Here is a 130080-nt window from a genome sequence, read left to right as displayed (position 1 = left end):
TGCCCACATCTGATTCACCCATTTACCTGGGCCCCCCGTTGGCCTGGGCCCCGTATAGGAGGACTGGTGGTACCCCCTTATCCACAGCCCTGCCTGGAAGTAACAATTTGTCTGAGGTTGAAACCAGACTGGATGGCTTCTAACTAACTAGCAACCTCAATAGTCAAGCCAAATATCTTAAAGCGGAGTTCCACTCACCTGTCAAAAAAGAAAAGTCTGCAGCTCCAGAAACTGTAGCTGCTGACTTAAAAAACAGCCACTTACCTGTCCCCCGGTCCCGTGGTGTGTGTCCCCCGCAGCCCGTTTCACCAGCCATCCTGTATTCCAGGAGGCCAGCATCTACGGTGTGGGCACCCGGCTGTGATAGCATGCGGATGCACAGCTGAGTGCCCACTGCGCATGCGCGAGTAGCGCTGCACTTCATGAATGGTCCTGTAGACTTCTGGGACCTGTCACATGTCCCAAAAGACTACAGGGAGGGAGGGGGGAGGACAACTTCCGTTTCAAATCGCATAGGCGAGCGGACCGGAAATGGGAGTGGGTACCTGTCAAATTCAGGTACCCGCCCCCCCCAAAGGTGCCAATCCTTAGTGGGGAGCAGTCCTTAAAGCGGAACTTCCCCTTTTGGGTGGAGCTCCGCTTTAAAGGACGAGTTCACCTTTCATAGCATGTTATACCCATATTCAGAGTGTAACCTATAATGTTACCATAGACTGTCCCCCCCCCACCCCTTCTCATCCTGCTAGCTGTCAAAATTAACAAAAAAAAAAAAAGTGCACAGCCGTGTCACTCATTCACAGTCCTGTGAATGAGAAACTACAAGTCCCAACAGCCTTTGCAGCTGTCGGCTTTTAGTTCTCAATGAAGGTGGTGGTGGTAGTTCATAGATTCTTCCCATCAGTATGTCTGCTTCCCCATACATCCCCTACAGGTAAGTAGATATACTGGCAGGTGACCTGCACGGCACTAGCGATCTGCAAATTTTTTTACCTGCAAAAAATAAAAACGTACATTTATTACTTATTAGCAAAAAGTTAACTGATCCTTTAAGATATGGAACCCATGGCTCTCAAATCACCATCCTGCTCTTTCTAGGTGATATCCACTTGGCTATTAAAAATCATTATGACAGATGGGAGCCTCTCTGCCCCCCACACCCTTCCTCTACATCTCTTTCCTACCTCTCTCTGTGCAACTCTGACTCCCTTGGTCATTATTTATTTATTTCAGGTACTTATATATCGCCATCAAAGTACGCAGCGCTTTACATATATATTGTACATTCACATCAGTCCCTAACCCTCAAGGGGCGTACAGTCTAAGGTCCCTAACTCACATTCATACATACACATACTAGGGACAATTTACACAGGAGCCAATTAACCTACCAGCATGTCTTTGGAGTGTGGGAGGAAACTGGAGTACCAGGTGGAAACCCACACAGGCACAGGGAGAACATGCAAACTCCAGGCAGGTGGTGCCGTGGTTGGGATTCGAACTAACGGCCCTAGTACTGCCAGGCGGAAGTGCGAACCATTTAGCCACTGTGCTGCCAATCAACTCTTCTTTTCTCCTTGCTCACTCCCTACTTTTCTCTGATACCGGTTATTATTATTATACAGTATTTATAAAGCGCCAATAGTTCACTCAGCGCTGTACATTACAGAGGGGGACAGAACATGTGACAGAACAATACCAATACAATGCAAAACATGAGGGGATCGAGGGCCCTGCTCTTTGGAGCTTACAATCTAGGAGGGAGGGGATGGTGGCACAGGAGGAGATAGCTGTGGGGGATGGAGTGGTAGGAAGAGTGGAGGAGGTCGGCAAGTTAGCAGGGGGTGGGGTAGGCTTCCCTGCAGAGATGGGTTTTCAGGGTGTGCCTAAAGGAGAGGAGAGTAGGTGATAATCTGATGGGTTGGGGCAGGGAGTTCCAGAGGATGGGTGACACCCTGGAGAAGTCCTGGAGGCGGGCATGGGAGGAGGAGACCAGGGAACTAGAGAGAAGGAGGTCTTGTGAGGAGCGGAGTGTGCGTGTTGGGTGGTACTTGGATATTAGGTCAGTGATGTAGTTCGGGGCAGTATGGTGGACAGCTTTGTACGTCAGTGTTAGGATTTTGAATTTGATCCGTTGCGCAATCGGAAGCCAGTGGAGGGATTGGCAGAGGGGGGTGGAGGCCAGTGGAGGGATTGGCAGAGGGGGGTGGAAGCCAGTGGAGGGATTGGCAGAGGGGGGTGGAGGCCAGTGGAGGGATTGGCAGAGGGGGGTGGCAGAAACGGAGCGGTTGGAAAGGTGAATGAGTCTGGCAGCCGTATTCAGGATGGACTGAAGCGGGGATAGCCAGCGGCGAGGCAGGCCAGTGAGGAGGGAGTTGCAGTAGTCGAGTCGTGATATGATGAGGGAGTGGATGAGCTGTTTAGTGGTTTCTGGGGTTAGGAATGTGCGTATTTTGGCGATGTTGCGGAGGTGGAGTCTGCATGAGTTTGTTAAAGATTGGACTTGGGGCTGGAAGGATAGGTTGGAGTCCAGAATGACACCAAGTACTCTGGCCTGCAGGGCGGGTTTGATGGTGGCGTTGTTGGACATGATGGAGAAGTCAATGGGGGGTGGTGTCCGGGCTGGGGGGAAGACAAGAAACTCGGTTTTGGAGAGGTTCAGTTTAAGGAAGTGGAGCGACATCCAGTCAGATATGTCGCTCAGTAGGTGTGTGATTCGGGCGGAGACCGAGGGGGTGAGGTGGGGGGTTGAGAGATAGATTTGTGTGTCGTCGGCATAGAGGTGGTAGTTGAAGCCGTGGGAGTGTATGAGTTGGCCAAGGGAGGAGGTGTAGATGGAGAAGAGAAGGGGCCCGAGGACAGAGCCTTGAGGGACCCCAACAGACAGGGGGAGTAAGAGGGAGGTGGTAGCATTATAGGTAACACTGAAAGAGCGTTGTGACAGGTAGGATGAGAGCCAGGAGAGAGCAGAATCTCTGAGGCCGAGGGAGTGTAGTTTTTTTGAGGAGGAGGGGGTGGTCGACTGTGTCGAAGGCCGCAGAGAGGTCAAGGAGTAGGAGCACTGAATAGTGGCCATTAGTTTTGGCGGTTAGAAGGTTGTTGGAGAGTTTGAGTAAGGCAGTTTCGGTGGAGTGTAGGGGACGGAAGCTGGACTGTAGGGGATCGAGGAGGTTGTTGTCGTTGAGGTGAGAGCATAGGCGGGCGTAGACTAGGCGCTCGAGGAGTTTAGATGTAAATGGGAGCAGGGAGATGGGTCTGAGGTTGTTCGGGTCATTGGGGTCCAGGGAGGGCTTTTTAAGTATGGGGGTGATGTGTGCATGTTTCAGAGGGGAGGGGAAAGTGCCGGAGGAGAGGGAGAGATTGAAGATGTGGGTGAGGGAGTATAGGATGGAGGGAGGTCGTAGGAGTTGTGAGGGGATAGGGTCGAGGGGGCAGGTGGTGAGGCGGGCATCAGAGAGGATCTTGGAGACTTCCTCGATGGTAGTAAGGTCAAAGGTGCGGAGTGTTGGGGGAGCTTCAGTATGAGGAATGTAGGGTGGGGTGGGAGAGGAGGTCAGAGCAGTGGTGAGGCCGTGGGAGAGGGGTGATGAGGGGGTAGCTGAGTGAGGGGGAAGGGGGTTGGAGGGAGTTTGAGCAGCGACGAAGTCCCTGCGGGTTATGTCGAGGGGGAGGGGGGATGAGGGGGTAGCTGTGTCAGAGGGGACGGGTTGAGAGGGCGTGTGAGTTGCAGCGATGTCCTTGCGAATTGTGTCAATCTTGTTTTTGAAGTGATTGGCAATCTGAAGGGCAGTGAGTGAGGTGCTGGGTGGAGGTGGGGGTGGCGAGAGTAGAGAGTTGAAGGTGGAGAAGAGTCGGCGAGGATTGGAGGAGAGGGCTTTGATGAGGGTCAGGAAGTAGGCTTGTTTGGCAGCTTGGAGGGAGGAAGTGTAGGTGTGGAAGGCAGATTTGTAGCGGGTGAAGGCTTGTTGGGATTTGGTTTTGCGCCATAGTCGCTCCAGGGCACGACTGTGTCGTTTGAGGGTTTTGGTGTGATCAGTCTGCCAGGGCTGGAGCGGTCGGGGTCTGATGTTGCGTGTGGTTAAAGGCGCTAGTGAGTCAAGGGCTGTTGACAGCACGTTGTTGTAGGCGGTCATAGCCAAGTCGGGGCAGGACAGGGGGAGGATGCGGTCATAGAGATGATCAGCTGCAGAGTGGAGGGGGGCAGGGTTAAGGTTGCGGAGGTTACGGCTGGTAGTAGTGTGACATTTGGAGGGGTAGGCTGCTGGCTTTGAGTTGCCGCCATATGCTTAGCCACCCTAAGCCTTGCGGTTTAAATCAGTGTTTCTCAAGCAGTATTCGGGAGAACCAAGGGGTCCCCAGGAGTTCCGTGGCAATCTTGTCAGTCGCAGGCAGCAGACAGGTAGATCACATTCCTCTGCCGACACACACAAAGATAAGGGAAGCAGCTGGGATAGTGTAGGCTGTGGTGTACTGTTCCCCGCCGACCCCTCTCCCTGTCCATCCCAGGTGCTTGTATGTGACATCATCTGGGATGGAGAGGAGGGCCGTCAGGGTACAGCGTGCCAGGAGAACCACCTCTGCATAAGAAGGAAGCCAGTACAGTAGTGTGCCCAACTTCCGCCTCCACAATACGCGCTGTGGTCTGTCCCGTGTAGTGTGCCCCATGTAATGTGCCCCACTCCCATGTAGTGTGCCCTGTCCAGAGTAGTGTGCCCCATGTAATGTGCCCCACTCCCATGTAGTGTGCCCTGTGGTCTGCACCACTCCCATGTAGTGTGCGCTTTCTATAGTAGTGTGCCCCATGTAAGGTGCCCAACTCCCATGTAGCGTGCCCTGTGGTCTGCCCCACTCCCATGTAGTGTGCCCTGTCCAGAGTAGTGTGCCTCACTCCCATGTGGTCTGTCTCGAGTAGTGTGCCTCATGTAATGTGCCCCACTCCCATGTAGTGTGCCCTGTGGCCTGCCCCACTCCCATGTAGTGTGCCCTGTCCAGAGTAGTGTGCCCCATGTAATGTGCCCCACTCCCATGTAGTGTGCCCCGTGGTCTGTCCCGAGTAGTGTGCCCCATGTAATGTGCCCAGCTGTGTGCCCCACTCCCATGTAATGTGCCCTGCTCCCATGCAGCGTACACTTTCTCCCCCGTATGCCGATAACTTAACCCCTTGACGCCAACGTAACACAAATATGCGGCCTCACAGAACTGGGCCTTTTTCCGTGGGGCCGCATATTTGTGTACCTGTCTTTCTGCTGGGAGAGCGCTGCACGGCGTTCTACCAGCACAAAGACCGGGGTGTCACTGATAGCACCGGGTCCAGTTCTAACGATCAGGACCCGGGACTCTCGATTCTGGGTCACATGATTGCTGTGATAGCCTCCGATTGGCTATCTCAGTGATCAGTCACTGTATAGTCAGGACCCCTTCTTTTTTTCTCTCTCTATGAATGGAGAGAGATACATTATTTCTCTAACTCCAGGCATAGAGGGGAAAGAAAAAAAAAAGATAAATAAATATAAAAAAATAAAATAAAAAATAAAGAAAAAAATACCTAGATCAAGGTTTGATCTAGTTCAGTGCCAGGGTACGTGTTTGGGTCAAAGGTCAGGATAAAAAATAAATAAATAAAAATTTGTGTGTCAGTGTGTTTTAGGTTAAAAAAAAAGTGCACTATTGATTATGGGCTGTACTACGAGTACAAACAACAAACAACATACACATATATGGTATCGCTGCGATCGTCAAGAGCTGGAAAACTTATTTTGGGTTGTTCATTGGTGGTAGGTTATGGTAGTAACAAGAAACACACAGCTAAATTAAAAAAATGATTTTTTTTTTTTTTTACTATTTTGGGTCAGTTTGCCTTTGATAATAAAAAAAGAATCAGGAGATATCCATTACCATTTACCACCAAATAAAAGCCCAATTTGTCCTGAGAAAAACGTGGTATAATTCACCCGAATGTACAAAGTAGTTGTGATGATATGTACAGTTTTACTAACACATGTCAACGTTGCAAAATTGTGCTTAGGCATTTAGATTTGTTTTACCCTCAGGCGTGAAGGGGTTAAGTTGGACCCAGAATTGAATATTAAGTTTCATATTAACCACTTGCCGACCGCGCATAGCCGAATGACGGCTTCACCGCGGCCGGCCAGTTCTGAGTGGACGTCATATGACGTCCTCCCAGAACGCGCTCTCCTGCGCGCCCCAGGGGGCGCGCACCCGGCGATCTCCGTGATCGCTGTGTCCTACGGACACAGCTGATCACGAGATGTGGTGAAAGGCCGATCCCACCGGCCTTTTACCACGTGATCAGCGGTGTCCAATGACACGCTGATCACAGGAAAATGCAAGTGCCGGTTCTCGGCTGCACTTTCCTCACGCTGTCAGATCGTGAGGAAAGTACTGCCGAGAACCGGCAGTTGTCAGAGCGGGGATCGGCACCGATCATCAGGGCACTGATGATCAGTGCCCTGATGATCGGTGCCCAGCAGTGACCCCCGCAAGTTCCGATCAGCTGTGCGCCCACTAGCCCCGCCCACCCATTCCCAGCAGTGCCCCCACCTGTGCCACTCTGCAGTGCCACCTACCTGTGCCCAGCAGTGCCACCTACATGTGCCCAGCAGTGCCACCCACCTGTGCCCACCCACCTGTGCCCACCAGCGCCACCCACCTGTGCCCACCAGTGCCACCCACCTGTGCCCACCCACCAGTGCTGTCCACCAGTGCCACCCACCAGTGCTGCCAGTCAGTGCCACCAGTCAGTGCCCAGGGGTTGTGCCAGTCAGTGCCGCCAGTCAGTGCCCAGAAGTGATGCCAGTCAGTGCCGTCTATCAGTACCCATCATCAGTGTCACCTATCAGTGCCGCCTATCAGTGCTGCATATCAGTGCCGCCTATCCGTGACCCCTAATTAGTGCTGTCTATCAGTGCCGCCTATCCGTGCCACCTCATTAGTACTGCCTATCAGTGCCCTTTAGTGCTGCCTATCAGTGCCGCCTATCAGTGCCCATCAGTGCCGCCTCATCAACGCAAATCAGTGAAGGAGAAAAAATACCTGTTTGAAAAATTTTATAAAAGAAACAAATAAACTTTTTTATTTTTTTCAAATTTTTTGCACTTTTTTTAATTTATAGCGCAAAAAGTAAAGCGCCCAGTGGCGATTAAATACCACCAAAAGAAAGCTCTATTTGTGAGAAAAAAATGATCAAAATTTCATATGGGTACAATGTTGCATGACCGCGCAATTGTCAATCAAAGTGCGGCAGCGCTGAAAGCTGAAAATTGGCCTGGTAAGGAAGGGGGTATAAGTGCCTGGTAGGCAAGTGGTTAATAGATAAGTTTTAATATGGATTCTACTTGATGCGATCTCTAAAAATATAGAGATCACACACACATCATTTATATATATATATGATATGATACAACAGCGAGCTGATCATACCAATGTTCTGTGAGCTGTACATCTGAACATTATTTCAGGGGCTCACCAAGATCTCAAAAATGTGTACCAAAAGGTACAAAGGCTGCAAATCCCTGATTTAAACTGTTACGACGACTGTTTTTGTACCATTTTACTACATAACCATTTATGTTGTTGTCTTTGAGTAGATTTTACAACTTGGGGCTGCGACACGGTTTTTTTTTCCGCATGATATCTTTTTGTCATTCTGACAAAGTTAAAATGAATAAAATGCATTGAAATGAAAGGTTTAATGATGTGAAATTAGCACCGCCGTGTGGTTCTTCCTGTTCGGCCGCATCATTTAGGCAGCGTGGCGGGGATCCATCCTCCCTCCTCCTGTAGTTCAGCCGCACTTTCTCCAGCCCCATAACAGCACATTCATACCTCCTACAGACCTGAGGCTGGGGAATACATTGGGGGGGGAGGGGGGGGGGGTTTGCACATTGCACCCACAATGTACTGGTGTCTCAGGTGCCATGTTCTATGCTCTGCTGGCTTCTGTGACAAAAACTAATACATGCAAAATAATAGTAAATGCATAAAGATGACACTTGGACCTACATGGACCTTTAAAAAGAAAAAAGTTGGTGGACTAAGCTGACGTATGTCTGTCCTGACTGATTTTCATCAAAGAGGAGACAATGGCACGGCCTGGTAAGGTTCACAAGTCACCTTTTATTCTGTTTAACATCATTGTAGTAACAAAACATAAGAGCTACCAGACTACAGAGAGAGGAAACTGGTTTGACATTACGATACTGGAAACTTGGGGAGCTCATTACCGAGAATAACCTGTCGCTCCACCCCTGACTCCGTGATGGCGGCAAGACGAATCACTCCACCGCTGGACCCGTCCCGCTCCATCGCCAATGCCAAAGCTAACAGAAGAGAGAAAGACAACTTTTTACAGAAGAAAGTATAACCACACAAAACACCCTGCAGGAGGATAGACTCATAGCCCCCTTCTGTCTGTATCACCCTGCAGGAGGAGGACAGACTCATAGCCCCCTTCTGTCTGTATCACCCTGCAGGAGGAGGACAGACTCGTAGCCCCCTTCTGTCTGTATCACCCTGCAGGAGGAGGACAGACTCGAGCCCCCTTCTGTCTGTATCACCCTGCAGGAGGAGGACAGACTCGAGCCCCCTTCTGTCTGTATCACCCTGAAGGAGGAGGACAGACTCGTAGCCCCCTTCTGTCTGTATCACCCTGCAGGAGGACAGACTCGTAGCCCCCTTCTGTCTGTATCACCCTGCAGGAGGAGGACAGACTCATAGCTCCCTTCTGTCTGTATCACCTGCAGGAGGACAGACTGATACCCCCCTTCTGTCTGTATCACCCTGCAGGAGGAGGACAGACTCATACCCCCCTTCTGTCTGTATCACCCTGCAGGAGGAGGACAGACTCATAGTCCCCTTCTGTCTGTATCACCCTGCAGGAGGAGGACAGACTCGTAGCCCCCTTCTGTCTGTATCACCCTGCAGGAGGAGGACAGACTCATAGCACCCTTCTGTCTGTATCACCCGGCAGGAGGAGGACAGACTCATAGCCCCTTCTTTCTATCACCCCGCAGGAGGAGGAGGAAAGACTTGTGCCTCAGTGCCACATTGATCTCACCATTGGCTGTAAATTTCACACACTCCTCCTTGGTCATTCCCGTCCTGTATGTAGAATCCACAAAGCCATAGATATATGAACTCCCGGATCCTCCTATGGAGAAGGGCTGGTGGACCATCATCCCTCCCATGGGTACAGTATAAACCTGTGTGAGGGAAACATAATAGATAGTAAGAGGGTAGCTGGAGACTACAGAAGGATGGGTAGGGAGTGTCTATTCTCACCTGTCCACCCTTTCTAGAATCCCATCCGGCTACGATGATCCCGGCCATCAAATCTTCACGGTACCTGTAGCACATGTCCTTGAAGAGGCTGGCAGCGGTGTGTACGAGAGGGGGAGCCCCCAGCTCAATGCTATCAGAAACAGGAAAAGGCACCATTATTAATGCCATTTTGCCCGATCTCCACCCAGGATCTATGGCGCTCAGTCAGTGACCATTGGGTTCACCTCTCTTACTAAGGCCCTTCTACCTCAACCGGGCGACCAGCTCTTTGAAGAGTCCTGGTTGTACCAAACTTCTTCCATTTGAGAATTATGGAGGTCACTGTGCTCTTAGGAACCTTCAGTGCAGCAGAAATGTTTTGGTAGCCTTCCCCAGATCTGTGTCTTGGAATAATCCTGTCTCTGAGCTCTGCAGAGAGTTCCTTTGAACTCTGATACAGAATGCATTATGAGGCCTTTCACAGTTAGGTGTGCCCCTTTCCAAATCATGTCCAATTTATTTTTTCCCCCCAAGGTGTAGAGACATCACAGCAACAATCAGGAGAAATAGGAGGCACCTGAGCTAAATTTTAAGTGTTGTTGCAAAGGGTCTGAATACTTATGCCAATGTCATATTTCAGGTATTCCTTTTTCATACATTTGCAAACATTTCTAGAATTCTGTTTTCACTTTGTCATTATGAGGTACGGAGTGTAGATTAATGAGAAAAAATAAATACATTTAAACAACTGTAATATCAGGCTGCTACACAACAAAATTGGAAATAAAATGAATGGGGTCTGAATACTTTCTGAATGCACAGAATATCCCACATTGTTTGTAGATTCTATAACTTCACTACAGACTTAATAACTTAACCCCTTCCTGCTGGCGCCTCCTAGCCCTTTAAGAGTTTCAGATGCTGGGAGGCGGGTGGGGCGTGGTTTAGGGATCATGTGACGCGTCATCACTGTGGTCACATGATCGGGAAAGGTCCAGATCGAAAGAGCGGATCGGGACCGTTCCGTGAGTACCGCAGGTGTGCTGGGAGCGTGCAGGGCACGCGCTCTCAGCACATATGTTTTTTGTTACATGAACGCAAACGTGCGGCCGCTCGGCGTCTAGGCCCAGACCCCGGGAGTCCGCACATTTGTGTGCGGCTGGCGTAAAGGGGTTAAAGCAGAGCTCCACCCAAAAGGGGAAGTTCTGCTTTAAGCCTTTGTGCCCGCTCTCCATTAAGGATTTTCACCTTTGGGGAATTTCGACAGGTGCCCACTCCCACTGCAATCGCCTAGGTGATTGCCCTCCCCCCTAGTTTTCTGGAACACATGAGAGGTCCCAGAAGACTACAGGACTATTCACAAAGCGAAGAGCTACTCGCACATGTGCAGTGGGCAGCCGGCTGTGAATCCGCAAGCTGTCACAGCCGGGTGCCCACAGTCAAGATGCCGGCACAGAGACAGGATGGTCGGTCAACCCGGCCGGTGTCAGGACACCGAAGGATAGAGGGACAGGTGAGTGTCAGCAGCTACAGTTTTTTTTAAAAACCACCAATTTATTCTCTAGGGCAGAGGTGTCAAACTGATAACCCTCCAGCTGTTGCGACACTACAAGTCCCATCATGCCCCTGCCTTTAGGAGTCATGCTTGTAACTTTCAGTCTTGCAATGCCTCATGGGACTTTGTAGTTTGGCAACAGCTGGAGGGCCGCCAGTTGACACCCGTGCTCTAGGGCCTCTGCTTTTAAAAAATATTATAATATTAGAGTATTATAATATTTGGGGGTTCTAAGACATCCTCTAGCAAAAAATACTGATTTTAAAATGTAAAAAAAGCGCCAAAACTGGCCCGGAGCTAAAGTGAAGTGGTTAAAGGCTTTATTGGCCATACATCTCTTGTAGGTCACAGGAGTTCACTTACTTTTGTCGTTCTGTGACTCAGAGTTGGGCTTTTGTCTACTATCCACTATCAGCTGATGTGGCAGAGCTGCTCCAGGCTATGGAAGGCTCCCGACAATAAGGTTAAGATCCACCCAGCTGCCTGATTAATAGCTGGCTCTGCCTCTCAGCATGAGGCTGAGAGCAGGAGCCAGCTGTGACTGTGCCTGTCCCCTCGGTAGCTGAGTGCTGGAAGAGCAAAGCAGTGACTAACAGTTACCGCTCTCCACAGACTGAGAACTGAGCGATCGCCGGTCATGTGATCACTCAGTTCTCAGGCTTAGAGCTGATGTGGAACAGCCGTGGCATCATACCAATGATAGAGCACAGAGACGAGTATGGATGTATGTTTTTTAACCTCTTGGTGCCGGCTGCACGCAAACGTGCGGCCTCCCGGCGATTGGGCCTTGACGCCGAACAGCCGCACATTTGCGTTTACAATTAAGAAAAACAGCGTGCCCAGCGCGCTTCCAGCGCGCATATCCCATACTCACGGAAAGGTCCCGATCTCCTCTTGTGATCGGGACCTTTCCAATCATGTAACCGCTGTGACAGTGAATCACGGCGGTCACATGACCCTAAAAACCCTGCCCGCCCGCCTCCCGTCTTCTGAAACCCTTAAAGAGACGTAAGGCGCCGGCGCAAAGGGGTTAACAAACACCATACTTCTCCTTTAATACAATGAAGTCAGCGTTGGATTCTCACCTGTGGAAACTGAGCTGGTAGGCGACGGCGTCTGCGATGGCTTGTGTGTCAGCAGCACTGCCGGAGCGACAACAGAAGATGTGATCGTGTACCGGAGTCAGCTTGTCTGTCACTCTGTTAGCGATGTATGAACTGCAGAAGAATGACAACAAGTTCAGTAAGTGACCCCCCCATGAGATAAGCGCTCACTTTGCTACACCAGCGACTACCTGCTAGATGACCAGAGTGTAATAAGAGAAGGATAAAATGTAAGTTGGCGGTCAGATATAAACATGGACAAAGGCCAAAGGCTCATATGTATACTTATAGATGGACAGAGAATGAAGACATAAGCAGGCGGCTCCCAAGGAAGAGGTGGACTATGGCAAATCACATGAAGCCATTGGTCAGCTGACAGAAACAGACCAAATCAGGCAACTTACTTCAAATGCATGACCTTACTGCAGTCACGTGACCAGTCCCAGAGTCATAATAAACAGCTGTGAACCTTTCTAAAACTCAATTACAGAGACGCTATTGCCAAAAAAAGTAGCAAAGTCACCATGTGAAGAAATAAAACAGTAATGACAAGGTGACTGGTGGAGGGGAGATCAAAACATGACAAACAAGATACGCAACATACCCAGAAGTGTGCAACAGTGCAGGCTGCACTGAGCACTCTCTGGGATGGCAACATCGTTCACAGGGTGACTTTTTTTCAATCATTATGGTGACAGGGTCTCTTTAAAAGAGAACCTGTGGCTAGATTAAAGTGGAATTTCAGGTTTCCTGTGACTTTAGTTTGTTTGAGCCCCGCTGACCCCAATGAACTATTTCCTTTACATAACTGTGGCTGCTGTGTGTGCCGTACTATATTGTAGTATCATTATAGCTACATACTGGCAGCAGTGCTGTGTTCCAGCAGTAGTACCGGCGACTTCCTATCTGCTGCCGAAACTAAACTGAGTCAGCCTGAAGACTTCTCCGCCAATCAGGAAAACATTTGTTTTTTTAATAATGAATACAAGGCTCTTTCTGAATGCCCGAGGTGGAGAGGCAGGTGAATGACAAAATTTCTACCTCTGTCAATCAGAGAAAGCCTTGTGTTCATTGATATAAATAGAAAACTTCTGAATGGCGGAGAAGTGCTCAGGCCAACTCAATATAGCTCTGGCCGCAGATGGGAAGTCACCCGTACAACTGCCAGAACCCAGCTCCTGCTTACTGTATGTAGCTAATGCTGCCACTATATCCACCACACTTGCAATGTGGAGGACCCATGCAGAAAGTCTACAAACAAGGCCCCGCAGGGGAAGGCCCGCGCGAGAGGCCCCGCAGGGGAAGGCCCGCGCGAGAGGCCCCGCAGGGGAAGGCCCGCGCGAGAGGCCCCGCAGGGGAAGGCCCGCGCGAGAGGCCCCGCAGGGGAAGGCCCGCGCGAGAGGCCCCGCAGGGGAAGGCCCGCGCGAGAGGCCCCGCAGGGGAAGGCCCGCGCGAGAGGCCCCGCAGGGGAAGGCCCGCGCGAGAGGCCCCGCAGGGGAAGGCCCGCACGAGAGGCCCCGCAGGGGAAGGCCCGCACGAGAGGCCCTACAGAGGAAGGCCCGCACGAGAGGCCCTACAGAGGAAGGATGACACTACTGCCAGAGCACCTTCTGTACCCTCCACATCAGAGCTAATGCCCATTAGCCGAAATACGAGGTGTGACAATTTAATTCCCGAAATAGACTGTAAAAAAACAAAAAAAAAACAAAAGTGACCTAAAAAGATGGGATAAAATTTGAAGACGATGTTCCTTCTAATCTTCTGCCAAGATTTGAAGCACCATCTTTGCAGAAATCTCTCATTCCTAAATCCTCTGTTAGAATCTGCCTTTCATGTCCAATTCTTCTGCCATCTCAATCTACTATCTGAGCATACGAGGGTTCGAACTTTGTCCACATTTCCATCCATCCTTTGCATTTTGGGCAGCCCACTTCTTGTGTCATCATGGACATCTTCTGGCCCCAACTTAAACCATCAATGCCCTTCAAAAACACTTGATTCCTTCATGGAATGTTCACCATAAGCCTATTGTAACAGAGCTAAAGTTTCACTCCCACTTTTGCCAATTTTCACCGAAACTTTTATGTCAATTCATTACTCTAGATTCCTGTCACTTATTTTCCACCATCAGCACAATGGAAACGCGTTATTTCTTCTTCTACTCCATAAAGACTGAGTCAGCTGGTCTGCGACACAGGAGAGTGCAAGTAAGAACATGAAAGAACACGCTGGAGTGCGAACGGCTATTTGACCCATCAACATATTAGTACGCCGCAGGCATTCCGGGAATTTAACTGTCACACCTCGAGTATCCACCACTCGCCCTTTCACCATGCTGCCAATGCCAAAACCTACCCAGTTGTAGTCCGTGAATCGGCACCGATCACCACTCCTCCATCGAATTCTACCGCCATAATTGTGGTCTGTGGATAGAAAGACAACAAAAGTGACCTTGAGACACACAAAAATCATGAGCTGGAAAATGATGTCAGCAATTGTGTGAGAGGAGGGGGGGGTAGGAACAGATTGATGGGCAATGAAGTGGGGAGGGTGAAGGTCCATTTTAACTTTTAGAAGTTGGTGTAAAAAAATATTTTAACTTTACTGGATTGAGTAACAGATCTCCGTCTGTCTAGTATTCCACACTTCATTCAAGACCTGCATAGAGCGGACATCTGTCAGATTCCATTCTAAAAGGACAACCCCCCCCCCCCCACCAACTATCTGCATGTACTGGCTCTTAGGGTCAAAGCCATTCTATGTAAACCTCACCAATGACAGGTTCTCTTTATCATAAAATAATGCACCAACTGTCACAGAAGTTACAGGCTCCAGAGGAAAATACAGGACACTTCAGGGGGTAAAAAAAAAAAAAACAACCCTGTGAATCATACATAAAATATATAATAACTATAATATATATATATAGGAATGATTATAATAAATACATATATATATTTCTCACACTCACTGCTCAAAAATGAAAGGAACACTTTGAAAACCCATCAGATCTCAATGGGGACAAATCTCCTGCTGGATCTCTATACTGACATGGACGGGGTGATGTGTGAGGAACGTAAGGACGCCCCATCGTTTGATGGAAATGAAAATGATCGACCTACAGAGGACTGAATTCAAAGACACCCCAAAAATCAAAGTGAAAAAATGATGCAGCAGGCGAGTCCATTTTGCTGAAGTTTCATTGCAGCAACTCAGAATGGTCCTCAGTAGTCTGTGTGGCCCCCACGTGCTTGTATGCATGCCTGACAACATCGGGGGAGGCTCCTAATGAGATGATGGATGGTGTCCTGGGTGATTTCCTCCCAGATCTGGACCCGGGCATCACTGAGCTCCTGGACAGTCTGAGGTGCAACCTGGCGGCATCGGATGGACCGAAACATGACATCCCAGAGGTGTTCTATTGGATTTAGGTCAGGTGAGTGTGGGGGCCATTCAATGGTATCAATTCCTTCATCCTCCAGGAACTGCCTGCATACTCTCCCCACATGAGGCCGGGCATTGCTGTGCAGCAGGAGGAACCCAGGACCCACCGCACCAGGAGGAACCCAGGACCCACCGCACCAGGAGGAACCCAGGGCCCACCGCACCAGGAGGAACCCAGGGCCCACCGCACCAGGAGGAACCCAGGGCCCACCGCACCAGGAGGAACCCAGGTCCCACCGCACCAGGAGGAACCCAGGTCCCACCGCACCAGGAGGAACCCAGGGCCCACCGCACCAGGAGGAACCCAGGTCCCACCGCACCAGGAGGAACCCAGGTCCCACCGCACCAGGAGGAACCCAGGTCCCACCGCACCAGGAGGAACCCAGGTCCCACCGCACCAGGAGGAACCCAGGTCCCACCGCACCAGGAGGAACCCAGGTCCCACCGCACCAGGAGGAACCCAGGACCCACGAGGAACCCAGGACCCACCGCACCAGGAGGAACCCAGGACCCACGAGGAACCCAGGGCCCACCGCACCAGGAGGAACCCAGGGCCCACCGCACCAGGAGGAACCCAGGGCCCACCGCACCAGGAGGAACCCAGGGCCCACCGCACCAGGAGGAACCCAGGGCCCACGAGGAACCCAGGACCCACGAGGAACCCAGGGCCCACGGCACCAGGAGGAACCCAGGGCCCACGGCACCAGGAGGAACCCAGGGCCCACGGCACCAGGAGGAACCCAGGGCCCACGGCACCAGGAGGAACCCAGGGCCCACGGCACCAGGAGGAACCCAGGGCCCACGGCACCAGGAGGAAGTCGGGCCCTCATGAAGTCTGTTTCTGATTGTTTGGTCAGAGACATTCACACCAGTGGCCTCCACCTGTAAAACCATTCCTGTTTTGGGGGTTGTCTCATTGTTGCCCATCTACTGCACCTGTTGTTAGTTTCATGAACACCAAAGCAGCTGAAACTGATTACCATCCCCCTCTGTTACTTACCTGACCAGATCCATATCCCAGGACTGTCACTGACTTCATGCTATACTCTGATTACAAAGTGTTTCTATCATTTTTTCAGCAGTGTACATTTAATACAATGGCTGGTTTACGTTCTCCCTCCTCTGGAGGTGTTCTGGCCCCCTCCACAATCCATGCAGACAGGTTCCACCACCAGCGGCCTTTCTGCCAGGCTTTTCCCGGTATCGCGTAGCCCCCAGGAAGCTCCCATAGCAGTATTTCCGGCCTGACTCACCCCGGTGGTGACCTCCCGGTTCATCCAGTCCATTTCAGCCGGTCGCCCTCCGGTTAAAACCGGAGCCATAGGATTCAGCATCTTCATCGCCGCCATGATTCTAGTGTCTGCCTGCAGGAGGAGGGGCCGGAAAGACGAATAATTGGAGGGCACGGGAGGAGCAAGATGGCGGGCGCCGGGGTGAGCTGAATCACCGCGAGGGTGTACCAAGATGGCGGAGTTATTGTAACATGATTATGGCGAGAGGGTGTACTAAGATGAAGGAGATGGGCTATGAGCGGGGGCCACTGCGGAGGAGTACCAAGATGACGGACATCGCTGCATGAGACAGCATTATCACGTTCTATTTGGGTATAGCAAGATGGCTGCCTCAGTAATAGGTGTAGTAAGATGGCAGACATGCCTCTCAACAAATATGTACTTATAAAATGGATCTACTGTTCAAAACTACACTTAACATCACTTGCAGATGGTTATATAGAGTAACATGGATATCATTCTTGTCATGAGGTGTATTACAAAGTCCTGTTCACGAGTGACCCCCTGTGATCCGCTGCCTTGGCGTTACATGAACATTGTTAAAATGGTGACAGGGTCACTCCACCCCCACATATTTCGTTTTCTTATTCCATCTTGAGTTGTACTCAAAACCCTTACTCACGCCTTGCGAGTCCAGCGCTGTCTGGTGTAAGCCGCTGCTCCGTCGCCACACGCCAGGCCCTGGCCGCCATCTTCCCTTCTTACATCATCAGGAGACTTCCTGTTTCTTCTTGGTCCACTGATGCATCATCATGGCTCATTCACCTGAAAAGCGTGTCGTAAGTATCCCAGAATCAGGCGCCCTCATCTCTATCTGAACTTTAAAGTCGTGCTACTTTTCTTAGTCCAATCAGCTGCGGGCCGGGTCATTTACATGTAAACAAAGAGGTGGGATGCTGGGGACGCCAGTGCCCTGTCCGTGTTTAGCCAACGGCACTGAATAACCCGGCCTGCAGCTGATTGGACTAAAAAAAAGAGCGCCACTTTGGATGTTGGGGTAGAGGTGAGGTCAGAGGACGTCCAAGCTCATCTCTACCATGGAGACTTTGCACAGAGGATGGGAGCGTCCATCAGGCCTGAGCTGGAAGTGTGGGGACGGGTCCCACAAAAACTATAGAAGACATTTGTTTTGAAGTTTGCATCCAGCTGGGGAGATTTCCCTTCACTTCCTGTCTTGGAAATGAAACAGGAAGTTGCCACGGGATTGGTAAAACATCTGTCCCTCACCAAATGGAGGAGCCAGGCCTCGCTTATCCTGTCAGCAAGTGAAGGACACATACAGTACAAGTACATGAGCAATCGTGCCGAAAGGATACCTGGGAATTTGATAGATCTGACCTGGCAATGCCAGCATTTATCATCTGTCACCATCTCATTACAGGCCTGGCTCGGTTTTCTGGCAATGTAGACATAAACAAAGTCATTCCTTGTCAATGACCGAAGACTGAGGTCGTCCGGTGCCTGCACCCCTTCCTGGTGAGTGACTCCTTCTCTGGCTCCACCACTTTTAGAAGTTCCCAGGCCACCTCCGGGCTGATTTCCACCTGCAACAGCCCATACCGAACTTTAGAAAATCTGTGGCGAATAGCTTTTCAGAGGATGTTTGACAGGCAGTAAAGAGGCTACTTCTCACCCGCAAAAGTTCGACCCACCACCAGTGTGTGGCCCCTTTAATGGGTTGCTTTTGATGGCTGTCCTGTGACACACGGTTTAATTTTTGCCAAAGCGTGTTGCTAATGGCTGCATGCCCCTCTTTAGGTGGGCGGTTGGGGGGGGGTGGTAAAACCACTCAACCATCTGGCTTTACCATTCCCCGAGCTGTCTGTGAATGAGCCCTTAGGGCTCGTATGGGATACCTACGTTCAATGAGGGTTTCCCGCTCCGTGTTCAAAACACACTGGCTGTGCGGTCTGCTGTGGGTGTCAATGTATTCCTAACGACACTCCAAATGCAGACAGGGTTTCCAACCGTCCGTAAATGGGTTGAAATTTACAGACTGTCCATAAGTGTCCATTACGGACAACTGCCGCCCATAAAAAAATATGGCTGCGGGCTGACTTTGAAACTGCTCATGCGCAGTTCCAAAGCCGACAGGGCCCGGGTAGGCTCAGACATACTCGGACATTTTCGGCTTGGCGGGTACATGTGCAGTGAGTGAGTAATGCCATGGCACTGCCTGGCACCATTTTTGAATGAATGGCAGCACAGCAGTGGGCATGCCTCCCGAGTCCTGACCCAGAGAACCACATCCAGGCCCTCACCTTCCCATCTATGGCTAGAGCCTAAACACTCCCACCACCATGCCACTGTGAACAGCTCGGCCATAGAGTCCCAGAGACTGGACCACTGCACCATGCCACCACACCGCTGTGAGCACCGAGTCATGGAGAACGGAACCCTGCACCACCCATCCATGGTTTCTGGAGACTCTCAGCACACCACTGTGAGCTCTGAGATGTGGAGATTGGACCCCTGCACCAGCCATCCATGGCTTTTGGAGACTTTCACCACACCACTGTGAGCATCAAGACCCTGAGACTTGACCCCTGCAACATCCATCCATGGCTTCTGGAGGCTCTCACCACACCACTGTGAGCATCGAGTCCCCAAGACTTGACCCCTGCAACATCCATCATGTCCGCAGCCTCTGGCTATTTCTTGTATCATGTCCACAGTCTCTGGCTATTTCTTGTATCATGTCTACTATCTCTGGCTATCTTGTTTGTATCATGTCTGCAGTCTCTGACCATCCCTTGTATCATGTCTACAGTCTCTGACCATCTGTTGTATCATGTCCGCAGTCTCTGGCTATTTCTTGTATCATGTCCGCAGTCTCTGGCTATTTCTTGTATCATGTCTGCAGTCTCTGACTATCTCTTGTATCATGTCTACTATCTCTGGCTATCTCGTTTGTATCATGTCTGCAGTCTCTGACCATCTGTTGTATCATGTCTGCGGTGTCTGACCATCTGTTGTATCATGTCTGCGGTCTCTGACCATCTGTTGTATCATGTCTGCGGTCTCTGACCATCTGTTGTATCATGTCTGCGGTCTCTGACCATCTGTTGTATCATGTCTGCGGTCTCTGACCATCTCCTGTATCATGTCTGTGGTCTCTGACCATCTCCTGTATCATGTCTGAGGTCTCTAACCATCTGTTGTATCATGTCTGCAGTCTCTGACCATCTCTTGTATCATGTCTGAGGTCTCTAACCATCTGTTGTATCATGTCTGCGGTCTCTGACCATCTGTTGTATCATGTCTGCGGTCTCTGACCATCTGTTTTATCATGTCTGAGATCTCTGACCATCTGTTATATCATATCTGCAGTCTCTGACCATCTCTTGTATCATGTCTGCAGTCTCTGACCATCTCTTGTATCATGTCTGCAGTCTCTGACCATCTCTTGTATCATGTCTGCAGTCTCTGACCATCTCTTGTATCATGTCTGCAGTCTCAGGCTATCTCTTGTATCATGTCTGCAGTCTCAGGCTATCTCTTGTATCATGTCTACTATCTCTGACTATCTCTTTTGTATCATGTCTGCAGCCTTTAACCATCTCTTGAATCCTGTCTGCAGTTTCTAAACATCTCTTTTATTTTGTCCGCAATGTCAGCCTGACCATCTCCTTTTTCATATCGGCAGTCTCTGACCATCTATTGTATTGTATCAGCAATCTCTGGCTATCTCTCCTATCATGTCTGCAGCCTCTGAGGGGAAGCCTGGAGAGGAGTCAAGAGTATGAGCACTGCCTGGACGGGGTCATGGGAAGTCATATTTGTGTGGACTGCGGAGAGGAGAATATAAGATGAAACCAGAGACACCAAGCTGGAGCCCAGAGGACCGTGTGACTGAGCCGTGCGCAAGGCACTGTGACAGTGATGCAAAGTCAGTCGGTGAGGGGGGGCTCGTTTCACTGATGTAAGGGGGAAGTGAATACAGTAAAGCTGGGGGGAGGCAGGTAAAAAGGTTCCCCCTTATATCAGTAACGTCCCCATACCTTAGTGTATTCACTCTGCGGAAGGTAGTCTGTGATCACCAGAGTCCCCCTTTAATCAGTATCCCCAAAGTTCCCTTTACATCAGAGTCTGCAGGATTTCCCATTATAGTGCAAAAGGGAACTCTGCAGACCTTGATGTAAAGGGGAACTCTGATGTAAAGGGAAATGCTGCAGACCTTGATGTAAATGGGAACTCTGATGTATAGGAGAAAGCTGTGGACTCTGAAATAGTCTGGTCACCAGAGCCTTCCCTTACATCAGAATTCCCCTCTACACATGCAGCATTCCTGCATACATCATAATCTGCAGAGTTCCCTCTTACATCAGAGTTCCCCTTTACAGCTGTAGCATTCCTGCTTACATCATAATCCGCAGAGTTCCCTCTTACATCAGAGTTCCCCTTTACACCTGTAGCATTCCTGCTTGCATCATAATCCGCAGAGTTCCCTCTTACATCAGAGTTCCCCTTTACACCTGTAGCATTCCTGCTTGCATCATAATCCGCAGAGTTCCCTCTTACATCAGAGTTCCCCTTTACACCTGTAGCATTCCTGCTTGCATCATAATCCGCAGAGTTCCCTCTTACATCAGAGTTCCTCTTTACACCTGCAGCATTCCTGCTTGCATCATAATCCGCAGAGTTCCCTCTTACATCAGAGTTCCCCTTTACACCTGTAGCATTCCTGCTTGCATCATAATCCGCAGAGTTCCCTCTTACATCAGAGTTCCCCTTTACACCTGTAGCATTCCTGCTTGCATCATAATCCGCAGAGTTCCCTCTTACATCAGAGTTCCTCTTTACACCTGCAGCATTCCTGCTTGCATCATAATCAGCAGAGTTCCCTCTTACATCAGAGTTCCCCTTTACACCTGCAGCATTCCTGCTTACATCATAATCAGCAGAGTTCCCTCTTACATCAGAGTTTCCCTTTACACCTGTAGCATTCCTGCTTACATCATAATCCGCAGAGTTCCCTCTTACATCAGAGTTCCCCTTTACACCTGTAGCATTCCTGCTTGCATCATAATCCGCAGAGTTCCCTCTTACATCAGAGTTCCCCTTTACACCTGTAGCATTCCTGCTTGCATCATAATCTGCAGAGTTCCCTCTTACATCAGAGTTCCTCTTTACACCTGCAGCATTCCTGCTTGCATCATAATCCGCAGAGTTCCCTCTTACATCAGAGTTCCCCTTTACACCTGTAGCATTCCTGCTTGCATCATAATCCGCAGAGTTCCCTCTTACATCAGAGTTCCCCTTTACACCTGTAGCATTCCTGCTTGCATCATAATCCGCAGAGTTCCCTCTTACATCAGAGTTCCTCTTTACACCTGCAGCATTCCTGCTTGCATCATAATCAGCAGAGTTCCCTCTTACATCAGAGTTCCCCTTTACACCTGTAGCATACCTGCTTATATCATAATCCGCAGAGTTCCCTCTTACATCAGAGTTCCCCTTTACACCTGTAGCATTCCTGCTTACATCATAATCAGCAGAGTTCCCTCTTACATCAGAGTTTCCCTTGCACTGTAAGGGGGAATCCTGCAGACTCTGATGTAAGAGGGAACTACAGGTGTGTAGCTTAAATATTGATATTTGATCATTTTTGCACTTAAAATGTCAATTTTATGTACTTTTTTGAAGTGTCAGCAAAAAACAGCTCTGTCAGTAAATTTAAATGATTCTTGTCAGTAGAAAAAATTGATGCGGTTTGTAAATTTTGGGCGTCCTGTTAGTAAATTTCACTTGAGGGCGGTCAGGAATAACTGAACACAGATCACAAACACAATGCATTTGCCTGCGCTGGATTACATGGTACCACAGTCCTGGTGCAGCGCATCCTTGAAAAGTAGTGCATGCATCACTTTTGGAGCAATTTCAACCCATTCGAATGAATCGCACAGAAATGTAAAACAAGAGGAGTTTCACCCGGACAACATTCCTCTCCAGCCGTTCCTCTTTTGTGCCGCTATCTTCAAAAATCTCACGCATGCACAGGTACCTCGGACCAGCGACATGTCTACACATGCGTAGGGGATTCCTGAGCATGTGCACACAGGCTGGTGGTTTTGGGTATCTGGGACCTTGTAGAGATTTTCAGCATTTGGATGCATGTGCGGGAATCCCATGTTCATGTGCAGACATTATTATTATTATACATGATTTATATATTATTATTATACAGGATTTATATATTATTATTATTATACAGGATTTATATATTATTATTATACAGGATTTATATATTATTATTATTATTATTATTATACAGGATTTATATATTATTATTATACAGGATTTATATATTATTATTATTATTAATAAACAGGATTTATATATTATTATTATACAGGATTTATATATTATTATTATTATACAGGATTTATATATTATTATTATTATTATACAGGATTTATATATTACTATTATACAGGATTTATATATTATCATTATACAGGATTTATATATTATTATTATTATACAGGATTTATATATTACTATTCTACAGGATTTATATATTATTATTATTATTATACAGGATTTATATATTATTATTATTATACAGCATTTATAGATTATTATTATTATTATTCAGGATTTATAGATTATTATTATTATTATTATACAGGATTTATAGATTATTATTATACAGGATTTATAGATTATTATTATTATTATTATACAGGATTTATATATTATTATTATTATACAGGATTTATATATTATTTTTATACAGGAGTTATATATTATTATTATTACTATTATACAGGATTTATATATTGCTATTATACAGGATTTATATATTATTATTATACAGTATTTATAGATTATTATTATTATTATTATTATTATTATTATACAGGATTTATATATTATTATTATACAGTATTTATAGATTATTATTATTATACAGGATTTATATATTATTATTATACAGGATTTATATATTATTATTATTATTATACAGGATTTATATATTATTATTATTATTATACAGGATTTATATATTATTATTATACAGGATTTATATATTATTATTATTATACAGGATTTATATAGCGCCAACAGTTTGCTCAGCGCTACAATATAAGGGAGACAGTACAATTACAATACTTTCAGTACAGAAGGAATAGGAGGGCCCGGCTCATGGAGCTTACAATCTAAAGGAAGGGGGAGGTGATACATAAGGTGATAGCTGCGGGGGATGATCTGGTGGAGGTGATTCAACAAATACAGTTCTTAGGTGGAGGTGGGGTAGGCTTCCCTGAAGAAGTGAGTTTTCAAAGATCGCCTAAAGGCAGACAGGGTGGGGGCTGACCGGACATGCTGTGGTAGAGAGTTCCAGAGGATGGGAGAGGCTCTGGAGAAGTCCTGGAGGCGAGCGTGGGAGGAGGTGATGAGGGAGCTAGAGAGGAGGATATCATGGGAGGAGCAGAGTGGGTGATTTGGGCGGTATCTGTGGATGAGGTCGGTGATGTAGCTAGGGGCAGTGTTGTGGATGGCTTTGTATGCTGCGGCTCTCTGCCAGTTCCCAAATACCTGTGTCTGCGCATGTGCCGATCTCACAACGCACATGCGCCCCTCAGTAAAGCACTTCATCCTGCGATGTGTGACATGGGCATCCCTGGGGGCAGCCGGGATCACGGAGGAGAGGAGGAAGAAGCCCATCTAAGGTCCATCTCAGTACCCAGTGAGGGGGATCTCCTGTCTACCCAGGATACTGCATCCACCATACCCTGTAGGGGACCTCTGGCTGTCTTGGATCAACTCTAAGCCCTGGAATCGCCCGCTGTGACATCTACCCTTCAGAGGGAGGATTACCTTTCATCTGTTCTACCCTGATCCCATTGAGAGGACATCTATACCTATATACACTGTGTTCCAAATTATTATGCAAATTCTATTTAAGTGTCACAAAGATTAAATATTTTGTTTTTCAGTGTAACTCATGGATGGCATTGTGTGTCAGGGCTCTTTTGATCACTGAAAACAATCTCAGACACCTGTGATAATTAGATTGGCCGGTGAGCCCAATTTAAGGAAAAACTACTAAAGGAGGGCGTTCCACATTATTAAGCAGAGCTCCATTTTCAAGCAATATGGGGAAGAAAGAGGATCTCTCTGCTGCGGAAAAGAGTGAAATAGTTCGATGCCTTGGACGAGGGATGAAAACATTCGATATTTCACGAAAAAGTAAGCGTGATCATCGCACTATGAAGAGATTTGTGGCTGATTCAGAGCACAGACAGGTTGGTGCAGATAAAGGCACATTGAGGAAGATTTCTGCCAGATCCATGCATTGGATCAAGAGAGCAGCTGCTAAAATACCATTACATAGCAGCAAACAGATATTTGAAGCTGCTGGTGCCTCTGGAGTCCCACGGACATCAAGGTGTAGAGTCCTCCAGAGTCCTGCAACTGTGCATAAACCTTCTAATCGGCCACCACTACCCAATGCTCACAAGCAGAAACGGCTGCATTGGGCAGAAAAATACATGAAGACTAATTTTCAAACAGTCCGGTTCACTGATGAGTGCCGTGCAACCCTGGATGGTCCAGATGGATGGAGTAGTGGATGGTTGGTGGACGGCCACCCTGTTCTAACAAGGCTGCGACATCAGCAAGGCGGTGGTGGAGTCATGTTTTGGGCCGGAATCATGGGAACAGAGCTGGTCGGCCCCTTTAGGGTCCCCAAAGGCGTAAAGATGACCTCTGCAAAGTATGTGGAGTTTATGACTGACCACTTTCTTCCCTGGTACAGAAGGAAGAACTATGCTTTCCGTAATAAAATCATCTTCATGCATGACAATGCACCATCTCATGCTGCAAAGAATACCTCTGCATCAATGGCTGTTATGGGGATAAAAGGAGAGAAAGTCATGGTGTGGCCTCCATCCTCCCCTGACCTCAATCCTATTGAGAACCTTTGGAGCATCCTCAAGCAAAAGATCTATGAGGGTGGGAGGCAGTTTACATCCAAACAGCAGCTCTGGGAGGCTATTCTGACATCTTGCAAACAAATTCAAGCAGAAACTGTCCAAAAACTTCCAAGTTCAATGGATGCAAGACTTGTGATCTGCTATCAGATAAGGGCTCCTATGTTACAATGTAACGTGACCGCTTCAAATGTTTACAAAGTTACAATGTTGTTAAAAGTTTGATTGAAATAGCTTTTGATTTCAGTAAATATGCTGCAAACACAACAAATGACAATTTTCAGTTCTTTACAACCTAGAAAGTGTTTTGAAACTTACTGTGCGTAATAATTTGGAACAAAAATCCTGTTATCATTAGGAGGTTTGTTCAGTAAAATGTGAATTGTACTCTTATAGTTGTAACCTGAGAATTATGCCGACTGTTATTTACATCAATTATTTAGGTGATTGAGAAAAATATAATTTGCATAATAATTTGGAACACTGTGTGTATATATATACTGTATGTATGTACAGTGGGGCAAAAAAGTATTTCGTCAGCCACCAATTGTGCAAGTTCTCCCACTTAAAAAGATGGGAGAGGCCTGTAATTGGAATCATAGGTAGACCTCAACTATGAGAGACAAAATGAGAAAAAAAAATCCAGACAATCACATTGGCTGATTTGGAAAGAATTTATTTGCAAATTATGGTGGAAAATAAGTATTTGGTCACCTACAAACAAGCAAGATTTCTGGCTCTCACAGACCTGTACCTTCTTCTTTAAGAGGCTCCTCTGTCCTGCACTCATTACCTGTATCAATGGCACCTGTTTGAGGTTGAGGACAGGTGTCTTTTATACTGATAACAAGTTCAAACAGTCACACTCCAAACTCCACTATGGTGAAGACCAAAGAGCTGTCGAAGGACACCAGAAACAAAATTGTAGACGTGCACCAGGCTGGGAAGACTGAATCTGCAATAGGCAAGCAGCTTGGTGTGAACAAATCAACTGTGGGAGCAATAATTAGAAAATGGAAGACATACAAGACCACTGATAATCTCTCTCGGTTTGGGGCTCCACGCAAGATCTCACCCCGTGGGGTCAAAATGATCACAAGAACGGTGAGCAAAAATCCCAGGACCACATGGGGGACCTAGTGAATGACCTGCAGAGAGCTGGGACCAACGTAACAAAGGCTACCATCAGTAACACACTACGCCGCCAGGGACTCAGATCCTGCAGTGCCAGACGTGTCCCCCTGCTTAAGCCAGTACATGTCCGGGCCCGTCTGAAGTTTGCTAGAGAGCATTTGGATGATCCAGAAGAGGATTGGGAGAATGTCATATGGTCAGATGAAACCAAAATAGAACTGTTTGGTAGAAAAACAACTCATTGTGTTTGGAGGAGAGAGAATGCTGAGTTGCATCCAAAGAACACCATACCTACTGTGAAGCATGGGGGTGGCAACATCATGCTTTGGGGCTGTTTCCCTGCAAAGGGACCAGGACGACTGATCCATGTACAGGACAGGATGAATGGGGCCATGTATCGTGAGATTTTTAGTGCAACCTCCTTCCATCAGCAAGGACATTGAAGATGAAACATGGCTGGGTCTTCCAGCATGACAATGATCCCAAACATACCGCCCGGGAAATGAAGGGGTGGCTTCGTAAGAAGCATTTCAAGGTCCTGGAGTGGCCTAGCCAGTCTCCAGATCTCAACCCCATAGAAAACCTTTGGAGGGAGTTGAAAGTCCGTGTTGCCCAGCGACAGCCCCAAAACATCACTGCTCTAGAGGAGATCTGCATGGAGGATGGGCCAACATACCAGCAACAGTGTGTGCCAACCTTGTGAAGACTTACAGGAAACGTCTGACCTCTGTCATTGCCAACAAAGGATATAGAACAAAGTATTGACATGAACTTTTGATATTCACCAAATACTTATTTTCCACCATAATTTGCAAATAAATTCTTTCCACATCAGCCAATGTGATTGTCTGGATTTGTTTTCTCATTTTGTCTCTCATAGTTGAGGTCTCCCTATGATGCCAATTACAGGCCTCTCTCATCTTTGTAAGTGGGAGAACTTGTACAATTGGTGGCTGACTAAATACTTTTTTGCCCCACTGTATGTGTGTGTGTGTATATATATATATATATATATATATGCGCATTAAAATTGTGCATCCTGTGATTGCGCAATTTTATTATTTCCATCTGCACGAGCACCGGAATATCTTTGCAGTAGTCACCTTCACAGCACGATTGTCACTTTTGGAACAGTTAGATTTTATGACCATATACCCATGAACTATAATTTATTTTATTTAGCATAAAGGCACTGTATTAGATGTATTGTTTCTAGCGCTGCACTACGTTGTTTTATTTATTTTCTATGATTGTCAGCGCCGTCTAGTGGTCACAATGGAATATTTTCCTGAAATACTGCAATCAGGAAAATACTGCATTATGGCCTCTAGAGGGTGCTGGTGATTATAGGAAAGAGAACATGACATTTTATACACATGAGACACATTACAGGGATTTCTCCTCACAAATATTGAGAATTTTGCACAATGATTCTTTTATCCATAGACCCCCCCCCCCCAAGTGTCATCTAAACACACGGGCAAATCAGTGATTATAAGTGGGAATTCACAAGTGATCCAAGCATCCACATGTAAGACAATCTCATTGATATCAATTGGGACGCAGCAGCTGCTCGGACACATCCTCTGCTCCCATTGACAGCTGTGTGGGTGTGTGTCCCCAAACACACACTGCCTGCATTCGGGGACACGCACCTGCACACACAGGAATGTTAAATTGAGAACAGCGGTGTGTCCCTGCAGCAGCTGCATCCCAATTGACATCAATGTGACTGCCTGCACAGAGATGCATGGAACATTCCCAAGAGGGCAAACGCGGTCCTTGCATGGGTGTGAACGAGGCCTGACAACAAGCCGTACAGACTGTGCACATGGCAATGTGATTGTGTTTGTATTCTTCTCCATTCTCGGTGAATTGTTTGTTTTCTTTAATAATCATTTTATACTTCACATGAACCTGTAGTAACCATCTTCCAGTCAATTTTCTACCGGGTTCACCCCATTATGAGGGGTTCCCACCATCCCTGTGCTGAGTTCCCGGGTCTGTACGCCCGCTGTGCCCATTCTGAGGGGTTCCCACCATCCTTATGCTGAGTTCCGGGGTCTATACACCCGCTGTGCCCATTATGAGGGGTTCCCACCATCCCTGTGCTGAGGTCCCGGGTCTGTACACCCGCTGTGCCCATTATGAGGGGTTCCCACCATCCCTGTGCTGAGGTCCCGGGTCTGTACACCCGCTGTGCCCATTATGAGGGGTTCCCACCATCCCTGTGCTGAGTTCCCGGGTCTGTACACCCGCTGTGCCCATTATGAGGGGTTCCCACCATCCCTGTGCTGAGTTCCCGGGTCTGTACACTTGCTGTGCCCATTATGAGGGGTTCCCACCACCCCTGTGCTGAGTTCCTGGGTCTGTACACCCGCTGTGCCCATTATGAGGGGTTCCCACCATCCCTGTGCCGGGTTCCCGGGTCTGTACGCCCGCTGTGCCCATTATGAGGGGTTCCCACCATCTCTGTGCCGAGTTCCCGGGCCTGTACGCCCGCTGTGCCCATTATGAGGGGTTCCCACCATCTCTGTGCCGAGTTCCCGGGCCTGTACGCCCGCTGTGCTCATTATGAGGGGTTCCCACCAATTCTGTGCTGAGTTCCCGGGTCTGTACACCCGCTGTGCCCATTATGAGGGGTTCCCACCATCCCCGTGCCGAGTTCCCGGGTCTGTACACCCGCTGTGCCCATTATGAGGAGTTCCCACCATCCCTGTGCTGAGTTCCCGGGTCTGTACACCCGCTGTGCCCATTATGAGGAGTTCCCACCATCCCTGTGCTGAGTTCCCGGGTCTGTACACCCGCTGTGCCCATTATGAGGGGTTCCCACCATCCCTGTGCTGAGTTCCCAGGTCTGTGCACCTGCTGTGCCCATTATGAGGGGTTCCCACCATCCCTTCTGAATTTTATATTATGGAGAATAGAAGAGTAGGAGATGAAACACTCAAAACTTCCAGATGGACAGAAAAAGAGTCGGCAGTTATGGAAGGGAGATCTCATAGTTGGAGTATCCAAGAACCTTGGGAAACTGGAGGCCAACTCCACTCACCTATAACTAAGATATCACCTCTAAGTGGATTTACTCTGATAAGGGGGTGCATGGTATGCATTGCCTTCTCCTGAGCGCTCCTCAAATTCTGGAGAACATGAAAACCTCCTCTGCAAGGACTTCACGTTGGAGGAACTCTACGCTCATAGGTCAGACCAGATCTAATGTTCACCACACCATATAATCAGATTACGATCTCATCTGTGCATCCAATCAGGCAAATCCTTGCACTACAGAGCTGATGGAAGATCTGAAGTAGATTGTATAATGTATGGGCAGCCTCCATTCTGTATCTCCCCGCAGGAGGAGGACAGATGACATCAGTGACCTGCAACAAACAAAAGCCGCTTTGTACAGAGAGAAGGAAGCCTGCGGGAGCGAGGAACAAAAATGTCACCTTAATTATCCCCCCCCATAGACAAAGCCTTCAACCGTGCAGTGCAGAGATGGGGGCTGGGTGTACTGCAAGCAGGGGCGGACTGACAACTCATGGGGCCCCCGGGCAATAGGGGATTATTGGGCCCCTGTGTCCTCGCCCACACTCAAACCACACCCAAAAAAGCCTATGAAAGGTACCATTGGCATCTCAGGGGCGGACTGACAACTCATGGGGCCCCCGGGCAATAGGGGATTATGGGGCCCCTGTGTCCTCGTCCACACTCAAACCACACCCAAAAAAGCCTATGAAAGGTACCAGGGGCATCTCAGGGGCGGACTGACAACTCATGGGGCCCCCGGGCAATAGGGGATTATGGGGCCCCTGTGTCCTTGCCCACACTCAAACCACACCCAAAAAATCCTATGAAAGGTACCAGGGGCATCTCAGGGGCGGACTGACAACTCATGGGGCCCCCGGGCAATAGGGGATTATGGGGCCCCTGTGTCCTTGCCCACACTCAAACCACACTTAAAAAAGCCTATGAAAGGTACCAGGGGCATCTCAGGGGTGGACTAACAACTCATGGGGCCCCCGGGTAATAGGGGATTATGGGGCCCCTGTGTCCTCGCCCACACTCAAACCACACCCAAAAAAGCCTATGAAAGGTACCAGGGGCATCTCAGGGGTGGACTAACAACTCATGGGGCCCCCGGGTAATAGGGGATTATGGGGCCCCTGTGTCCTCGCCCACACTCAAACCATACCCAAAAAAGCCTATGAAAGGTACCAGGGGCATCTCAGGGGCGGACTGACAACTCATGGGGCCCCTGGGCAATAGGGGATTATGGGGCCCCTGTGTCCTTGCCCACACTCAAACCACACCCAAAAAATCCTATGAAAGGTACCAGGGGCATCTCAGGGGCGGACTGACAACTCATGGGGCCCCCGGGCAATAGGGGATTATGGGGCCCCTGTGTCCTTGCCCACACTCAAACCACACTTAAAAAAGCCTATGAAAGGTACCAGGGGCATCTCAGGGGTGGACTAACAACTCATGGGGCCCCCGGGTAATAGGGGATTATGGGGCCCCTGTGTCCTTGCCCACACTCAAACCACACCCAAAAAAGCCTATGAAAGGTACCAGGGGCATTTTAGGGGCGGACTGACAACTCATGGGGCCCCCAGGCAATAGGGGATTATGGGGCCCCTGTGTCCTCGCCCACACTCAAACCACACCCAAAAAAGCCTATGAAAGGTACCAGGGGCATCTTAGGGGCGGACTGACAACTCATGGGGCCCCCGGGCAATAGGGGATTATGGGGCCCCTGTGTCCTTGCCCACACTCAAACCACACTTAAAAAAGCCTATGAAAGGTACCAGGGGCATCTCAGGGGTGGACTAACAACTCATGGGGCCCCCGGGTAATAGGGGATTATGGGGCCCCTGTGTCCTCGCCCACACTCAAACCACACCCAAAAAAGCCTATGAAAGGTACCAGGGGCATCTTAGGGGCGGACTGACAACTCATGGGGCCCCCGGGCAATAGGGGATTATGGGGCCCCTGTGTCCTCGCCCACACTCAAACCACACCCAAAAAAGCCTATGAAAGGTACCAGGGGCATCTCATGGGGCCTCCTACTGACCCCGGGCCCTCGGACAGTGCCCAAATGGTCAGTCAGCCCCTGACTGCAAGGTGAATGTTTAAGTACAGCGGGATTTCAGCTTTAAATTAAAGGAGCACTCTACAATCCCAATGTTTAATGCTGCTTTTATTCCCGTATGGAAACCACACCCAAAAAAGCCTATGAAAGGTACCAGGGGCATCTCAGGGTCGGACTGACAACTCATGGGGCCCCCGGGCAATAGGGGATTATGGGGCCCCTGTGTTCTCGCCCACACTCAAACCACACCCAAAAAAGCCTATGAAAGGGATTTCAGCTTTAAATTAAAGGAGCACTCTACAATCCTAATGTTTAATGCTGCTTTTATTCCCGTAAGGTGTCGTTCAGAGTAAGGTGCTGCATACAAATAAATAAGTGAACCTATACATAAAATATATCCTTCACATCACTGGTGCCACCTGCTGGACAGCATCGGTACGACACATTTGTTCATTTTACGGGTCTTGTTGAAGACAGGTTCCTGGATGGGATTTTGGCACTTTCTTTGTTCGTTAGCATGTAGTTCACAGTATGAGTCTCACTAAAGTACGTCTGATGTGTCCCGATTTTGGGTCTAAGACTATGTAACAAATCCAAAATAAAATGAAAACAGGGCCCATACTCACAGGATATTTTTTTATACGGCCCCCCAGTTGAGGTCTCTGCATCTGCTTCCCGGGTCGGCACACCTGCTTCACCCATAATGAGGGAATGCCATTATACCAGTTTATTCATTCATATGTGCTTTTTTTTCGAAGGATACAGCAGCATGTGTGGGAAGGGCTGAAGGTGGACAGGAACATCTAGAACTCTGAGACAGGTGAAGGAGAGGAACCATGACATGACAATCTCCATACTGAACTTCCCAAAAACTGAGAATGATTCAACCATTCACTTTAAGAACAGTGCTGAGGAGCAGTCGCCGTGTGGTGCATCCAAGTACTTGTGATAGTCAATCCCTATGTCCCTAAGGAGCCCGCCTGGATCTTAGGCTAAGGTTGTACATGAACCATTGTTTCTGCCCATATTGAGACTAAGCCTAAACTCATTCTGGGTCTAACCACTATCCCTGTTCTTCACATACCAAAACCTCTAATGTCCACTAAAGTAAGAGTATTTAAAAGCAGTCTTGCAGGGGGAAGGGCTTAGTGTCACTGAGGGGCAGAGCCTAATCTTTGTTTGCAGAGAAATTGAAGTTCCGTGATCAGCCTGAGCCTAGGTTCCAAGTAGATGCTATAGGATCACAAGCATCAGTTTCCAAATTAGTTTCCTTGTTCAACCTGGCCTAGGATCCAAGTGGACTCTACAGGAACACGAGGGTCAGTTGACAAATTAGGTTCCGTGTTCAAGCTGGGCCTAGGATCCCAGTAGATGCTACAGGAACACAAGGGTCAGTTTCCAAATTAGGTTCCGTGTTCATCCTGGGCCTAGGCTCCAAGTGGATTCTACAGGAACATAAGGGTAAGTTTCTAAATTAGGTTCCATGCTAAATCTGGGCCTGGGATCCAAGTGAATTCTACAGGAACACAAGGGTCAGTTTCTAAATTAGGTTCCGTGTTCAACCTGGGCCTAGGATCCAAGTGGATTCTACAGGAACACAAGGGTCAGTTTCTAAATTAGGTTCCGTGTTCAACCTGGGCCTAGGATCCAAGTGGATTCTACAGGAAGACAAGGGTCAGTTTCTAAATTAGGTTCCGTGTTCAACCTGGGCCTAGGATCCAAGTGGATTCTACAGGAACACAAGGGTCAGTTTCCAAATTAGGTTCCGTATTCAGCCGGGGCCTAGGCTCTAAATAGATTCCACAGAAAGACAAGGGTCAGTTTCCAAATTAGGTTCCATGTTCAACCTGGGCCTAGGATCCAGGTGGACTCTACAGGAACACAAGGGTCAGTTTCCAAATTAAGTTCCGTGTTCATCCTGGGCCTAGGCTCCAAGTGGATTCTACAGGAACATAAGGGTAAGTTTCTAAATTAGGTTCCATGCTAAATCTGGGCCTAGGATCCAAGTGGATTGTACAGGAACACAAGGGTCAGTTTCCAAATTAGGTTCTATGTTGAACTTGGGCGAAGGATCCAAGTGGACTCTACAGGAACACAGGGGTCAAATTCCAAATTAGTTTCTGTGTTCAGCCTGGGCCTAGGATCAAAGTGGATTGTACAGGAACACAAGGGTCAGTTTCCAAATTAGGTTCCATATTCAGCCGGGGCCTAGGCTTTACGTAGATTCCACAGGAACACAAGAGTCAGTTTCCATATTAGGTTCTATGTTCAACCTGGGCCAAGGATCCAAGGGGACCCTACAGGAACACAAGGGTCAGTTTCCAAATTAGGTTCTATGGTCAACCTGTGCCAAGGATCCAAGTGGACTCTACAGGAACACAAGGGTCAGTTTCCAAATTAGGTTCTATGTTCAACCTGGGCCAAGGATCCAAGTGGACTCTACAGGAACACAAGAGTCAGTTTCCAAATTAGGTTCCGTGTTTAGCCTGGGCCTAGGATCTAAGCAGATTCCACAGGAACACAAAGGTCAGTTTTCAAATGAAGTTCCATTTTCAACCTGGGCCTAGGATCCACGTGGATTCTACAGGAACACAAAGGTCAGTTTCCAGATCTACACAAACATTTGGAGGCACCACAAGGTCCTACACTTAAGGAGCTCTGTTACCTTAGAAACATTTTAGGTCAGGTCATATTTACTTCAATCTTTGTAGACGAATGGATTTGGGATTTTAGTGGTAATAGGTTTGTTAAATTACGGTGAGATCAGGAGATTTCATTACCAAGGACCACATGGATTTGAAGAGCAGAGAAACCTGGTGTACTCAATAATGCCAAGTTGAAAGTCACTGCAAAATTGGGTTAATTAATTCTGTGTTTTGACTTGAATGCTCCTCAAAACACCTTCCCATGGATATTATGCTCAGTCGTACATCTTAGGGCAAGTATAAAAAGCCTGTGAGTATGGGCATTTAGACAGGCAATTTGTAGATATCCTATTAGGTTACAGGCTCCAGTGTTTGCAAAAAGTCATTAGCGGTAATATTAACGAGTAGTAGAAAGGTTAAGTACAGTTATTTCTAAATGCTGAAACTGGTCATCATTCTAAGATCTCATGAAGATGAAGTAGATGGACTAATTTGAATTTCACTGTTCCACCTTAGCCACCTCTGCGTATACCTATGAGGTCTGACAACTTGCGACAGTTCTCCATTTTGAAAGTGTCGGCTTTTTCTCTTAGTCTCTCGTCCCTATAGAGCCGAGCCAGATTGGCTAGATCAGATCTTTGTTGTTTCTCTCTCCAACATCCGGCCTGGACTTGTTCTGCATACTCTTTCTCCACAGCCCTCTCCAGCTCTGCCAGAGCTGGCCCTCGATAACGTGTGTGAAAATTTTGCCCGACATAGTATGGGACTCCGCGGCTGCTGGTTTCCCTGGAGATGGTTAAGCCAGAAGACGGTCTAGGATGGAGACTGTATGGTGGTGTGGTGGCGGTCAACTGAGCCACCACAGAGACCACCACAAGAATAAGCACTGGGAGGACCTGGATAAAAGCAGAGTATGCATTTTTGGGCCGACCTCCTTCTTCTTCCTCCTCTGGTCTCCTTGGCCGTCTGAGATTTTGTTTCTCCATTTCTTCACGCCACCTTGATTTTCGGTTGTCTTGACCTTTCTTTTCCCACCACTTTGGGCTGGTCCTTCCAGCATCTTGCCTCCTTTCTTGCTGAGTTTTTGGCCTGCCTGGCTCCCGCTTGGCTTCCTTCTGCCATTTTGGTTGTCCGCCATCTTGTTTCTGATCTTTCTCCCACTGCCACTGTCTTCTCCCTTCGTTATACATCTCTTCTCTCCATCTCCACTCTTGTTCCGTGTTATGCCTCATCTCCTCCCTTTGCCATCTTGGTATGTCCTGTCTCTCCTCTCCAGCTGCCCACCTCTGCCATCTTCCATCATCTTCTCTGCTTGCTCGCCTTTGCTCTCTTGGATGACCATTAAAGCCGTAGGCCGCTCGGGCTGAATAGTGACCCCTGAAGAACATATCAAAGACGTCATTGGTTGACATGTCTGCTTCTGGGGAAGCTTGTGTTCGGCTTTGTGACTCATCATAAACTTTCCTTTTAGCTGGATCACTGAGAACGGCGAATGCTTTCCCAATAACCTAAAACACAATAAAAGAGATCGTTAAAATGGATGTAAACCCAATCACTAAAATCTTATAAAAACTGGAAAGGACAACTTTAGTACCGTGGTCTTTTAGTGAAAGCGTATGTAAAGACAAAACTTTAATTGTTTTTTAGTTTTGGATAGAGTGGAATGAGTTAGGCCCTCTCCCCAGTTTTATTTCAGTCTATCTCCCCACTGGAGGAGTTCACCATTCTTTTGGTGGTCCTGGTCTTCCATTTGGTGGCCCTGGAAGAAGTCAGTTGTGAAAAAAAGCATAGGGCGGACTGGCATAATGACTTCATCGCGTAATTCAGAAATGGCAGTAATTGTGTATGCTGGCTGGAAGGCCTTAATTCACATGTGAGTGAAATGTTACTCATAAATGTTTTAAAAGGATTTATGCTATGTGATTTCCCTTTTTTTTTGTAAGGAGAGCTAAGAAGGATACAAGGGACACTCAGTATGGAAGCCTCTGAACACCGCCAATGGAAGTGTTGTAGTCCAGGTGAGCCATTATTGACCGCTCTTTAGTTAGAAGGTCCACTGCTGTTCGCAAACTTACATCTGTTCCTTCAAGGTGGTGGTTTCCTTAGCAAGTGGTGGTGGTAGAGCCTGGAGCAGGGGCGGACTGACCATTTGGAAACTCGGGCACTGCCCGAGGGCCCGGGGTCAGTAGGGGGCCCCATGAGATGCCCCTGGTACCTTTTCCATAGGCTATTTTGAGTTTGGGCAAGGACACAGGGGCTCCATGATCCCCTATTGCCCGGGGGCCCCATGAGTTGTCAGTCCGCCCCTGGCCTGGAGTACCCACCTTTGTCTTGGATTTAAAGTGGCAGTAAACTCTTTCTGCTATTTTTACCTACTGATCTTATAATAACGCTTGCCCGTAGGTAAAATGAATATTTCCTAAACTTGCACAGTTTAGAAGATATTCCAGTGAACAGGAGCCAGTGATATCACTTATGCATGAGCTCTCAAGGGACAGCATACTCATGCCATCCCTCCAGAGCATACGCACGGGAGTGACATCACCGCGGCTTGCTCATTCAAGCGACCAGAGCCCACGAACCTGGAAGGAACAGCTGTCTATGATAAAACGTCCCCTTGCTTTGGGGATATTTCCTTTTCACTTCCTGTTTCATTTCCAAGACAGGAAGTGAAGGGAAATCTTCCCAGCCGGACACGTACAGCGGAAAATCAACTGATAGTAAGTTCAGCACTTCTCTAGCCTGCCCACTGAGTGCAGTCTGCTTGGTGAAAAATACCTTCCCCCTTTTTACAATGATATCCGCTGTAGGGCCCAGCATTACTCAACCCTTGCTTGGTAATTGCACCTACTGGGTGCTCTTCTTACTGTGCATGTGTGCTCTGGTCCCATTTACTCTTATAGCGAGCCATGCTCCGCTGGAAGGCTGGGGGCCCCAACAGCTCATCTATAGGAACCAGTATTAAACCCAACACCAAAAATGTATTATATTGCAGCTTACTCATCACTAGATGTGGTGGTGTAACATCAATGTAAGAGTCGGGTAGCTGAGATGTGATCAGTAGAAATATGTAATTGTAGATCTAGTTTCATTCCGTGTTATTGCAGATCAGTGTTCACTATTCAGTCAGAGACATATGTTCACCAATTAGCATCTGAAAGGACAGAGCAGCTTCTAGGCTAGAGGTGAAACCTTCTTGAAATCTAAAAGAAGAGCTCTAGCCATTTCGGCTTCCAGAAACCGCAGGGGACCAGGAGAGGGCTCCGAAATGCCAGCTCTGATTTATATCCACAGATCAGAGGAATCTATTTCATCTCTCATAAAAGCAAAAATATTAGTTATGGAGAAATTAAAATAATTCCTTCTGATTGGACACATTTTAGGCTCCATCTACATGTAAAAGTGTATTTGTAGCCTCCATAGAATCCCAGAGAAACGGTTATATGGCGCCTGATTGCGACAGCTGAACAGTGATTGTGTCAGGAATGGACTCGCCAATAGTGGTGGGACTCACCTGCCTTGTGGGTTGCAGTACCAGGACTGGCCAGCGGGTGCTTTCAGCAACCAGAGGCTCACTCCTGCAGTCAGCCAAAACACCTGAGGCTGATTGCAGAAGGTGCATATAAGGAATGGCCAGGCCTGTGATCAGGGCCTTGGTGTATGTTTCCCAACAGCCCCTGTACCTGCATCCTGTCTGATCCTGCTTGATCCCTGACTCTGATTGAACTCCGCCTGTCCTGACCTCTGCTATTCCTGACCACTCTCCAGTCTGCTCCTTTGTACCTTGTCTGCCTGATTGTTTCTGACCCGGCCCGTCTGACTACGCTCTGCCTGCTCCTTTGTACCTTGTCTGCCTGATTGTTTCTGACCCGGCCCGTCTGACTACGCTCTGCCTGCTCCTTTGTACCTTTCCTGCCCGTTTGCTACCAACCCGGCCTGCCCGACTACGCTTAGTATTGTTCTTTTGTTATCTGTTGGGGGTTTTGGTTTGGTTTGTTTGCACTGTGTTTATGTTTAATCTTGCACTGCGTTTATGTATTGTTTAGTCTTAAATAAATTATATTGTTTATACTATACCTGAAGCCTGCGTTTCCCTGTGTCAGACCACACACCTCTGGTCATACCCGGAGCCCTGACAGATTGGTACTGTCGTGATCGGACTGATGCGCTGGTGTCGGAAATTCTATCCCTGTGCCTGGTGATCCAAACCATTCCTGGTCCAATTGAGATTGGGCACTTTAGAACACAGAGGGGTTTATTTACTAAAGCTGGAGAGTCCAAAATCAGACTCCCTTCTGCATAGAAACCAATCAGCTTCCAGGTTTCATTGTCAAAGCTTCATTGAACAAGCTGAGGTTAGAAGCTGATTGGTTTCTATGCAGAAGGGAGTCTGATTTTGGACTCTCCAGCTTGAGTAAATAAACCCCAGAACATCCTGTGGGCTGATATAGGTCCCCCCCAGGTTGATAGGCCAAGGGCTATAGTCCAGCCCACATCCATATTTCAATAAATTGAGGACCCTGAGATGTGGGCGGGGTGATTCATATGGCGCATGTTCCATATGACTTTCTCTGACTTGCTCCAGTCGCAGGATAAATCTTGGTAGAAGTTTTATTTCTGTTTTTATTCCCTTTTTATTTCATAGTGAATAGCAAATTGTGTGGCTTTTTTGTATTTTCTGTAACTCTTTTTTCTTTGTACATATTTTATGTACTGCCCACTTTTGGGATATTAAATCATAAAATAATAAGTGCAGTGGCGTCCCGAGGCAGGTGCGGGGGTTGCGCGCCGCACCGGGTGACATACCGCACGGGGTGAAACCGGACCCGCTCCACGAAAAGATAAGTTGTAAAGCAAGCCGACGATCCCTGCAGGATGGATCGGATCTGCGGATTGGGGAGCATAATGGACCGGAATCCGATCCATTATGCTCAATCCATTCTGCGGGGATCGTTGGAGGGGGCGTCACCAAGTGTTACCGCACCGGGTGACACCAACCCTAGGGAGGCCCGTGAATAAGTGACTTCTGTGTACTTAAGCTCAATTGTATTGTATTGTAGTGTCTATGTGCTTGGTCTAAGTACATTGCCAATCTGTATGCAATTACACTGCACTTTGGCAGATCGTAAAGTAACAGATCTGCCAGACGGAGATATGTGTGTGTGTGGTGGCCCAGCAGACCAGTCTGCGGATAAACTGTTGGGTGGTGGCAAGCTACCGTTTGTTGTGTGGACAGTAGAAGAGTGATTAACACCGGGGTTCTAACTTGTAGGATAGCTGGAGGAATCCTAGAAGGGTGTGCAAATTGCTTGACTGCTCCCCAACCCTTAGAGTGCACCAGATTGTATATAAGATTTGTATCTGTCTGTTTGTGGTCAGCCAGCTGGATTGAAGTGGAGTCTCCTTCTAGTGGTGGCCAGAGGTAATGCAGGCTGTGACAGTGTATCATGGCCAGCCTTATATGCTTGAAGTAAGTCCCCCTCATTCCCTCTTTACCCCAGTCATAGACGGACCACGGCTCGGTTATCTAGTCGCCGTGGGCATGCCTTTTGATTCATGACAAGTGGCTGCATTCGTTTTCTTTTTTTAGGCTTTGGTGATCTGGCCAATAACACGCCTCCTGTATTAGAGCGCCCCCACTCTGGATGAAGTAACTCAGGGGGCAGCATTAAACCCAAAAGAATTTGTTTCTTCTAGTTTCATCCGGTGATCCGGACGGAAAGTTCGCCGGCCTTTTTCAAAGGCACAAGCTCTCCATCAGAACGAATGCAGCCATCGCCTCTAAGAATTGGTAAGTTGCAATATAATAAATGTTTGTTTTGGGGTTTAATAATGCTTTAATGAGACCACAGCGCACATGCTCAGAGAGGGCTGGTGGGGGATGTTCATCAGTAGACAGGTATGCAGATTTCCTGGGAAAGACAACAATACCAATTTGGAGGGGATTCTAGCTGTCCTCTATTCTACTGAAAAAAAAGGCCATTTTTAATAGCTGTCTGTGTTGCTTTTGGGAGACTTCCCCTAACTTCCTGTTTGGTGAAACTGTTGTCACCGAGACAGAGCAGGACAGGATTTGAAATCCCCCGTCACTCTATCCAAAACTAAAAAAAACCCGTTGTGCCCAGCTTTTGGCTGGTTGGACACTTTAGCTGAAGTTTAACCACTTCCAATACCGGGCACTTCTACCCCCTTCCTGCCCAGGACAATTGCGCGGTCATGCAACACTGTACCCAAGCTAATTTAGTATAATTTTTTTTTTTAGTTTTAGACAGGCAGAGCTTTCTTTTGGTGGTATTGAGCCCGGGTTCACACTGATGTGGTGCGGAATTGGCAGCGTTTTCTGTGCGAATTCCGCACCGCATAAGAATCGCACCCCGTTTATGTGAACCGCTGCGGCTGCGTTTGTTAAGTTAGCAACACCCCGAAATCGGTCCGCAAAACGCGGTGCGATGTGCAGAATTAGATCGCATGGGTGTGAATACCCGTGCCATTAGATTCTAGTACGGACCAAAAAAAGGGTCCTGCACCTTCTTGGTGCGGGTGTGGTGTGATTAGAGCCATACAAAATGTTTGGATCCGATCACACCTCACACAATTCGCATGCGATTTGCACAGGAATGCGGTGCGGTTCCTGTGCGAATCACATGCGATATACAGTATATATGTGAACCCGGGCTTAATCACCATCGGGTTTTTTATTTTTTGCTAAACAAATGTAAAAAGACTGAAAATGTTGAAAAAAATTTTTTTCTTAGTTTGTGTTACAAATTTTGCAAATAAGTAATTTTTCTTCTGCACTGATGGGCACTGATAGTCTGCAAGAATGAGGCTGCACTGATGGGTACTGATACGGCTGCACTGACAAGGTGACACTTTTGAAGAGTTACTGATGAGGCTGCACTGATGAACACTGATAGATGGCACTGATGGTCACTGATGGGGCTGCACTGATGGGCACTGATAAGATCCACTGATGGGAACTGATGAAGAGTTACTGATTAGGCTGCACTGATGGGCACTGATAGGTGGCACTGATGGGGCTGCAGTGATGGGCACTGATGAAGAGTTATTGATGAGGCTGCACTGATGGGCACTGATAAGTGGCATTGATGGCCACTGATGGGGCTGCGCTGATGGGCACTGAGGCAGCACTGATAAGCTGCACTGATGGTTACTGATGAGGCTGCATTGATGGGCACTGATAGGTGACACTGATGGGTACTGATGAGGTTGCATTGATGGGCACTGATAGGTGACACTGATGGGCACTGATGAGGAAGCACTGATAAGCTGCACTGATGGGCACTGATGAAGAGTTATTGATGAGGCTGCACTGATGGGCACTGATAGGTGGCATTTATGGCCACTGATGGGGCTGCACTGATGAGGCAGCACTGATAAGCTGCACTGATGGTTACTGATGAGGCTGCACTGATGGGCACTGATAGGTGGCATTGATGGCCACTGATGGGGCTGCACTGATAAGCTGCACTGATGGTTACTGATGAGGCTGCACTGATGGACACTGGTAGGTGGCATTGATGGCCACTGATGGGGCTGCACTGATGGGCACTGGTGAGGCAGCACTGATAAGCTGCACTGATGGTTACTGATGAGGCTGCACTGATGGTTACTGATGAGGCTGCACTGATGGTTACTGATGAGCTGCACTGATGGTTACTGATGAGCTGCACTGATGGTTACTGATGAGGCTGCACTGATGGTTACTGATGAGGCTGCACTGATGGTTACTGATGAGGTTGCACTGATGGTTACTGATGAGCTGCACTGATGGTTACTGATGAGGCTGCACTGATGGTTACTGATGAGGCTGCACTGATGGTTACTGATGAGGTTGCACTGATGGTTACTGATGAGCTGCACTGATGGTTACTGATGAGGCTGCACTGATGGTTACTGATGAGGCTGCACTGATGGTTACTGATGAGGCTGCACTGATGGTTACTGATGAGCTGCACTGATGGGGATGCACTGATAATCAAGACACTGATGATCAGTGCCTTGATTACTAGTATAAATGTCCCCGTCACAGGAACTCTGTGACAGCGCTGAGGTGAGGAAATGCCGATAAGCAGCTACTGTTTATATGTGATCAGCTGTGATTGGACACAGCTGATCACATGGTAAAGAGCCAACATCATTGGCTCTTTACCCTGCTTGGTGATGCGCTGTCTCCGAGGAACACAGCTCACCACCGATCTGTGTGCCCGTCCACGTGTGGCAAATATGGGAGGACATCGTATGACATTCTCCCAGAGTGAGAGAGGTCCCTCCCGGCTGTCATTCTACAATAGGCCAGGCAGGAACCAGTTAAAATGTTTATATTTTGCATTCCCTGAAACCACTCACCCTCATTAGCCTGTTAATGACTTTAAAAAAAAAAAAAAAACATGTTTCCATGACATCTTATTTTAGACCCAGCGACATTATCACTGGGTCTCTCCGCTTCTTTATGCAATATAGACAGATTTTGGCTGGTGGGAGGGGCCAGCAGCAAACTGAAAACATCACAGCACCTTACCTCTCAAGAGCCCTTAGACCTGATGCAAGGTGTGGGCTGACTCTTGGGAGGAGGTAAAACAATACAAAAAATGCTTTGAGGGGTCGATGTCAGTCTGGGCTTTCCTAATCAGGATGTAATTGCAAGCAAACCACTCTAGGTGATCCCTACATGTGACACCGAGCCTCCCTGATTTACATAATTGAAATCCGGAAAAGGAAAGAGGCAGGTCAGGCACAGACCAACTGAGGAGAAAAGGGCTAGATGATGCTGGAACTCCTCCAGCCTGGATATTAGGAGGGTTCTGACTTCCTTCAGCTTCTAATGCATGTTGTAAGAAGCTGACAGTGTGCAGTGAAATCAGAGTAAGTCATTTCAGTCCAGGAGAGGACCGGTAAGGAAGGTTAGGAGGGACCCCACTGTAAAAAAAAAAGTGTGTGGGGTTCCCCTTTAGGCCTGGTAAGACTTTTAAGGGGAACCCCACCCCCCAAAAAATGGGGGGAAAGAAGCGTGCCCCCCCAAAAAGAAATTCCTACCAGAACCTTGATTGGAGCACAGGCCTGGAAGGCCAGGAGGGGGGGGGGGGTTGCTTGGCTCGGCCAGGCCACATGCCCTCAACATGGAAGGGTGCTTTGGGGCAGGGGCTCCCAAAGCACCTTGTCCCCATGTTGATGCAGACAAGGTCCTCTTCCCCACAACCCTGGACTGTGGTTGTGGGGGTCTCTGGGGGGTGGTGACTTATCGTAATCTGGGGGCCCCCAGACCCCAGCCCCCCCCCTTGTGTTTGGGTATGGGGTACATGGTACCGCTACCCATTCACCAAAAGAGGGTAAAATGTGAATAAAACTGCAAACGTTTTTGACAATTCCTTTATTAAAGAAAAACGTTTTCCCTGCACTTTAAAGTAGCTCTAAAGGTGTTTACCTTCTATGTATTCTATACATGAAGGTAAAAAACCTTCTGTGTGCAGCACAACCCCCCCAATACTAACCTAAGCCCCCTCTCCATCCAGCGATGTGCACTGGAGTCTTGGCTATCCCGGGACTCCCTCTTCTCATTGCCTAAGACAGAAGCGGGAGCCATTGGTTGTCAATCACAGCCAGTGAGCCAATGAGAAGAGAGAGGGGGTGGGCCCGAGCCACAGCTCTGTGTGTGAATGGACACACGGAGCAGCGGGTGCCCCCATAGCAAGGTGCTTGCTGTGGGGGCACCGACAGGAGGGGAGAGCCAGGAGGACCCCGCGAAGAGGAGGATCTGGGCTGCTCTGTGCAAAACCACTAAACACAGCAGGTAAGTATAGACATGTTTGTTAATTTTTCGTAAAAAAAAAAAAAAGCGTTTGGAGTCACTTTAACCACTTCCCGTGCGGCCCATGTACGCAGGGGCGGGTGGCTGTTTATAAACATCCTCCCGCTTCTTTGCCTGTGCACGCTCCCTGGGAGCTCGCGGCACTGTGATCCGGAGCCCGCTGTGACACCGATCGCTGTAGGGGGCCTCTGTGTGAGGTCCGGATCATGTGATCACTGATTGGCCAATCAGTGATCACATGCAGAGTAGTAAGCAAGATGTCACTTCCTGACATCATTGCTTACTACTAGTGAAATCTGTGAATGATCACATGGACAGGGCTATTCACAACAGCCGTGTACCATGTGACAAGCTGTGACCAATCACAGCTCACACAGTAGTTCTCAATGGCTGCAAGAATGCAGCCAGAGAGGAGAAATGATTGCTTTTGCATCCTTTATGGGTGTAAAAGCAATCAGTGTAAAAAAAATAAAATCTTCCTCACCCCCCACAAGTAGTACAGTGTCACCATGGTGACACTGTACTGCTAGGGTGACAGTATGTTAACAAAAAATAAAAAATAATAATATAAAAAAAATTAAATAAAAATGTATATTATAATTTTTTATTATTATTATTACTAAAATAATTATAATTTTTGGTTATAAACTAATTTAGGTTATTTTTTTTTTTACTAAAAAGATTGCTGAATACATTTTGGCCAAGATTTATGAAGAAAGATAATTAATTTGCAAAATTTTCTAAGAAACCCACTTTTTTTTTCAAAATGTTTGGACTTTTTCATTTACATAGCAAAAAAATAAAAATCCCAGCGGTGAATAAATACCACCAAAATAAAGTTTTATCTGTCTCAAAAAAAATGCTAAAAAATTCATATAGGTACAGAGTTGCATGACCGCGCAATTGTCATTCAAAGTGTGATAGCGCTGAAAGCTGAAAATTGGCCTGGACTGGAAGAGGGGGAAAGTGTCCGGACTGGAAGGGGGGGAAAGTGTCCGGACTGGAAGGGGGGGAAAGTGTCCGGACTGGAAGGGGGGGAAAGTGTCCGGACTGGAAGGGGGAGAAAGTGCCCGGACTGGAAGGGGGGGAAAGTGCCCGGACTGGAAGGGGGAGAAAGTGCCCGGACTGGAAGGGGGTGAAAGTGTCCGGACTGGAAGGGGGGGGGAAGTGTCCCGACTGGAAGGGGGAGAAAGTGTCCCGACTGGAAGGGGGAGAAAGTGTCCGGACAGGAAGGGGTGAAAGTGTCCCGACAGGAAGGGGGGGAAAGTGTCCCGACTGGAAGGGGGGGAAAGTGTCCCGACTGGAAGGGGGAGAAAGTGTCCGGACTGGAAGGGGGGGAAAGTGTCCGGACTGGAAGGGGGGGAAAGTGTCCGGACTGGAAGGGGGGGAAAGTGTCCGGACTGGAAGGGGGGGAAAGTGTCCGGACTGGAAGGGGGGGAAAGTGTCCGGACTGGAAGGGGGTGAAAGTATCCGGACTGGAAGGGGGTGAAAGTGTCCGGACTGGAAGGGGGTGAAAGTGTCCGGACTGGAAGGGGGGGAAAGTGTCCGGACTGGAAGGGGGGGAAAGCGTCCGGACTGGAAGGGGAGAAAGCGTCCGGACTGGAAGGGGGGAAAGTGTCCGGACTGGAAGGGGGGGGAAAGTGTCCGGACTGGAAGGGGGGGGAAAGTGTCCGGACTGGAAGGGGGGGAAAGTGTCCGGACTGGAAGGGGGGGAAAGTGTCCGGACTGGAAGGGGGGGAAAGTGCCCGGACTGGAAGGGGGGGGAAAGTGTCCGGACTGGAAGTGCTTAAGTCCTCCCCCCCCCCAATACTTGACTTACTTTGTTTCCAGCTGCAGACTGCGTTTTGCGTATAACAGACTATATAGTATAATAGACCTGATATCACAGAACATTTGTCAAATTTTTAAATTAAGTTACTTTATTGCAATTGAAGAATTCAAATTAAATTTTAAAGTAAACAATATTTTTTGATATTTCTTAATTGCAGTTCTCATATTCATTTGAATTGACTCTGATGAATGTGACTGATAAAAAAAAAGAGGCCAAATTAAGGAGATTTACCATATAGAATAACAGAGTTCTGTTATTTTTATAACTCGTTAAGTGGACCTGTTATCAGATATATTTGTCATGGTAGGTACAGCACATGCATACTAAGGGGTATAGTTATATAAGAATTCACAGAGCCCATTGCCCTCTGAAACTGCATTTGTTCAGTGTGAATGGGGGTAAAATCGAATATTCCTACAGAATAGAGTGAATCAGGAAAATGTCACATTATGGTCACTAGATGGAGCTGACGATCATAGTAACCAAACTGGTTCTAAAGGCAGAATTTTTTTTTTTTACCTTAATGTATTCTAGGCATGAAGGTAAAAACTTTGTTCATGCAGCTCCCCCCCCCCCCATTCCCCCCAGCCCCCATCTTATACTTACCTGGGTTCCATCTCGATCCAGCTCTGTGCACCAGAGCTGAGGCTCTCTCCACTCTCTCCCATTGGCTTACACTGCTGTCAATCACAGCCAGTGAAGAGAGAGTGGGGTGTATCACAGAGCCGGCTTGAGACCAAGAGGAATACTATGGGGGCACTTAGTAGGGGGAGGAGCCAAGAGCAGTGGCAAGGGGCCCCAGAAGCAGAGGATCAGGGTTGCTCTGTGCAAAACCAGTGGACAGGGTAGGTAAATATTACTTGCTTGTTATTTTTAAAAAAATAAAACGTATTCCTTTCCAATCACTTTAAAGCCGAGTTCCACCTTAACAAAAACTGTAGCTGCTGACTTTTAAAATACAGCCACTTACCTGTCCCTCGGTCCAGCGGTGTCCTCACCATGGCTGGTTTCACCGGCCGTCTTCTCTACCCAGTGCCGCCATCTTTAGTGTGGGCACCCGGCTGTGACAGCTTGCGGCTTCACAGCCGGGTGCCCATTGCGCATGCGTGAGTAGCGCTGTGCTTTGTGAATGGCCCCGTAGTCTTCTAGGACCTGTCACGTGTCCCAGAAGACTACGGGGAGGGGGGGGGGGGAGGACGAATTCCGCTTCCGATCACCTAGGCCAGGGGTAGGCAACCTGAGAGCCGCAGGACTACAAGTTCCATCATGCCTCTGCAAGTCATAGCTGTAATTCTCAGTTTTGTAATGTTGCAATCATGGGAAATGTAGTTCCACAGCAGCTAGAGAGCCGCAGGTTGCCTACCCCTGACCTAGGCAATTGCAGCGCGGAAGTGGGAGCGGGTATATGTCAAATTTGGGTACCCCCTCGCTCCCCAAAGGTGCCAATCCTTAATGGGGAGTGGGGGACAAAGGCTTAAAGCAGAACTTCCCCTTTTGGGTGGAGCTCTGCTTTAAGTCATTATTTCCTATAATCATCAGCTCCATCTAGTGGCCATTACATTTTATTATAATGACCTACAAGCCCATTCATCAGGTACTCACACATCTTTTGTATCCCATTGCCCCAATCACCTTGAAGGCCTCTGTGGCACCCGGAGAGCTGTTTTTGTCAGGGTGGTACCGCAACGCCAACTTCCGATAGGCCTTGCGCAGAACGTCCTCGCTGGCATCTTTTCTAACTCCAAGCACGCTGTAGTAGTTGTCTGTGTCAGCAAACCCTTGGGTGACCTTTTCTTCCTGTGTTTCCTCTTCTTCCTCCTCATCATCGTCGTCGTCTTCTTCCTCGTCATCATCATCCTCCTCTTCTTCGTCATCATGCTGGTGGAATGCAGGCCTACCGCAACTGCCACAACCGGCGTAATGGTTGGCGTTTTGCCAGCAGCCGCTATAATGGCTGTGGGGCGGCTCATAGAAGGCCCTCTCTGCTTCAAACCAACCGCCCCGTATGGCTTGTATGAGCCCGGCCGCCGTACGAGTCGGAAAGAGGCTCTGGGCTTGGTAAAGGTAATTCAAGGCGTCTTCCGTCCTCCCACACTGGAGGCGCACTCGGGCAATCTTTATCAGCATCTCAGCCCGTTGGCGATCCATCTCAGCGTCACCGACCTCCGACCAACAATGGCTGGAAACTTTTTATCAGCGCCTCAAACTTGCAGCTAACAATTAGCGACGGACAACAAAAAATTTGTCACAATTTTCATAGATCTACCTCTTGGGGAACGTGAGGCCCATGGGGCTTGCAACCGTCCGGAATACTCCTCGGCCCTGCAAGAGTAGCTAGAGTCCATTTACGAACATCCAACGGGGAATCCTAAATAAGACTTCTGCGTAGTGGCGGAACCTTTTGTGCAAATTTTCGAAGCGGTCCTTGCCAACCGTCCGAGCCTCATGTCGTATTCGGTGGAGCCTAATTTCGGAATCGGTCAGGTGTTACAACCGCGTTGTTCATTCACGGCTCACATCCAGAGTACGGACACCTGCCGGTGAATAGAAAGGACGCCCCCGGGGATGGAGGTGGGGGAACCTACGGTTTGAGAATTTTCGCTTAATCAAAGCTCCAGCCTCTTTTGTTAATGGAAGAGGGAAAGAGAAGGAGGATTCAGGATGAGAGGGAATGGTGGATCCAGAAGATTTAAATCCAGCAGTTGGGTGACGAGCTCCGGATGATGCCGTCGTGTTTTCATTCCCGTAGCCACCTGCACCGCGGCGTAATACTAATCCCTGGAGTCTCCCTTTTTATAGATTAAATTAGCCACGGCTACAGAGGCCAGGCATCATATATCGCTGGCAAGCTTCCACCTCCCCTTCCCCCCACCGGCCCTATAAAAAGCCAAGGCTGCTGGATGCAGCTGCCTTTAAGACGACACAAGCACTACAGACAGCAGCAGCTGATGCTAAACCCAAGGCGCTTCCTTCCTGCCCCGGGGCACGCTGGGAAATGTAGTCTTCCAAGCAGCAGACCATTGTATAATAGGCAGCTCACGTATCTGGTCTTATATCAGCGTGTCTTTAATAATTAAATCATTGCATGATATAAATAGCATCCTTTGATTCTTTTTTTTGCTTTTTTAGAAATTTATTATTATTATACAATACAGGATTTATATTATTATTATTATTATACAGGATTTATATTATTACTATTATTATACAGGATTTATATATTATTATTATTATTATACAGGATTTATATATTATTACTATTATTATACAGGATTTATATTATTATTATTATTGTTATATAGGATTTATATTATTATTATTATTATTGTTATACAGATTTTATATATTATTACTATTATTATACAGGATTTATATTATTATTATTATTATTATTATTATACAGGATTTATATATTATTATTATACAGGATTTATATTATTATTATTATACAGGATTTATATATTATTATTATTATACAGGATTTATATTATTATTATACAGGATTTATATTATTATTATACAGGATTTATATATTATTATTATACAGGATTTATATTATTATTATTTTTATACAGGATTTATATAGCGCCAACAGTTTGCTTTTTTTTTTAAATCTATTATTATTATACAATACAGGATTTTTATTATTATTATTATTATTATTATTATAATACAGGATTTATATTATTATTATACAGGATTTATATTATTATTATTATAATACAGGATTTATATATTATTACTATTATTATACAGGATTTATATTATTATTATTATAATACATGATTTATATTATTATTATTATTTTTATACAGGATTTATATATTATTACTATTATTATACAGGATTTATATTATTATTATTATTATACAGGATTTATATTATTACTATTGTTATACAGGATTTATATTATTATTATTATACAGGATTTATATATTATTATTATTATTATACAGGATTTATATTATTATTATTATACAGGATTTATATATTATTATTATACAGGATTTATATTATTATTATTATACAGGATTTATATATTATTATTATTATTATACAGGATTTATATTATTATTATTATACAGGATTTATATATTATTATTGTACAGGATTTATATTATTATTATTATTATTATACAGGATTTATAAATTATTATTATACAGGATTTATATATTATTATTATTATACAGGATTTATATTATTATTATTATTATTATACAGGATTTATATATTATTATTATACAGGATTTATATCATATTGATGTTGACTGGTAAAGTGTTCTCTGTACAGCACTGCAGAATATGTTACAGTATATAAATGAATATTATTAATAATAATAATAATAATAATAATGTGAAACTGTGCTGATGCATCAGAATGTAAGCTCTACTACAGGGATTTTTGTAAGTGGTTCACTGTTCTCTGTACAGCGCTGTGGTACAGAGGTGTCCCTAAGGTTGGTGTCACCCGGTGCCGTAACACTTGCTGACACTCCCTCCGATGATCCCCGCAGAATGGATCGGATCTGCGGATTGAGCATAGTGGATCGGACTCCGATCCATTATGCTCAATCCGCAGATCCGATCCATCCTGCAGGGATCGTCGGCTTTCTTTACAACTTACCTTTTCTTGGAGCGGGTCCGGTGTCACCTCTGTGTTCCCGCAGGATCGTCGGCATGCAACCTATAGGGGGTGACACCGGACCCGCTCCAAGAAAAGATAAGTTGTAAACAAAGCCGACAATCCTTCCTGCGGGGATCGTCGCTTTGCTTTACAACTTACCTTTTTGTAGAGCGGGTCCGGTGTCACCCCGTGCGGTCGGTGTCACCTGGTGCGGACCACACCCGCCTCGGGACGCCACTGCTGTGGTATATGTCAGAGCTATATAAATGTACAATAATAATAGTGTGTGACAGTAGGTGGACAATAGAGTGTAAGCTCCTCTGGTACAGAGACAGGCCCAGTGTTCTCTGAACAGCACTGCGGTATATGTCAGAGCTATTTACGTAAATGTATAATAATAGCATGCAACTGCGCTGGAGTGTAATGTATTTTTTTTTTTAAAATCTTATAAACAAACATAATAAAAACATATATACATACAGTTGCAAGAAAAAGTATGTGAACCCCTTGGGATTACGTGGCGTTTTGCATGAATTGGGCATACAATGTGCTCTGAACGTCATCTAAGTCACAACAATAGAAGAACACAGTCTGCTGAACATAATACCACACAAACATTAGATGTTGCCATGGTTTAATTGCACATAACATGTAAACATTCACAGTGCAGGGAGGAAAAAGTATGTGAACCTTTGGACTTAATAACTGGTTGACCCTCCTTTGGCAGCAATAACCTCAACCAAACGTTTCCTGTAGTTGCAGATCAGACCTGCACAATGATCTGGAGTCATTTTGGACCACTTCTCTTCACAAAACTGTTTCAGTGTAGCAATATTCTTGGGATGTCTGGTGTGAATCGCTCTCTTAAGGTCATGCCACAGCATTTCAATCGGGTTGAGGTCAGGACTCTGACTGGGCCACTCCAGAAGGCGTATTCTGTGCTGTGGCAGCCATTGTTTTGTTGAATTACTTGTATGCTTTGGGTCATTGTCCTGTTGCATCACCCATCCTCTGCGGAGCTTCAGTTGGCGGACAGATGGTCGTACGTTTTCCTGCAAAATGTCTTGATAAACTCTGGAATTCATTTTCCCATCAATGACAACAATCCGTCCAGGCCCTGAGGCAGCAAAGCAGCCCCAAACCATGATGCTCCCTCCGCCATGTTTTACAGTGGGGATGAGGTTTTGATGTTGGTGTGCTGTGCCTTTTTTTCTCCACACATAGTGTTGTGTGTTCTTCCCAAACAACTCAATCTTGGTTTCATCTGTCCACAGTATATTTTGCCAGTAGTGCTGTGGAACATCCAGGTGCTCTTTTGCAAACTTCAAACGTGCTGCAATATTCTTTTTGGCCAGCAATGGCTTCCTCCGTGGTGTCCTCCTATTCTTGATCGTAGGTCTTCTGAGAGCTCTTTTCTGCGAGGCATGGTTCACATCAGACAGTGCTTCTTGAAACCAGTAAACCCAAAACAGGTGTGTGTTTTTTAAGGGCAGGACAGCTGTCAGCAACACATCCAATATCATCACACTGATTGGAGTCAAGGTTGGCTCGCTCCTGGCTCCAATTAGCTCTGGGAGAAGTCATTAAGCTAGGGCCTCACATACTTTTTCCTCCCTGCACTGTGAATGTTTACATGTTATGTGCAATTAAACCATGGCAACATCTAATGTTTGTGTAGTATTATGTTCAGCAGACTGTGTTCTTCTATTGTTGTGACTTAGATGACGTTCAGAGCACATTTTATGCCCAATTCATGCAAAACTCCACGTAATCCCAAGGGGTTCACATACTTTTTCTTGCAACTGTATATGCATAATAAAAAAACAAATAAATACATTTTATATATATATATATATATATATATATATATATATATATATAAACAAAAATAGCTTACTTCAGCATAGAGAGCAATAAACGGCTTTCTTGCCAGGAAAAACATAAACAGAACTAATCATATTTTAATAGTTTAATATTATTATTATTATATTTATATTGTATCTCAACAAACCCGACCTTCACCTAAACACCCCCTCATGCTGCTAAGAAGCGATGAAACATTGGTCCCATGCATGCAGGCTTTTTAAAAAAAATCTGATTTTACAAAAATCTAGGGGACGAGAAAGGACAGAAAGAGAAGCCACGCCCCCAGAGACTGACAGACAGCAGCTACGGGGACCTGACATTCCTCCACGCCTTTGTCCAGGCTCCCGGCCGCCACCTGTCCTTCTCAAGACCCCGAATCTTCCCAACCTCACCAGAATGTTGTTTACCACCACCTCCACAGGAAGGACTTTTTTGTGAACGAAAACCTGACACCGTGCATTCCACGTGTAGTAACGGAATGCTATGCTAACTAGAAAAAGTCCCGGAGAGTTTGAAAGACACCGTAAAACCATTCCGCATAACTCAAGCGGGAAAGGAAAGGGATCCCCAGAGCCCCACCCACTCGCTTGTAGACTTCTATATTGAAGAGGCACTGAATAAAGAAATGGTCAATCGTCTCCTCCACCCCACCGCACTCCACTCTTGGACAACCATGGTTCTCCGCAGAGCGATGCTTCAGGTTGCCCTTCACATAGAGTCTGCCATGGAACGAGAGGCAGGCCAAATCCCGAAACCTTAAAGGCTCACTAAAGGTAGATTCAACAACCCTTATCTCCAGGGCCTACCTAGGAAGGGACTTCATTTCCTCCGCTGTCACTCACCATTGCCGAAGCATTTCAGTCAATGGGGCAACATAAGCTGTGAACTTACCATGTTGGACCCTTAGGCTTTTCACTGGTCCACCATTCTCCCATACCACAGAAAAGACCTAAACCAGAATCAAAAAATACCAACCCACCCAGGCGGTTCCTCTGCCAGCATGCCACCAAAATTATGTTTCAAAAACATCAGAGAAAAGAAAACAACCGGGTTGACCATGCCTAGGCCACCCATCCACCTTGGAAGGTAGGTTACAGACCTCTTAATTAGGTTTAGTCTGTTCCCCCATAATAGCTGGAAGAAACAACTGTAGATCTTCACATAGAGAGACACTAAAACACAGACAAAGCTGACATACAGAAATACTGGGATCAGGTAAGTTTTTATCAGGTCAATCCTTTCCCTGTAAGAGAGCTTCCAATCCTTCCAGCTGGCAACCTTGGCATCGGCATCTTGTAGCCTGCTTACCAAATTTGCAAGGCCATAACCACCGGGACCGAATCTGATGCCTAAAACTTTATGTTCCTGCCTTTATAAAGCCTTCACCTTCCTCCCCCATCCAGAAAACCTCACTCTTATCCTGACTGATCTTTGAGCCAGATGCCTCAGCATACTGTTCCATCATTGAGACCACTTCTTCCGCCTCCTGCATCCCAAAGATGAAAACAGACACGTCATCAGCATTGGCCATGACCCTCAGAGGATGCTCCCCAGGAATGCCCAAAAGAAATCTACACAATGGTCCGCTCTCTAACCTCCGAATGAAGGGATCGATTGCGGACGCGTATAGCAGAGGGCTCAAAGGACAGCCTTGATGCACACCTGAGCCAACCTCAAAGAGCCATCCAATCCTACCATTTACAAGCATGAAGCTTTCAGCCCCTCTGTACAAAGTCTTTAGCCAATCGATAAAGCCCCCATCCAGGCCATACTTGCCAAGAAGCAGCCATAGGTACTCATGATTAACCTGATCAAAAACCTTGGCCTGATCCAATGCCAGCAGGAACTTTCCCAAGCCTGCAGCCCTGCACTGCTCCAGGGCCTCCTGGACAGCTAACACCACTGGAAAAGTGCTTCTACCCTGAACTGAACAGTGCTGATGGTGAGAAAGTAAATTGCCTGCAACAGACGAAGATTATCTTTGCCAATATCTTCCTATCAACATTGAGAAGGCTGCCAATTCCTGAAGAATCTTTACCCTTCGACAGAAGTATCGCTGCAGATTGCCGCATGGAGGGAGAGAGTGAACCCTCTCTCAGTGTCAAGGTCCTACCTTTTCCCAGAGGTTGTGTTGCTCCATGTGCTGGCATCCATCTTGGATTTCTGCTGTGCATGGTGGGAATCTTTTATGCCTTCAGGTCTCTGAGGTCCATCCCCCAGAGGGGTGTGGCTGATTACATATAAGCCTGTGGTCTGCACATGCCCTTTGCACTTGTGTCTTGTGTCTTTGTGTTGCTAGAACTCTGTTCTGACTCTCGTGACTCTCCTGGAATCTGACTCGGCTTGTGACTCGACTATTCTTTGTGTTCTCCTTTGATCTGACCCTCCGTTGCTGAACCCGGCTCGTGACCTGTGATTCTCGTCTGCTGTCCTGTACCGTTTTGTCCCGTTTTTGTTGACCCGGCCTGCCTGACTACTCTACTATCTTTTCCACCAGCTGCATGCCATTGGCGGCGGCCATTACCGCAACTGAGGTGTCTCGGGGGCCGCGACCTGGTTCCTGGCTGCGTCAAGTCCATCCCCACCATCAGGGGCCCTGGTGAAGGGCAGCCTGGGACTTAGACTCTGCGCCCTGAGGGACTTCGGTCTGTGGGTGGTGGTTGTCGTCAGCCAGTGCGTTACATTGTTATTAGGCCTGCCTGTCCATTCCTCAGCTCCTGCCCTGACACTCAGATAGCCATTAAAAACCTCCACCAAATATGGGGCCAGAATAACCTTAAAGTGCTTATAAAACTCGGCTGTCAATCCATCTGGCCCAGGCGACTTCTTAATGGCAAGCTTATCAGTAGCTTTAACCACCTCATCTGCCGTGATGTCCTCTGTCAAACTCACAGGATAACTGCCATTTCCCAGTCCTGGAGTAGAGTCCAGAAAACCCAACTTACTCGCCCGATTGAGGTCCCTCCTACCCAGGAGGTCAGCATAATATGACCTGGAGGTTTCCAGGATCCCCGACTTGGACTTTGTCAGGGAACCCGTACTGTCAACCAAGCCTACAACTGACTTAACTGCTCTACCTTGTTTGCAATTCTGGTAAGGGTTGGGCTAGTGATATTTCTCATAATCCCTTTCCAGAACCAAAGAGGCATGCCTGTCATATTGACACTGCCTGAGCAAGAGTTTAACCTCAGAGATCGCCCCTGGATCTCCATTATTCGAGACAAGCCTATCAAGCTTTCTCCGCAGACGCTGGTAGGTGACATACTACATCAAGCTGTTTATTTCTTCCTATGGCCTTGAAAAACCCAACGATCCTTCGTTTTGTAAGCTCCCACCACTCGGACTTACTGCTGCACACGTCCATGATTGATACCTGTGCCTGAAAAGAATCCTCAAAGGAATGACTCACAATCTCGTCATCAAGGAGTGCCGAATTCAGCTTCCAGGTACCCCACCCCCTAAGTGGTGTATCAGGGCTATTCAGAGTCACAGACAGAATACAGTGATGTGAAAACTCCACCGCCTGACACACTGGTACCGAGAAGGCGGAGTTCCCCTTTAAAAAAAAACTATTTATTCTACTCTGACTAGAACCTCGCTGAAAAGTGAATCCCGTGTCGTCTGGGCAGCAATGAATGTGCACATCAACCAGACCTGCCTCTCTAGCTATTATGTTTAAAAAAAAGCCATCACAGTCCAGCCTGACTCCGGTCCCTCTCCTGTCCTTAGTCCTAGTGACGGTGTTAAAGTCACCACCGAAGACAACTTGCTGGGCTGTAAAAAGAAAAGGCTTGATCTTCATGAAGAGGCATTTCCTTTCCCATTTTGTCTGGGGCCTATAGATGTTAATCAGGTGCAGGTCCTGCCCCCCCATGGAAACGTCTAAGACATCTCCCCATTTCTACCTCAATCCACTAACAGGTTACCATGCCGGAAAAAAGTACCGCAATTCCAGTGTAAGGTTCGGCCACAAGTGACCAGAAGGAGGGGTCACGGCTCCACTCCTTTTTCCCAATATAAATATACACCAAACTACACAAACTTGTCTCTTGCAAAAAGGAAATATCAGCATCAAACCTGCTAAGCAAAAATAAGGCCATGTTACGAGCGCTTACAGATTTAATTAATGGTCACTACCTTCAGGAGTGGGAAATGCCAGCAGGATTATTGAGGTACATGTTTCTTAGCCTGTTTATTCCCCTCCCTACTTGGAGACCCTGCACGCTTCAGCGTCCTCTGTGATTCCTCCTCCACAAAAAACACTCATCACCTGAAGATCCCTCACCCTCTACCTCAGATAATATATCAAATGTGTTAGACACCTCCACCCTCCCAGGTTCAGGCACATCCTTCTTCCCATATTTTCTTTTTGCCTCCAACCATTCCATATCATCATTTGGCAACCCAGACTGCAAAGCCCACTCCCCTTCCATTCCACCATCACCCACAACATCATCCACCCCACTCACCACAGCGGTCCCCTCCAACCTTCACTCCAGCATCCCCTCTATCATCCACTGCAGCCCCCGGTGCCTCACGCCCTCTGATCCTCAGACACCGGGGAGCAGGGGTTGGTGCAACCATACATACTGGTTCAGCTCCCTCCACAGCCCCCACTACCTCTGGGGAAACTGACTCAGGAGGATCAGACACAACATCCACTGACACTGACTCAGGGGGCACAACACAAGGAGATGACACAACACTGGATGGACCATCAGACACTGATACCACTGAGACATGAGGGACAGAGACATTGGGGACCCCTGGCACAGCCCCCCTTCCTCTGCCTCCTCCATGTCCAGGTGAAAAAAAACATTACCACCAAAGCTGACTGGTTATGCTTGGCCTCAGGGCACTGGCTGTATGCATGGCCAACCTTATCACAAAGATTGCACCTGATGATATTGCAATCTTTAGCCAGATGCCCCAGGTCCTGGCACAGAGAGCACTTCATCTCTGGACATGAGGAGGTGAAAAGACCCCAAGAACCGCACTTATTGCAGAGCCTGGACTGTCCAGGGTAGAACACGACAATCCTATCCTTCCCAATGAAGGCTGAGGAGGGCAGATGCTGGACCACATTCCCACACACATACAGCCTCATCTGCACCGACCACCCACCAGTCCATATGTCGTTCTCATCCACAATTTTCTTCAGAGGGGCCAGTAGTTTTCCAAATCTTCTCAGCCAGACAGCCAAGTCAGCAGAAAGGATCAATGAATTCCTTACTAGGATGGTGACAGTCTTAACAAGAGGTTGGCATGAGACAAGTTTTGGGATGAGCCCCTTCCACTTTGGCAGACCCCTATACACATGTTCATACTTCTCCCAGAAAATATCAAGAGACTCGGGGAGCACAAAGGACAGGTCATACTCATAGGAGCCCACCGGACTGATCAAAGCAAAGATGTCATCAGCCTTAAAACCCATCGCCAAAATCTTGTCCACAACCAACCTCCTGATAGGGGGAGCACCACCACCCTCCCACCTGAGCTGCACCACATTACGCCACCTGAAAGACAGGGGTGCAGATGGCAGACCTGCAGCAGACCACCCTCCTGAGCTGATAGCCTGACATGACCCCTTCCTCCCACCCGGAGCCCCAGCATTGGTTTACTTGTAGCATGAGATGTACCAGACCTTAAAGCTGCACCCTGCCCATTGGTTGCAGGAGCCTCAGAACCCCACTCTGCAAATTGCCATCAGAGGCAGCAGCAATCACTCCATCCACCAGCACACATGCATTCCCCTTTCCAGCATTACAAGCAGTTTTATCATTGACATACTTTCTTTCACTTGTAGCACTACTGCTCCCAGCAGACCCACTCACAACAGATGCTTCTGTCTCCCCCTCCCCCAATGTACTGCTCTTAGGCAAAAGCCTTCCACTCCTGGTCACTCTCCCCTGGGTTTCAGCAACACCTTTCACAGTGCAGTCCCACCATTTTCTGCTGCACTTGCAGCCACCAGCAGGGATTGTTCAGCTAAAATGTCAGATCCCACCTTTACCTTCCCCGCAGCAGAGTCCACAGTCACACGTTTCTTAGTAGCAGAGTCCACCGTCACTGAATTCCCAGTCTCAGCAGAGTGCAGTCCTGCAGGCACAGCAGCCATCTTCCCTGTAGAGCTCTGTGCGGACACAGGAGGATTTACCTCCAAAACTCTGCTGTGCACATGGCTGTCCATACTGGAGTCCCAACTGTCACTTATAATAAAGCATGGCTTCTCAGTCATTCTTTCCTTTACAGGACCAGGTACAGAGTCCTCACCATCATCCTCATAAGCATAATTCTCTGAAAAATGGAAAGGTTCTTCCACTTAATGGAGACTCCATTTTTGCAATAAACTTTAGCAGCCCTCCGCCATTTTCCTCTACCTCCTGTGCTGTTCCTCCAGCTTGCTGGGGACGGAGTGAGGCAGAGGCTGCCATTTCCTCCAGTGAAGCAGAACCTGAGGTGGATGGGATACCAGGGGCAGCATCCAGGACCCCCTCCTCGTTCTCCACCCGTGCTACCACCGCCAATGCTGAAACTTTACTGGTGTCTCCAGGGGTGGACTGACAACTCATGGGGCCCCCGGGCAATAGGGGATCATGGGGCCCCTGTATCCTTGCCCAAACTCAAAAAAGCCTATGAAAAAGGTTCCAGGGGCATCTCATGGGGCCCCCTACTGACCCCGGGCCCTCGGGCAGTGCCCAAGTTTCCAAATGGTCAGTCCGCCCCTTTTTCCAGAACCTTTCTTCATTCTGGAATTTCTCCTTGAATGCTCCACTCTTTTCCTTCAGTGCTTTCACCAAACTCTGCTGCTTCTTGATGGCGTCCTCCAAAACTTTCAGCTCTGGCTTCAGACTCTTGCTGCTCAATGCTTTATCATGGAGAACTTTTGTTTTCTTATAATCTGTTTTCAGGCTCATCAGCTTTTCCTCCTCCTTTGCAATTCTCACCAAGCGGTCAGCAACCCCCTCTGTGAAGGCAGGGAGGGATTCCCCCTTTTTTAGGGCCACAGCCAAGGTCTTCAGGTGTAGATGAAGCTTGAGAGCGCAAGCTGGGTCCCACAGGGGGAACATGGCCTAGGCCAGTGGTCGGCAAGCCGCGGCTCGCGAGCCACATGCGGCTCTTTACACACTTCAATGCGGCTCTTCTGTGTGCTGGGCGCCCGCTCCCCTCCCTCCTCTCGGGCGGCCGCCCCAAAAGTCAGGACTCTGCAGCTAGCCCAGCAAAGGGCAAACTACGGCCCGGCGGACCTTTTAATCCGGCCCGCGGAGCGTGGCAAACATTGGCTGTCAGGATGTAGGCGGGGCAGCCAGGATGTAGGCGTGACGAACTCCTCTCCTCTCACAGTCCGCCCTGAAGACCGGAACGACGCGGGAACACGGCGAGAGGAACACGCGGAGCAAAGGTAAGTGAATTGACACAATATGGGGAATGAATTACTATAGGGGGGATGAATTACTATAGGGGGGATGAATTACTATATGGGGGATGAATTACTATAGGGGGGATGAATTACTATACGGGGGATGAATTACTATACGGGGGATGAATTACTATGGGGGATGAATTACTATATGGGGGATGAATTACTATGGGGAATGAATTACTATGGGGGATGAATTACTATGGGGGATGAATTACTATATGGGGAATGAATTACTATGGGGGATGAATTACTATATGGGGGATGAATTACTATATGGGATGAATTACTATATGGGGGATGAATTACTATGGGGGATGAATTACTATATGGGGGATGAATTACTATGGGGGATGAATTACTATAGGGGGGATGAATTACTATATGGGGGATGAATTACTATGGGGGATGAATTACTATGGGGGATGAATTACTATGGGGGATGAATTACTATATGGGGGATGAATTACTATGGGGGATGAATTACTATATGGGGGATGTATTTTCAGTTTTAAAAATGTAGCTCTCAAAATAAATTTCAATCGTGGTTTTGGCGAGATTTGGCTCAGTTGAAAAAAAAGGTTGCCCACCACTGGCCTAGGTCATTCCCAGAATCATTCATCCTCGCTGTAGCCAGGCAGGCAGGCCTGGTCCCCTAATGTCTGGAGAGAGAGCAACAGCACAAGCTGGGCACCACAGGGGGAACATGGCCTAGGCCATTCCCAGAATCATTCATCCTCGCTGTAGCCAGGCACATAGGCCTGGCCCCCTAGTGTCTGGAGAGAGAGAGCAACAGCACAAGCTGGGTTCCACAGGGGGAACAAGGCCTGGGCCATTCCCAGAATCATTCATCCTCGCTGGAGCCAGGCAAGCAGGCCTGGTCCCCTAATGTCTGGAGAGAGAGAGCAACAGCACAAGCAACCTCTCTGGTGCAGAGACTGATGTGACTGGCTCAGTGTCCTCTGTACAGCACTGGGGTATATGTCAGAGCTATATAACTGTATAATTATTATAGAGAACGTCTCGTACCCTCCTTTAACATTGCATTAGCTGTGTAGATTTTTATTAGCTCTGCAATTCCCAGTGGGGAAGCTGCTTTTTTGCTTCAAACTCAGACTTTTTTTGGGAGGCAAAAAGCTAATTGCATTGCTATTGATTGCTATTGTAGTGTTGTAGTAGTTTTCTAAATTCCCTTTGTGCCTTAATGTGCTTTTGAAGGGAGTGAAAGGCTGTAGTACTGCCTGCCTATATGTGCCTGTTAGTGGTTTCTAAACATGAAGCGTGCTGTCAAAGTCACTTGCTGCTTGAGCTTTCCCCCAGCAAAGTGTGCTAGAGAGGTGACATATCGTGTTATGGATCTTTGATGGCTCAGCCAGCTAGAAGACTTAGGAGGTTCTGGTAAACTGGCTGAAAAGATAATAAAGGGTTAGTTACCGTATTTTTCGCTCCATAAGGCGCACCTAGGTTTTAGAGGCAGAAAACAGGAAAAAAAAATTCTGAACTAATGGACTGCAGACATAGTACAGGAGATGACCAGAGACTGCGGACATAGTACAGGAGATGACCAGAGACTGCGGACATATTACAGGAGATGACCAGAGACTGCAGACACAGTACAGGGGATGACCAGAGACTGCGGACACAGTACAGGAGATGACCAGAGACTGCGGACACAGTACAGGAGATGAGCAGAGACTGCGGACATAGTACAGGAGATGACCAGAGACTGCGGACATAGTACAGGAGATGACCAGAGAATGCGGACATAGTACAGGAGATGACAAGAGACTGCGGACACAGTACAGGAGATGACCAGAGACTGCGGACAGTACAGGAGATGACCAGAGACTGCGGACACAGTACAGGGATGACCAGAGACTGCGAAAACAGTACAGGGGATGACCAGAGACTGCGGACACAGTACAGGAGATGACCAGAGACTGCGGACACAGTACAGGAGATGAGCAGAGACTGCGGACATAGTACAGGAGATGACCAGAGACTGCGGACATAGTACAGGAGATGACCAGAGAATGCGGACATAGTACAGGAGATGACCAGAGACTGCGGACACAGTACAGGAGATGACCAGAGACTGCGGACATAGTACAGGAGATGACCAGAGACTGCGGACACAGTACAGGGATGACCAGAGACTGCGAAAACAGTACAGGAGATGACCAGAGACTGCGGACACAGTACAGGAGATGACCAGAGACTGCGGACACAGTACAGGAGATGACCAGAGACTGCGGACATAGTACAGGAGATGACCAGAGACTGCGGACACAGTACAGGAGATGTCAGAGACTGCAGATATAGTACAAGAGATGACCAGAGACTGCGGACACAGTACAGGGGATGACCAGAGACTGCGAACACAGTACAGGAGATGACCAGAGACTGCGGACACAGTACAGGAGATGACCAGAGACTGCGGACACAGTACAGGAGATGACCAGAGACTGCGGACATAGTACAGGAGATGGCCAGAGACTGCAGATATAGTACAGGAGATGACCAGAGACTGCGGACACAGTACAGGAGATGACCAGAGACTGCGGACACAGTACAGGAGATGACCAGAGACTGCGGACATAGTAGAGGAGATGAACAGAGACTGCGGACATAGTACAGGAGATGACCAGAGACTGCGAACAGTACAGCAGATGACCAGAGACTGCGGACACAGTACAGGAGATGACCAGAGACTGCAGACACAGTACAGGAGATGACCAGAGACTGCGGACACAGTACAGGAGATGACCAGAGACTGCGGACACAGTACAGGAGATGACCAGAGACTACGGACATAGTACAAGAGATGACCAGAGACTGCGGACAGTACAGGGGATGACCAGAGACTGCGGACAGTACAGGGGATGACCAGAGACTGCGGACAGTACAGGGGATGACTGCTGACCTTTGGGGAGGGAGGGGGAGCGGGTACCTGAATTTGACAGGTACCCACTCTTACTTCCGCGGAGTTGTTCTTTGATCTTACCTGTTCCTCTATCCAGCGGCGCGCTGTCTTCCCGGCTTCTGTAGTGTGGGCGCTCACCGGACAGCCGGATGCCCAGTGCGCATGAGCGAGAAGCGCTGCGCTTTGTGATTGGTCCGGCGGCTTCTGGGATCTGTCATGTGTCCCAGGTACTGCCTTACCATTCACAAAGAGCACCGCTTCTTGCGCATGCACACTTGGCACCCGGCTGTCATGCACACTACAGAAGCCGGGAAGACAGCGCGCCGCTGGATAGAGGAACAGGTAAGGTCCCACTGCAGAGCTGAGCGGCCGGCCCGGTATTTTGACACGGCGGCGGTGGAAATACCGGACCGGCCGCTTCATATGCGCTCCATAAGACGCACTGACATTTTCCCCCCTTTTTTGGGGGGAAAAAAGTGCGTCTTATGGAGCGAAAAATACGGTAGTTAGTTTGTGGTGCAGCAGCAGTAAAGACATGGAGTCTGGTTGGAATAAAATGTGAAACTTGTATTGAAGAGAATACTAAATTACAAACACCCCAAGTGGAGAGCACCGCAAGGGAAACACTCACAGTTCAGTTCAAATGCAGAGAGGCAGGGAGACGGTGTGCCGACAATGTCTGTTTCAGAGGGCTGAGTGTGGCCTGGCCAGTCTTGTTCCAATGTCGAGGTTTCCTTGAAGGATGGATGAGCCCTATCCTGTCCCTTCTCATCTGGAATCTTTCCCTGCTGCTCATCACTTTTCCTTACAGGCGTGGTCTCTCTCTCTGCACTAACCACCTCTCCAAAGTGTGACAAAACCTGGGGGCAGGGACCTGTAAAGGCTCTGCTGGCCCAACATGGCTGCCAGGGGTCACCTAGATGAAGCGTAGCCAACTGGAACACTGCTTTAAAAAATCCAGGAAACCATAGAGAATCCCTGTCTCCCTTGACTTCCTCTCCACCTGTGGCACCACTCTGGTCGAGCACCACCTGCAGTGGAGAACACAAACTGCACTTGCCCACAAGTTCACCTTTACAATAAAATTGACAAATGAATTCCAGCATTCCCAGTACATTAAAAAGCACATTGCTCAGATTTTAAAAACAAAGCTTCTTTTCACTGTCATACCTGATATCTGTGCATGTCTCCTCCCAAGCCTGCCCAAAAAACTACTGGGGAGGTAACCCCATCATGCCTAGATGACCTCATCATGCCTAGACGACCCTACCCTGCCTAAATGACCCATCCTGGGTAGATGACCCCATAATGAGTAAATGTCCCTATCTTTTTCTAAATGACCCATCCTGGGTAGATGACCCCATAATGAGTAAATGTTCCTATCTTTTCTAAATGACCCATCCTGGGTAGATGACCCCATAATGAGTAAATGTCCCTATCTTTTCTAAATGACCCATCCTGGGTAGATGACCCCATACTGAGTAGATGCCCCTATCCTGCCTAAATGACCCATTCTGGGTAGATGACCCTCATCCTGAGTAGATGTCCCCATACTGCCTAAATGACCCATCCTGGGTAGATGACCCCCATCCTGAGTAGATGTCCCCATACTGCCTAAATGACCCATCCTGGGTAGATGACCCCCATCCTGAGTAGATGTCCCCATACTGCCTAAATGACCCATCCTGGGTAGGTGATCTCATCCTGAGTAAATGTCCCTACCCTGCCTAAATGACCCATCCTGGTCAGATGACACCCATCCTGAGTAGATGTCCCCATCTTGCCTAAATGACCCATCCTAGATAGGTCTACCATCTACCATCCTGGGTAGATGACCCCCATCCTGAGTAGATGTCCCCATACTGCCTAAATGACCCATCCTGAGTAGGTGATCTCATCCTGAGTAAATGTCCCTACCCTGCCTAAATGACCCATCCTGGTCAGATGACACCCATCCTGAGTAGATGTCCCCATCTTGCCTAAATGACCCATCCTAGATAGATGACCCCATCCTGAGTAGATGTCCATATCCTACCTAAATGATCCATCTTGAGTAGATGATCTCATCCTGAGTAGATGTCCCTCCCATGCCAAAATGACCCATCCTGGGTAGATGACCCTATCCTGAATAGATGTCCCTATCCTGCCTAAATGACCGATCCTGGGTAGATGATCCCATCCTGAGAAGATGTCCCTATCCTGCCTAAATGACCAATCCTGGGTAGATGACCCCCATCATGCCTAAATGACCCATTCTGGGTAGACAAACCCATCATGAATAGATGTTCCCATCGTGTCTAAATTACCTGTCCTGGGTAGATGACCCCATCCCCTCCAGCTTTGCAGAAACAAGCACTCTGGCTTGCTCAAAACCTCTCCATACCCAGAGTAGTCTCTCTCCTCTGTGCCAGCAGTGCAGCATTGTGTGATTGTGTGCAGTGGTGTATTTAGGTTTTCTGCTGCCCTAGGCAACACAAAAATTGTCCGCCACCCCCTCCCCCCCAGAGAGAGCTTGACACCAACCAAAACCACCCCCCTCCCCTGCAGCAAGAGAGAGATACTGACATTGACCAACAACTCCCCTGTACCCCCACCCGAGAGAGCCTTCCACTACCATCGCCCCCCTATACACCAGCCGCCCCCTCCCAGGCAACTGAGAAAAAGACACTTACTTTCACAGCTCTGCACATCCCCAGGAATGAGAGTCAGGCTCTACATACACCATCAACATTCCGCAGTCTTTCTCGGTTCCCACCTGGTCTCCATGCCTCGTGTGTCCCTTCTTCAATCTACTCTTCCAGGGAGCTGCGCTGCCCCCCTGAAAAATGCCACCGTAGGCAAATGCCTTGTTTGCCTTGTGGTAAATACGCCCCTGATTGTGTGCATTAACCATGTGCAGGCTTTAAACAAGCCAGAACGCTCATCCCTGTCAAAATGGGGACGCGTGCTCTATGTCCAATGCATCCTTCCATCTATGCAGGACAGGGTGGTCACCTACCTAGGAGCTTTTCAGACATGCTTTTGAGAGGCCACACACAGCCTACAGTTATGACATTGGACAAATTAAATTTTTTTCCCCAAAACCTGATCAGTGTCTTTTAAAGTACTCAGGATGCTGAAATACATAGGCAGATTTATAGTAAAGGTGAACTAACCAGACATTTCCTAGCATGTGGTCTTCCCTCCTGGGCTTCTGTCTGGTAAGGTGGAGAACAGTCTTTCTCCCAGATCTTTGGGCCTAGGGACTGATATGCTGCACAAATTTCCCCTCCTGGGAGGAAACCCTGAAGATTCTGGTTGCAAGTGATGTCCTATTATGTCCTAGCAAACTGCATCAGTCACCCACAAGTGGAAAGAATACATGGGAGCCTTTCCAGGTTGTCCTGCCTTGGAACATAAAAATGGAGCTACCACTTAAACCTCTATTACCAAGGAGCCCTGTCCTAGGTTTAAAGTGTATCTAAACCTCAAACCAAAAATGTAATGTAGTAAAGATTACTAGTGCTTGGTATGGTGGGTGTATTTGTTTTGTTTTTTTTGCTTTAGTTTCATTTGTTAATCATAAAAATAATATACTTCCAGCCCCTGGGTGACTACGTCATTCTACTGTATCTATGGAGGGAGCCATGGCTGTCACCCTAGGCTGCATTCCTGATATGGACTCCAAACATGTCCATATCTCTTCATCCCTATTACATGGATGGTAGGGAAATTGGTAATTTAGGCTCCATGCACACTAGCATTTGTTTAAGTGAAAAAACACTATAAAAAACCGCTGGATGAAAAACACTGATAATAGCATTTTTGTGCTGGCTTGTAGTAGCCTTTTAGTAGCATTTAGAAGCATTTAGGAGCATTAGCATTTTGTGAGTGTTTTTATGGTACATGAAGAAAAAAAAAAGCTGTTAGCAGTGTTTCAGTAGCGTTTAGGAGCGTTCAGCGTTTTCTTCTGCTGAGAAAAAGCCACCAAAAACTCGACAAAAACAACTCATCCAGGTTGGTCTCTGCAGGCTCCGGCAGAGGAATCTATCTTGCAGCCACAAGGTAGTTGTCGGCTGCAGTGCTTCAAATTTCCCACCCACACATCTTCTCACGCTCAGCACTGGTTAGGAGTTGGAGTGTGGGCGGGGCAGACAGGAGGAGAGGGGCGGGAGGAGGCAGTATGCATTGATCCCCTCTCTCCTCTCCTGTCCATGCAGGTAAGGGGAGAGGGGAGTGTGCTGTCTGGGCTGTGAGCCGCTGCAGACACCTTCTATTGGATAAAGTCTGCATTGGGGGGGGCACAGCTGAAATGTGGGGGGGGGGGCATAGTCCTCCCCAGCACCCCCCTGGATGTCCATGCAAGTAAGGGGAGAGGGGAGTGTGCTGTCTGGGCTGTGAGCCACTGCAGACACCTTCTCTTGGATAAAGTCTGCCTGGGGGGGGCGCAGCTGAAATTTGAGGGGTCATAGCCCACCCCATCACCCCCCTAGATGTCCATGCAGGTAAGGGGAGGGGGGAGTGTGCTGTCTGGGCCGTGAGCCGTTGCAGACACCTTCTCTTGGATAAAGTCTGCCTGGGGGGAGCGCAGCTGAAATTTGATGGGTCATAGCCCACCCCAGCACCCCCCTAGATGTCCATGCAGGTAAGGGGAGGGGGGAGTGTGCTGTCTGGGCCGTGAGCCGCTGCAGACACCTTCTCTTGGATAAAGTCTGCCTGGGGAGGCGCAGCTGAAATTTTGGGGGGCATAGCCCACCCCAGCACCCCCCTAGATCCGGCCATTTTTACAATGTAGCTGTTAGCCAGCTAGAGATTGCATTTATTGAAGATGATTATCAAAAGTGCTACACTCATTTTAAATTCAGTACTTTTTGCCATTGTTGCAAGAATGAGAAAACTGACTTTTTTTTGTCACTGTTCTAAATTTGTGGATTATTATACATACTGTCTAAAGTACAAAATGTCTTAGTTGCAGCCATTACATCACATACATTTTATAGCAAACCTGGATGTTTCCTCTACGCACAAAATAACTTTATACCACAAAATTCAAGTGCATGTCGGGAGCACTACAGTAGCTCTATGTGGTTTGTAATTTTCAGTGCTGAAACAAGGTCCTTAACCATTTCCATACCGGGCAATTTTACACCTTCCTGCCCAGGCCGGTTTTCAGGTTTCAGCGCTCTCACACTTTGAATGACAATTGCGCGGTCATACAACATTGTACCCAAACTAAAATGTTATCATTTTCTTCACACAACTAGAGCTTTCTTTTGGTGGTATTTAATCACCGCCGGGGTTTTTATTTTTTGCTACATTAACAAAAAAAGTCCAAAATTTTGGAAAAAAACACACGTTTTTCTTTGTTTCTGTTATAAAAGTTTGCAAATAAATAATTGTTCTTCATAAATTTAGGCCGAGATGTATTCTGCTACATGTCTTTGGTGAAAATAACCCAAATTAGGATGTATTTTTTAGTTTGTAGGAAAGTTATAGAGTTCACAAACTATGGTATAGATCTGAATATTGATCAATCCTGAAGTACTGACGGCCAATCTAATTTCTTGAGGTCCAAGAATGTCAGAACAGTACAGATATCCCCCAAATGTCAGAACAGTACAGATATCCCCCAAATGTCAGGACAGTACAGATATCCCCCAAATGTCAGGACAGTACAGATATCCCCCAAATGTCAGAACAGTACAGATATCCCCCAAATGTCAGAACAGTACAGATATCCCCCAAATGTCAGAACAGTACAGATATCCCCCAAATGTCAGCACGGTACAGATATCACCCAAATGTCAGAACAGTACAGATATCCCCCAAATGTCAGGATGGTACAGATATCCCCCAAATGTCAGAACAGTACAGATATCCCCCAAATGTCAGAACAGTACAGATATCCCCCAAATGTCAGGACAGGACAGATATCCCCCAAATGTCAGGACAGTACAGATATCCCCCAAATGTCAGAACAGTACAAATATCCCCCAAATGTCAGGACAGTACAGATATCCCCCAAATGTCAGAACGGTACAGATATCCCCCAAATGTCAGGATGGTACAGATATCCCCCAAATGTCAGGACAGTACAGATATCCCCCAAATGTCAGCACGGTACAGATATCACCCAAATGTCAGAACAGTACAGATATCCCCCAAATGTCAGGATGGTACAGATATCCCCCAAATGTCAGAACAGTACAGATATCCCCCAAATGTCAGAACAGTACAGATATCCCCCAAATGTCAGGACAGGACAGATATCCCCCAAATGTCAGGACAGTACAGATATCCCCCAAATGTCAGAACAGTACAAATATCCCCCAAATGTCAGGACAGTACAGATATCCCCCAAATGTCAGAACGGTACAGATATCCCCCAAATGTCAGAACGGTACAGATATCCCCCAAATGTCAGGACAGTACAGATATCCCCCAAATGTCAGAACGGTACGGATATCCCCCAAATGTCAGAACGGTACAGATATCCCCCAAATGTCAGAACAGTACAGATATCCCCCAAATGTCAGGACAGTACAGATATCCCCCAAATGACCCCTTTTTGCAGAGTAGACAGTCCGACGTACTTCATAAGAGGAACGGCAAGTTTTTTGAAGTTGTATTTTTTTTGTCATAATTTTTCGGAAAATGAAAAAATTAAAAAAATTATTTTCACTATTTTTTTTTTACATACTGTCACCAGTGCAGTACAACGTCATCATATAACTGGCACAGCGGTGATCAGGGACACTGACTGGTGACAGTATGAAAAAAAAAATATATATATTTTTTTTATTATTTTTTAATAAATTTTGTTTTCTTTTTTTTTAAGATTTTTTTTTCCTATTTCACTATGACCAAAGTAGTACAATGTTACCATTGTAACAGTGGTAACTGCAGGAGCGCAATCTGCGCATGTGCAGGAGGACGCAATACAGCGTCCACCCGGAACGCTGATGACATTTGCCGGCCGCCATTCGGCCATAGGGCGGGCGGCAAATGGTTAAAGTGGAAATACACTGCATCTGAGCACTACAAACCAAAACTCTACTTAATTTATTTTTAATATTCACAGCTAACTCCCCCAATCCATTCATGTCTCTATGCTTTATTTTGCTGAGCAATCACCTTGAAAAATATGTCCTAGCATTTCTGGCCGTGGCCATCTTTAGTAAGGGCAGATGATTCATGTAACTTTTACTTCCTGGAATTCATCTGCCCTTATCTCAGGCATGCGGAGAAGGAGGGTGTGCTTAGCAGAGAAAACCCCTCATAACCACCTAAAGACTCCTGGGATGTATGACATCATTTGCCTAGGCGTGGAATCTAGGAAGTGACTGAAGAAATGTAAAAAAAAAAAGTTTAAAACAAGTAAATATGATATACTGTACTTCCTATGTATTTATTAATGCTAGCAGCATACTGGTTAAAAATAGTCAATGTTGATTGAGAGAATGAAGTTCCACTTTAGGCACCCAAGGTCCCCCATGCACTGTGAACTACGTTGGTGGCATAGGTCGCATCACTCTTTTTTTTATTTCACATGGCTTTGTTTATATATTCCTTCACATTTACAAGCAGATCAAGCTATACAGTAAAAGTGACAGTTGCAGGGGTAGGGAAAGACCATAAAACACTGCTTCCAATGGTCAGCTTTTCATTTAATTAAAAACTTTATTCCAAAAGAGAACAAACTGTTGCTTAAATTGAGTAAAAAGTGTTAGCTGAAGTTGGGCTTTCATTTTTGTTTCTCCTACTTAAAGTGGAACCAAAATTGAACTGTTATAGGAGAAGTCTAAAAATCCTAATTGTGCCTAGGCTGTGACTTAAAAATGTACCTTAGATTTAAATACCGCCTTTAAATATACAGTAGCCGCGCACATCCTGGTAAGTGAGGGTGCCTAGGCATTCCTGTGCTTACAGCCTCTTAGGTGTACATCTACAGTGTGAGATCTAAGGTACTGCTGCCTCTAACTGCTAGGCTCAGGTGATTTCAACTTTAATATTTTATGTTCAACATTATCCTGGGTGCAGTAAATGACCAAACCCCTATGTAAAGCCTGGGTTTAGGATCTGGGCTCTTCCTCAAGGAACTGACTCTATGGTACAACCACTTATGGAGGAGCAAATTATGACCAGCCTTATCTGCAGCAATGACCTTTTATGTGCAAGGACTTCCTGGTGTGTGGTTGAAATTCTTCTTGTTTTGAATAAAAATATATGAAGTTTATTGGAGGTATTTGATGGAGATGACAGGTTAATTTTAATTGACATTAAAATCCATTGTTGGCCTCTTTTGGCCAGGAAACCACAGTTGATCAAAGAGGCCTTCTGATCCCATTTTGAAGAGAACATTTTTGCCTCCTTGCTCCTGCGCTTCACCCAAGTTTGACATATGCCAGAGGACATTTGGTAAGTAAATAAATTATCTCAAGCAAAATAGATGTCCTTCAGACTTGGTTTTCATGGTAGGTCCAACATGTTATTGATTGTATAGAGCTCTTGCGTGATGTTGTAGACTTTAACTATGGAATCCACTGTGGTCAAGAGGACAACTTTGGCTTCCTTGTGGTCCTGGACACATACTAATTTGTACATCTTGTCCAAAGGAGGCAGAGCCAAAAATGCCACTTCAGCTATCTGCCGAATGAACCAACTGTGGTAATGCGACAAGGTCTTGTGGTAGGCATCGGCACACATTTCTGAAGTCTGGTCCTGCCCGGGACTGGTGCCCACTTTGTAAAGAAAGACTTCCAGCCATTTAAGGGCTCTGTGCATGCGCAAAAGTGTTCGGCAGCCTGAGGGCACGCGATTGGAAGGTAGGTATTTAAAGTTCACCACCTCGTTCTCCAATTCATATTTTATCATGGAATTGATTGTTTTGTAGCTTTTCCCATTCTCGCCATCTAGATATCCCTGCAGGATGTTGATTTTGGTCATTGTTTCATGAGAAATAAAGCCGAATACAGAACCCATCGAATCCATTAACCTAAGATAGAAGTGGAAAATGTCAATGCACAGACCCATAGCTCCCATCTGCCTGTATTATCCTGCAGGAGGAGGACAGACCCATAGCCCCCTTCTGTCTGTATCACCCTGCAGGAGGAGGACAGACCCATAGCCCCCTTCTGTCTGTATCACCCTGCAGGAGGAGGACAGACCCATAGCCCCCTTCTGTCTGTATCACCCTGCAGGAGGAGGACAGACCCATAGCCCCCTTCTGTCTGTATCACCCTGCAGGAGGAGGACAGACTCATAGCCCCTTCTGCCTGTATCGCCCTGCAGGAGGAGGACAGACTCATAGCCCCCTTCTGTCTGTATCGCCCTGCAGGAGGAGGACAGACTCGTAGCCCCCTTCTGTCTGTATCGCCCTGCAGGAGGAGGACAGACTCGTAGCCCCCTTCTGTCTGTATCGCCCTGCAGGAGGAGGACAGACTCGTAGCCCCCTTCTGCCTGTATCGCCCTGCAGGAGGAGGACAGACTCGTAGCCCCCTTCTGCCTGTATCGCCCTGCAGGAGGAGGACAGACTCATAGCCCCCTTCTGTCTGTATCGCCCCGCAGGAGGAGGACAGACCCATAGCCCCCTTCTGTCTTTATCGCCCCGCAGGAGGAGGACAGACCCATAGCCCCCTTCTGTCTGTATCGCCCTGCAGGAGGAGGACAGACTCATAGCCCCCTTCTGTCTGTATCGCCCTGCAGGAGGAGGACAGACTCATAGCTCCCTTCTGTCTGTATCACCCCGCAGGAGGAGGACAGACTCATAGCTCCCTTCTGTCTGTATCACCCTGCAGGAGGAGGACAGACTCATAGCTCCCTTCTATCTGTATCACCCTGCAGGAGGAGGAAAGACTCATAACCCCCTTCTGTCTGTATCACCCTGCAGGAGGAGGACAGACTCATAGCTCCCATCTGCCTGTATTATCCTGCAGGAGGAGGACAGACTCATAGCCCCCTTCGGTCTGTATCACCCCGCAGGAGGAGGACAGACTCATAGCCCCCTTCTGTCTGTATCACCCTGCAGGAGGAGGACAGACTCGTAGCCCCCTTCTGTCTGTATCACCCCACAGGAGGAGGACAGACTCATAGCCCCCTTCTGTCTGTATCACCCTGCAGGAGGAGGACAGACTCATAGCCCCCTTCTGTCTGTATCACCCCGCAGGAGGAGGACAGACTCATAGCCCCCTTCTGTCTGTATCACCCCGCAGGAGGAGGACAGACTCATAGCCCCCTTCTGTCTGTATCACCCTGCAGGAGGAGGACAGACTCATAGTTCCTTCTGTCTGTATCACCCCACAGGAGGGGGGGTTGATATTTAACTCACTTGATCAGTTCTCTCCATCCCTCTAAGTAATGTTCCAGTAATATCTCATTGTTGGTTGTCACACTGTGATGAAATGATTGCAACATTTTTCCGATCTGGAAATTCTTCCCCTTGCAGTTCTTCTTGGAGTTTTCTACCACTCGAAGGTAGAAGGACTCCTCCTTAAAGGACTCCAAACCCTTTTCCTGCTGGAAGAAAACAAAATTTTGTGACTCTTTCTGACAGCCATGGAGTAATCTCACAATTTCAAGATGTTCATGTATTGTAGTGATCCACATGAGAAGCTGTTTTGCCTTATGGTAAAACATTTTATCCGTTTGCTTTGAAGCATGAGGTACCAAGCAGAACCGTTAGGTCCAATACACCAAGCAATATGGGAACATAGTATCTGTTTACTAAGGGGATAGCACCTTCCTCAGCTTACTTTCCTCACTCTGGAGACTTTGTCAACATATTTAACTACCTGCCGACCACAGATAGCCGAATGACGGCTGCACTGCGGCCGGCCAGTTCTGAGTGGACGTCATATGACGTCCTCCCAGAACGCGCTCTCCTGCGTGCCCCAGGGGGCGCGCACCCGGCGATCTCCGTGATCGCTGTGTCCTACGGACACAGCTGATCACGTGATGTGGTAAAAGGCCAATCACAGCGGCCTTTTACCACGTGATCAGCGGTGTCCAATGACACGCTGATCAGAGGGAAATGCAAGTGTCGGTTCTCGGCTGCACTTTCCTCACGCTGTCAGATTGTGAGGAAAGTACTGCCGAGAACCGGCAGTTGTCAGAGCGGGGATCGGCACCGATCATCAGGGCACTGATGATCAGTGCCCTGATGATCGGTGCCCAGCAGTGCCACCCGCAAGTTCCGCCCACCTGTGCCCAGCAAATCACCCACCTGTGCCCAGCAGTGCACCCACCTGTGCCCAGCAGTGCCACCTACCTGTGCCCAGCAGTGCCACCCACCTGTGCCCAGCAGTGCCACCTACCTGTGCCCAGCAGTGCCACCCACCTGTGCCCACCCACCAGTGCTGCCCACCAGTGCCACCCACCAGTGCAGCCCAGCAGTGCTGCCAGTCAGTGCCACCAGTCAGTGCCCAGGGGTTGTGCCAGTCAGTGCTGCCAGTCAGTGCCCAGCAGTGATGCCAGTCAGTGCCGTCTATCAGTACCCATCATCAGTGTCACCTATCAGTGCCGCCTATCAGTGCTGCATATTAGTGCCGCTTATCCGTGACACCTCATTAGTGCTGTCTATCAGTGCCGCCTATCCATGCCACCTCATTAGTACTGCCTATCAGTGCCCTTTAGTGCTGCCTATCAGTGCCCATCAGTGCCGCCTATCAGTGCCCATCAGTGCTGCCTCATCAACGCACATCAGTGAAGGAGAAAAAATACCTGTTTGAAAAATTTTATAATAGAAACAAAGAAACTTTTTTTTTTTTTCAAATTTTTTGCAGTTTTTTTTATTTATAGCGCAAACAGTAAAGCGCCCAGTGGCGATTATATACCACCAAAAGAAAGCTCTATTTGTGAGAAAAAAATGATCAAAATTTCATATGGGTACAATGTTGCATGACCGCGCAATTGTCAATCAAAGTGCGGCAGCGCTGAAAGCTGAAAATTGGCCTGGTAAATAAGGGGGTATAAGTGCCTGGTAGGCAAGTGGTTAAAGTCTTTTTAAAGGCCAAGACTTTTGTTTTGGATAGAGTGATGATGGTATAGAACACTGGTCAGGGTTTTTTGTGCCGTTTATGTCCTTGACCATTGTCACCAAAAGTGAAAGTGAAGGGAAAATCCAACATTTTGAGTTGTCACCAGAACACCAGTAGAGGGGAAATCTTACAATAGAGACACCTGTTATGGTGACAACTGTCTACAAAGAAATGTAAGATTATTATTACTTCTGGTTGTGCCTGTAAGAGAGAAAGTGAAGCAAAATCTCCCCAATGGGGCACAGATAGTAAAAGAGAATCTGTCAGGTGTTTTATTCATGTCTCACTGTATCCAAAATGAAAAAATTTTTGCCTTTGATCAGGGGCGGACTGACCATTTGGAAACTCGGGCACTGCCCGGGGTCAGCAGGGGGCCCAATGAGATGCCCCTGGTACCTTTTTCATAGGCTTTTTTGAGTTTTGGCAAGTACACAGGGGCCCCATGATCCCCTATTGAGGGCCTGGGGTCAGTAGGGGGCCCCATGAGATGCCCCTGGTACCTTTTTCATAGGCTTTTTTGAGTTTGGGCGAGGACACAGGGGCCCCATGATCCCCTATTGCCCGGGGGCCCCATGAGTTGTCAGTCCACCCCTGCCTTTGATAAACTGATAAATTAGATCTGACTACACTAGGGAGCAGGTGGAAGCTTGCCACTGCTGACCTTTGCTTAGTAGATCTGTAACTTCGTTCAGGATGTCTTTGGGGCCTAGGATGGAAGAACATTGTGCGTGGAACCACCTGACTGGAAACAACTGGGAAATGGCTGGTTGTGATGGTTCTGTGCAGGGGTGGACTGACAACTCATGGTGCCCCCGGGCAATAGGATCATGGGGCCCCAGTGTCCTTACCCAAACTCAAAAAAGCCAATGAAAAAGGTACCAGGGGCATCTCATGGGGCCCCCTACTGACCACGGGCCCTCGGGCAGTGCCCGAGTTTCCAAATGGTCAGTCCGTCCCTGGTTCTGTGTATTAATACAGAGTGTTCTGCACTGACTATGTACCATGAAGAGAAGGTATTGCTGTATGTGCCTGAGTTGATGCAGTAAAGCGTTAAAAATCAATTGGACTGGACATTCTGGATAACAGGCCTGGAAGCAGGTTGCAATTTAGTATAGTTAGGTGCATCTGCTCTTCTGTTGAATTGACCTCTGAACCAGCAGTGCTCCTTAAGCATTCAAGGGGCTACACAAGCAGTCAAGCTAAAAGATGCCATGTGGTGCTTCAGCTGTTCTGTCTAAGGGACAGGAGCTACACCGGGCCAGAGATTCTGTCAGCTCTGCAGGGGCAGGCTCAGAGGTGGTTGACGCCAAAACAGCTTGAGCCAGGAATGGTTCTTTGTGACCATGGCACCAACCTTCTCTCTGCCCTCCAACAGGGACACTTGACACATGTTTCATGCTTGGCACACATCCTGAGTTTGGTGGTGTAATGTTTCTTAAACAGGTACCCAGGCCTACAAGATCTTCTGAGGCAGGCCAGAGAGGTCTGTGGTCATTTCTGCTGGTCATACAAGGCCAGTGTTCAGCTGGCTGCAATTTAACCTTCCCACCCACCGACACATTTGTGACATTTCCACCAGGTGGAACACAACATTGGCAATGCTGCAGTGGCTGCACATGCAGCAGAGGACCATCAATGAGTACCTGAGTGAGTATGGCACAAGGACAGGTTCAGGGTAGCTTGGCTTCTTTTCACCATGCCTGTGGCTGCTAAAAAGGCTATATGCACTGTCCTGTCACCATCTGAGGAGGCCACAAGGACGGTGAGCCACGACAATGCATGCATCAGTGACAATATCCCTCTAGTCTTTCTGCTGAAGTACACGCTAAGTGGAATCATGGACAGGGCACTTGAGGCAGAACAACAGGAGGAAGAGGAGGACTTCCTTTCCTCTCGAGGCCCCCTTTATGCAGAGACCATTCCTACGGGGCTGCAGAACAGACAGGAGGAAGAGGAGGAGGATTGTGGTAGCGTGGAAGTAGAGGATAACATATGGCAGTCTTCAAGGGATGGTTTTCAGTCCGCATAACACAGCCACAAGTAGTACATGGCTGGGAGGAGGTACTTCATGACAATGTCATCCTCAGTGACCCAGAGGACTCAGAATCTCATGCCTCCCCATACTTATGCTGCATGGGCTACCTGATTCTGCAAAGTCTGTGAAAGTACCCAAAGATTCATGGTATCAAGGAAAGGGATCATTACTGGTTGACGACCCTTCTTGATCCATGGCAAAGTTGCAGAGCTCATCCTGCCTTCTCAGTGGGAGCAGAGGGTGAAACATCTTGAGGACACCTTGAAGAAACATTTGTTTAACATCTTTAGAGACACTGGGAGGTTACCATTTCCTTGACGTGTTTCTGAGGTTTTGTTCGGTCAAAGGAAGAACGGTGGAGAAGATTCCTTAAAATAATTCTTTAGTCCTCAACGCACAGGGCTGTTAGGGTTAAACACCCATCGGCAGCATCTGTATCCTATGGTACAGGATTCTCTTGGGGCATGAGAAGACTTGGAGACCTTTCCAACTGAGCATCTACGGGGTTACTAGGTCTTGAGGATGGATCACTGGCCAGAACTTGCTCAATATGCAATCAAGCGACTGGTCTGACCTGCATCCAGCATGCTTTCCAAATGGAAATTCAGTGCTGCTGGAGGTTTTGTGACAGATGAAACAGTGAGCCTGTCCACAGAGTCCATTTACCAGCTAACATTTATCAAAATGAATCAGTTCTGGATCAACATCAGCTATCAAGCCCCTGATGCTAATGTAAATGTGTTAGGGATCGGGGATCCCTGGAAGACTGCCTATGCTGCCATGTTTTTGGTTTAGAGCACCACCAACACCCAAGGCCCAGTTTTTCTGCACCTATTTGACAGGTTCATCTAATTACAATTTTTTTATAAACTGTTCTATTTTTTAACAGCAGGGTCCATTCCTGCACCCAGCAAGAAAAACTGTGAGGGGTTAAAGAGTTTAGGCACCACTAACACCCAAGGCCCAATTATTCTGCTCCTGTGTGACAGGGGCATCTAATTTCAAATTTATTTCCTAATTTTTAACAGGAGGACCCATTCCTGAACCCAGCAAGAGTAACTGTGAGGGGTTACAGTGTTCAGGCACCACCAGCACCCAAGTCCCAATTTTTCCGCACCAGTGTGACAGGTGCACATTATTTCAATTTTTTTTTAGAGCAGTGCCAATCCCTGCACTCATCAAGAGTAAATGTAAGGAGTTACAGTACAGAGGCACCGACACCCAAGGTCCATTTTTCAACACACTGTATGACAGATGCATATAATTTGAATTTTTAAAACAGGGTCCAATCCTGCACTCATCAAAAATAACTCTGAAGGGTTATAGTGTGAAGGCACCACCAACTGTTCGCCCGCCAAACACCCCACAATGCACTGCACTCTCACAATGCACAGTCCCCACGCCACACTATATAAGACAAAAGGGAAAATACTCCCGCTTTAGGCCTGGTAGGACTTTTAAGGGAAAGAATGGGGGGGAAAAAGTGTGGGGTTCCCCCCTAAATTGATCTGAGCACAGACCTGGCAGGACAGGAGAGGGGGGGGGACAAACAAGTAGCCCCCCTCCCTGCGGCTGACCAGGTCACATGCCTTTGGCATGGGGACGTTGTCCCTGTGTTGATGGGGACAAGGTCCTCTTCCCCACAACCCTTGCCCAATGGTTGGGGTCTGTGGGCAGGGGATCTCATGAGCTTCAGGGTACCCCTTTAAATAGGGGGCACCCTGATGTTGCCCCCTCTTGTGAATGAGTAAGGGGTACTTGTACCCCTACCCATTCACTAAAATGGTTAAAACTGAGAAAAAATAAAGAGACCAGACTTTTGGAAAAAATCCTTTAGGGCTCGCTCACACTTGGCTGTTTTACCAACGCTTGCCAAACGCCCCTATAGCATTTGGCAAGCGTTGGTCCAGCGTTCGCGGAGCGTTTTTTAACGCTCGGCAAACGCTCCGCAAATGCCGCATGCACGGTTTAGCGGAGTTTGCCGAGCATTAATAATGCCCCACAAATGCCTATAATGCAGTTTGAGTGGTGTTACCGCTCCGCAAACGCCCCGCAACCGCGTCGCAAACGCTGGCTGGGCGCTTGCGGAGCGGCACCATAGACGAGAATAGGAAGCTTCAACGCCTCCTGACTCGACCAGAGGCGTCTGTTTTGCCGCGACGCAAACGCTCCCATTAGAACAGCACCATGTGCTGTAATGTGCAGAATTGGCAGAGGCATTTGGGAAGCGGTAAAAACGCTTCCCAAACGCCTCTCTGCCGCCTGCACACAACGCTAGTGTGAACGTAGCCTTAGTGAACAAAAAACTGTCCTTTATTAAAAAAAAAAAAAAGACGTCATCCATTGTTGTCACAACGACTCGCTAAAATAAAAAAAAAAAACAACGTCCACTGACCCGTTCGCACCTGTCGAGCATTGGCTGAAATCTGAAATTTGCGAGTCAGATGAAAACAATTGGGCAGAGTTAGCAGTGATGTCGCTGATAGCTCTGACCAATTGCTTACGACTGACCGCCAACTGTCAGAACTGCCATCAACAATTGGGCAGAGCTAGCAGCGATATCCCCAGACTGGTACTCTCTACCGCCCCTCTGAAAAGTGATCTACAATGGATAACTTTCCAGAGGGCTGTAGAACAGTGCCTGCTAGGAATTGACCAGGCTATACTGCCGCCTCCTGAATGCCTGTTGTGACAGGAGTCACTTTGGGTGAGGGGCCCATGGAACACAGCCCCCTTTGGAGGTGTGGGGAGACCCCTTTCTCAGCTCCCCATATCCCTCCTATGTGTAAGTCACCCTGTGCCTGTTAGGGGTACAGGGTGTAATGTCCTGATATTGTGTAGACATGTATAGGTGGGGTGTAGGGGTTGTTCATTGTTTACTGCCATGTGGTGCATCCCATTGTTCTATTGTGTGTCTTGCTTGGGAGCAAACTATTACGGGATGTATGTGTTTGTGTATTGGCTTGGTGGGGGGTGTCTGCTGATGTGTCTCTGGTTGCTAGATTTGGTTTGCCACGCCCTGTGTCATTATGCAGGGAGGTGGGTTGGTCCCTTGAATGTTTATATCTTGTGTCTGTGTTAAAATAAAGCAGTCTATTTCCTGATTTTACTTCGAGTGGTGTCCGTGGATCTGTGTTCGGACAGGGAAGCGGATATACCCTAGTGCAGTCGGGGTCCGGTTCCGTTACACCTGTTTTTTGTTTTTTCAGCTGAAAATGTTTTCTTGTGTGGTCGCAGCTTGACTCCGTTCACCTGACTGGGTACACTTGGCAGCAGTACTTTGTGTCGTGCTTTGTTTGTATGCAACAATGCAAAAAATGAAAGCAGATCTTCACCCTTTCTGCATACTTCCCACTTCTCCACCCTTCCTCCCTTCCTATCCTTAACCCCTTGGCATCGGCGCTTCCTGGCCCTTTAAGAGTTTTGTGATGCCGGGAGGTGGTTTTAGGGTCATGTGACCACCATGATTGGCTGTCACAGCGGTCATGTGATTGGAAAGCTCCCGATTGCAAGTAGCGATTGGGACATTTCTGTAAGGCGCTGGAAAATGTGGCAGGAGCATGCTCTCGCGGCACATGTTTGTTCACATTGGATATGCAAATATGCGGCCTCTTGGTGTCAAGGCCCAGCCACCAAGAGTCCACTTATTCATGTACCGTCGGCGCAAGGAGTTAAATAGAAGGCTTTTTTAGGAAAATGCTTTAGGCCAGGCCTTGTGCACACCGAAAGCCTAGGTGAATGCTGTGTACTATGTACCCTTTGCCTCTTGTATGTATGTCACATATCTCAGGAGGCATTGTCACTCCATTGAGTAAAGAAGGTAGAGGGGCTGGGCCCAGCAGCACGTCATCGGTAGGCCGGCCAGCTGAACCCGGAAATGCTGGTGTTTACCAATGACGTCATACCTAAATATGGTGGCATGGGACTGAGCATTTACAGAAGAGGATCATAGTGGGCCAACTCTGGATCCACTGGGTGGGTGAGTATCTATATGGTGCGGAATTCAACCCCTGGTAATCAGGGGTTTAATAGAAAAAAACTGGTGGGTGGAGACTGAGGCTCTGCTTTAACAAGCAAAACGAATACAGAAAAATAGAATAATGGTTAGAAAACTGGAAGTAAAAAAAAAGTCATCAGAAAAAGAATAGATAAGGAAGATTGTGATGGAGTTAATTAGGGCTCGTCAGGTTAAACTATAGGCTATTAAGGGGTTAAACAGGAGCACATTTTCAAATAAAAAACTAAAAAAAATTTTACAGGTTGCTATAGCTGATATCATTTGCAGACTGAAGCTCCTACCTGTGATCTGCAGATGAAGGAAAAAGAAGACACAAATGTAACAAAGGTCTGAACGATGTTTATAAACACTGTGTCGGATGGCATGTTTTTACCCAATATTTACACAGTCATTCCTGGTTTTCATTTTGACAATAGGGATTTGCCTGCATTCATGAGGAGGGAAGTGGCAGAATGCCAGGATGTAGCACACATGCCCTGTGCACTTAGATTAACAGCACAAGGAGCCCATCAGCAGTGCAAGGTACATGCTGATAGGAGGAGAGAGCAGAGTGATGAAGAAATTAGCTCATCGGTCTGCCGTTTCTCCTTTCACTGTTCATTCACAGAGAAAAATCAGGTCCTCTGCCCTGCCAGACAGGGCAGTGCTGTGCGGCAGAACTGTGTAATTCTCAGAACCAGGTGGACAAAAATACTTATAATTTGGCAGCTAAAACAGTTCTCATATATGTGTTTAATATTTTAAAAGTAACAAATCCGCCAACAAATGGAGGTCTAAAAGTGAAATGAATCAATAATAAAGTAAATATAAGCCTTAGATTTTTCTTCTGTTTTTCTTGCTTTTTGCAACAGAATAAAACATCGCTGAGTGTAAACCCATAGGGAAGGCTTACCCATTCATCTGCCTGAGCGAGGGCATCATTCTCAGTCTTGACACAAGGTTTCCCATCCTCAATGCACTCAAAAAGGGGAGTATCTGCTGTGAAGACAAAGAAAAAAGAATTGGCTCCATTGGTGGAAAAGCAAAAGTGTAGGAAATAATACTGAGCTCCCTGATTGCCAAAAGGCCCTTGGGTGAGGTGATACGGGTCTTAGGCAGGGGCGGGCTGACCATTTGGAAACTCGGGCACCGCCTGAGGGCCCGGGGTCAGTAGGGGGCCCCATGAGATGCCCCTGGTACCTTTTTCATAGGCTTTTTTGAGTTTGGGCAAGAACACAGGGGCCCCATGATCCCCTAATGCCCGGGGGCCCCATGAGTTGTCAGTCCGCCCCTGGTCTTGGGTGATGATATCATATACTGGTGATCCAGAAAAAAAAACAGTAAAAAAAAAGTATAAAAAAAGAGACTCTTTCCCATATAAAAAAGAGTGATGGCCTGTACACTCGATAAGAAAATTGTACGTAAATTTCCATCCAAGGAACGGCGAGCCAATTATCTGATCGTTAGTACAGAGCATTGGACAGCCGATTCTGACTTTCTGAATGACAAAAACTGAGGGTGCAAGCTAGAAACTTTTCATCATAATGAACGCAATGTCTGATTTTTGTTGAATGTGTATAGTAATCATACAGAAATAATCAAACAGAGAAAAATGTACATGATCAGAAGCATAGAACGACCCTACGCTTTCTTTTCTACTATGCTAGTTCGTAGTTATGTTGGCCTTTGTTGGCCAAGAATTTTCATTTCAATACCATTCCGACTACATCATGACACACTTTCGTGGAAAATTGGACTGTTGCTTGTCAAATTTTCTCATAGTGTATACCAGGCTTTAGACTCTTTTTTTTCTTGTCTTAGCATGTTCCAGTTATTTTCAGGCATTGGAGCTTATCACTTGCGCCAGCTTTCCAGAAATGGACTCAGGAACTATGCTCAATAATGAGGCTAGAAAGATTACCATCCTATATTTATGGTCAACACACTCAATTTAAAGTGTTACTAAACCCTGGATCCTGCATTCACTATATCAGGTCTCCCTGGACCCTGTATTCACTATATGTGCTCTCCCCGGACCCTGCATTCACTATATCCAGTCTCCCCGGTCCCTGCATTCACTATATCCGCTCTCCCCGGACCCTGCATTCACTATATCCGCTCTCCCCGGACCCCGCATTCACTATATCCGTTCTCCCCGGACCCTGAATTCACTATATCCGCTCTCCCCAGACCCCGCATTCACTATATCTGCTCTCCCTGGACCCTGCATTCACTATATCCACTCTCCCCGGACCCTGCATTCACTATATCCGGTCTCCCAGGACCCTGCATTCACTATATCCGCTCTCCCCGGACCCCGCATTCACTATATCCGTTCTCCCCGGACCCTGAATTCACTATATCCGCTCTCCCCAGACCCCGCATTCACTATATCTGCTCTCCCTGGACCCTGCATTCACTATATCCACTCTCCCCGGACCCTGCATTCACTATATCCAGTCTCCCAGGACCCTGCATTTACTATATCCAGTCTCCCTGGACCCTACATTCACTATATCCGCTCTCTCCGGACCCTGCATTCACTATATCCGCTCTCCCCGGACCCTGCATTCACTATATCTGGTCTCCCCGGACCCTGTATTCACTATATCCACTCTCCTCGGACCCTGCATTCACTATATCCAGTCTCCCAGGACCCTGCATTTACTATATCCAGTCTCCCTGGACCCTGCATTCACTATATCCGCTCTCTCTGGACCCTGCATTCACTATATCCGCTCTCCCTGGACCCCGCATTCACTATATCTGCAGTCCCCGGATCCCGCATTCACTATATCCGCTCTCCCCGGACCCCGCACTCACTATATCTGCAGTCCCCGGATCCCGCATTCACTATATCCGCTCTCCCCGGATCCCGCATTCACTATATCCGCTCTCCCCGGACCCTGCATTCACTATATCCGCTCTCCCCGGACCCCGCATTCACTATATCCGCTCTCCCCGGACCCTGCATTCACTATATCTGTTCTCCCACAGTACACAGAACATAGAAATGCAATTATTTCAGTAAATATAAACTGCTAAATACCTTTTCTCATCAGCAGTATATGGCAGTCTTGTGACTTCTATCAGTGTCCAGCAGAGCACTGGTTAAAGCTTATAGTTGAGGTTTCATTCTCCCCTCATTGTCCTATGGGGCTGCATAACCACTGACCTTTTGGATAGCGCTGATCACTTTGCTCTAGGAGGATGCAAAACCCCTGACCTCTGTTCACCAAATGGGCTTACGTATTTTCTGAGTCAATGACCTACGAAAACTATGAAGATCAATAAAGTCAACGTGCCCATGCAGGGCAAAGGAACAGGTTCATCTTAAAGTGGCTCCCATCGGGACCCTGCAAGAGATCTTTTATACTTACCACTCACTCACAGGTCTATCCTAACTTCTGTCTGTTCCAGCAGCCAGAAGTAAGACTCTTCAACATTCCATACTTCCGGGTGTGTTGGTTGCTTGTGTCCCCTGCTACATGCAGTGGTTCCATCCTCCAACCTCTACATCAATACAGGACTCTCTAGCAACATAGGGCTTGGAGGATGGACCAAAAGCATGCAGTGGGGGGTACAAGTATCTATCACCCCTGAGAGGGCTGAATGTCAAAGAGTCTTATGTAGGCTTTAGCACTGGAACAGAGGGAAGGAAGGAAACATGGGCCATCAAAGGGGTGAGTATAGTACCTCTTCTATTTCACATGCTCACCTTTCATTTGCTTCCCTAGTACATGCACAAGAAGAAAATACCTAGTACTTTAGTCACGCACTCCCCTTCCTCCTATGAAGAGGTACTGCTACTTGATGATCGGCTGTTTAGACCCCCAGCGCTGTCACAGGGAGTGAGCAGAGTCTTCAGTCCTTTTTAAGATCTTGTATGGGCACAACCAGGGTTGTGGATAAGGGGGTACCACCAATCCCCCTGTATGGGGCCCAAACCAGCAGGGGGGCACAGGCAGCTGGGTAAATCGTATGTGGGCAGGGAGGGTGACCGGCACTGTGAGGAGGCGAGGACAATTACTGGAACCAATCCCCTGTATGGCTTTCCCTGCAGTAGCTGAAAGTTGGCTTCTTCTCCTCTCCCTCCCGCTGGCTTTCAGCTGCTGCAGAGAGAGCCATACAGGGGATCGGTTCAAGTAAATGCCCTTCTGCCATCACCCTCCCTGTGCACCAGGGGTGGACTGACAACTCATGGGGCCCCCGGGCAATAGGGGATCATGGGGCCCCTGTGTCCTTGCCCAAACTCAAAAAAGCCTAAGAAAAAGGTACCAGGGGCATCTCATGGGGCCCCCTACTGACCCCGGGCCCTCGGGCGGTGCCCAAGTTTCCAAATGGTCAGTCCGCCCTGCTGTGTTCCCCCCTGCTGCCCAGGCCCCCATGTGTGCCCACCCCTGCCAGTTTCTCTCCTTTCCTTTCCAGAGGCGACTGCAAGCACACAACAGGATCCTTCAGAATGGAGAGTGAGGTAGTGGACCAGTAAATATGTCATGTTCCTTCCTTTCCTGAATGAACACAATGAGTGATCGGTACTAATCACTCACTGTGTCTATTCATAACTGAAGTATAGTAAGTTTTGTTTTTTTTTTTGGGGGGGGGGGGCTTGTCAGGTTGACTGTATGGGGCCCAGTGGTTTCACTTTGGTTTTATAAAGTGCTTTTATTAATCTCAAAGAATGCGCACTCACACATTAGAATAATATAAATACGCTTTAGTGTATGCCCAAGCCCTCTGTCTGTACTTGCCGTAAATCCGAAATGGCGTTGTGACGTCAGGCCCCTCCCCTACGCGTTATGCCACAGCGTCACGTGGCTTCATCAGGGGGAATCGATTTCAATCAAATTCAATTAATTGATTCCTCCTGATGAAGCCACATGACACTGTCGCGTAACGCATAGGGGAGGGGCTCTGACGTCATGACGCCATTTCGGATTTACGGCGAGTACAGACAGAGGGCTTGGCCATATACTAAAGCGTATTTATATTATTCTAATGTGTGAGTGCGCATTCTTTGAGATTAATAATAGCACTTTATAAAAAGGATAAGGCAGTATGTACACATTTCTTTGCATGACATCTTAATATACGGAGAGGTGGAGGCAGTACATAGACCCCTGCAGGACCAGGGGAGGTATACCGCATCCATCCACTGAGGCACATCCCGAACAGGAAGGAGCGTGGGAGACCCCCAGTGGGAGAAGGGTGGCAGTACGTCTATCCATCAGATCCTGGAGATATCCTTCTCAGCATGGAAAATGCCATTTGGTCCTTTTAGGACAAAAAAGCATTATTAGCCTTACCTAACAGTTTGGCTATATGTGAGGTGAGCGCATATTTATTTCTCAGCACAGCAAGAGTTTCACGTCACAATTATTTGCACAGCAAGATTGGAAGCACAGAGTGGACTTTTTGATCATTTCATATAATTAATTTAATAGTTATATATTTTCTGCACTTTTTTAAGCACTATTTAAAGCACTTTTTTGCACTATTGATGTGGCAATTTCTCTAAAATATAAGATTGATTTATTTGTTGGTAATAATGAGTATTTTATGATATTTATTATATTATCATAACACTATAAATGTATTTAAATTTATTTTATATTTTAATGAATTTTATAAGTTATCACAAATTCACTGTGGAGAGCGAAACAAATATATATTTTTTATTAATGTTCTATTTACACAGTTTTATGAGTATGTGTTTCAGTGTTGATGCATCACTATTATATTTAATTTATTATTATTATGGTAATTTAATTTAATTTATTTCATTTGTATATAAAATACCACATTTTAGCTCACAAGCATTCTATCACAAAGTAAATACCTAACTATTTCAGACATTTTGTGAAAAATAGAGAGAGCAGAAGCAGAGAGAGCAGTATGTGTTGAGATGACCGGTCTTTTCTGGTTGTATTCACTATGGATCCCATCATGAGCATAATGCGGCGCGTTCTACCATTTTTTTCCTTCACGCCAAACCTACAACTGACTGCTCTGGTGTACCGGGTCCATTTGAATACATGGAAATCGCTGTGCATGCATTTTTGATGAAGAAAAAAGGCTCTGGACGGTATCTGGATATGGACCAGCCCAAAAAATGTGTCTAATCGCAAACGCGGTTACACGCGTTTGAAACGCGGTTACACGCGTTTGAAACGCGGTTACACGCGTTTGAAACGCCGGTAAATTCTACTCCTGAACGTGATTTTTGTGCTTTCAAATAAGTGCCTGTAACCTCAACTGCCTGTAAAGGACTGTAAAGGATGATGTGTACATGGACACATAGGAAAACATAAAGGAGAGTTCAGGGGCTGCTGAAAAAAACGCCTAACAGCTCCTAAAGGGGCCCCTGGACGAATCGTCCCTGGAACTTACCATAGCAAAACAGATACACCAAAGGTTACTTACGGAGCCGGTTGATGCTGAGGTAGAGGAAGAGGAATATCAACAGCAATGGGAGGGCGAGGCGAATGATTTTTTTTTGGTAACCCATGTACGTAGGGGATGAATTTGACATGATTAGCTCCGGGGCTATGAGTTCTCCATGCCGGGACAGCCGTCGTTTCCTGATCCTGTGACAATCACTTGTGTCTTTCACAATGCGACTGACACAGATAAGGATTCAACCTTTACCCCTCCGATCGGCAGGGTCAGCCCTAGTGGGAAGAGATATATACATTTCATTGATTTGTTCAGTGAGGTACAACTCATCACTTTGGCTTTTCACATGGACTCAATTCTGGGCACCTGCATACTCCAAGTAGCTCTTATTTTTTCACTTTTTCTATATATTGCCTAGTTTTATTTGCTGCAGTTAGAAACTCTCCTAATGCCAACTGAGGACTCTGAGCAGCTTGGCAAATATAACCTCTTACCTTGGCTTTCTGTGTGCTTTGAGAGCCGGGCCAGTGCAGATATAGCTTTGTCTACATTTACCCTGTCTACGATTGCACTGTAACTGCAGACCAGGACTAAAGGTGGGAATACATGATTAGAAAATCGACTAATCGGTCATCCGACGACTGAGAGGCGTTTGTTCGTTGGTCAAAATCGTGGCCCACATTAACCCCCCTGGCGGTATTCCCGAGTGTAGCTTGGGGTTAACTTTCAGTACCAGAAGCGGTAACCCTGAAATACACTCGGGAACAGGGGCGGACTGACAACTCATGGGGCCCCCCGGACAATAGGGGATCATGGGGCCCCTGTGTCCTTGCCCAAACTCAAAAAAGCCTATGAAAAAAGGTACCAGGGGCATCTCATGGGGCCCCCTACTGACCCCGGGCCCTCGGGCAGTGCCCGAGTTTCCAAAACGGTCAGTCAGCCCCTGCTCGGGAATACCCTGCAGTGTTGCTCCAGGATCCCTCCAGCACTTACCTTGTCCTGCGCTCCCGCAATGTCCCTCCTGCAGCGTCCCCGGCCATCTCCTCCAGCTGATGCCGGCATCCATCTTCCGGGTTCCGTTCCCTGCGAGCGTCGGGACATACGGGGAGGCGGAACTGGCGGGAAATTCAAAAATTTTAAAAAGTGACATTCACTCAATCCACTAAAATCACATAGTATAACATTCCTGTATCAAACCATTTCACATACATTTTGTCCCGAGTGCTTTGTCCGGCGCTCTGCCTGCATTTTTACTGTTCTTTCTGCCTGGAAACTGAGAAACGTCCATGGTGACCAAAAAGTGTCCCTTTAGGTTAAAAGCGGTTTTAGACCGGCTAGAGAACAGCGATAGTAAATCAGAACCACTTGCAGAATTGAGTGATAATGATTCGTGGGGAAATTTGTCATCAGACACTGAAAACGATTCTGCGACTGAGCTCAGCGATGTGCAAACTTGGCGCTATATTTCAAATTTCAGTTTTTTTGGTTTGATTATATTATTGAATTACATTTATTATTATTATTATTTTTTATGATTATTTATTATATTATAATTTATGATTTCGTGTTTCAAGTTTTATCATCCCCGGGATGTTTACTAGACTCTTGTTCGGACAGATTTCAGTGAGTTATTCCTAAAAATTACAGCCTACAATAAAAAAACAACATATTTACATGCAAAAAAAGTACCGCTTTGAACACAGAAATATGGACATAATCAGACCGCTAGGGAGGTTAACCAATCTAAAAAAATTGTTTGTCGGGCAATATGTAGTGTTGCCGTCTTCCGAACAAGTGGAAGTGATGCGGTGTGCATGTGACCTTGTAGCCTTCCGGCCAGAAAGAGCGATATACACAACAATTCCCAGCAATGAGTATAATATCGTTTATTACATGACCTATATACATAAATAGTGATACATAAAATATAATCTGCAGAATTCTGGATTCATCATCTCATTAGGCCAATCTACTTTTAACATTTGGATTTTTCGTTCGTGTTTACGAAGATTCCTTGGACATAAACATTATTATTATTATTATTATACAGTATTTATAAAGCGCCAATAGTTCGCTCAGCGCTGCAAGTGGTTCTAATTTACTATCGCTGTTCTCTAGCCGGTCTAAACATCCGGGTCATCTTCTGTTTCCGCTCATGCGTGATAGCGCTTGATAGATTTTTTTCGTACTGCCGCATAGAAAATCGGTAGTTCATATGCGAAATGCCAACATTTTTCTCTGTTATTCAACCGGATTATTTTGTTCACAATATCGTTATCGGTTTAAACATCCTGCTCACCAACGAAGAGAAAATCGTTCGATCAGTGGTTCCGCGAAATTTTTTGTGCAATTTTCTTATCGTGTGTACGGGGCATAAGAACAAGGGTGCTATATAGTCCACATACCAGCTTGATTCAATGGAGTTGATGTACTAAAGGAATAGAGGCTGTTCATCTAGTAAAGGAAATGATCTTTCTGCAAAGTGAATATTAGTAAACGTGGCTATTCTGTGTTACTTTTGGGGTTGATTTACTAAAGGCAAATAGGCTGTGCACTCCAAATGCACTTGTTAGTGCACTGAAAGTGTAGTTTCTCTAGATCTGAGGGAAACATGCAAGAAAAATAAAAAAAACAGCATTTTTGCTTGCACATGATTGGATGAAAGAAATCAGCAAAACTTTGCCTAATTTTAGAGCTTCCCCCAGTATATCTACCTGTTGTAAATCAACCCATTTGAATGCCCAATCATGTGTGAGCAAAAAAAAAGAAAAAAAAAAACACAGAATTTTTGCTAATAAATAATAGGTTATTCAAAGTGATGACAGGTTCACTTTAGTCATGTGCAATTGCTCTACTTCTTTATTAAAGGGAAAGTTACAAACCCCATCATTTATTTTTTGCCATCTGTGTCCCATTGGGAGTGATTTTCCTTCAAGTGATATTAAAGATTATTTTATTAAAATATTAAAGAGGTTATATTTACCTGCTCTGTGTGACGATCTTGCACAGATTGGTCCCTTGCCCCCTCTTTGGCAGACCTGATGTGATGCAATCTGCTCCTTTTTCCTCCGGGTGCCTCCGTAGCTAGCCATATGGGCACCATAAACACACACAGTGCCTATGGCTCCTGCTGCTCTCAGCATCTCCTGTGAAACCAGATTTAGGCCTGTGCCCCCCCCTGGGCCTGACTACCAATATTCCCCAGAGCCTGTCCACTGGCCATCCCACCAAATCTACCCCTGGACATCCCACTGAATTCTTCAGTGCAGCCACTTTTATTTAACATGAAAATGAAAAGTGTATTCCAAGTCATTAGTGCTTTCAAGACTGAACAGTAAAGAATTATATTTTGGCCAAAGAGCAGCAAAGAGATAGCCCCATATATATTTAGCAAAGAGACAGCCCCATATATATTCAGCAAAGAGATAGCCCCATATATATTCAGCAAAGAGACAGCCCCCTATATTCAGCAAAAAGATGGCCGACCCAGCAAAGAGACATCCCCAAATATTCATCAAAGCGATGGCCCAATTCAGCAAAGAGACACCCCTAGATATTCAGCAAAGGGACAGCCCAATCCAGCAAAAAAAAAACAGCCCAATCTAGCAGAGATGTGAGATGGGGAAACAGCTCTCATGGTTTGAACACTGATTGTGTGGAAGTAAATTAATGTTTTGACTGACATTCTGCGGTTTAGCCACAAGATGTCACTGTTTTTCTAACACAGCCTCAGACTGCATAGATATTTGTATATTCATGAAGAGGTGAAGTTTTCACACAGAGTTAGAGTGAACAGGAAGAGGAGACTGCAGCCATGTTTTGAATGATGCTGAATGAAGGGGCCGTGTGAGCTGAGAATCCGATGACATTCCCTCGGTAACCAGAGCTGAAGCTAAGTGAAGCTGATCGTGTCCAAGACACTGATCCTGTTCAGAGAAAGGAAGATTGCTGCCAGGAATGCTGATGAGAGCAGAGGAACAACGCAGCATACACTGCAATATCGCAAGCTTGTTGGAGAGACATTTGTTCTGTTCAGAGTCACCAGCGGGTGAAAGCAGACCCGGGTCGGTAAGATTGTGCACGCACCTCATTTCAGTGTTGGCGCCTAGAGACTGAGTCCAGACCTATAGTTAGTTAGGGTCTCTGTTTGTGTCAGGCCACAAGTGTTGTTACTGAATATTGGAAGGACTCCACCACTTAAAGTGACATTTCACATTGGAGAGCTGATAAAATCCTACAAACTCAAGCCAGACTGACGTTTTGCTCAGAAGGAATACTCAGGCACGTGCTACAGGACCAGTTATGGGAGGGGGGAATACTGTAGATTTGTGTAAGATTGTAAGCTGTTGTGCTGCACCGCAGGCTAGCCCATACCGTACACCCATACACTGATTCCTGCTCTTTTAGGGTAATAACAGGTAAGGTGTGGCAGCTTAGTTGTGCCCGCCAGTAGGTCAATTACTACACCTTCTACCTTCATCCATCAGGAGGCGCCGTGCTGTGCAGCACAAGGGTCTCAGCCTCTGCGCTGGGTGTATGTAAATATATTGTATATTTCCAGCATTTGTGGTTGTGTTTATTTGCCACATCTAAGTAAAATTCTGTTGTGGCAAAAGCTGGTGTTGGGGTTGCTTTCCTTGTTCATGACTTCACTGTATCCTGGGGAGCCCACCCCGGTACACGGCTTACAGAGACCCCCCCCCATATATTTAGCAAAGAGACAGCCCAATCCACCAATGAGACAGACCATTGCATCAAAGAGACAGTCACAAAGAGCCCAATCCAAAAAAAGACAGTCACAGCACAGGCTCACGTCCAGCAACATTGTCAATCAGTTTATCATCGGGATGTCTAACAATCTGTCTCCAGAACAGTCCACAGTGAGCACTGAGCAGTCCTGTAGGTGACACGCGGCGCAGCTCTTCCACATGGCTGAGCTGCGACTGGTGTGGCACCCAAATCAGCATCTGGTTTGCAGGGAGAGGTGTAGTGCAGCCAGAACTAAGCGAGATGCATTGGTTTTCTATTGGATTAAGATCCGGGGATTGGGCTGGCCACTCCATAACGTCAATCTTGTTGGTCTGGAACCAAGATGTTGCACCTTTACTGGTGTGTTTGGGGTCGTTGTCTTGTTGGAACACCCATTTCAAGGGCATTTCCTCTTCAGCATAAGGCAGCATGACCTCTTCAAGTATTCTGATGTATTCAAACTGATCCATGATCCCTGGTATGCGATAAATAGGCCCAACACCGTAGTATGAGAAACATCCCCATATCATGATGCTTGCACCACCATGCTTCACGGTCTTCACAGTGTACTGTGGCTTGAATTCAGTGTTTGGGGGTCGTCTGACAAACTGTCTCCGGCCACTAGAACCAAAAAGAACAATCTTACTTTCATCAGTCCACAAAATGTTGCCCCATTTCTCTTTAGGCCAGTCAGTGTGCTCTTTGGCAGATTGTAACCTCTTCAGCACACGTCTTTTTTCCAACAGTGGGACTTTGCGGGGACTTCTTGCAGATAGCTTGGCTTCACATAGGCGTCTTCTAATTGTAACAGTCCTCACAGGGAACGTCACACCTGCTTTCATCTTCCTGGAGCTGATTGTTGGCTGAGTCCGCGCCATTTTAGCTATTCTTCTATCCATTCCAATGGTAGTTTTTCGCTTTCTTCCGTGTCTTTCAGGTTTTGGTTGCCATTTTAAAGCATTTGCGATCATTTTAGCTGAGCAGCCGATCATTTTCTGCACTTCTCTATATGTTTTCCCCTCTCCAATCAACTTTGTAATCAAGGTACGCTGTTCTTCTGAACAATGTCTGGAACGACCCATTTTCCTCAGAATTTCAGAGAGAAATGCTCTGTAATCAGCATGTACACCATTTGCTGCCTTCCTTCCTTAAATAAGGGCAATAATTGCCACCTGTTTATCAAAGAATGAATGACCTCACTAATAGAACTCCACACTGCTATTATTTTGAACACGCCCCTTTCAATGAGTGATTCAATGACACAGAATCAGCAGCATGCATGTCATGACTGTTGGGTCTGTTGGATTTCTATTACTCTACTACACCTGCTAGTAAATTATTTGCCATGTAGAAATATCATTTCTACCAAAAACAGTGATTGATCCGGTTAGTGATGTCTGACTGCTATTATTTTTAAGACAACTGTACATTTATTTTGGTTTGGCACATTTCAGTTGAGGGATATAGTGTACACTGTTCCTTTTTATAACTTTCTATTATTAAATTGCAAACATCTATGTGCACCATGTAAATCTTCATGAGCTCTTTTGAGCAGTCTTGCTTTTTTCCTTTTCTCCTTCCCCTTTCTAAGTGGTGTATACTTGACTGAGAAATTCCTGGCGCCTGTTGTGCTTCCCTGTAATTTACACCGTGTGGGGTCATTGACAACCTATGGACATGCTTTATTTCCTTGTTTTGGTAGTTTCTCATACTGAACATTAGTTTCCCCTTGAAGGTTTTCCTAAAAATTGAAACATGTTGGAGTCATAAGTAACAAAATTTGACTGTTGTAATAGAAATGATGTAACATATTGTAACGGACCCCGGACACCCACGACTGGGTATCTCCATCAAGAAGCTGGTTCTCAGGCTCTCGAACACAAGACCAGTGACTCTGGCTATTGTTACCCCAAGATCCAGACGACACCAGATTTGAAGCGAGCCAGAAGGTAGACTAGTTTATTTTACCAAAGATACAAGATATATACACTCAAGGGACAATCCCCCCTCCCTGCATAATGACACAGGGCGGGGCAATCTACATTTAGTAACAAGAGACACACAGGTATTCAAACTTCACACCAGCAAACAGTCCCATCAGGAGGGAGGGGTGCTGGAGGCACCCCCCCCCACTAAGCTAATACACATAAACACATACATCCCATAATAGTTTGCTCCCAAGCAAGACAAATAATAGAACAATGGGATGCAACCAGATAACACCAAACAATCCACAACCCCCACCCCACCTATCTCCTAGACATGTCTACACAATATTAGGACAGATCACCCTGTACCCCTAACAGGCACAGGGTGACTTACACATAAGAGGGATATGGGGAGCTGAGACAGGGGTCTCCCCACCTCTCCAAAGTGAGCTGGGTTCCATGGGCCCCCCACCTAAAGTGACTCCCGTCACACATATGTATGCAAACTGTTGGCGCTATATAAATCCTGTATAATAATAATAATAATGTATGGAGGGTGGTTATGATGTAGTAGAGAATATTGGGCCAGTTGGGGCCATGTATACTCTCAGCCTTTTTTTTTAATGGATGTTCTATTTTATGTTATTTCTAATAAACATTTAGTTGGTTTATTAGTTGTGTTTCATTTAACCACTTGCCGCCCAGCCACCGCATATAAACGGCGGCAGGGCGGCACTCGTAGGCAAAAGCACGATTTAAAACGGCTGCCTTCAAAACAGGTAGAAGGCGCGCACGAGGCGCGCTCCCGCCGTACCTGTCCCGCGGGTGTCAGCAGCGGGTGTCAGCCGCCAGGTCACGGCCGGTTTTTACCGGCCGTTTTCCCACGATTGACGGTGATCGCTGACAGAGAGCAGGGCTGCATTGTTTACACGTAGCCCTGTTCTGTGTCAGTTCTCTGACAGCTTGTGAGAAGCTGCAGAGTTTCTCTCCCTCGATCAGCTCCCCCCTCCCTCCCCTGTCCAGTACACACCCCCGCCCCCTAGTAAAACACTCCCCTTACACTGCAAATTCTAAAAATGTTAACCCCTTCCTCCCCAGTGACATTAGTACAGTTTCAGTGGTTTTTTTTCACTGATCACTGTATTGGTGTCACTGGGGATGTCAGTGACCCTAAGTCGGTTCCCCCCCCAGTGTCAAAATGTCCGCCGCAGTCCCGCAGTCCTGCCATAAGTCGCTGGTCGCCGCCATATGTCGCTGATTGCCGCCATATGTTGCTGATTGGCGCCATTATTAGTATAAATAAAAATAAAAAATTCCAGTATCTTTCCCGCCATTTGTAAACGCTATAACTTTCACGTAAACCAATTAATTTACACGTATTGGGATTTTTTTTAGCAAAGACATGTCGCAGAATGCATTTTGGCAGAAATTTATGACTTAATTTGATTTTTGCATTTTTTTTTTACTGGACATGTTTTATAGCAAAAAGTCCAAAATATTGTTTTTTTTTCCTCAAAATTGTCAGCCTTTTTTTTTATAGTGCAAAAAATAAAAACCGCACAGGCGATCAAATACCACCGAAAGAAAGCTCAATTTGTGGGGAAAAAAAAGATGTAAATTTCATTTATGTACCATATTGCATGACCGCGCAATTGTCCGTTAAACTAGCGCAGCGCTGTATAGCAGAAAAATGGCGTAAATTGCAGTATCTATCCCATAGTTTGTAGACGCTATAACTTCACACAAAGCAATCAATATACACTTATTGGGATTTTTTTACCAAAAACATGGAGCAGAATACATTTTGGCCTAAATTTATAACCAACTTTGAGTTTACTATATATTTTTTATAGCTGAAAGTAAAAAATATTGTTTTTCTTCCAAATGTTTGGCCTTTTTTTGTTTATAGCGTGAAAAATAAAAAGCGCACAGGTGATCAAATACCACCGAAAGAAAGGTCTATTTGTGTGAAAAAAAGGACGTAAATTTCGTTTGGGTGCAGCATTGCATGACCGCGCAATTATCAGTTGAATTAGTGCAGCGCTGAGTGGCAAAAAGAGGCCTGGTCATTAAGGGGGGTAAATCCTCTGGAGCTCAAGTGGTTAAGCGGTGCCTAAAAAAAAAAAAAATCCCAGTCTGTGTTTTTTACTATTTGAAAATGTAATTATCCGGTATGTGACACCTTGGCATATATCAGACCTAATTGTGATTCATACTGAACCTGCTAAATCAGTGGTTCTCAACCTTCCTAATGCCGTGACCCTTTAACCTCTTGCCATCCGCCTGCTGTTTATAAACGGCAGGGCGGTGGCAGTCCAGGGGCGGGTTGCCATTCATAAACGGCACCCGCCTTTTCTAGCTGTGCGCGCTCCCTGGGAGCGCGCACCACCACGATCCGGTGCCCGTTGTGTCCTCCAGACACAGTGAAACACCGATCGTCGGACGGGACCTCTGTACGAGGTCCTGATCATGTGATCACTGATTGGCGAATCAGTGATCGCATGCAAAGTAGTAAGCAAGATGTCACTTGTGACATCATTGCTTACTACGTGTGAAATCTGTGAATGATCGCAGAGATCACATGGTACAAGGCTATTCACAACATCCTTGTACCATGTGACAAGCTGTGACCACTCACAGCTCACTCAGTAATTCTCAATGACTGCAAGAATGCAGACAGAGAGAAAGAGAAATGATTGCTTTTACATCCTATATGGGTGAAAGAGCAATCAGTGTAAAAAAAAAAAATAAAAAAAAAATCTTCATCACCCCCCACAAGTAATACAGTGTCACCATGGTGGCACTGTACTGCTAGGGTGACAGTATGTAAAAAAAAAAAATAAAAAAAAAAAAAAATAATATAAAAATGTAAAAATTTTTTTTAAAAATTATAATTTTTGGTTATAAACTAATTTGGATTTTTTTTTTTTACTAAAAAAATAACGGAATAAGTTTTGGCCAAGATTTATGATGAAATATTATTTATTTGCAAAATTTTATTAAAAACACTTTTCAAAATTTTTGGACATTTTCATTTACATAGTAAAAAAAATAAAAATCCCAGCGGTGAATAAATACCACCAAAATAAAGCTTTATCTGTCTCAAAAAAATGGTAAAAAATTCATATGGGTACAGTATTGCATGACCGCGCAATTGTCATTCAAACTGTGATAGCGCTGAAAGCTGAAAATTGCCATGGTCAGGAAGGGGGTAAAAGTGTCCGGACTGGAAGGGGGGGAAAGTGTCCGGACAGGAAGGGGGTAAAAGTGTCCGGACAGGAAGTGGTTAATACAGTTCCTCATGTTGTGGTGACCCCCAACCATAAAATGATTTTTGTTGCTACTTCATAACTGTAATTTTGCTACTATTATGAAACGTAATGCAAATATCTGATATGCTGGATGTATTTTCAATAGTTCCTTCTGTGATTGTATGAGAACATTTTTGTGCCCGTCCCTTTGGATATTTTCGCATGAACTGTCATGACCATCCCTCGGCAGCGGAGTACTAACGATCAGATTATCAGAAAGTGTTTTTTTTTTCGGCACCAGAATTTTCATTTCGGTGCAGCACTACCAACAACACGATCAAGTGATCAGCCACGGACGGGGGAAGTGGATTTCAATCAATATTTGGAAGATACAATCTGAGATTATCGACCACATCTCTGTTCTCACTATGCAATCTCATAAATTGATGGAAATCTAGTACAATTGATGGAAAAAGAATCTCAGTGCGGTCAATCGATGCAAAACGGTCGATCATTTTGCGCCCTGGTCAATCGACTGGAGGAATTTGATGGGAATAGAAGTTAATCTGATTGCCAATTGGATCTGATAGTAAAATTGAAGTGACCAGTATTCCCCCCCACCCCCCAGGGATATCAGCCCTCTTCCACACCAAGTCATCTGTCTGACATGTGCTGTGAGGAGATGCCTCCGTGGGAGGTGAGTGGCTGTAGGGCACACGCTCTGTGGGTAACCAGATCCCCCCTCCCTGGAGACAAAGGGGGGCCCGGCTCACATCTATCCAGCTGTTGTGAGCAGCTGCCCGCCCGGGGAAACATGCAGCAGGTGCAAGAGCAGCCAATGGGCGGCAGCAGGGCACCTCCAACCCGCCCCTTGCAGGGGAGGAGCCTCCAGCCTGGCCGGCCTCTCATAATGCACAGGGAAGAGGGAGCGGGCCAATCAGTGTGCTGGTGTTAGTTCAGCATGAGAGGCTCGCAGCAAACCAGGACTGCAGGACACCCTGCCGAGCCCCTCCGGCCGCCCTCACCACTACCTCATAGAGTCTATCTGCATGTGGGCGGACCCGCCTGGAGACGGATAGAGGAGCGGAGTCTCGGTTCCTAAGACCATCGGAAATACGTGTTTTCCGATGGCCTTGTGAAAGGGTCATTCGACCCCCAAAGGGGTCGCGACCCACAGGTTGAGAACCGCTGTGCTAAATGTTCTGGTCAACTGAACTTCAAGGACAAGCCTTTGCCAAGAACACATATTTCTATGTATTATTTTATTCTTTTCATGTATATCCTTTCTATATAAAGATGAATTCACCTATAGGCAGATATTGTACAGACACTCCAGCAGAGCTTGCACAATTACGTCACCCATTCACACAACCCACATTTGTTGCATATTTCCCCCACAGAATTTCTAGAACGTTTTTAGACACAACAGGCCATGATATCTTAACTTATGATGCCAACAAACTAAGCACAACACATAGAAACTGCTGAGTTTGATGGGATAAAGTCCAAGATATGGGTTGGCTGAGGTAAGCACAAGCTGCATGTCCCAGATAGGAAATAATCCCAGTACAATGATATAAATGAGACAAGAGGAACACAATGGGGTTGATTAGCTAAAACTGGAGAATGAAAAATTGTGGTGTAGCTCTGCATAGAAACCAATCAGCTTCCAGGTATTTTTGTCAAAGCTTAATTGACACTGATGCTGATTATCTACCATGCACAGCTGCACCAGATTTTGCACTCTCCTATTTTAGTAAATCAACCCCAATGCATTGAAGGAAGCACCTTTACTGGAAACTAGTGTAGCACCCCCCTAGATAGCTAGGGGGAGCTAGACTCCAATTGTTAGCTTGGGCTGAGTAGCAGTCTGGAAGTAATAGCTAGCAGAGGGTCAAAACTGAGGGTCAAAACTGAGAGTCAGGGCTGAGAAGCTCTGTAGACCAGCCCTTCTGGAATTTCCTCCTGCTCTAGAACTTTGGAGAAAGGTCTAGAAGCAGTGGGTGGATCTGAGGACTGGCTGGTTTCTACTCTTAGAGGATCCTGGCCTATCTCCAACAGGAGGGTTGGCAAGGGGCCAGGACAACCTTTAAGAGTAACTGAGCCTGCTCAGCAACAGGAGAGTTTGGGTGGAAGAGAGAAAGAGAGATGTGAAAGACTGGAGACAGGGACCTGTGAGGGGGCCAAGATGGAGAGGGACTCACCAGCAGACAGACCTTGGAAAGCTGAAAATTTGGGACCACCTGTGCGTCAGGGAAGGAGCGGCGCAGCTAGAAGGCCTGGTAGCAGCCACCGACCCACCAGCAGCACAGGAGAGGGACCCAGTAAGTAGACCTGCACCCCCTGGGCCAGTAAGGGAAAAGAAGCACTCTGGTGGGAAACTGGATTAGCTGTTTACTCAGGGCTATTCACACTGTAGTGGCCGGAGACTGGAACCCCTGCCCAAGCATTTACCAAGAGCTGCTGGATTGAGGAGGATCTGGAGTCTGGGGTGGTACATCAGGGGAGGCTGGCTAGCTCTCCAGAAGAGGAATTTTGCTGTAAATACTTGTAAATAGTTTCAGGAAGCTTGTCCTCAGTTCAAGTTCCATTTGGGCATTCCATACACCTCTTACCCAATCCAAGTATATTAACCCCTATTAAAACATCAAAACAAGCTCAAGGACTGGTCAATGTTTCCTGGCTGAAAATCTGAATGGAAAATGTGTTTTTCCTTGGTGTGCAGGACTATAGGAGACCCAAACCTATTGCAACTCCTAAGTGGGTAGTGCTACACTAGAAAAAGTCTTAGCACCTCTTTGTTGTTTAATGGCCATTCATTTATCTAGTTCTGATTTTGCTACAATGGTACCTGCAGAAGTGTTGAGTCTGTGGTGTCATTGGGTCAGTTTTGATTTTTATAAGGTTCCACTGAACAAAAATACTGAAAAAGATTGGACATGTTGTATTCCTTTTTGAACACCCATATGCCATATTGTAGTTAGCTCTCAACGTTAGGAGCTCAGAGCTGTTAGTTTGTAGTGTGGGACTGAAATCAATGTGAAATAAAGTGTCAAAAGCTACAAGCTTCACCTGTCAGTAAGGCCCCTTCCCCAACATCCAACCCTAACACCCTCACCTAACACTTAACCCTCCAACTAAACCCTAATTCAACATTTAACCCTCTTTCTAAACCCTAAATCAACATTAACTCACCTTCTGAACCCTAACTCAACATTTAACGCTCCCTCCAAACAAACACGTAACATTTCACCTTAACCCAAACTCAACTCCCCCTTACATAACACCTTGTCCTCCACCTAAACCATAACTCAACACCTAACCCTCCCCCAACCCAAAACTTAGGCCTTCTTTACACCTGCTTCAAAATGTTGCATTGGACATGCTTTTTGTAAAGCGCTGTGAATGCCAACCAAAGCACCTCTCACTAAATAAAATGGTTACCTTACAGTCCTATTCACACTGTTGTGTTTTTTTGCTTTGCTTCAAAAATTATACTCCATGTGGCTTCCTTCTTTCTCCAAAGCCTCCATAGAAGTCCATGACAACACTTGCTAATAGCACCTGCAACTTTGAGGGGCTTTTATTCCTAGTTAGCTTCGTATTGTTTTGGAGGTATTGCAGGTATGAGATATCCCCGCATGCACTGGGAAACCAACAAACAATCTGGGAAGATGTCATCAGCAGCCACTTTTGGTTCATGTGTATACATTCTGGGAGTGTTTTGTGCAGACATCACATCTGGTGTTGTCAAGGTCCTACCTTTTCCCTGAGGTTATGTTACTCCATGTGCTGGCGTCCATCTTGGATTCTGCTGTGCATGGTGGGAATCCTTTTATGCCTTCAGGTCTCTGAGGTCCATCCCCCAGAGGGGCGTGGCTGATGACATATAAGCCTGTGGCCCGCACATGCTCTTTGCACTTGTGTCTTTGTGTCGCTATTACTCTGTTCTGACTCTCGTGACTCTCCTGGTATCTGATTCGGCTTGTGACTTGACTATTCTTTGTATTCTCCTTTGATCTGACCCTCTGTTGCTGAACCCGGCTCGTGACCTGTGATTCTCTGTCTGCTGTCCTGTACTGTTTTGTCCTGTTGTTGTTGACCCGGCTTGTCTGACTACTCTTTAGTCTCTTCCACCAGCTACACGCCATTGGCGGCGGCCATTACCGCAGCTGAGGTGTCTCGGGGGCCGCGACCTGGTTTCTGGCTGCGTCAAGTCCATCCCCACCATCAGGGGCCCTGGTGAAGGGCAGCCTGGGACTTAGACTCCGCGCCCTGAGGGACTTCGGTCTGTGGGTGGTGGTTGTCGTCAGCCAGTGCGTTACATTGTTAGGCCTGCCTGTCCATTCCTCGGCTCCTGCCCTGACAGGTGTGCAGTGTGGAGCAGCAGGAATGTAGGTGGGGTCTGGACTGGAGTGGAGTAACTAGCAAGCGGCACAAGTGGTTTGCAACATGGGAGCGCTATAGTGCAAGGTGAGTGGAGACCAAAGAGAGAGAACTGAATGGTGGAGGATCAGCAGAGCTGGGGGATCAAAGCAACTTGAAATTAACAGATGTTACACATGGTGTGCAGCATGGGAGTAATATAGGAGGAGGTCAGCGGAAACAAGAGAGAAAGAAGGATCAGGGAACTGGAGGATCAATAGAGCTGGGGATTACTAGTGTGTGAGGGATCAGCAGAGCTGGGGGTTACTAGTGAGCAGGGGATCAGCAGAGCTGTGGGTTACTACTGAGCAGGGAATCAGTGGAACTGGGGATCATCGCTGAGTGGTGAATCAACTAGCTGGGGGTACTACTGAGTAGGGCTTCGACAGAGTTGGGGATACTAGTGAGCAGGGGTCTGCTGAAGGAGGGTAATAATAAGCTGTGGATCTGCTGAACATGGGTACTAATGAGCTGAGGATCTACTACTAATAATCTGGGGGTTTCTTAAGTGGGGGGATTATTGGGCTTGGGGGTAATACTGAGCCAGGGTTCTTCTAGGCCCCTTTAAAACAAATAGAAAATCTGTGCACACAGGACATTTTGCCAAGCTTCATTAAAGCCTCAAAAAAGCATCACAGAAGCATCGCCAAAGCATAACTGTAGCATCAAAGTAGCATCACAGAAGCATCAAAAAACACATAAAAAAGCATGATGAAGTGGTAGGCGCTTTAATGTGTATTAAAGTCAAAGCAAGTGTAAATGATCCCTTAAAGTGGAATTCAAGCCTAAAACTAACTATTCTTAAAAATGTTCCGTCCCCCCTCCTCTTACCTATCCTGCCTGATCTGAATACTAACTTTTTTTACCCAGGTTAGTGAGGCTATGGGAGAGTATGGATGACATCACAGCTCCCTGAATTCCCAGCCATTGTGGAACACTCCATGACAGGGGAATCGAAGCTATAGGATCACTTGATCAGACCGGACCAGACTGAAAAAATATAAGTATTGAGATCTTTTTTACACAGAGTGGGCAGGATAGGTGGGAGGAGTAGGATGGGAACATTTTTAAGTATAGTTAATGTTAGTGTAGCACTACCCCCTTGGGGGTTGCTGTTGAATTTGGGTTCCCCTATAGTCTTGCACAGCCAGTCCATTAGCACTTTTCACACAGCGTTCATCCTTAGTCGGAAAATCAGGCCTTGAGGGTTAGTGTTGTTTTTTTATTAAGGGGATTAATCTTGGATGGGGTAAGTTGAGGATTCCCAAGGGAACTGAAATCTTGAGGACAAACTTCTTGAACTATTCACAGCTTCTCCTTTCTCTCACACAGTCTCTGTTGGAGTGCTAGCCAGCAACTCCAGAAGTAGTACCCCAGACCCCATATTAATTTCTCAGCACCCAGCAGTCTGTCACTTTGTCTTTCCTTCCTGAGCAGGGGATCTGGTTACTGTTCCTTTTAAGTAGGTGCACAGTCACTACAAGGGGGCAAATCTGGTTTCCCATCAGAGTGATCCTTCCCCTATCCACCTACGGGGCGTAGGTGTACTCACTCAGATCCTCTCCTGCTCAGCTTATGGAATGGCTGCTGCTACCAGGCCAATCAGCTGGGTGGCTCCTTCCGTGCCACACAGATAGTCCTATCTCTGGGGACCAGTGAGTCCTGAGCTTTCCTCCTTTTTGCTTCCAGGCTCGCAGACAGGCCCCATTCCAGCAGGCCTCCTGACATCCCTCTTCCTCCAGCCTCACAAACCTCCCACTCCAACTCCTGCTCTCCACCACCATACTCCTCCCACTGAGCAGGCTCCAACACCTTTTAAGGGAGTCCAGCCTCTTGCCAAGCCTCCTGTTGGGAATTGGCTGGGGTCCCTAAAAGGTGCAACCAACCACTCCTCAAATTCTCCCACTGCCTCCAAAGCCCTCCTAGGAAAACCTCAGAGCAGGGGAAAATTCCAGAGAGACTGGCCATGCAGGGCCTCTCACTCTCGGCCCAAATTTGACCCTTCTGGCTATTACACCAGAGCTGCTATTCAGCTCTTGTCTAACCATCATGAATCTAAGAGGGTATTACATTAGGCTTCAATTCCACTTAACCCTCCACCTAAGCCCTAACTCAACACACAACCCTCCCTTTAACCCAACACATAGCCTGCTTCTTAAACCTAATGTAGCACTACCCCCTTAGGAGTCACTAGAAGATTTGCGTCCCTCTATAGTCATGCACATCCAGGCATCACACATCTTCACACAGGCTTGCATCCAAAGTCAGAAATCAGCTTTGGTTTTGTTGTTTCATTTAAGGGATTTGAACTGGGATAGGGTTAGGGAAGTACAGGATGCCCAAGGGAACTGATGAACTGAGGACAACTTCCTGGAACTACTGTATTTACAAGCCTTCTCTGCAGCACAGTCTCTGTTGGAGAGCAAGCAAGCATCTCCTTAGTGTACCACCCCAGACCCTAAATGAACTTCTCTTCACCCAGCAATCTAGAGGTATCCCTGAACAGGGGATCCAGTTCCTCCTTCCCTGCCATACAGGTGGTCCTCTCTCAGGGGGCCAGTGAGCGCTGAGTTTTCCTCTTTTCCAGCTGCAGGTAGGCCTAATCCCACTGGACCTCCTCACAGCCTCCTTCTTTGAGCCTCTCATCTTCCTCACTATCTTCCACCTGAACTCTGCCTGCCACTGATCAGGCTCCAACACTTTTAAGGGTGTTCCAGCCCCTTTCCAATTTCCTGTTGGGGATTGGCTGGGGTACCTCAAGAGTGCAACCAGCCACTCCCCAGATCCACCCACTGGCTCCAGGGCCTTCCTCCAAAGCCCTAGAGCAGGGGGAAATTCCAGAGGGGCTGGCATGCAGAGCCACCCAACTCCTGACCTTGATTTCAACCTTCTGGCTATTACACCCAGGCTGCTACTCAGCCTCTGTCTAACCATTGGAGTCTTGCTCCCTCTAGCTACCTAGGAGGGCACTACACTAACACAACTTTTAGCCCTAATCAAACAGGTAACGCTCCCCCTAACCCAACACATAACCCTCCTCCTAACATCACCGTAACCCTTTTCCTAACCCTCTCACTGACCCAAAACGAACCCTAAACCAGCTCTTTAAGTTGTAGGAAAGTCTAAAATAATGATCAGGTTTTAAAACCTTGCCTCCTCTCCACTTGTACACATGCTGGAGATAAAGTGCTCTGTGTCTGTACAGTAACTTGAAAAAGTATTCATACCCCTTGAAATTTTCCACATTTTGTCATGTTACAACCAAAAATGTCAATGTATTTTATTGGGATTTTATGTGATAGACCAGGGGTGGGCAAACTTTTTGAGTTGAGGGCCGCAATGGGTTCATATATTGGACCCGGGGGCCGGACCAAGAGTAGATGAATGATGTGTATGTGTCATCCATAGTAAGTATAGTAATATTCCCCCATAGTAAGCATAGTAATTAATCCCCCATATAGTAATTCATCCCCCATATAGTAATTCATCCCCCATAGTAATTCATCCCCCATAGTAATTCATCCCCCATATAGTAATTCATCCCCCATATAGTAATTCATCCCCCATATAGTAATTCATCCCCCATATAGTAATTCATCCCCCATATAGCAATTCATCCCCCATATAGTAATTCATCCCCCATAGTAATTCATCCCCCCATATAGTAATTCATCCCCCATAGTAATTCATCCCCCACATAGTAATTAATCCCCCATATAGTAATTCATCCCCCATAGTAATTAATCCCCCATATAGTAATTCATCCCCCATAGTAATTCATTCCCCATATTATTTCATCCCCCATATTAAGTCCCCAAGTCCCCCCGTGTCAATTCACTTACCTTTGCTCTGCGCGTTCCTCTTGTTCCTCTTGTTCCCGCGCCGTTCGGTGTAGCATGAAAATCTGTCTCCTATGAGGATCTGTCCCCCTCGACGTATCTACGCATGTGCCAGTTTCAGGCATTAGCAGCCGATCGGCGATCTCCGCACATGCGCAGATACGTCGAGGGGGGACAGATCCTCATAGGAAACAGGGCGGACTGTGAGAGGAGCCTAGCGGGAGCCTAGCTCCGCGGGCCGGATTAAAAGGTCCGCCGGGCCGTATACGGCCCGCGGGCCGTAGTTTGCCCATTGCTGTGATAGACCGACACAAAGTGGCACATAATTGTTAAATGGAAGGAAAATGAGAAATGGTTTTCACTTTTCTTACAAATAAATCTGTGAAAAGTATGGTGGCATTTGTATTCAGCCCCCCGGAGTCAATACTTTAGGACCAGCTTTCGCTTCAATTCCAGCGCAACTCTTTTTGGGGATATCTCTACCAGCTTTGAACATCCAGAGAGGGACATTTTTGCACATTCTGCTGTGCAAAATAGCTCAAGCTCTGTCAGATTGGATGGAGAGCGTCTGTGAATAGCAATTTTCAATCCTTGCCACAGATTCTCCATTGGATTTAGGTCTGGACTGTGACTGGGCCATTCTAACACATGAATAGGCTTTGATCTAAACCATTCCATTGTAGCTCTGGCTGGATGTTTTGGGTCGTTGACCTGCTGGAAGGGGAACCTCCGCCCCGGAGTCTTTTGCAGACTCTAACAGGCTTTCTTCTAAGACTGCCCTGTATTTGGCTCCATCCATATTCCAATCAACTCTGACTAGCTTCCATGTCCCCACAACATGATGCTGCCACCACCACCATGTTTCACAGTGGGGATGGTGTGTTCAGGGTGATGTGCAGTGTTAGTTTTCCTCCACACATAGCGTTTTTAGGCCAGAAAGTTCAATTTTGTTCTCATCTGACCAGAGCCCCGTCTTCCACATGTTTGCTGTGTCCCCCACATGACTTTTCGCAAACTGCAAACAGGACTTTTTATGGCTTTCTTTCAACAATGGCTTTCTTCTTCTCACTCTTCCATAAAGACCAGATTTGTGGAGTGCATGACTAATAGTTGTCCTGTGGACAGATTCTCCCACCTGAGCTGTGGATCTCTGCAGCTCCTCCAGAGTTCCCATGGGCCTCTTGGCTGCTTCTCTGATTAATGCTCTCCTTGCCCAGCCTGTCAGTTTAGGTGGATGGCCATGTCTTGGTAGGTTTGCAGTTGTGCCATACTCTTCCCATTTTCGGATGATGGATTGAACAGTGCTCTGGGAGATGTTCAAAGCTTGGGATATTTTTTTATAACCTAGCCCTGCTTTAAACTTCTCCACAACGTTATCCCTGATCTATCTGGTGTGTTCCTTGGCCTTCATGATGCTGTTTGTTTACTAATGTTTTCTAACAATCCTCTGAGGGCTTCACAGAACAGCTGTATTTATACTGAGATTACATTACACACGGGGGCTCTATTTACTATTTAGGTGACTTCTGAAGGCAATTGGTTCCACTAGATTTTAGTTAGGGGTATCAAAGTTAAAGGGGCTGAATACAAATGCATGCCAAACTTTTCAGGTTTTTACTTGTAAAACATTTTTGGAACCATTTATCATTTTCCTTTCACAATTATGTGCCACTTTGTGTTGGTCCATCACATAAAATCCCAATAAAATACATTTACGTATTTGGTTGTAACATGACAAAATGTGGGAAATTTCAAGGGGTATGAATACTTTTTCAAGGCACCGTATAGGCAAATTGTGTGCAGTAAAAGATTCTATGTAGTACAAAAAAAATAATTTTATCAGTAAAAGCATTTATAATATGAAAATCATTCTAGATCAGTGGTAGGCAACCCGCGGCTCTCCAGCTGTTGCAGGACTACAAGTTCCATCATGCCTCTGCAAGTCATAGCTGTAACTGTCAGTTTTGTAATGTTGCAATGCCTCATGGGAAATATAGTTCCACAACAGCTAGAGAGCCGCAGGTTGCCTACCCCTGTTCTAGATCAACATATTTGTGGAAGATAAGAAGAACTGTAATTTTACATAATAGCCAGTGGGTGGCTGCAGATAACCAGTGTTCTGTACCAGCGATTCACTATAATATAAAAACATTCTTGTACTGTTAGATTTGTAGGAATGGCCTCAGTGCCAAATAGAATGAGATCTTTCTTTTGTGTTGTGGTAAGTTAGGAAATTTGAGTTACATCATTACCCTGTTCTGTTAAACACCTACAGTCAGGTCCATAAATATTGGGACATCGACACAATTCTAACATTTTTGGCTCTATACACCACCACAATGGATTTGAAATAAAACGAACAAGATGTGCTTTAACTGCAGACTGTCAGCTTTAATTTCAGGGTATTTACCTCCAAATCAGGTGAACAGTGTAGGAATTACAACAGTTTGCATATGTGCCTCCCACTTGTTAAGGAACCAAAAGTAATGGGACAGAATAATAATCATAAATCAAACTTTCACTTTTTAATACTTGGTTGCAAATCCATTGCAGTCAATTACAGCCTGAAGTCTGGAACGCATAGACATCACCAGACGCTGGGTTTCATCCCTGGTGATGCTCTGCCAGGCCTCTACTGCAACTGTCTTCAGTTCCTGCTTGTTCTTGGGGCATTTTCCCTTCAGTTTTGTCTTCAGCAAGTGAAATGCATGCTCAATCGGATTCAGGTCAGGTGATTGACTTGGCCATTGCATAACATTCCACTTCTTTCCCTTAAACTCTTTGGTTGCTTTTGCAGTCTGCTTTGGGTCATTGTCCATCTGCACTGTGAAGTGGCGTCCAATGAGTTCTGAAGCATTTGGCTGAATATGAGCAGATAATATTGCCCGAAACACATCAGAATTCATCCGGCTGCTTCTGTCAGCAGTCACATCATCAATAAATACAAGAGAACCAGCTCCATTGGCAGCCATACATGCCCACGACATGACACTACCACCATCATGCTTCACTGATGAAGTGGTATGCTTAGGATCATGAGCAGTTCCTTTCCTTCTCCATACTCTTCTCTTCCCATCACTCTGGTACAAGTTGATCTTGGTCTCATCTGTCCATAGGATGTTGTTCCAGAACTGTGAAGGCTTTTTTACATGTCGTTTGGCAAACTCTAATCTGGCCTTCCTGTTTTTGATGCTCACCAATGGTTTATATCTTGTGGTGAACCCTCTGTATTCACTCTGGTGAAGTCTTCTCTTGATTGTTGACTTTGACATACATACACCTACCTCCTGGAGAGTGTTCTTGATCTGGTCAACTGTTGTGAAGGGTGTTTTCTTCACCAGGGAAAGAATTCTTCAGTCATCCACCACAGTTGTTTTCCGTGGTCTCCGATTCTTTTGGTGTTTCTGAGCTCACCGGTGCGCTCCTTCTTTTTAAGAATGTTCCAAGCAGTTGTTTTGACCACGCTTAATGTTTTTGCTATCTCTCTGATGGGTTTGTTTTGTTTTTTCAGCCTAATGATGGCTTGCTTCACTGATAGTGACAGCTCTTTGGATCTCATCTTGAGAGTTGACAGCAACAGATTCCAAATGCAAATAGCACACTTGAAATGAACTCTGGACCTTTTATCTGCTCATTGTAATTGGGATAATGAGGGAATAACACACACCTGGCCATGGAACAGCTGAGAAGCCAATTGTCCCATTACTTTTGGCCCCCTAACAAGTGGGAGGCACATATGCAAACTGTTGTAATTCCTTCACCGTTCACCTGATTTGGATGTAAATACCCTCAAATTAAAGCCGACAGTCTGCAGTTAAAGCACATCTTGTTCGTTTCATTTCAAATCCATTGTGGTGGTGTATAGAGCCAAAAATGTTAGAATTGTGTCGATGTCCCAATATTTATGGACCTGACTGTATGTTCACAAAATTGGGTGTATATGCCAGGGGCGGACTGACAACTCATGGGGCCCCCGGGCAATAGGGGATCATGGGGCCCCTGTGTCCTTGCCCACTCTCAAAGCACACCCAAAAAGGCCTATAAAAAGGTAACAGGGGCATTTCATAGGGCCCCCTACTGACCCCGGGCCCTCGGGCAGTGCCCAAGTGCTCGAATGGTCAGTCCGCCCCTGGTATATGCACCTAACTGTATGTCCTCTGTTTGACTCTTGCTTGTTACACAGTAATTAAAAAAATATTTTTGGGGTACTAGGACTGTGTCATATGGTACTATGTACATAGAGAGTAGGCTCAAGTTTGAAGCCCCTTCCACTTCCGCTCCACAGAACATTTGCCACACCCACACAAATCACCTCTAGGTGCTCAATGCTGACCCCCCCCCCCCTAAAAAAGTATCTATGGCAGGGGTCTCCAAACTTTCTAGGCAAAGGGCCAGATTACTGTCATTCAGACTTTAGGAGGGGGCCGAACTGTGGCCAGTGGGAGTAGAAAATATGCTGTGTGACTGGAATTAAATAATGTTTCAGGCTTGGTTGTCAGTGGGAGCAAGAAAATTACATAGTGCCTATGGTCAGTAGGAGGAGAAACAGTGCCTCATTATTGGTATTGGTGGGAGGAATAGTGCCCCATCATTGGTATCAGTGGTGGGAATAGTGCTCTGTCACTGGTGTCATTGAAAAGAATAGTGCCCCATCATTGGTATCAGTGGGAGGAATAGTGCTCCATCATTGGTATCAGTGGGAGGAATTGTGCCCCATCATTGGTATCAGTGGGAGGAATAGTGCCCCATCATTGGTATCAGTGGGAGGAATAGTGCCCCATCATTGGTATCAGGGGGAGGAACAGTGCCCCATCATTGGTATCAGTGGGAGGAATAGTGCCCCATCATTGCTATCAGTGGGAGGAATAGTGCCCCATCATTGGTATCAGTGGGAGGAATAGTGCCCCATCATTGTTGTCTGTGGAAGGAATAGTGCCCCATCATTGGTATCAGTGGGAGGAATAGTGTCCCATCATTGGTATCGGTGGGAGGAATAATGCCCCATCATTGGTATCAGTGGTGGGAATAGTGCTCTGTCACTGGTGTCATTGAAAAGAATAGTGCCCCATCATTGGTATCAGTGGTGGGAATAGTGCTCTGTCACTGGTGTCATTGGGAAGAATAGTGCCCCATGGTTGGTGTCAGTGGAAGGAATGGTGTCTGATCATTGGAGTCAATGAGAGGAATAATGCCCCATCATTGGTCTTAGTGGAAGGAATGGTGCCTCATCATTTTTGTCAGTGGAAGGAATAGTGCCCCATTGTTGATGTTAGTGAAAGTAATAGTGCCCCATTATCATTGATGGTGGATGGGATGGTGCTTCAACATTGTTGTCTCTGGAAGGAATACTGCCCCATCGTTAATGTTAGTGGAAGGAATGGTGCCTTATCATTGTCTATGGAAGGAATAGTGCCTGTATCAGTGGGAGGAATAATTCCCCAAAGGCTGGATAAAAGCAAGCAAAGGGCCGCATCTGGCCCATGGGCCACAGTTTGGAGTCCACTGATCTATGGCATGGCTAACTGGGAGTGATACTGCCAGGACCTGTTTCATTACTTGGGTCACATGCTGGTGGCACTGTAGTTCCCGGAGTCGAAGGGAGCAGTTTCGGTGGCCACCTGTGGGCACCCCCCAGCAGCTGGGCTGTCCAAGTAATTAGGCTGCACTTGACGTGGGCTGCTGGGAGTTATATAATCCCGTTCTTGACTGGAGTCCAGTGCTTCAGTGCAAGCCGTGTCCCTGCCTGAGCCTGATCCTTGTTCCTGCTTCCATCTCCCAGTACCTGGCTCAGTGCTCCCCTTGCCTCCTGTCCCTGTCCTGACCTTGTCCTCCTCATGTGTGCTCCCTCCATTTTGTATATAGGTGTTTAGGTTATTATTTGGGGTTTTTGCCCTGTCATGTTCATTGGTCACTTACATTGTTTATGGTTTACTGGTGTTGGTGTTGGATGCGTGTCATTTGTCTTAAGAAACTTAACCTTAGCCAGCTTGGTTCCTGATTCCTTGAGGCACTGTTTCTCAACCTTTTTTAAGTCAAGGCACCTTCTAAAATTATGGAGAGTCCTGAGGCACCTTTTAAAGTTATGGATAGTTTTGAGGCACCTCATTCTAAAATGTGAAAAACTATTCTAATATAACGCAGCAACATCCACACATATAGGACACCCAACGTTAGAGGTGATTTATTTTCCAAAGCAAATACACCATTTCATGTCGGTACTGACTAGTATTCCATTGTTTCTCTTCTCCCTCAGTTTTTCTCCATCACTGAGCTAATGTGACCCCAGCACTTACAAAGAGGTGCAGTGGAGGGTCAAACAAGGATGCCTTATCAACTGATGATGTCATTGGTTGTTGGGATGCCGGTGGCTAGAAGGTCGTAATGGTACACAATGAAAACCTGTGGCTTTGTGTAACTAAGCAGGCTTGTTCCACCTGCTGGCTTGTATACAGGTTTTGGGCATTTTTTTTAGACATTTTACCACGGCACCCCTGAAGAAACCTCAAGGCACCCCAGAGTGCCTGGACACCCTGGTTGAAAAAGACTACCTTAAGGAAGAGCCAACTGATCTGATCATCCTTGCTGGATGCCTGTGGTATCCCTGACAAATACTCTAAAAAAAGTTATCTCTCCTGAAAACTGGAAGTAGCAGTCTCCTTTGTTTCCGTACGATTTCCCCTCGGTCTATCGGGTATCTTACACAGACATCATTTGCATCTTCCCCTCCCTTTTTCTAGGAAGTTTGTTTTTATTACTTTACTTTGTTATACACTGTATAGTCTCGATCTCTTGTGCAATTTCTTCTTAGTTTTTTTAATTAGCTAAGTAGATTTCTTTTTTTTTCATTTTGGATGATGGCAACTCTGCATTTGCACCTGGTGGAGGTTGAGCTAAAGAGGGGGCTTATCTTGCACCTCTTGTCCAACACCCCTGGTAGTGATGACAGGGAGTGTGAGGACACAGAGTGGCACAAGGGTCGGTGTAGCAGGTAGCGCCAGCTGGGGTTTGCAGGAGGCAGATGACCGTAGATCAGCAGGCAGGAACCAGGAACTGGAACAGGATGACACTTGCTTGGCAGACAGGAGTGTAGCCAGGACACAACCCAAAAGGTCATCAACAGCCATGCAGTGAGGTGCAGGAACATCAGGCAGAGAGAGTCAGGATACAACTCGGGATCAGTACACAGTTGGGCAGTACAGGAATGCAAGGCAAGAGCAGAGTGAGAATATAAACCGCGGTCACAGTAGGCAGGCAGAAATCCAAGGACAAGTCAGGGGCAAGCCGAATCATACACAGGTAAGCAGGTATGGCAGCTCAAGGCTCAGGTAAAGCAAGCACTAGCTGAAGACCACTCAGCAATCCATCTATGTCAGAGTCCAGCTTAAAAAGGCCATTTGGCGCCAGTGACCATACAGGTGTGCAAGCATGTGTATTCTGTACATATTAATACCTTTGCTTGGGTGTGACAATGCCTGTTTTACATTGAGCTTTTGCTAGAAGTTATGAGCATGCACATAAGTATGAGCATGTGCCATCCTTCTGGTTCCACCATGTACTGAGCTTCTCTTACAGTATGGAAGAATTGCCAGATGTTTTCTTAAAATTCGTTTTTTGAAATGATATTGCCCTGTGTGTCAAATCCAGAAAGAATCCAAAAAGATCGAGGGTCATAGTCAGAATCCAAAAAGATCAAGGGTCATAGTCTTGGACTCAGCCCTGGGGTAGTTGCTAGCCTGCTCCCTGTCCCTGAAAGTAATATCTTGTCTTCAGGGGGCGCTACACCACTAAGCATTTTGCTTTAACCATTAGCCGCCCAAACAATGGCCAAATGGCGGCTGGCCAAATCCATTAGCGTTCCGGGTGGACGCCATATGGTGTCCTCCTGGGCATGCGCAGTTTGCGCGCCTGCAGAGCCGCGCAACGGTGCGATCTGTCACCGGCCGTGTACCTCAGACACGGCCGGTGACAGATCTGAGTACCGGCCCTGTTGCCAATACCATGTGACCTGCTGTGACCAATCACAGCAGGTCACATGGCAGTTGTATACAATGGATGGCTTCATTCATGCCATCCATTGTATACTAGTGTGTGTAGCTGTGATTGGTCACAGCGATCACATGCACAAGCTGGGCTAATGACAGCCCAGCTGTGTCATGTGATTACCTGTGGCCAAATCACAGCTAAGCAAAAAAAAACCCTGAATGAATCGCTGTCATTCAGGTAAATGCTTGCTTATAGCAAACTAATTCTTTGCTATAAGCAAATTGTGTAAAAAAAAAAAAAAAAAAAATACTGATCACTTCCCCAAAGTAGTGCAATGTTACTATGGTAACATTGTACTACTTTGGTCATAGTGAAATATGAAAAAAAATCGTAAAAAAAGAAAAAAAATGTAATAAAAAATGTAAAATAATAATTTTTTTTTTTAAATTATATATATTTTTTTTCATGCTGTCACCAGTCAGTGTCCCTGATCACCGCCATGCCAGTTATATGATGATGCTTTACTGCACTGGTGACAGTATGTAAAAAAAAAAATAGTGAAAATAATTTTTTTTTCCGAAAAATTATGACAAAAAAAAACAACTTCAAAAAGCTTGCCATGCCTCTTATGAAGTACGTCGGACTGTCTACTCTACAAAAAGGGGTCATTTGGGGATATCTGTACTGTCCTGACATTTGGAGGATATCTGTACTGTCCTGACATTTGGGGGATAGCTGTACCGTTCTGACATTTGGGGGATATCTGTACTGTTCTGACATTTGGGAGATATCTGTACTGTTTTGACATTTGGGAGATATCTGTACTGTTCTGACATTTGGGGGATATCTGTACTGCTGTACTGTCCTGACATTTGGGGGATATCTGTACTGTCCTGACATTTGGGGGATATCTGTACTGTCCTGACATTTGGGGGATATCTGTACTGTCCTGACATTTGGGAGATATCTGTCCTGTTCTGACATTTGGGGGATATCTGTACTGTCCTGACATTTGGGGGATATCTGTACTGTTCTGACATTTGGGGTGATATCTGTACTGTCCTGACATTTGGGGTGATATCTGTCCTGTTCTGACATTTGGGGGATATCTGTACTGTCCTGACATTTGAGGGCTATCGGTACTGTTCTGACATTTGGGGTGATATCTGTACTGTCCTGACATTTGGGGGATATCTGTACCGTTCTGACATTTGGGGGATATCTGTACCGTTCTGACATTTGGGAGATATCTGTACTGTTCTGACATTTGGGGGATAGCTGTACTGTCCTGACATTTGGAGGATATCTGTACTGTCCTGACATTTGGGGGATAGCTGTACTGTCCTGACATTTGGAGGATATCTGTACTGTCCTGACATTTGGAGGATATCTGTACTGTCCTGACATTTGGGGGATATCTGTACTGTCCTGACATTTGGAGGATATCTGTACTGTCCTGACATTTGGAGGATATCTGTACTGTCCTGACATTTGGGGGATAGCTGTACCGTTCTGACATTTGGGGGATATCTGTACTGTTCTTACATTTGGGAGATATCTGTACTGTTTTGACATTTGGGAGATATCTGTACTGTTCTGACATTTGGGGGATATCTGTACTGCTGTACTGTCCTGACATTTGGGGGATATCTGTACTGTCCTGACATTTGGGGGATATCTGTACTGTCCTGACATTTGGGGGATATCTGTACTGTCCTGACATTTGGGGGATATCTGTACTGTCCTGACATTTGGGAGATATCTGTACTGTTCTGACATTTGGGGGATATCTGTCCTGTTCTGACATTTGGGGGATATCTGTACTGTCCTGACATTTGGGGGATATCTGTACTGTTCTGACATTTGGGGTGATATCTGTACTGTCCTTACATTTGGGAGATATCTGTACTGTCCTTACATTTGGGGGATATCTGTACTGTCCTGACATTTGAGGGCTATCGGTACTGTTCTGACATTTGGGGTGATATCTGTACTGTCCTGACATTTGGGGGATATCTGTACCGTTCTGACATTTGGGGGATATCTGTACTGTTCTGACATTTGGGGGATATCTGTACTGCTGTACTGTCCTGACATTTGGGGGATATCTGTACTGTTTTGACATTTGGGAGATATCTGTACTGTTCTGACATTTGGGGGATATCTGTACTGCTGTACTGTCCTGACATTTGGGGGATATCTGTACTGTCCTGACATTTGGGGGATATCTGTACTGTCCTGACATTTGGGGGATATCTGTACTGTTCTGACATTTGGGGGATATCTGTACTGTCCTGACATTTGGGGGATATCTGTACTGTTCTGACATTTGGGAGATATCTGTACTGTTCTGATATTTGGGGGATATCTGTACTGTCCTGACATTTGGGGGATATCTGTACTGTTCTGACATTTGGGGGATATCGGTACTGTTCTGACATTTGAGGGCTATCGGTACTGTTCTGACATTTGGGGTGATATCTGTACTGTCCTGGCATTTGGGGGATATCTGTACTGTCCTGACATATGGGGGATATCTGTACTGTCCTGGCATTTGGGAGATATCTGTACTGTTCTGACATTTGGGGATATCTGTACTGTTCTGACATTTGGGGGGATATCTGTACTGTCCTGACATTTGGGGGATATCTGTACTGTTCTGACATTCTTGGACCTCAAGAAATTAGATTGGCTCTCAGTACTTCAGGATTGATCAATATTCAGATCTATACCATAGTTTGTGAACTCTATAACTTTCCTACAAACTAAATAATACATCCTAATTTGGGTTATTTTCACCAAAGACATGTAGCAGAATACATCTCGGCCTAAATTTATGAAGAACAATTATTTATTTGCAAAGTTTTATAACAGAAACAAAGAAAAACGTGGTTTTTTTTTTAAAAATTTTCGGCCTTTTTTTGTTAATTAAGCAAAAAATAAAAACCACAGCGGTGATTAAATACCACCAAAAGAAAGCTCTAGTTGTGTAAAGAAAATGCTAAAATATTAGTTTGGGTACAATGTTGTATGACCGCGCAATTGTCATTCAAAGTGTGAGAGCGCTGAAACCTGAAAAATGGCCTGGGCAGGAAGGGGGTAAAAGTGCCCGGTATGGAAACGATTAAAATGAGGATTAAAGTGTAACATTAAAATGCCATTTTATTTTATATAACATGCTTGGGTAATGCCTCAAATATGACCTTCATGTTTACAGTGCTGCTAGTGTGTGACCGCATTGTCTAAACACTAAGCAACACGCACGCACCTTTTAAGACAGCGCTCTCCTATAATTGGCGGAAAGTCACTGCACACAGAGGGAAAGACTCAATGCTGGAACAGGTGAGTGTGACAGAAAGTTTGTTTATTATGCTAACTTGAAGCTGGAATCAGAAAATTGAGGCAAGATCCGAGGTTTCAGTTCTTAGAAAAGATGAATGTTTTGTTTTCCCTTTTGATGAACCTTGATTTGGAGGACTTTGAATGGAGTTTTTGATACTTTTGACTATTTCTGTTTTTGTTTTGTTTTTTAGAACAAATGTCTGATAGAAAATATATTTAAGTTTTTTTTATTTATATTGCATGATTATAGATTTTTTTCTCTTATTTTATAGGGTGAGAGCAGGATTCAGTGGAGGTTTAGTAGTGGAGGACAGGTATAGTAGTTTTATGCCTAGATGTGAAGGGAAAGTTATGGTAAGGATAGATTTATTTTTTATCTGTGAGGTATGCAAATGAAGAGGATTTGGTTTTGTTTATGCAGTTTTATGAAACTTTTTGTTGATGAGTGTGTGTATATGGTGGTGTGTATGAAGATTGTATCTTGTTAGAAAGAACTTAGAACTGAAGAAGTGACTTGAATGACCTGGGAAACATCTTCAACATAGAACAAGTCCAGCTGAATGTGACTGACTAATACTAGATATACCATGACCTGGACAATGGGAACCTTCACAGATAAATTATGGTAAGACTTTTGTTTTGTGAATTTTGTTTTAATCTTAAGACACTGTAAATAAAAGAATTGTAAAATGTGTGCTGGAGGTGCGATCGTATTGAGAAAAGATCAGTGTGCTTGTGAGCTGGGTTAGGGAATTTCCATTGTGCATTCTTAACACTGATCAATGTTCAATCAGCCAGTGTCTGTGCTGGGGGTGGGATCTCTCCAGGGAAAGAGAAATCTGTGTGCTGGGGGGGGGGAATCTCTCCTGGAAAAGACAAATCTGTGTGCTGGGGGTGGTAGCTCTCCGGGGAAATGCAAATCTGTGTGCTGAGGGTTGGAGCTCTCCGGGGAAATGCAAATCTGTGTGCTGAGGGTGGGAGCTCTCCGGGGAAATACAAATCTGTGTGCTGGGGGTGGGAGCTCTTCGGGGAAAGACAAATCTCTGTGCTGGGGGTGGGATCTCTCCGGGGAAAGACAAATCTGTGTGCTGGGGGTGGGACCTCTCCAGGGAAAGATAAATCTGTGTGTTGAGGGTTGGAGCTCTCAGGGGAAAGACAAATCTGTGTGCTGGTAGTGGGATCTCTCCGGGGAAAGACAAATCTGTGTGCTGGGGGTGGGAGCTCTCCGGGGAAAGACAAATCTGTGTGCTGGGGGTGGGAGCTCTCCGGGGAAAGACAAATCTGTGTGCTGGGGGTGGGAGCTCTCCGGGGAAAGACAAATCTGTGTGCTGGGGGTGGGATCTCTCCGGGGAAAGACAAATCTGTGTGCTGGGGGTGGGAGCTCTCCGGGGAAAGACAAATCTGTGTGCTGGGGGTGGGAGCTCTCAGAGGAAAGACAAATCTGTGTGCTGGGGGTGGGACGTCTCCGGGGAAAGACAAATCTGTGTGCTGGTGGTGGGATCTCTCCGGGGAAAGACAAATCTGTGTGCTGGTAGTGGGATCTCTCCGGTGAAAGACAAATCTGTGTGCTGGGGGTGGGAGCTCTCCGGGGAAAGACAAATCTGTGTGCTGGGAGCTCTCAGGGGAAAGACAAATCTGTGTGCTGGGGGTGGGAGCTCTCCGGGGAAAGACAAATCTGTTTGCTGGGAGCTCTCAGGGGAAAGACAAATCTGTGTGCTGAGGGTTGGACCTCTCAGGGGAAAGACAAATCTGTGTGCTGGGGGTGGGACCTCTCCAGGGAAAGATAAATCTGTGTGTTGAGGGTTGGAGCTCTCAGGGGAAAGACGAATCTGTGTGCTGGGGGTGGGATCTCTCCGGTGAAAGACAAATCTGTGTGCTGGGGGTGGGAGCTCTCCGGGGAAAGACAAATCTGTGTGCTGGGGGTGGGAGCTCTCCAGGGAAAGACAAATCTGTGTGCTGAGGGTGGGAGCTCTCCGGGGAAAGACAAATCTGTGGGCTGAGGGTTGGAGCTCTCAGGGGAAAGACAAATCTGTGTGCTTGGGGTGGGACCTCTCCGGGGAAAGACAAATCTGTGTGCTGGGGGTGGGATCTCTCCGGGGAAAGACAAATCTGGGGGTGGGAGCTCTCCGGGGAAAGACAAATCTGTGTGCTGGGAGCTCTCCGGGGAGAGACAAATCTGTGTGCTGGGGGTGGGAGCTCTCCGTGGAAAGACAAATCTGTGTGCTGGGGGTGGGAGCTCTCCGGGAAAGACAAATCTGTGTGCTGAGGGCAGTATCTTAATATGAAAGACCAATATGTGTGCAGAAGGTGGCTACTCCCACTGGGGAAAGACTAATCTGTGTTCGAGGGGTGGGATCTCACCAGGGACAGACACATCGGTGTGCCGGGGGTGGGATCTCACTGAGAAAAAATGAGAAAAATTAAAATGTGAACTGGGTTAAGGCCAGGGGCATATCTGCTGGGAGGCAAAAAAAGCATTTGCCTTGGGCGGCATTTTTCAGGGGGGCAGCGGAACGGAACAGTGGCATCACTACAGGGAGGGATTACCCCTAGGTTATTCCTTGCCCCTCCACGAAGGGCGAACTGTATTGGGAGGGCTTGGTGAGAAGGGTGGTCTCAGCTAGGCTGGGCTGTGCTCAGGCAGGCTTGGCTGTGCACGGGTGGGGGGGGCGGTCTTATCGGTTGTGATCAGACAGGAGGGCGGACTCGGCTGAGCTATGCTCAGGGGGGCTTGGCTATGCTCAGGAAGAAGGGCGGGCTTGGCTTGGGTGGTGGGGCGGGCTCAGTTCAGCTTGGCTGGGTGGGCAGGCTAGGCTCAGTTGGGCTGGGGGGCAGGTCTGCAATGATGTAAAGATGTGACCAAGACCCCTATGGGCGGGGTGAAACGCATCAGAGGGCATGGCTGGAGTGACGGCTGAGGCCATCCACAGTACAGGGTCTCTGTTTGATACCTTGGGGTTGGTATGTGCGGTGTCCTTCCTCCCCCTTTGCAAATCAGCAAGCTTCTGGTATAACTTGGGATGCTGCTCCCCTTTTTCCCTGCTAGCGGGGTGATCGTGACTTTTATGCAGCTTTGAGTGGCGCCACAAACGTGTCACATGGCGCAGTTTATGAATCACAAGTAGAGATGAGCGAATCGAAGTAGGCGAAGTGGAATTCGAGTCGAATATTGGAAAATTTTCGATTCGCGCCGAATCCGAAAAATAGCCTACTTCGGACGCGCGAATCGAAATTTTTCCTAAAATGGCGGCGGACATGTGCGGCGACGGAGCGGGGATGTCTGGGAAGCCGCGCAGACAAGGCGCGCTGACCCATAATGCATTCCTTAATGACATGTGATCGCATTAGCCAATCAGCAGCCAGCCAGCCAGCACTGTGTAATTTTTTTTTTTTTTTAAGTCCGCAAACGTGCAACTATAACGAAAAAACCCGTAAGTGTTCACAAAAAAAGTGCAAGTGCAAAACACCACACGAAAAAGTGCACTTAGGGGTGTGCTGTGTCCTACCCCTAAAGGGGCTTGGACCGCTTACCCTGATCCCCCGGGGCACGAAGCTCCTGACAGGGACAAGGTTCCCAATTGGTCCTCCTGGCCAAAAGACCTGGTGGACCACCGTTCCCTATGCCCAGCCAAAGCCGGACATCCAGTACTAGGCAAGGAGGCTCTCCCGAAGAAGAGCCTCCTAGGGATCAGGGGAGGAAGGAACCGTATGGCCACACATCCTCCCCCTAGACTTCAGGGTAGGCCCGAGGACCCACACCCTCCATCCGTGAAAAACACACACATAAGGCAAAGAAAAAAGTGACAAACGTGGGAGTGCATAATAAATAAATAAAGTAAAGTAAATAAAATAAAAAAATGGTACCGTGCCGAATTGTGCACAGACCAGGCCCTGAGGCCCGTAGCAAAAATTGCCCTGGACTTAGCCAAAAGACCTGGTCCTTAGGGCGCTGTGCAAAAAGAGGTGAAAAACAGTGACCATGTGTCATCTTCACACCGTGGGGTCCCACACCCAAGTGTTACTAGTGACACCCCTGAGAGCGTCTTCCCCAGGGGGCACTGAGTTTGCGGACTTTTTGCATCCCCAGCCCCTGGCCAGACCAAGGTAGATCCGTCCAAATCAGGAGGTACTGGGTCTTTCCAGTCTTCCCAGAGGAATTACTCCCGGGGCCCCAGCTTAACTCGTGGCGCTCCCCGGTTTCTGTCCCTCCGGTACTAGCCTTCCGGACCCCCATCATTCCAGTGAGGGTACTATACAACAACCATCCCCGCAAAGCTAGAAAGGTCGGGAGCACCCCCACTGGACACTGATAAGAACAGATACTACACTTGATCTTAGCCAAAAGGCCGAGAAGCGACAAGGCGCGCTGACCCATAATGTATTCCTTAATGACATGTGATCGCATTAGCCAATCAGCAGCCAGCCAGCCAGCACTGTGTAATGGTCGAGCTATAAATAGCGGCCATTTTAGAATTCTTCATTTGCCTCCAGTCATTCAAGAGAGGCAGACCGCTCTGTATTAGGGACAGAGTTAGGGCCACAGAAACGATACTTGGGGACAGAGAAACGTTACTTAGGGACAGAGAAGCATTACTCAGGGACACAGAATTGTTAATGAGGGCCACAGAATCGTTACTTAGGGCCAAAGAAACGCTAGTTAGGGCCACAGAATTCTTACTCAGGGACACACAGAATTGTTACTGAGTGCCAGAGAATTGTTACTTAGGGCCACAGAAACGTTAGTTAGGGCCACAGAATTGTTACTCAGGGACAGACACAGAATTGCTACTGAGGGCCACAGAACTGTTACTTAGGGTCACAGAAACGTTATTAGGGCCACAGAATTGTTACTCAGGGACAGACAGAATTGTTACTGAGTGCCAGAGAATTGTTACTTAGGGCCACAGAAACGTTAGTTAGGGCCACAGAATTGTTACTCAGGGACAGACACAGAATTGTTACTGAGGGCCACAGAACTGTTACTTAGGGCCACAGAAACGTTAGTTAGGGCCACAGAATTGTTACTCAGGGACAGACACAGAATTGTTACTGAGGGCCACAGAACTGTTACTTAGGGCCACAGAAACGTTATTAGGGCCACAGAATTGTTACTCAGGGACAGACAGAATTGTTACTGAGTGCCAGAGAATTGTTACTTAGGGCCACAGAAACGTTAGTTAGGGCCACAGAATTGTTACTCAGGGACAGACACAGAATTGTTACTGAGGGCCACAGAACTGTTACTTAGGGCCACAGAAACGTTAGTTAGGGCCACAGAATTGTTACTCAGGGACAGACACAGAATTGTTACTGAGGGCCACAGAACTGTTACTTAGGGCCACAGAAACGTTAGTTAGGGCCACAGAATTGTTACTCAGGGACAGACACAGAATTGTTACTGAGGGCCACAGAATTGTTACTTAGGGCCACAGAATTGTTACTCAGGGACAGACAGAATTGTTACTGAGTGCCAGAGAATTGTTACTTAGGGCCACAGAAACGTTAGTTAGGGCCACAGAATTGTTACTCAGGGACAGACACAGAATTGTTACTGAGTGCCACAGAATTGTTACTTAGGGCCACAGAAACGTTACTCAGGGACACAGAATTGTTACTGAGGGCCACAGAACCGTTACTCAGGGCCACAGAATTGTTACTCAGGGACACAGAATTGTTACTCAGGGACACAGAATTGTTACTGAGGGCCACAGAACCGTTACTTAGGGACACAGAATTGTTACTGAGGGCCACATAACCATTACTTAGGGCCACATAATTGTTACTCAGGGACAGACACAGAATTGTTACTGAGGGACACAGAATTGTTACTGAGGGCCACAACCGTTACTTAGGGCCACAGAATTGTTACTCAGGGACACAGAATTGTTACTGAGGGCCACAGAACCGTTACTTAGGGCCACAGAATTGTTACTCAGGGACACAGAATTGTTACTGAGGGCCACAGAACCGTTACTTAGGGCCACAGAATTGTTACTCAGGGACAGACACAGAATTGTTACTGAGGGACACAGAATTGTTACTGAGGGCCACAGAAACGTTAATCAGGGACACAGAATTGTTACTGAGGGCCACAGAACCGTTACTTAGGGCCACATAAAAGTTAATCAGGGACACAGAATTGTTACTGAGGGCCACAGAACCGTTACTTAGGGCCACAGAATTGTTACTCAGGGACAGACACAGAATTGTTACTGAGGGACACAGAATTGTTACTGAGGGCCACAGAACCGTTACTTAGGGCCACAGAAACGTTAATCAGGGACACAGAATTGTTACTGAGGGCCACAGAACCGTTACTTAGGGCCACATAAACGTTAATCAGGGACACAGAATTGTTACTGAGGGCCACAGAACCGTTACTTAGGGCCACAGAATTGTTACTCACGGACAGACACAGAATTGTTTCTTGAGGGACACAGAATTGTTACTGAGGGCCACAGAACCGTTACTTAGGGCCACAGAAACGTTAATCAGGGACACAGAATTGTTACTGAGGGCCACAGAACCGTTACTTAGGGCCACGTAAACGTTAATCAGGGACAGACACAGAATTGTTACTGAGGGACACAGAATTGTTACTGAGGGCCACAGAACCGTTACTTAGGGCCACAGAATTGTTACTTAGGGCCACAGAATTGTTACTGAGGGCCACAGAACCGTTACTTAGGGCCACAGAATTGTTACTTAGGGACACAGAATTGTTACTGAGGGCCACAGAACTGTTACTTAGGGCCACAGAATTGTTACTCGGACAGACACAGAATTGTTACTCAGGGACACAGAATTGTTACTGAGGGCCACAGAACTGTTACTTAGGGCCACAGAATTGTTACTCGGACAGACACAGAATTGTTACTCAGGGACACAGAATTGTTACTGAGGGCCACAGAACCGTTACTTAGGGCCACAGAATTGTTACTCAGGGACACAGAATTGTTACTGAGGGCCACAGAACTATTACTTAGGGCCACAGAATTGTTACTCAGGGACACAGAATTGTTACTGAGGGCCACAGAACTGTTACTTAGGGCCACAGAATTGTTACTCGGACAGACACAGAATTGTTACTCAGGGACACAGAATTGTTACTGAGGGCCACAGAACCGTTACTTAGGGCCACAGAATTGTTACTCAGGGACACAGAATTGTTACTGAGGGCCACAGAACTGTTACTTAGGGCCACAGAATTGTTACTCAGGGACACAAAATTGTTACTGAAGGCCACAGAATTGTTACTTAGGGCCACAGAATTGTTACTCGGACAGACACAGAATTGTTACTCAGGGACACAGAATTGTTACTGAGGGCCACAGAACCGTTACTTAGGGCCACAGAATTGTTACTCAGGGACACAGAACTGTTACTTAGGGCCACAGAATTGTTACTCAGGGACACAGAATTGTTACTGAGGGCCACAGAACTGTTTCTTAGGGCCACAGAATTGTTACTCGGACAGACACAGAATTGTTACTCAGGGACACAGAATTGTTACTGAGGGCCACAGAACCGTTACTTAGGGCCACATAAACGTTAATCAGGGACACAGAACCGTTACTTAGGGCCACAGAACCGTTACTTAGGGCCACATAATTGTTACTCAGGGACAGACACAGAATTGTTACTGAGGGACACAGAATTGTTACTGAGGGCCACAGAACCGTTACTTAGGGCCACAGAATTGTTACTCAGGGACAGACACAGAATTGTTACTCAGGGACACAGAATTGTTACTCAGGGACACAGAATTGTTACTCAGGGACACAGAATCGTTGAATTAAAGAGTATGTCAGACAACATGCAGAGGAGTGGCAGAGGAGGCAATGTTTTAGGAGCGAGCAGACGTGGCAGCAGAGGAAGGGGTCGAGGCAGCACTATTCGCAGCCAGAGGCCAGTGCTCCCGGTGTCATCCAGCGGTCGTGTCTCCACCGACAACCCTGCCGTCGTCGATTGGTTGGCTCGGTCGTCTTCCTCTTCCCAGGTCACCTCTGACACCTACAGCCAACGGTCGGTGGGTACGTCAGACACAACCGTTAGTTGGTATGGCCCGGGACCAAGCCCACTAAAATCACGTGTCCTCTACCTGCCCCTGTCCTTTGGTGTTCCCTCACCAAGCGAAGTATCGCATGCTGTGGGCTCAGCCCCACTGTACAGTGAGGAAGAGCTAACAGAGGGCGGTCAGGAACGGGGGGAGACATCCGCCTCTTCAGCAGCCAGGCGATGAAGTAGTGGCGAGGAGAGTGGCTCGGTAGCCGGTCTAGAGACAGGTCTGTCTCCTGACCCAGACGCAGCCGAGGGGGCTAGTAGTGAGGCGGAGACCCTACTTGATGATGAGGAGGTTGATCGCACTTGGCAGCCTCGTCGTCATCAGGCAATTTCTTCCGCATCATCAGGAGAAGAGGGTGGCAGCTTGGCAGCGAGCGAAACAGTCGGTGGGTTGCCCAGGAGGCAGCAGGGTCGCAGCAGTGTCAGTGGAGCCAAACGGCCACGGAGTAGAGCACCAGCTCCACTGCAGCCTACCACCACGGCCAGTAGTGGTGCCGGTGTGCACGGAGGAAGCAGCAGTCAGCCAGTGAGGAGTATCGGGGGCAAAGTTTCCTACTCGGCAGTGTGGCAATTTTTCGTCAAGCCGCCCGAGGAAGTAAACGTAGCCGTATGTCGACTATGTGGCCAGAAAGTCAAGCGTGGCCAGGGGGCCCATGTTGGGACTACAGCGTTGCGGCAGCATATGCAGCGTCGCCATTTGGTGGCCTGGGAAAACCGTGATAAAGATACGGCGGTTCTGCCCGCCCCAGCCCCCGCTCCATCACCCGCTCCGTTACTTGCTCCGTCACCCGACGTCAATCGCCCTCCATCAGCCAGTCAAGGCTCCAACACCTCTGCTGAGGGGAGTTGTCGCTCCTTGGCATCTTCCGCTCGTTCAGATGCTCCTTCTCCTGCTACTCCTCTTCACGGGTTCCGTCAGCAGTCTTTCTTGGAATCCGTTTCCAAGAGACAACAGTTTGCGAGCACGCACCCGACGGTGCAAAAGCTGAACGTCCTCCTGTCCAAGTTGCTGGTGCTGCAGTCCCTCCCTTTCCAAGTGGTGGACTCAGCACCTTTCCGAGAAATGATGGCTTGTGCCGCGCCGCGGTGGAGAGTGCCAAGCCGTCATTTCTTCGCCAAAAAGGCAGTGCCAGCCCTGCATTCACATGTATTAGAGATGGTGGGCCAGTCTTTGAGCATGTCGGTCTCTGCCAAAGTGCACGGCAGCGCCGACGTGTGGAGCTGTAACTACGGTCAGGGACAGTACATGTCATTTACGGCCCACTGGGTGAACGTGGTGCCGTCACAGCCGCACCAGCAACTTGGACAGGTCACGCCGCTTTTGCCTCCACGTTTGCACGTCCTTGGTCCACAAAAGATGTCCGCCTCTACCACCTCTTCTTCCGCCGTGTCCTCAGCCGCCACCCCCGTGCCAAGTACCATTACCCGACCGGCATATCACATGTGCAGGGCGCAACGGTGTCACGCTGTTCTGCACCTGGTATGCCTTGACGAACGTAGTCACACAGGGGAGGAACTTCTCAGTGTAATGAACAGAGAAATCGACAGATGGCTGTCTCCGCGCAAACTGAAAATCGGAACCATGTTGACCGACAACAGAAAGAACATGGTGTCTGCTCTGCGTCAAGGAAGGTTGTGCCATGCGCCATGCATGGCTCACGTGTTCAATCTGGTTGTCAAGCGGTTCCTAAAATCCACCATCCCACTGCAAGACATCCTTAAAATGTCACGTAAACTTTGCATGCATTTCAGCCATTCCTACACCGCAAAGCACACCCTCCTTGAGCTGCAGCGGCAGAACGGAATTCCACAGCATCGCCTGATCTGCGACGTTGCAACAAGGTGGAATTCAACCCTACACATGTTAGACCGCCTTTACGAGCAGCGAAAGGCCATCACCGATTTCCTGATGTTACAAGCGGATAAAGGTACTCCCCTGTGTAACTTCGATGTCAGCCATTGGCAGCTCATGCGTGACACCTGCCGCTTGCTCAGGCCCTTTGAGGAGGCCACGCTATTCGTGAGTTGGCAGGACTATGGGATGAACGACGTCATTCCTCTGTTGCACGTCCTTGAACAAATGCTGTTAACAATGGCTGGTCAGGGTGCGGTAGACGTGGCGCACAGATCTCAACGCCACATGACCCCTGTGGGGGCAGGACAGGAAGAAGAGGAGGAGGTAGAGGAGGACATTTGTGCTCAGGAATTATTGAGTGAAATGGGTGGTTTTTCCACTCAGCGGACAGGAGTGGAGGAGAAGGAGCATCTGGTAGAGGAGGAGGAGGAGGAGACAGAGGACCCAGACGCACCGTGGCAGTATGCTGTGGAGATGGAGGCAGGGAGTCCCTCGCATTCCTTGGCACAAATGGCCCATAGCATGCTCGGTTGCTTGCGTAGTGACAGCCGAATAATAACCATCAGACAGAGGGATGACTTTTGGCTGTCCACCTTGTTGGACCCTCGCTACCATTCAAAAATGGTGGCCTTTTTCACACCTGCTGAGAGGGAGGCCAAAATAACGTACTATAAAAACCACCTATGTAGTCAGTTGGTCTCTGCCTTTGTGCGCCAACGTCCATCCTCAGACACTGTGGGCCCTGTGCGCTCGCGTTCCGCTGCCATGGCAGCAGGGGAGGGGTGGGGTGGTAGGAGCAGTGGCAGCTCCACCAGCAGCGGCTGCCTCAGTCTGCAGTCGATGATGAGTAACTTTCTTCACCAGCGCAGTGAGGAAACTACTAACCAGCCGCAGCAGCAGCAGCAGCAGCAGCAGCATCAGGTGGACCTGGAGCAGGACCTCAAACAACAGGCTTGGGCCTACTTGGACAGCACCCTGCCAACCGAGGTAGACAATCCCCTTGACTACTGGGCAACGAAACTTGACCTTTGGCCCCAACTATCTGAATTTGCCCTTGAAAGGCTGTCATGCCCGGCCAGTAGCGTGGCATCGGAGCGCGTGTTTAGTGCGGCAGGAGGTATTGTAACTCCGCGGAGGACACGACTGTCCACCCAAAGTGTGGAGAGACTCACGTTTGTGAAAATGAATCAGGCGTGGGTTAGTCTGGATTTCAAACCACCAGTTCCTGACACAACTGACTAAATCCGCCATGAATCATGCCTCAAACATGTGCCACTTTCAGGTCTCCTCACACACTGCTGGTGTGTTCCATTTTTTGTCATAGGGTGCTGGCAGATTACGGGCCTCCCATAGCTGCTGCCAGGCCCCTAATCTGCCATAGGCCCCTATATACCGCCTCCTCATGCTGCTGCCAGGTCCAGAGTATGTCATGGGTCCCTGTACGGCCTCCCATTGCTGCTGTCTCCATCGCCACACTCTGCCATGTGCCACTTTCAGGTCTCCTCACACACTGCTGGTGTGTTCAATTTTTTGACATAGGGTGCTGGCAGATTACGGGCCTCCTATAGCTGCTGCCAGGCCCCTAATCTGCCATGGGCCCCTATACCGCCTCCTCATGCTGCTGCCAAGTCCAGAGTCTGTCATGGGTCCCTGTACGGCCTCCCATTGCTGCTGTCTCCATCGCCACACTCTGCCATGTGCCACTTTCAGGTCTCCTCACACACTGCTGGTGTGTTCAGTTTTTTGACATAGGGTGCTGGCAGATTACGGGCCTCCCATAGCTGCTGCCAGGCCCCTAATCTGCCATAGGCCCCTATATACCGCCTCCTCATGCTGCTGCCAAGTCCAGAGTCTCTCATGGGTCCCTGTACGGCCTCCCATTGCTGCTGTCTCCATCGCCACACTCTGCCATGTGCCACTTTCAGGTCTCCTCACACTGCTGGTGTGTTGAATTTTTTGACATAGGGTGCTGGCAGATTACGGGCCTCCTATAGCTGCTGCCAGGCCCCTAATCTGCCATGGGCCCCTATATACCGCCTCCTCATGCTGCTGCCAAGTCCAGAGTCTCTCATGGGTCCCTGTACGGCCTCCCATTGCTGCTGTCTCCATCGCCACACTCTGCCATGTGCCACTTTCAGGTCTCCTCACACACTGCTGGTGTGTTCAATTTTTTGACATAGGGTGCTGGCAGATTACGGGCCTCCTATAGCTGCTGCCAGGCCCCTAATCTGCCATGGGCCCCTGTACCGCCTCCTCATGCTGCTGCCAGGTCCACAGTGTCTCATGCCATGTGCCACTTTCAGGTCTCCTCACACTGCTGGTGTGTTGAATTTTTTGACATAGGGTGCTGGCAGATTACGGGCCTCCCATAGCTGCTGCCAGGCCCCTAATCTGCCATAGGCCCCTATATACCGCCTCCTCATGCTGCTGCCAAGTCCAGAGTCTCTCATGGGTCCCTGTACGGCCTCCCATTGCTGCTGTCTCCATCGCCACACTCTGCCATGTGCCACTTTTAGGTCTCCTCACACACTGCTGGTGTGTTGAATTTTTTGACATAGGGTGCTGGCAGATTACGGGCCTCCCATAGCTGCTGCCAGGCCCCTAATCTGCCATGGGCCCCTATATACCGCCTCCTCATGCTGCTGCCAGGTCCAGAGTCTCTCATGGGTCCCTGTATGGCCTCCCATTGCTGCTGTCTCCATCGCCACACTCTGCCATGTGCCACTTTCAGGTCTCCTCACACACTGCTGGTGTGTTCAATTTTTTGACATAGGGTGCTGGCAGATTACGGGCCTCCTATAGCTGCTGCCAGGCCCCTAATCTGCCATGGGCCCCTATACCGCCTCCTCATGCTGCTGCCAAGTCCAGAGTCTGTCATGGGTCCCTGTACGGCCTCCCATTGCTGCTGTCTCCATCGCCACACTCTGCCATGTGCCACTTTCAGGTCTCCTCACACACTGCTGGTGTGTTCAATTTTTTGACATAGGGTGCTGGCAGATTACGGGCCTCCCATAGCTGCTGCCAGGCCCCTAATCTGCCATAGGCCCCTATATACCGCCTCCTCATGCTGCTGCCAAGTCCAGAGTCTCTCATGGGTCCCTGTACGGCCTCCCATTGCTGCTGTCTCCATCGCCACACTCTGCCATGTGCCACTTTCAGGTCTCCTCACACTGCTGGTGTGTTGAATTTTTTGACATAGGGTGCTGGCAGATTACGGGCCTCCTATAG

At 47.2% G+C, this 130080-nt stretch overlaps 3 protein-coding genes and 1 pseudogene across 4 annotated transcripts; all 4 read right to left on the bottom strand.

Moving 5' to 3' along the window:
• Positions 1 to 8113: 8113 nt before the first annotated feature.
• Positions 8114 to 16789, bottom strand: PSMB6 (proteasome 20S subunit beta 6). The gene is made up of 6 exons (XM_089689340.1): positions 16632 to 16789; positions 14290 to 14357; positions 11917 to 12048; positions 9298 to 9427; positions 9074 to 9218; positions 8114 to 8336 (listed from the first exon to the last, which is right to left on the bottom strand). The coding sequence occupies exons 1-6, from the start codon at positions 16725 to 16727 to the stop codon at positions 8209 to 8211; spliced, it is 699 nt and encodes a 232-aa protein (XP_089545466.1). The 5' UTR covers positions 16728 to 16789; the 3' UTR covers positions 8114 to 8208.
• Positions 16790 to 32141: 15352 nt separating this feature from the next.
• Positions 32142 to 49063, bottom strand: LOC149452478 (dnaJ homolog subfamily C member 18-like). Its single transcript, XM_089689339.1, has 2 exons — positions 47773 to 49063; positions 32142 to 35988 (listed from the first exon to the last, which is right to left on the bottom strand). Exons 1-2 carry the CDS (start codon positions 48286 to 48288, stop codon positions 34993 to 34995), a joined length of 1512 nt encoding a protein of 503 aa, XP_089545465.1. The 5' UTR covers positions 48289 to 49063; the 3' UTR covers positions 32142 to 34992.
• A 21409-nt stretch (positions 49064 to 70472) lies between these two features.
• GLTPD2 (glycolipid transfer protein domain containing 2) lies at positions 70473 to 87636 on the bottom strand. Of its 2 annotated transcripts, none has more exons than XM_089689337.1 (4): positions 87444 to 87636; positions 81934 to 82019; positions 73281 to 73468; positions 70473 to 71948 (listed from the first exon to the last, which is right to left on the bottom strand). In XM_089689337.1, the coding sequence occupies exons 1-4, from the start codon at positions 87550 to 87552 to the stop codon at positions 71423 to 71425; spliced, it is 909 nt and encodes a 302-aa protein (XP_089545463.1). In that variant the 5' UTR covers positions 87553 to 87636; the 3' UTR covers positions 70473 to 71422. The 2 variants fall into 2 exon arrangements, with proteins under 2 accessions (XP_089545463.1, XP_089545464.1); XM_089689338.1 differs by having other exon boundaries at positions 81934 to 82016.
• Positions 87637 to 121175: 33539 nt separating this feature from the next.
• On the bottom strand, positions 121176 to 121291 carry LOC149452476 (U2 spliceosomal RNA; annotated as a pseudogene).
• Positions 121292 to 130080: the final 8789 nt, after the last annotated feature.

This window comes from Staurois parvus, unplaced genomic scaffold, assembly GCF_062004578.1.
Source record: "Staurois parvus isolate SC_StPar_1 unplaced genomic scaffold, SC_StPar_1.0 ptg000470l, whole genome shotgun sequence".
In the NCBI taxonomy this organism is placed as follows: Eukaryota; Metazoa; Chordata; class Amphibia; order Anura; family Ranidae; genus Staurois; species Staurois parvus.
Note: the sequence above shows the minus strand (reverse complement) of the source record. Positions and strands in the feature narration are given on the sequence as shown.

Coding starts and splice junctions, on each gene's coding strand:
- LOC149452478 (XM_089689339.1), bottom strand. CDS start 48,288: ATGGATCGCCAACGGGCTGAGATGCTGATAAAGATTGCCCGAGTGCGC. Junction 35,989..47,772: donor GTGCCACAGAGGCCTTCAAG/GTGATTGGGGCA, acceptor ATTGTGTTTTAG/GTTATTGGGAAAGCATTCGC.
- GLTPD2 (XM_089689337.1), bottom strand. CDS start 87,552: ATGTCAAATTCATCCCCTACGTACATGGGTTACCAAAAAAAAATCATT. Junction 82,020..87,443: donor CCTCAGCATCAACCGGCTCC/GTAAGTAACCTT, acceptor TTGTCTTCACAG/CAGATACTCCCCTTTTTGAG. Junction 71,949..73,280: donor GGATGGAGAGAACTGATCAA/GTGAGTTAAATA, acceptor CTTCTATCTTAG/GTTAATGGATTCGATGGGTT.
- PSMB6 (XM_089689340.1), bottom strand. CDS start 16,727: ATGGCGGCGATGAAGATGCTGAATCCTATGGCTCCGGTTTTAACCGGA. Junction 14,358..16,631: donor ACCGGGAGGTCACCACCGGG/GTGAGTCAGGCC, acceptor TTCTATCCACAG/ACCACAATTATGGCGGTAGA. Junction 9,219..9,297: donor ATTCTAGAAAGGGTGGACAG/GTGAGAATAGAC, acceptor TCCCTCACACAG/GTTTATACTGTACCCATGGG.